This window comes from Anas platyrhynchos, chromosome 21 (genome assembly GCF_047663525.1).
Source record: "Anas platyrhynchos isolate ZD024472 breed Pekin duck chromosome 21, IASCAAS_PekinDuck_T2T, whole genome shotgun sequence".
In the NCBI taxonomy this organism is placed as follows: domain Eukaryota; kingdom Metazoa; phylum Chordata; class Aves; order Anseriformes; family Anatidae; genus Anas; species Anas platyrhynchos.
Genome location: NC_092607.1, coordinates 1,208,464 through 1,352,642, shown reverse-complemented (window position 1 = coordinate 1,352,642; position 144,179 = coordinate 1,208,464). Strand labels below are relative to the sequence as shown.

The window sequence follows — 144,179 nt, the reverse complement described above, 5'->3', positions numbered from 1 at the left end:
ACTAGCCGGCATGGGAGAAGACTGATAAACCGAGCCCCAGGAAACGAGATGCAAGACCCTTTGGACCATCCAAAAGTGTCACCAAAGGAAGGCTTTGGCTACAAGTGAACTCCCCAGGGGAGCCTTTACGCAGCCCAACATGCAACTGGACCCTCCGGGTTCGCTGTTTCCGAGCATCCCTAAACATAGCGCTAGCCGGCATCGATGACGACTGAAAAATCAGGCCCCAGGAAATGCGTTGCGAGCCCTTTTCGCCCATCCAAAAATGCCCCCAAAGGAAGGCTTTGGGTACAAGTGAACTCCCCAGGGGAGCCTTTACGCAGCCCCACATGCAACTGGACCCTCCGGGTTCGCTGTTTCTGAGCATCCCTAAACATAAACCTACCCGGCATCAAAGATGACTGAAAAATCAGGCCCCAGGAAATGCGTTGCGAGTCCTTTTCGCCCATCCAAAAGTGCCCCCAAAGGAAGGCTTTGGGTACAAGTGAACTCCCCAGGGGAGCCTTTACGCAGCCCCATATGCAACTGGACCGTCCAAGTTCGCTGTTTCCGAGCAACGCTAAATATATCACTAGTCGGCATAGGAGAAGACTGAAAACCCTGGCCCCAGAAAACGCGTTGCAAGCCCCTTTGGACCATCCCAAAGTGTCACCAAAGGAAGGCTTTTGGTACAAGTGAACTCCCCAGGGGAGCCTTTACGCAGCCCCACATGCAACTGGACCCTCCGGGTTCGCTGTTTCCGAGCATCCCTAAACATAGCGCTAGCCGGCATTGATGAGGACTGAAAAATCAGGCCCCAGGAAATGCGTTACCAGCCCCATTCGCCCATCCGAAAGTGCCCCCAAAGGAAGGCTTTGGGTACAAGTGAACTCCCCAGGGGAGCCTTTACGCAGCCCCACATGCAACTGGACCCTCCGGGTTCGCTGTTCCTGAGCAAACCTAAACATAGCCCTAGCCGGCATCGAAGACGACTGAAAAATCAGTCCCCAGGAAATGCATTGCAAGCCCTTTTCGCCCATCCAAAAGTGCCCCCAAAGGAAGGCTTTGGGTACAAGTGAACTCCCCAGGGGAGCCTTTACGCAGCCCCACATGCCACTGGACCCTCCGGGTTCGATATTTCCGAGCATCCCTAAACATAACCCTAGCCGGCATCGATGACGACTGAAAAATCAGGCCCCAGGAAATGCGTTACGAGCCCTTTTCGCCCATCCAAAAGTGCCCCCAAAGAAAGGCTTTGGGTACAAGTGAACTCCCTGGGGGAGCATTTACGCAGCCCCACATGCAACTGGACCCTCCGGGTTCGCTGTTTCTGAGCATCCCTAAACATAACCCTAGCCGGCATCGAAGAAGACTGAAAAATCAGGCCCCAGGAAATGCGTTGCGAGCCCTTTTCGCCCATCCAAAAGTGCCCCCAAAGGAAGGCTTTGGGTACAAGTGAACTCCCCAGGGGAGCCTTTACGCAGCCCCACATGCAAATGGACCCTCCGGGTTCGCTGTTTCCGAGTAACGCTAAATATATCACTAGCCGGCATGGGAGAAGACTGAAAAATCAGGCCCCAGAAAACGCGTTGCAAGCCACTTTGGACCGTCCAAAAGTGTCACCAAAGGAAGGCTTTGGGTACATCAGAAGTTCCCAGGGGAGCCTTTACGCAGCCCCACATGCAACTGGACCCTCCGGGTTCGCTGTTTCCGAGCATCCCTAAACATAGCCCTAGCCGGCATCGAAGACGACTGAAAAATCAGGCCCCAGCAAACACGTTCCGAGCCCTTTTCGCCCATCCAAAAGTGCCCCCAAAGGAAGGCTTTGGGTACAAGTAAACTCCCCAGGGGAGCCTTTACGCAGCCCCACATGCAACTGGACCCTCCGGGTTCGCTGTTTCCGAGCAGCCCTAAACATAGCACTTGACGGCATCGAAGGCGACTGAAAAATCAGGCCGCAGGAAATGCGTTACGAGCCCTTTTCGCCCATCCAAAAGTGCCCACAAAGGAAGACTATGGATACAAGTGAACTCCCCAGGGGAGCCTTTACGCAGCCCCACATGCAACTGGACCCTCCGGGTTCGATTTTTTCGAGCAACGCTAAATATATCACTAGCCGGAATGGGAGAAGACTGAAAACCCGGGCCCCAGAAAACGCGTTGCAAGCCCCTTTGGACCATCCAAAATTGTCACCATAGGAAGGTTTTGGGTACAAGTGAACTCCCCAGGGGAGTCTTTACACTGCCCCACATGCAACTGGACCCTCCGGGTTCGCTGTTCCTGAGAAAACCTAAACGTAGCCCTAGCCGTCATTGGAGACGAGTGAAAAATCCTGCCCCAGGAATTGCGTTGCGAGCCCCTTTCGACCATCCAAAAGTGCCCCCAAAGGAAGGCTTTGGATACAAGTGAACTCCCCAGGGGAGCCTTTATGCAGCCCCACATGCAACTAGACCCTCCGGGTTCGATTTTTCCGAGCAACGCTAAATATATCACTAGCCGGCATGGGAGAACACTGAAAACCCGGGCCCCAGAAAACGCGTTGCAAGCCCCTTTGGACCATCCAAAAGTGCCCCCAAAGGAAGGCTTTGGGTACATCTGAAGTTCCCAGGGGAGCCTTTACGCAGCCCCATATGCAACTGGACCCTCCGGGTTCGCTGTTTCCAAGCAACCCTAAACATAGCCCTAGCAGTCCTCGGAGACGAGTGAAAAATCAGGCCCCAGGAAATGCGTTCCGAGCCCCTTTGGACCATCCAAAAGTGTCACCAAAGGAAGGCTTTGGGTACAAGTGAACTGCCCAGGGGAGCCTTTACGCAGCCCCACATGCAACTGGACCCTCCGGGTTCGCTGTTTCTGAGCATCCCTAAACATAGCCCTAGCCGGCATCGAAGACGACTGAAAAATCAGGCCCCAGGAAATGCGTTGCAAGCCCTTTTCGCCCATCCAAAAGTGCCCCCAAAGGAAGGCTTTGGGTACAAGTGAACTCCCCAGGGGAGCCTTTACGCAGCCCCACATGCAACTGGACCCTCCGGGTTCGCTGTTTCCGAGCATCCCTAAACATAGCCCTAGCCGGCATCGAAGACGACTGAAAAATCAGGCCCCAGGAAATGCGTTGCGAGCCCTTTTCGCCCATCCAAAAGTGCCCCCAAAGGAAGGCTTTGGGTACAAGAGAACTCCCCAGGGGAGCCTTTACGCAGCCCCACATGCAACTGGACCCTCCGGGTTCGCTGTTCATGAGCAAAACTAAACGTACCCCTAGCCGTCATCGGAGACGAGTGAAAAATCAGGCCCCAGGAAATGCGTTGCGAACCCCTTTGGACCATCCAAAAGTGCCCCCAAAGGAAGGCTTTGGGTACAAGTGAACTCCCCAGGGGAGCCTTTACGCAGCCCCACATGCAACTAGACCCTCCGGGTTCGATTTTTCCGAGCAACGCTAAATATATCACTAGCCGGCATGGGAGAAGACTGAAAACCCGGGCCCCAGAAAACGCGTTGCAAGCCTCTTTGGACCATCCAAAAGTGTCACCAAATGAAGGTTTTCGGTACAAGTGAACTCCCCAGGGGAGCCTTTACACTGCCCCACATGCACCTGGACCCTCCTGGTTCCCTGTTCATGAGCAAACCTAAACGTAGCCCTAGCCGTCATCGGAGACGAGTGAAAAATCAGGCCCCAGGAAATGCGTTGCGAGCCCTTTTCGCCCATCCAAAAGTGCCCCCAAAGGAAGGCTTTGGGTACATCTGAAGTTCCCGGGGGAGCCTTTACGCAGCCCCATATGCAACTGGACCCTCCGGGTTCGCTGTTTCCAAGCAACCCTAAACAAAGCCCTAGCAGTCATCGGAGACGAGTGAAAAATCAGGCCCCAGGAAATGCGTTCCGAGCCCCTTTGGAACATCCAAAAGTGTCACCAAAGGAAGGCTTTGGGTACAAGTGAACTCCCCAGGGGAGCCTTTACGCAGCCCCACATGCAACTGGACCCTCCGGGTTCGCTGTTTCCGAGCATCCCTAAACATAGCCCTTGCCGGCATCGAAGACGACTGAAAAATCAGGCCCCAGGAAATGCGTTGCGAGCCCTTTTGGCCCATCCAAAAGTGCCCCCAAAGGAAGGCTTTGGGTACAAGAGAACTCCCCAGGGGAGCCTTTACGCAGCCCCACATGCAACTGGACCCTCCGGGTTCGCTGTTTCCGAGCATCCCTAAACATAGCGCTAGGCGGCATCGATGACGACTGAAAAATAAGGCCCCAGGAAATGCGCTCCGAGCCTTTTCGCCCATCCAAAAGTGCCCCCAAAGGAAGGCTTTGGGTACAAGTGAACTCCCCAGGGGAGCCTTTACGCAGCCCCACATGCAACTGGACCCTCCGGGTTCGCTGCTTATGAGCATCCCTAAACATAGCCCTAGCCGTCATCGGAGACGACTGAAAAATCAGGCCCCAGGAAATGCGTTGCGAGCCCTTTTCGCCCATCCAAAAGTGCCCCCAAAGGAAGGCTTTGGGTACAAGTGAACTCCCCAGGGGAGCCTTTACGCAGCCCCACATGCAAATGGACCCTCCGGGTTCGCTGTTTCCGAGTAACGCTAAATATATCACTAGCCGGCATGGGAGAAGACTGAAAAATCAGGCCCCAGAAAACGCGTTGCAAGCCACTTTGGACCGTCCAAAAGTGTCACCAAAGGAAGGCTTTGGGTACATCAGAAGTTCCCAGGGGAGCCTATACGCAGCCCCACATGCAACTGGACCCTCCGGGTTCGCTGTTTCCGAGCATCCCTAAACATAGCCCTAGCCGGCATCGAAGACGACTGAAAAATCAGGCCCCAGCAAACACGTTCCGAGCCCTTTTCGCCCATCCAAAAGTGCCCCCAAAGGAAGGCTTTGGGTACAAGTAAACTCCCCAGGGGAGCCTTTACGCAGCCCCACATGCAACTGGACCCTCCGGGTTCGCTGTTTCCGAGCAGCCCTAAACATAGCACTTGACGGCATCGAAGACGACTGAAAAATCAGGCCGCAGGAAATGCGTTACGAGCCATTTTCGCCCATCCAAAAGTGCCCACAAAGGAAGACTATGGATACAAGTGAACTCCCCAGGGGAGCCTTTACGCAGCCCCACATGCAACTGGACCCTCCGGGTTCGATTTTTTCGAGCAACGCTAAATATATCACTAGCCGGAATGGGAGAAGACTGAAAACCCGGGCCCCAGAAAACGCGTTGCAAGCCCCTTTGGACCATCCAAAATTGTCACCATAGGAAGGTTTTGGGTACAAGTGAACTCCCCAGGGGAGTCTTTACACTGCCCCACATGCAACTGGACCCTCCGGGTTCGCTGTTCCTGAGAAAACCTAAACGTAGCCCTAGCCGTCATTGGAGACGAGTGAAAAATCCTGCCCCAGGAATTGCGTTGCGAGCCCCTTTCGACCATCCAAAAGTGTCACCAAAGGAAGGCTTTGGATACAAGTGAACTCCCCAGGGGAGCCTTTACGCAGCCCCACATGCAACTAGACCCTCCGGGTTCGATTTTTCCGAGCAACGCTAAATATATCACTAGCCGGCATGGGAGAACACTGAAAACCCGGGCCCCAGAAAACGCGTTGCAAGCCCCTTTGGACCATCCAAAAGTGCCCCCAAAGGAAGGCTTTGGGTACATCTGAAGTTCCCAGGGGAGCCTTTACGCAGCCCCATATGCAACTGGACCCTCCGGGTTCGCTGTTTCCAAGCAACCCTAAACATAGCCCTAGCAGTCCTCGGAGACGAGTGAAAAATCAGGCCCCAGGAAATGCGTTCCGAGCCCCTTTGGACCATCCAAAAGTGTCACCAAAGGAAGGCTTTGGGTACAAGTGAACTGCCCAGGGGAGCCTTTACGCAGCCCCACATGCAACTGGACCCTCCGGGTTCGCTGTTTCTGAGCATCCCTAAACATAGCCCTAGCCGGCATCGAAGACGAGTGAAAAATCAGGCCCCAGGAAATGCGTTGCAAGCCCTTTTCGCCCATCCAAAAGTGCCCCCAAAGGAAGGCTTTGGGTACAAGTGAACTCCCCAGGGGAGCCTTTACGCAGCCCCACATGCAACTGGACCCTCCGGGTTCGCTGTTTCCGAGCATCCCTAAACATAGCCCTAGCCGGCATCGAAGACGACTGAAAAATCAGGCCCCAGGAAATGCGTTGCGAGCCCTTTTCGCCCATCGAAAAGTGCCCCCAAAGGAAGGCTTTGGGTACAAGAGAACTCCCCAGGGGAGCCTTTACGCAGCCCCACATGCAACTGGACCCTCCGGGTTCGCTGTTCATGAGCAAAACTAAATGTACCCCTAGCCGTCATCGGAGACGAGTGAAAAATCAGGCCCCAGGAAATGCGTTGCGAACCCCTTTGGACCATCCAAAAGTGCCCCCAAAGGAAGGCTTTGGGTACAAGTGAACTCCCCAGGGGAGCCTTTACGCAGCCCCACATGCAACTAGACCCTCCGGGTTCGATTTTTCCGAGCAACGCTAAATATATCACTAGCCGGCATGGGAGAAGACTGAAAACCCGGGCCCCAGAAAACGCGTTGCAAGCCTCTTTGGACCATCCAAAAGTGTCACCAAATGAAGGTTTTCGGTACAAGTGAACTCCCCAGGGGAGCCTTTACACTGCCCCACATGCACCTGGACCCTCCTAGTTCCCTGTTCATGAGCAAACCTAAACGTAGCCCTAGCCGTCATTGGAGACGAGTGAAAAATCAGGCCCCAGGAAATGCGTTGCGAGCCCTTTTCGCCCATCCAAAAGTGCCCCCAAAGGAAGGCTTTGGGTACATCTGAAGTTCCCGGGGGAGCCTTTACGCAGCCCCATATGCAACTGGACCCTCCGGGTTCGCTGTTTCCAAGCAACCCTAAACAAAGCCCTAGCAGTCATCGGAGACGAGTGAAAAATCAGGCCCCAGGAAATGCGTTCCGAGCCCCTTTGGAACATCCAAAAGTGTCACCAAAGGAAGGCTTTGGGTACAAGTGAACTCCCCAGGGGAGCCTTTACGCAGCCCCACATGCAACTGGACCCTCCGGGTTCGCTGTTTCCGAGCATCCCTAAACATAGCCCTTGCCGGCATCGAAGACGACTGAAAAATCAGGCCCCAGGAAATGCGTTGCGAGCCCTTTTGGCCCATCCAAAAGTGCCCCCAAAGGAAGGCTTTGGGTACAAGAGAACTCCCCAGGGGAGCCTTTACGCAGCCCCACATGCAACTGGACCCTCCGGGTTCGCTGCTTATGAGCATCCCTAAACATAGCCCTAGCCGGCATCGAAGACGACTGAAAAATCAGGCCCCAGGAAATGCGTTGCGAGCCCTTTTCGCCCATCCAAAAGTGCCCCCAAAGGAAGGCTTTGGGTACAAGAGAACTCCCCAGGGGAGCCTTTACGCAGCCCCACGTGCAACTGGACCCTCCGGGTTCGATTTTTCTGGATAACCCTAAATATATCCCTAGCCGGCATGGGAGAAGACTGAAAAATCAGGCCCCAGAAAACGCGTTGCAAGCCCCTTTGGACCATCCCAAAGTGTTACCAAAGGAAGGCTTTGGGTACAAGAGAACTCCCCAGGGGAGCCTTTACGCAGCCCCACATGCAACTGGACCCTCCGGGTTCGCTGTTTCCGAGCATCCCTAAACATAGCGCTAGGCGGCATCGATGACGACTGAAAAATAAGGCCCCAGGAAATGCGTTCCGAGCCTTTTCGCCCATGCAAAAGTGCCCCCAAAGGAAGGCTTTGGGTACAAGTGAACTCCCCAGGGGAGAATTTACACTGCCCCACATGCAACTGGACCCTCCGGGTTCGCTGTTCATGAGCAAACCTAAACGTAGCCCTAGCCGTCATCGGAGACGAGTGAAAAATCCGGCCCCAGGAAATGCGTTGCGAGCCCCTTTGGACCATCCAAAAGTGCCCCCAAAGGAAGGCTTTGGATACAAGTGAACTCCCCAGGGGAGCCTTCACGCAGCCCCACATGCAACTAGACCCTCCGGGTTCGATTTTTCCGAGCAACGCTAAATGTATCACTAGCCGGCATGGGAGAAGACTGAAAACGCAGGCCCCAGAAAACGCGTTGCAAGCCCCTTTGGACCATCCAAAAGTGTCACCAAATGAAGGCTTTGGGTACAAGTGAACTCCCCAGGGGAGCCTTTACGCAGCCCCATATGCAACTGGACGCTCCGGGTTCACTGTTTCCAAGCAACCCTAAACATAACCCTAGCAGTCATCGGAGACGAGTGAAAAATCAGGCCCCAGAAAATGCGTTGCGAACCCCTTTGGACCATCCAAAAGTGCCCCCAAAGGAAGGCTTTGGGTACAAGTGAACTCCCCAGGGGAGCCTTTACGCAGCCCCACATGCAACTAGACTCTCCGGGTTCGATTTTTCCGAGCAACGCTAAATATATCACTAGCCGGCATGGGAGAAGACTGAAAACCCGGGCCCCAGAAAACGCGTTGCAAGCCCCTTTGGACCATCCAAAAGTGTCACCAAATGAAGGCTTTGGGTACAAGTGAACTCCCCAGGGGAGCCTTTACACTGCCCCACATGCAACTGGACCCTCCGGGTTCGCTGTTCATGAGCAAACCTAAACGTAGCCCTAGCCGTCATCGGAGACGAGTGAAAAATCAGGCCCCAGGAAATGCGTTGCGAGCCCTTTTCGCCCATCCAAAAGTGCCCCCAAAGGAAGGCTTTGGGTACAAGTGAACTCCCCAGGGGAGCCTTTACGCAGCCTCATATGCAACTGGACCCTCCGGGTTCGCTGTTTCCAAGCAACCCTAAACATAGCCCTAGCAGTCATCGGAGACGAGTGAAAAATCAGGCCCCAGGAAATGCGTTCCGAGCCCCTTTGGACCATCCAAAAGTGTCACCAAAGGAAGGCTTTGGGTACAAGAGAACTGCCCAGGGGAGCCTTTACGCAGCCCCACATGCAACTGGACCCTCCGGGTTCGCTGTTTCCGAGCATCCCTAAACATAGCCCTAGCCGGCATCGAAGACGACTGAAAAATCAGGCCCCAGGAAATGCGTTGCAAGCCCTTTTCGCCCATCCAAAAGTGCCCCCAAAGGAAGGCTTTGGGTACAAGAGAACTCCCCAGGGGAGCCTTTACGCAGCCCCACATGCAACTGTACCATCCGGGTTCGCTGTTTCCGAGCATCCCTAAACATATCCCTAGCCGGCATCGATGACGACTGAAAAATCAGACCCCAGGAAATGCGTTACGAGCCCTTTTCGCCCATCCAAAAGTGCCCCCAAAGGAAGGCTTTGGGTACAAGAGAACTCCCCAGGGGAGCCTTTACGCAGCCCCACATGCAACTGGACCCTCCGGGTTCGCTGTTTCCGAGCAAATCTAAACATAGCCCTAGCCGGCATCGAAGACGAGTGAAAAATCAGGCCCCAGGAAATGCGTTGCGAGCCCCTTTGGACCATCCCGAAGTGTCACCAAAGGAAGGCTTTGTGTACAAGTGAACTCCCCAGGGGAGCCTTTACACTGCCCCACATGCAACTGGACCCTCCGGGTTCGCTGTTTCCGAGCATCCCTAAACAAAGCCCTAGCCGGTATCGAAGACGACTGAAAAATCAGGCTCCAAAAAATGCGTTGCGAACACTTTTCGCCCATCCAAAAGTGCCCCCAAAGGAAGGCTTTGGGTACAAGAGAACTCCCCAGGGGAGCCTTTACGCAGCCCCACATGCAACTGGACCCTTCGGGTTCGATTTTTCCGAGCAACCCTAAATATATCCCTAGCCGGCATGGGAGAAGACTGAAAACCCGGGCCCCAGAAAACGCGTTGCAAGCCCCTTTGGACCATCCCAAAGTGTCACCAAAGGAAGGCTTTGGGTACAAGAGAACTCCCCAGGGGAGCCTTTACGCAGCCCCACATGCAACTGGACCCTCAGGGTTCGCTGTTTCCGAGCATCACTAAATATAACACTAGCCGTCATCGGAGACGAGTGAAAAATCAGGCCCCAGAAAATGCGTTGCGAGCCCTTTTCGCCCATCCAAAAGTGCCCCCAAAGGAAGGCTTTGGGTACAAGTGAACTCCCCAGGGGAGCCTTTACGCAGCCCCACATGCAACTGGACCCTCCGGGTTCGCTGTTTCTGAGCACCCCTAAACATAGCCCTGCCGGCATCGAAGACAACTGAAAAATCAGGCCCCAGGAAATGCGTTGCAAGCCCCTTTGGACCATCCAAAAGTGCCCCGAAAGGAAGGCTTTGGGTACAAGAGAACTCCCCAGGGGAGCCTTTTCGCAGCCCCACATGCAACTGGACCCTCAGGGTTCGATTTTTCCGAGCAACGCTAAATATATCATTAGCCGGCATGGGAGAAGACTGAAAACCCGGGGCCCAGAAAACGCGTTGCAAGCCCCTTTGGACCATCCCAAAGTGTCACCAAAGGAAAGCTTTGGGTACAAGTGAACTCCCCAGGGGAGCCTTTACGCAGCCCCACATGCAACTGGACCCCCCGGGTTCGATTTTTCCGAGCAACGCTAAATATATCACTAGCCGGCATGGGAGAAGACTGAAAACCCGGGTCCCAGAAAACGCGTTGCAAGCCCCTTTGGACCATCCCAAAGTGTCACCAAAGGAAGGCTTTGGGTACAAGTGAACTCCCCAGGGGAGCCTTTACGCAGCCCCACATGCAACTGGACCCTTCTGGTTCGCTGTTCATGAGCAAACCTAAACGTAGCCCTAGCCGTCATCGGAGACGACTGAAAAATCAGGCCCCAGGAAATGCGTTGCGAGCCCCTTTGGACCATCCAAAAGTGCCCCCAAAGGAAGTCTTTGGATACAAGTGAACTCCCCAGGGGAGCCTTTACGCAGCCCCACATGCAACTGGACCCTCCCGGTTCGATTTTTTCGAGCAACGCTAAATATATCACTAGCCGGCATGGGAGAAGACTGAAAACCCGGGCCCCAGAAAACGCTTTGCAAGCCCCTTTGGACCATCCAAAAGTGTCACCAAAGGAAGGCTTTGGGTACAAGTGAACTCCCCAGGGGAGCCTTTACGCAGCCCCACATGCAACTGGACCCTCCGGGTTCGCTGTTTCCGAGCATCCCTAAACATAGCCCTAGCCGGCATCGATGACGACTGAAAAATCAGGCCCCAGGAAATGCGTTACGAGCCCTTTTCGCCCATCCAAAAGTGCCCCCAAAGGAAGGCTTTGGGTACAAGAGAACTCCCCAGGGGAGCCTTTACGCAGCCCCACATGCAACTGGACCCTCCGGGTTCGCTGTTTCCGAGCAAATCTAAACATAGCCCTAGCCGGCATCGAAGACGAGTGAAAAATCAGGCCCCAGGAAATGCGTTGCGGGCCCCTTTGGACCATCCCGAAGTGTCACCAAAGGAAGGCTTTGGATACAAGTGAACTCCCCAGGGGAGCCTTCACGCAGCCCCACATGCAAGTAGACCCTCCGGGTTCGATTTTTCCGAGCAACGCTAAATGTATCACTAGCCGGCATGGGAGAAGACTGAAAACGGCTCCAGAAAACGCGTTGCAAGCCCCTTTGGACCATCCAAAAGTGTCACCAAATGAAGGCTTTGGGTACAAGTGAACTCCCCAGGGGAGCCTTTACACTGCCCCACATGCAACTGGACCCTCCGGGTTCGCTGTTCATGAGCAAACCTAAACGTAGCCCTAGCCGTCATCGGAGACGAGCGAAAAATCAGGCCCCAGGAATTGCGTTGCGAGCCCTTTTCGCCCATGCAAAAATGCCCCCAAAGGAAGGCTTTGGGTACAAGTGAACTCCCCAGGGGAGCCTTTATGCAGCCCCATATGCAACTGGACCCTCCGGGTTCGCTGTTTCCAAGCAACCCTAAACATAACCCTAGCAGTCATCGGAGACGAGTGAAAAATCAGGCCCCAGGAAATGCATTGCAAGCCCTTTTCGCCCATCCAAAAGTGTCACCAAAGGAAGGCTTTGGGTACAAGTGAACTCCCCAGGGGAGCCTTCACGCAGCCCCACATGCAACTGGACCCTCCGGGTTCGCTGTTTCCGAGCATCCCTAAACATAGCCCTAGCCGGCATCGAAGACGACTGAAAAATCAGGCCCCAGGAAATGCGTTGCGAGCCCTTTTCGGTCATCGAAAAGTGCCCCCAAAGGAAGGCTTTGGGTACAAGAGAACTCCCCAGGGGAGCCTTTACGCAGCCCCACATGCAACTGGACCCTCCGGGTTAGCTGTTCCTGACCAAAACTAAACGTAGCCCTAGCCGTCATCTAAGACGTGTGAAAAATCAGGCCCCAGGAAATGAGTTGCGAGCCTTTTTCGCCCATCCAAAAGTGCCCCCATAGGAAGGCTTTGGGTACAAGAGAACTCCCAGGGGAGCCTTTACGCAGCCCCACATGCAACTGGACCCTCCGGGTTCGCTGTTCCTGAGAAAAACTAAACGTAGCCCTAGCCGTCATCGGAGACGAGTGAAAAATCAGGCCCCAGGAAATGCGTTGCGAGCCCTTTTCGCCCATCCAAAAGTGCCCCCAAAGGAAGGCTTTGGGTACAAGTGAACTCCCCAGGGGAGCCTTTACGCAGCCTCATATGCAACTGGACCCTCCGGGTTCGCTGTTTCCAAGCAACCCTAAACATAGCCCTAGCAGTCATCGGAGACGAGTGAAAAATCAGGCCCCAGGAAATGCGTTCCGAGCCCCTTTGGACCATCCAAAAGTGTCACCAAAGGAAGGCTTTGGGTACAAGTGAACTGCCCAGGGGAGACTTTACGCAGCCCCACATGCAACTAGACCCTCCGGGTTCGCTGTTTCCGAGCATCCCTAAACATAGCCCTAGCCGGCATCGAAGACGACTGAAAAATCAGGCCCCAGGAAATGCGTTGCAAGCCCTTTTCGCCCATCCAAAAGTGCCCCCAAAGGAAGGCTTTGGGTAAAAGAGAACTCCCCAGGGGAGCCTTTACGCAGCCCCACATGCAACTGTACCCTCCGGGTTCGCTGTTTCTGAGCATCCCTAAACATATTCCTAACCGGCATCGAAGACCACTGAAAAATAAGGCCCCAGGAAATGTGTTGCGAACCCTTTTCGCCCATCCAAAAGTGCCCCCAAAGGAAGGCTTTGGGTACAAGTGAACTCCCCAGGGGAGCCTTTACGCAGCCCCACATGCAACTGGACCCTCCGGGTTCGCTGTTTCCGAGCAAATCTAAACATAGCCCTAGCCGGCATCGAAGACGAGTGAAAAATCAGGCCACAGGAAATGCGTTGCGAGCCCCTTTGGACCATCCCGAAGTGTCACCAAAGGAAGGCTTTGTGTACAAGTGAACTCCCCAGGGGAGCCTTTACACTGCCCCACATGCAACTGGACCCTCCGGGTTCGCTGTTTCCGAGCATCCCTAAACAAAGCCCTAGCCGGCATCGAAGACGTGTGTAAAATCAGGCTCCAGTAAATGCGTTGCGAACACTTTTCGCCCATCCAAAAGTGCCCCCAAAGGAAGGCTTTGGGTACAAGAGAACTCCCCAGGGGAGCCTTTACGCAGCCCCACATGCAACTGGACCCTTCGGGTTCGATTTTTCCGAGCAACCCTAAATATATCCCTAGCCGGCATGGGAGAAGACTGAAAACCCGGGCCCCAGAAAACGCGTTGCAAGCCCCTTTGGACCATCCCAAAGTGTCACCAAAGGAAGGCTTTGGGTACAAGAGAACTCCCCAGGGGAGCCTTTACGCAGCCCCACATGCAACTGGACCCTCAGGGTTCGCTGTTTCCGAGCATCACTAAATATAACACTAGCCGTCATCGGAGACGAGTGAAAAATCAGGCCCCAGGAAATGCGTTGCGAGCCCTTTTCGCCCATCCAAAAGTGCCCCCAAAGGAAGGCTTTGGGTACAAGTGAACTCCCCAGGGGAGCCTTTACGCAGCCCCACATGCAACTGGACCCCCCGGGTTCGATTTTTCCGAGCAACGCTAAATATATCACTAGCCGGCATGGGAGAAGACTGAAAACCCGGGTCCCAGAAAACGCGTTGCAAGCCCCTTTGGACCATCCCAAAGTGTCACCAAAGGAAGGCTTTGGGTACAAGTGAACTCCCCAGGGGAGCCTTTACGCAGCCCCACATGCAACTGGACCCTTCTGGTTCGCTGTTCATGAGCAAACCTAAACGTAGCCCTAGCCGTCATCGGAGACGACTGAAAAATCAGGCCCCAGGAAATGCGTTGCGAGCCCCTTTGGACCATCCAAAAGTGCCCCCAAAGGAAGTCTTTGGATACAAGTGAACTCCCCAGGGGAGCCTTTACGCAGCCCCACATGCAACTGGACCCTCCCGGTTCGATTTTTTCGAGCAACGCTAAATATATCACTAGCCGGCATGGGAGAAGACTGAAAACCCGGGCCCCAGAAAACGCTTTGCAAGCCCCTTTGGACCATCCAAAAGTGTCACCAAAGGAAGGCTTTGGGTACAAGTGAACTCCCCAGGGGAGCCTTTACGCAGCCCCACATGCAACTGGACCCTCCGGGTTCGCTGTTTCCGAGCATCCCTAAACATAGCCCTAGCCGGCATCGATGACGACTGAAAAATCAGGCCCCAGGAAATGCGTTACGAGCCCTTTTCGCCCATCCAAAAGTGCCCCCAAAGGAAGGCTTTGGGTACAAGAGAACTCCCCAGGGGAGCCTTTACGCAGCCCCACATGCAACTGGACCCTCCGGGTTCGCTGTTTCCGAGCAAATCTAAACATAGCCCTAGCCGGCATCGAAGACGAGTGAAAAATCAGGCCCCAGGAAATGCGTTGCGGGCCCCTTTGGACCATCCCGAAGTGTCACCAAAGGAAGGCTTTGGGTACAAGTGAACTCCCCAGGGGAGCCTTTACGCAGCCCCACATGCAACTGGACCCTCCCGGTTCGATTTTTTCGAGCAACGCTAAATATATCACTAGCCGGCATGGGAGAAGACTGAAAACCCGGGCCCCAGAAAACGCTTTGCAAGCCCCTTTGGACCATCCAAAAGTGTCACCAAAGGAAGGCTTTGGGTACAAGTGAACTCCCCAGGGGAGCCTTTACACTGCCCCACATGCAACTGGACCCTCCGGGTTCGCTGTTTCCGAGCATCCCTAAACATAGCCCTAGCCGGCATCGAAGACGAGTGAAAAATCAGGCCCCAGGAAATGCGTTGCAAGCCCTTTTCGCCCATCCAAAAGTGCCCCCAAAGGAAGGCTTTGGGTACAAGTGAAGTCCCCAGGGGAGCCTTTACGCAGCCCCACATGCAACTTGACCCTCCGGGTTCGCTGTTTCCGAGTCACCATAAACGTAGCCCTAGCAGTCATCGGAGACGAGTGAAAAATCAGGCCCCAGGAAATGCGTTACGAGCCCCTTTGGACCATCCAAAAGTGCCCCCAAAGGAAGGCTTTGGGTACAAGTGAACTCCCCAGGGGAGCCTTTACACTGCCCCACATGCAACTGGACCCTCCGGGTTCGCTGTTCATGAGCAAACCTAAACGTAGCCCTAGCCGTCATCGGAGACGAGTGAAAAATCAGGCCCCAGGAAATGCGTTGCGAGCCCCTTTGGACCATCCAAAAGTGCCCCCAAAGGAAGGCTTTGGATACAAGTGAACTCCCCAGGGGAGCCTTCACGCAGCCCCACATGCAAGTAGACCCTCCGGGTTCGATTTTTCCGAGCAACGCTAAATGTATCACTAGCCGGCATGGGAGAAGACTGAAAACGGCTCCAGAAAACGCGTTGCAAGCCCCTTTGGACCATCCAAAAGTGTCACCAAATGAAGGCTTTGGGTACAAGTGAACTCCCCAGGGGAGCCTTTACACTGCCCCACATGCAACTGGACCCTCCGGGTTCGCTGTTCATGAGCAAACCTAAACGTAGCCCTAGCCGTCATCGGAGACGAGCGAAAAATCAGGCCCCAGGAATTGCGTTGCGAGCCCTTTTCGCCCATGCAAAAATGCCCCCAAAGGAAGGCTTTGGGTACAAGTGAACTCCCCAGGGGAGCCTTTATGCAGCCCCATATGCAACTGGACCCTCCGGGTTCGCTGTTTCCAAGCAACCCTAAACATAACCCTAGCAGTCATCGGAGACGAGTGAAAAATCAGGCCCCAGGAAATGCATTGCAAGCCCTTTTCGCCCATCCAAAAGTGTCACCAAAGGAAGGCTTTGGGTACAAGTGAACTCCCCAGGGGAGCCTTCACGCAGCCCCACATGCAACTGGACCCTCCGGGTTCGCTGTTTCCGAGCATCCCTAAACATAGCCCTAGCCGGCATCGAAGACGACTGAAAAATCAGGCCCCAGGAAATACGTTGCGAGCCCTTTTCGGTCATCGAAAAGTGCCCCCAAAGGAAGGCTTTGGGTACAAGAGAACTCCCCAGGGGAGCCTTTACGCAGCCCCACATGCAACTGGACCCTCCGGGTTAGCTGTTCCTGACCAAAACTAAACGTAGCCCTAGCCGTCATCTAAGACGTGTGAAAAATCAGGCCCCAGGAAATGAGTTGCGAGCCTTTTTCGCCCATCCAAAAGTGCCCCCATAGGAAGGCTTTGGGTACAAGAGAACTCCCAGGGGAGCCTTTACGCAGCCCCACATGCAACTGGACCCTCCGGGTTCGCTGTTCCTGAGAAAAACTAAACGTAGCCCTAGCCGTCATCGGAGACGAGTGAAAAATCAGGCCCCAGGAAATGCGTTGCGAGCCCTTTTCGCCCATCCAAAAGTGCCCCCAAAGGAAGGCTTTGGGTACAAGTGAACTCCCCAGGGGAGCCTTTACGCAGCCTCATATGCAACTGGACCCTCCGGGTTCGCTGTTTCCAAGCAACCCTAAACATAGCCCTAGCAGTCATCGGAGACGAGTGAAAAATCAGGCCACAGGAAATGCGTTCCGAGCCCCTTTGGACCATCCAAAAGTGTCACCAAAGGAAGGCTTTGGGTACAAGTGAACTGCCCAGGGGAGACTTTACGCAGCCCCACATGCAACTAGACCCTCCGGGTTCGCTGTTTCCGAGCATCCCTAAACATAGCCCTAGCCGGCATCGAAGACGACTGAAAAATCAGGCCCCAGGAAATGCGTTGCAAGCCCTTTTCGCCCATCCAAAAGTGCCCCCAAAGGAAGGCTTTGGGTAAAAGAGAACTCCCCAGGGGAGCCTTTACGCAGCCCCACATGCAACTGTACCCTCCGGGTTCGCTGTTTCTGAGCATCCCTAAACATATTCCTAACCGGCATCGAAGACCACTGAAAAATAAGGCCCCAGGAAATGTGTTGCGAACCCTTTTCGCCCATCCAAAAGTGCCCCCAAAGGAAGGCTTTGGGTACAAGTGAACTCCCCAGGGGAGCCTTTACGCAGCCCCACATGCAACTGGACCCTCCGGGTTCGCTGTTTCCGAGCAAATCTAAACATAGCCCTAGCCGGCATCGAAGACGAGTGAAAAATCAGGCCACAGGAAATGCGTTGCGAGCCCCTTTGGACCATCCCGAAGTGTCACCAAAGGAAGGCTTTGTGTACAAGTGAACTCCCCAGGGGAGCCTTTACACTGCCCCACATGCAACTGGACCCTCCGGGTTCGCTGTTTCCGAGCATCCCTAAACAAAGCCCTAGCCGGCATCGAAGACGTGTGTAAAATCAGGCTCCAGTAAATGCGTTGCGAACACTTTTCGCCCATCCAAAAGTGCCCCCAAAGGAAGGCTTTGGGTACAAGAGAACTCCCCAGGGGAGCCTTTACGCAGCCCCACATGCAACTGGACCCTCCCGGTTCGATTTTTCCGAGCAACCCTAAATATATCCCTAGCCGGCATGGGAGAAGACTGAAAACCCGGGCCCCAGAAAACGCGTTGCAAGCCCCTTTGGACCATCCCAAAGTGTCACCAAAGGAAGGCTTTGGGTACAAGAGAACTCCCCAGGGGAGCCTTTACGCAGCCCCACATGCAACTGGACCCTCAGGGTTCGCTGTTTCCGAGCATCACTAAATATAACACTAGCCGTCATCGGAGACGAGTGAAAAATCAGGCCCCAGGAAATGCGTTGCGAGCCCTTTTCGCCCATCCAAAAGTGCCCCCAAAGGAAGGCTTTGGGTACAAGTGAACTCCCCAGGGGAGCCTTTACGCAGCCCCACATGCAACTGGACCCTCCGGGTTCGCTGTTTCTGAGCACCCCTAAACATAGCCCTGCCGGCATCGATGACGACTGAAAAATCAGGCCCCAGGAAATGCGTTGCAAGCCCTTTTTGCCCATGCAAAAGTGCCCCGAAAGGAAGGCTTTGGGTACAAGAGAACTCCCCAGGGGAGCCTTTTCGCAGCCCCACATGCAACTGGACCCTCAGGGTTCGATTTTTCCGAGCAACGCTAAATATATCACTAGCCGGCATGGGAGAAGACTGAAAACCCAGGCCCCAGAAAACGCGTTGCAAGCCCCTTTGGACCATCCCAAAGTGTCACCAAAGGAAAGCTTTGAGTACAAGTGAACTCCCCAGGGGAGCCTTTACGCAGCCCCACATGCAACTGGACCCTCCGGGTTCGATTTTTCCGAACAACGCTAAATATATCACTAGCCGGCATGGGAGAAGACTGAAAACCCGGGCCCCAGAAAACGCGTTGCAAGCCCCTTTGGACCATCCCAAAGTGTCACCAAAGGAAGGCTTTGGGTACAAATGAACTCCCCAGGGGAGCCTTTATGCAGCCCCACATGCAACTGGACCCTCCGGGTTCGCTGTTTCTGAGCATCCCTAAACATAGCCCTAGCCGGCATCGAAGACGACTGAAAAATCAGGCCCCAGGAAATGCGTTGCGAGCCCCTTTGGACCATCCAAAAGTGCCCCCAAAGGAAGGCTTTGGGTACAAATGAACTCCCCAGGGGAGCCTTTATGCAGCCCCACATGCAACTGGACCCTCCGGGTTCGCTGTTTCTGAGCATCCCTAAACATAGCCCTAGCCGGCATCGAAGACGACTGAAAAATCAGGCCCCAGGAAATGCGTTACAAGCCCTTTTCGCCCATCCAAAAGTGCCCCCAAAGGAAGGCTTTGGGTACAAGTGAACTCCCCAGGGGAGCCTTTACGCAGCCCCACATGCAACTGGACCCTCCGGGTTCGCTGTTCCTGAGCAAACCTAAATGTAGCCCTAGCCGTCATTGGAGACGAGTGAAAAATCAGACCCCAGGAAATGCGTTGCGAGCCCCTTTGGACCATCCAAAAGTGCCCCCAAAGGAAGTCTTTGGGTACAAGTGAACTCCCCAGGGGAGCCTTTACGCAGCCCCACATGCAACTGGACCCTCCCGGTTCGATTTTTTCGAGCAACGCTAAATATATCACTAGCCGGCATGGGAAAAGACTGAAGATCCGGGCCCCAGAAAACACGTTGCAAGCCCCTTTGGACCATCCAAAAGTGTCACCAAAGGAAGGCTTTGGGTACAAGTGAACTCCCCAGGGGAGCATTTACGCAGCCCCACATGCAACTGGACCCTCCGGGTTCGCTGTTTCCGAGCATCCCTAAACATAGCCCTAGCCGGCATCGAAGACGACTGAAAAATCAGGCCCCAGGAAATGCGTTGCAAGCCCTTTTCGCCCATCCAAAAGTGCCCCCAAAGGAAGGCTTTGGGTACAAGTGAACTCCCCAGGGGAGCCTTTACGCAGCCCCACATGCAACTGGACCCTTCTGGTTCGCTGTTCATGAGCAAACCTAAACGTAGCCCTAGCCGTCATCGGAGACGACTGAAAAATCAGGCCCCAGGAAATGCGTTGCGAGCCCCTTTGGACCATCCAAAAGTGCCCCCAAAGGAAGGCTTTGGGTACAAATGAACTCCCCAAGGGAGCCTTTATGCAGCCCCACATGCAACTGGACCCTCCGGGTTCGCTGTTTCCGAGCATCCCTAAACATAACCCTAGCCGGCATCGAAGACGACTGAAAAATCAGGCCCCAGGAAATGCGTTACAAGCCCTTTTCGCCCATCCAAAAGTGCCCCCAAAGAAAGGCTTTGGGTACAAGTGAACTCCCCAGGGGAGCCTTTACGCAGCCCCACATGCAACTGGACCCTCCGGGTTCGCTGTTCATGAGCAAACGTAAACGTAGCCCTAGCCGTCATCGGAGACGAGTGAAAAATCTGGCCCCAGGAAATGCGTTGCGAGCCCCTTTGGGCCATCCAAAAGTGTCACCAAAGGAAGGCTTTTGGTACAAGTCAACTCCCCAGGGGAGCCTTTACGCAGCCCCATATGCAACTGGACCCTGCGGGTTCGCTGTTTCCGAGCAACCATAAACGTAGTCCTAGCAGTCATCGGAGACGAGTGAAAAATCAGGCCCCAGGAAATGCGTTCCGAGCCCCTTTGGACCATCCAAAAGTGTCACCAAAGGAAGGCTTTGGGTACAAGTGAACTCCCCAGGGGAGCCTTTACGCAGCCCCACATGCAACTGGACCCTCCGGGTTCGCTGTTCCTGAGTATCCCTAAACATAGCCCTAGCCGGCATCGAAGACGACTGAAAAATCAGGCCCCAGGAAACACGTTGCAAGCGCTTTTGGACCATCCAAAAGTGTCACCAAAGGAAGGCTTTGGGTACATCTGAAGTTCCCAGGGGAGCCTTTACACTGCCCCACATGCAACTGGACCCTCCGGGTTCGCTGTTCCTGAGCATCCCTAAACATAGCCCTAGCCGGCATCGAAGACGACTGAAAAATCAGGCCCCAGGAAACACGTTGCAAGCGCTTTTGGACCATCCAAAAGTGCCCCCAAAGGAAGGCTTTGGGTACAAGTGAACTCCCCAGGGGAGCCTTTACACTGCCCCACATGCAACTGGACCCTCCGGGTTCGCTGTTCATGAGCAAACCTAAACGTAGCCCTAGCCGTCATCGGAGACGAGCGAAAAATCAGGCCCCAGGAATTGCGTTGCGAGCCCTTTTCGCCCATGCAAAAGTGCCCCCAAAGGAAGGCTTTGGGTACAAGTGAACTCCCCAGGGGAGCCTTTACGCAGCCCCATATGCAACTGGAACCTCCGGGTTCGCTGTTTCCAAGCAACCCTAAACATAACCCTAGCAGTCATCGGAGACGAGTGAAAAATCAGGCCCCAGGAAATGCGTTCCGAGCCCCTTTGGACCATCCGAAAGTGTCACCAAAGGAAGGCTTTGGATACAAGTGAACTGCCCAGGGGAGCCTTTACGCAGCCCCACATGCAACTGGACCCTCCGGGTTCGCTGTTTCCGAGCATCCCTAAACAAAGCCCTAGCCGGCATCGAAGACGTGTGTAAAATCAGGCCCCAGTAAATGCGTTGCGAACACTTTTCGCCCATCCAAAAGTGCCCCCAAAGGAAGGCTTTGGGTACAAGAGAACTCCCCAGGGGAGCATTTACGCAGCACCACATGCAACTGGACGCTTCGGGTTCGATTTTTCCGAGCAACCCTAAATATATCCCTAGCCGGCATGGGAGAAGACTGAAAACCCGGGCCCCAGAAAACGCGTTGCAAGCCCCTTTGGACCATCCCAAAGTGTCACCAAAGGAAGGCTTTGGGTACAAGAGAACTCCCCAGGGGAGCCTTTACGCAGCCCCACATGCAACTGGACCCTTAGGGTTCGCTGTTTCCGAGCATCACTAAATATAACACTAGCCGTCATCGGAGACGAGTGAAAAATCAGGCCCCAGGAAATGCGTTGCGAGCCCTTTTCGCCCATCCAAAAGTGCCCCCAAAGGAAGGCTTTGGGTACAAGTGAACTCCCCAGGGGAGCCTTTACGCAGCCCCACATGCAACTGGACCCTCCGGGTTCGCTGTTTCTGAGCACCCCTAAACATAGCCCTAGCCGGCATCGAAGACGACTGAAAAATCAGGCCCCAGGAAATGCGTTGCAAGCCCTTTTTGCCCATGCAAAAGTGCCCCGAAAGGAAGGCTTTGGGTACAAGAGAACTCCCCAGGGGAGCCTTTTCGCAGCCCCACATGCAACTGGACCCTCAGGGTTCGATTTTTCCGAGCAACGCTAAATATATCACTAGCCGGCATGGGAGAAGACTGAAAACCCAGGCCCCAGAAAACGCGTTGCAAGCCCCTTTGGACCATCCCAAAGTGTCACCAAAGGAAAGCTTTGGGTACAAGTGAACTCCCCAGGGGAGCCTTTACGCAGCCCCACATGCAACTGGACCCTCCGGGTTCGATTTTTCCGAGCAACGCTAAATATATCACTAGCCGGCATGGAAGAAGACTGAAAACCCGGGCCCCAGAAAACGCGTTGCAAGCCCCTTTGGACCATCCCAAAGTGTCACCAAAGGAAGGCTTTCGGTACAAGTGAACTCCCCAGGGGAGCCTTTACGCAGCCCCACATGCAACTTGACCCTCCAGGTTCGCTGTTTCCGAGTAACCATAAACGTAGCCCTAGCAGTCATCGGAGACGAGTGAAAAATCAGGCCCCAGGAAATGCGTTCCGAGCCCCTTTGGACCATCCAAAAGCGCCCCCAAAGGAAGGCTTTGGGTACAAGTGAACTCCCCAGGGGAGCCTTTACACTGCCCCACATGCAACTGGACCCTCCGGGTACGCTGTTCATGAGCAAACCTAAACGTAGCCCTAGCCGTCATCGGAGACGAGTGAAAAATCAGGCCCCAGAAAATGCGTTGCGAACCCCTTTGGACCATCCAAAAGTGCCCCCAAAGGAAGGCTTTGGGTACAAGTGAACTCCCCAGGGGAGCCTTTACGCAGCCCCACATGCAACTAGACTCTCCGGGTTCGATTTTTCCGAGCAACGCTAAATATATCACTAGCCGGCATGGGAGAAGACTGAAAACCCGGGCCCCAGAAAACGCGTTGCAAGCCCCTTTGGACCATCCAAAAGTGTCACCAAATGAAGGCTTTGGGTACAAGTGAACTCCCCAGGGGAGCCTTTACACTGCCCCACATGCAACTGGACCCTCCGGGTTCGCTGTTCATGAGCAAACCTAAACATAGCCCTAGCCGGCATCGAAGACGACTGAAAAATCAGGCCCCAGGAAATGCGTTGCAAGCCCTTTTCGCCCATCCAAAAGTGCCCCCAAAGGAAGGCTTTGGGTACAAGAGAACTCCCCAGGGGAGCCTTTTCGCAGCCCCACATGCAACTGTACCCTCCGGGTTCGCTGTTTCTGAGCATCCCTAAACATATTCCTAACCGGCATCGAAGACCACTGAAAAATAAGGCCCCAGGAAATGTGTTGCGAGCCCTTTTCTCCCATCCAAAAGTGCCCCCAAAGGAAGGCTTTGGGTACAAGTGAACTCCCCAGGGGAGCCTTTACGCAGCCCCACATGCAACTGGACCCTCCGGGTTCGCTGTTTCCGAGCATCCCTAAACATAGCCCTAGCCGGCATCGATGACGACTGAAAAATCAGGCCCCAGGAAATGCGTTACGAGCCCTTTTCGCCCATCCAAAAGTGCCCCCAAAGGAAGGCTTTGGGTACAAGAGAACTCCCCAGGGGAGCCTTTACGCAGCCCCACATGCAACTGGACCCTCCGGGTTCCCTGTTTCCGAGCAAATCTAAACATAGCCCTAGCCGGCATCGAAGACGAGTGAAAAATCAGGCCCCAGGAAATGCGTTGCGAGCCCCTTTGGACCATCCCGAAGTGTCACCAAAGGAAGGCTTTGGGTACAAGTGAACTCCCCAGGGGAGCCTTTACACTGCCCCACATGCAACTGGACCCTCCGGGTTCGCTGTTTCCGAGCATCCCTAAACAAAGCCCTAGCCGGCATCGAAGACGTGTGTAAAATCAGGCCCCAGTAAATGCGTTGCGAACACTTTTCGCCCATCCAAAAGTGCCCCCAAAGGAAGGCTTTGGGTACAAGAGAACTCCCCAGGGGAGCCTTTACGCAGCCCCACATGCAACTGGACCCTTCGGGTTCGATTTTTCCGAGCAACCCTAAATATATCCCTAGCCGGCATGGGAGAAGACTGAAAACCCGGGCCCCAGAAAACGCGTTGCAAGCCCCTTTGGACCATCCCAAAGTGTCACCAAAGGAAGGCTTTGGGTACAAGAGAACTCCCCAGGGGAGCCTTTACGCAGCCCCACATGCAACTGGACCCTTCTGGTTCGCTGTTCATGAGCAAACCTAAATGTAGCCCTAGCCGTCATCGGAGACGACTGAAAAATCAGGCCCCAGGAAATGCGTTGCGAGCCCCTTTGGACCATCCAAAAGTGCCCCCAAAGGAAGGCTTTGGGTACAAATGAACTCCCCAGGGGAGCCTTTATGCAGCCCCACATGCAACTGGACCCTCCGGGTTCGCTGTTTCCGAGCATCCCTAAACATAACCCTAGCCGGCATCGAAGACGACTGAAAAATCAGGCCCCAGGAAATGCGTTACAAGCCCTTTTCGCCCATCCAAAAGTGCCCCCAAAGAAAGGCTTTGGGTACAAGTGAACTCCCCAGGGGAGCCTTTACGCAGCCCTACATGCAACTGGACCCTCCGGGTTCGCTGTTCCTGAGCAAACCTAAATGTAGCCCTAGCCGTCATTGGAGACGAGTGAAAAATCAGGCCCCAGGAAATGCGTTGCGAGCCCCTTTGGACCATCCAAAAGTGCCCCCAAAGGAAGTCTTTGGGTACAAGTGAACTCCCCAGGGGAGCCTTTACGCAGCCCCACATGCAACTGGACCCTCCCGGTTCGAATTTTTCGAGCAACGCTAAATATATCACTAGCCGGCATGGGAGAAGACTGAAAACCCGGGCCCCAGAAAACGCTTTGCAAGCCCCTTTGGACCATCCAAAAGTGTCACCAAAGGAAGGCTTTGGGTACAAGTGAACTCCCCAGGGGAGCATTTACGCAGCCCCACATGCAACTGGACCCTCAGGGTTCGCTGTTTCCGAGCATCCCTAAACATAGCCCTAGCCGGCATCGAAGACGACTGAAAAATCAGGCCCCAGGAAATGCGTTGCAAGCCCTTTTCGCCCATCCAAAAGTGCCCCCAAAGGAAGGCTTTGGGTACAAGAGAACTCCCCAGGGGAGCCTTTACGCAGCCCCACATGCAACTTGACCCTCCGGGTTCGCTGTTTCCGAGTAACCATAAACGTAGCCCTAGCCGTCATCGGAGACGAGTGAAAAATCAGGCCCCAGGAAATGCGTTCCGAGCCCCTTTGGACCATCCAAAAGTGCCCTCAAAGGAAGGCTTTGGATACAAGTGAACTCCCCAGGGGAGCCTTTACACTGCCCCACATGCAACTGGACCCTCCGGGTTCGCTGTTCATGAGCAAACCTAAACGTAGCCCTAGCCGTCATCGGAGACGAGCGAAAAATCAGGCCCCAGGAATTGCGTTGCGAGCCCTTTTCGCCCATGCAAAAATGCCCCCAAAGGAAGGCTTTGGGTACAAGTGAACTCCCCAGGGGAGCCTTTACGCAGCCCCATATGCAACTGGACCCTCCGGGTTCGCTGTTTCCAAGCAACCCTAAACATAACCCTAGCAGTCATCGGAGACGAGTGAAAAATCAGGCCCCAGGAAATGCGTTGCAAGCCCTTTTCGCCCATCCAAAAGTGTCACCAAAGGAAGGCTTTGGGTACAAGTGAACTCCCCAGGGGAGCCTTCACGCAGCCCCACATGCAACTGGACCCTCCGGGTTCGCTGTTTCCGAGCATCCCTAAACATAGCCCTAGCCGGCATCGAAGACGACTGAAAAATCAGGCCCCAGGAAATGCGTTGCGAGCCCTTTTCGCCCATCGAAAAGTGCCCCCAAAGGAAGGCTTTGGGTACAAGAGAACTCCCCAGGGGAGCCTTTACGCAGCCCCACATGCAACTGGACCCTCCGGGTTCGCTGTTCCTGACCAAAACTAAACGTAGCCCTAGCCGTCATCTAAGACGTGTGAAAAATCAGGCCCCAGGAAATGAGTTGCGAGCCCTTTTCGCCCATCCAAAAGTGCCCCCAAAGGAAGGCTTTGGGTACAAGAGAACTCCCAAGGGAGCCTTTACGCAGCCCCACATGCAACTGGACCCTCCGGGTTCGCTGTTCCTGAGAAAAACTAAACGTAGCCCTAGCCGTCATCGGAGACGAGTGAAAAATCAGGCCCCAGAAAATGCGTTGCGAACCCCTTTGGACCATCCAAAAGTGCCCCCAAAGGAAGGCTTTGGGTACAAGTGAACTCCCCAGGGGAGCCTTTACGCAGCCCCACATGCAACTAGACTCTCCGGGTTCGATTTTTCCGAGCAACGCTAAATATATCACTAGCCGGCATGGGAGAAGACTGAAAACCCGGGCCCCAGAAAACGCGTTGCAAGCCCTTTTGGACCATCCAAAAGTGTCACCAAATGAAGGCTTTGGGTACAAGTGAACTCCCCAGGGGAGCCTTTACACTGCCCCACATGCAACTGGACCCTCCGGGTTCACTGTTCATGAGCAAACCTAAACGTAGCCCTAGCCGTCATCGGAGACGAGTGAAAAATCCGACCCCAGGAAATGCGTTGCGAGCCCTTTTCGCCCATCCAAAAGTGCCCCCAAAGGAAGGCTTTGGGTACAAGTGAACTCCCCAGGGGAGCCTTTACGCAGCCCCACATGCAACTGGACCCTCCGGGTTCGCTGTTTCCGAGCATCACTAAATATAACACTAGCCGTCATCGGAGACGAGTGAAAAATCAGGCCCCAGGAAATGCGTTGCGAGCCCTTTTCGCCCATCCAAAAGTGTCACCAAAGGAAGGCTTTGGGTACAAGTGAACTGCCCAGGGGAGCCTTTACGCAGCCCCACATGCAACTAGACCCTCCGGGTTCGCTGTTTCCGAGCATCCCTAAACATAGCCCTAGCCGGCATCGAAGACGACTGAAAAATCAGGCCCCAGGAAATGCGTTGCAAGCCCTTTTCGCCCATCCAAAAGTGCCCCCAAAGGAAGGCTTTGGGTAAAAGAGAACTCCCCAGGGGAGCCTTTACGCAGCCCCACATGCAACTGTACCCTCCGGGTTCGCTGTTTCTGAGCATCCCTAAACATATTCCTAACCGGCATCGAAGACCACTGAAAAATAAGGCCCCAGGAAATGTGTTGCGAGCACTTTTCGCCCATCCAAAAGTGCCCCCAAAGGAAGGCTTTGGGTACAAGTGAACTCCCCAGGGGAGCCTTTACGCAGCCCCACATGCAACTGGACCCTCCGGGTTCGCTGTTTCCGAGCATCCCTAAACATAGCCCTAGCCGGCATCGATGACGACTGAAAAATCAGGCCCCAGGAAATGCGTTACGAGCCCTTTTCGCCCATCCAAAAGTGCCCCCAAAGGAAGGCTTTGGGTAAAAGAGAACTCCCCAGGGGAGCCTTTACGCAGCCCCACATGCAACTGGACCCTTCGGGTTCGATTTTTCCGAGCAACCCTAAATATATCCCTAGCCGGCATGGGAGAAGACTGAAAACCCGGGCCCCAGAAAACGCGTTGCAAGCCCCTTTGGACCATCCCAAAGTGTCACCAAAGGAAGGCTTTGGGTACAAGAGAACTCCCCAGGGGAGCCTTTACGCAGCCCCACATGCAACTGGACCCTCCGGGTTCGCTGTTTCCGAGCATCACTAAATATAACACTAGCCGTCATCGGAGACGAGTGAAAAATCAGGCCCCAGGAAATGCGTTGCGAGCCCTTTTCGCCCATCCAAAAGTGCCCCCAAAGGAAGGCTTTGGGTACAAGTGAACTCCCCAGGGGAGCCTTTACGCAGCCCCACATGCAACTGGACCCTCCGGGTTCGCTGTTTCTGAGCACCCCTAAACATAGCCCTGCCGGCATCGAAGACGACTGAAAAATCAGGCCCCAGGAAATGCGTTGCAAGCCCTTTTTCCCCATGCAAAAGTGCCCCGAAAGGAAGGCTTTGGGTACAAGAGAACTCCCCAGGGGAGCCTTTTCGCAGCCCCACATGCAACTGGACCCTCAGGGTTCGATTTTTCCGAGCAACGCTAAATATATCACTAGCCGGCATGGGAGAAGACTGAAAAATAAGGCCCCAGAAAACGCGTTGCAAGCCCCTTTGGACCATCCCAAAGTGTCACCAAAGGAAGGCTTTGGGTACAAGTGAACTCCCCAGGGGAGCCTTTACGCAGCCCCACATGCAACTGGACCCTCCGGGTTCGATTTTTTCGAGCAACGCTAAATATATCACTAGCCGGCATGGGAGAAGACTGAAAACCCGGGCCCCAGAAAACGCGTTGCAAGCCCCTTTGGACCATCCAAAAGTGTCACCAAAGGAAGGCTTTGGGTACAAGAGAACTCCCCAGGGGAGCCTTTACGCAGCCCCACATGCAACTGGACCCTCCGGGTTCGCTGTTTCCGAGCATCACTAAATATAACACTAGCCGTCATCGGAGACGAGTGAAAAATCAGGCCCCAGGAAATGCGTTGCGAGCCCTTTTCGCCCATCCAAAAGTGCCCCCAAAGGAAGGCTTTGGGTACAAGTGAACTCCCCAGGGGAGCCTTTACGCAGCCCCACATGCAACTGGACCCTCCGGGTTCGCTGTTTCTGAGCACCCCTAAACATAGCCCTGCCGGCATCGAAGACGACTGAAAAATCAGGCCCCAGGAAATGCGTTGCAAGCCCTTTTTCCCCATGCAAAAGTGCCCCGAAAGGAAGGCTTTGGGTACAAGAGAACTCCCCAGGGGAGCCTTTTCGCAGCCCCACATGCAACTGGACCCTCAGGGTTCGATTTTTCCGAGCAACGCTAAATATATCACTAGCCGGCATGGGAGAAGACTGAAAAATAAGGCCCCAGAAAACGCGTTGCAAGCCCCTTTGGACCATCCCAAAGTGTCACCAAAGGAAAGCTTTGGGTACAAGTGAACTCCCCAGGGGAGCCTTTACGCAGCCCCACATGCAACTGGACCCTCCGGGTTCGATTTTTCCGAGCAACGCTAAATATATCACTAGCCGGCATGGGAGAAGACTGAAAACCCGGGCCCCAGAAAACGCGTTGCAAGCCCCTTTGGACCTTCCAAAAGTGTCACCAAAGGAAGGCTTTGGGTACAAGTGAACTCCCCAGGGGAGCCTTTACGCAGCCCCACATGCAACTGGACCCTTCTGGTTCGCTGTTCATGAGCAAACCTAAACGTAGCCCTAGCCGTCATCGGAGACGACTGAAAAATCAGGCCCCAGGAAATGCGTTGCAAGCCCTTTTCGCCCATCCAAAAGTGACCCCAAAGGAAGGCTTTGGGTACAAGTGAACTCCCCAGGGGAGCCTTTACGCAGCCCCACATGCAACTGGACCCTCCGGGTTCGCTGTTCCTGAGCATCCCTAAACATAGCCCTAGCCGGCATCGAAGACGACTGAAAAATCAGGCCCCAGGAAACACGTTGCAAGCGCTTTTGGACCATCCAAAAGTGTCACCAAAGGAAGGCTTTGGGAACATCTGAAGTTCCCAGGGGAGCCTTTACGCAGCCCCACATGCAACTGGACCCTCCGGGTTCGCTGTTTCCGAGTAACCATAAACGTAGTCCTAGCAGTCATCGGAGACGAGTGAAAAATCAGGCCCCAGGAAATGCGTTCCGAGCCCCTTTGGACCATCCAAAAGTGTCACCAAAGGAAGGCTTTGGGTACAAGTGAACTCCCCAGGGGAGCCTTTACGCAGCCCCACATGCAACTGGACCCTCCGGGTTCACTGTTTCCGAGCATCCCTAAACATAGCCCTAGCCGGCATCGATGACGAATGAAAAATCAGGCCCCAGGAAATGCGTTACGAGCCCTTTTCGCCCATCCAAAATGGCCCCCAAAGGAAGGCTTTGGGTACAAGTGAACTCCCCAGGGGAGCCTTTACGCAGCCCCACATGCAACTGGACCCTCCGGGTTCGCTGTTTCTGAGCATCCCTAAATATAGCCCTAGCCGGCATCGAAGACGACTGAAAAATCAGGCCCCAGGAAATGTGTTGCGAGCCCTTTTCGCCCATCCAAAAGTGCCCCCAAAGGAAGGCTTTGGGTATAAGGGAACTCCCCAGGGGAGCCTTTACGCAGCCCCACATGCAACTGGACCCTCCGGGTTCGCTGTTCATGAGCAAACGTAAACGTAGCCCTAGCCGTTCTTGGAGACGAGTGAAAAATCAGGCCCCAGGAAATGCGTTGCGAGCCCTTTTCGCCCATCCAAAAGTGCCCCCAAAGGAAGGCTTTGGGTACAAGAGAACTCCCCAGGGGAGCCTTTACGCAGCCCCACATGCAACTGGACTCTCCGGGTTCGATTTTTCCAAGCAACCCTAAATATATCCCTAGTCGGCATGGGAGAAGACTGAAAACCCGGGCCACAGAAAATGCGTTACAAGACCCTTTGGACCATCCAAAAGAGTCACCAAAGAAAGGCTTTGGGTACAAGTGAACTCCCCAGGGGAGCCTTTACGCAGCCCCACATGCAACTGGACCGTCCGCGTTCGCTGTTTCCGAGCATCCCTAAACATAGCCCTACCTGGCATCGACGACGATTGAAAAATCAGGCCCCAGGAAATGCGTTGCGAGCCCCTTTGACCATCCAAAAGTGTCACCAAAGGAAGGCTTTGGGTACAAGAGAACTCCCCAGGGGAGCCTTTACGCAGCCCCACATACAACTGGACCCTCCGGGTTCGCTGTTTCCGAGCATCCCTAAACATAGCCCTAGCCGGCATCGAAGACGACTGAAAAATCAGGCCCCAGGAAACGCGTTGCAAGCCCCATTGGACCATCCAAAAGTGCCCCCAAAGGAAGGCTTTGGGTACAAGTGAACTCCCCAGGGGAGACTTTACGCAGCACCACATGCAACTGGACCCTCCGGGTTCGCTGTTCCTGAGCAAACCTAAACGTAGCCCTAGCCGTCATTGGAGACGAGTGAAAAATCAGGCCCCAGTAAATGCGTTGCGAAACCTTTTCGCCCATCCAAAAGTGCCCCCAAAGGAAGGCTTTGGGTACAAGTGAACTCCCCAGGGGAGCCTTTACGCAGCCCCACATGCAACTGGACCCTCCCGGTTCGATTTTTTCGAGCAACGCTAAATATATCTCTAGCCGGCATGGGAGAAGACTGAAAACCCGGGCCCCACAAAACGCCTTGCAAGCCCCTTTGGACCATCCAAAAGTGTCACCAAAGGAAGGCTTTGGGTACAAGTGAACTCCCCAGGGGAGCCTTTACACTGCCCCACATGCAACTGGACCCTCCCTGTTCGCTGTTCATGAGCAAACTTAACGTAGCCCTAGCCGTCATCGGAGACGAGTGAAAAATCAGGCCCCAGGAAATGCGTTGCGAGCCCGTTTGGACCATCAAAAAGTGTCACCAAATGAAGGCTTTGGGTACAAGAGAACTCCCCAGGGGAGCCTTTACGCAGCCCCACATGAAACTAGACCCTCAGGGTTCGCTGTTTCCGAGCATCCCTAAACATAGCCCTAGCCGGCATCGATGACGACTGAAAAATCAGGCCCCAGGAAATGCGTTAGAAGCCCCATTCGCGCATCCAAAAGTGCCACCAAAGGAAGGCTTTGGGTACAAGTGAACTCCCCAGGGGAGCCTTTACGCAGCCCCACATGCAACTGGACCTTCCGGGTTCGCTGTTTCCGAGCATCCCTAAACATAGCCCTAGCCGTCATTGGAGACGAGTGAAAAATCAGGCCCCAGGAAATGCGTTGCGAGCCCCTTTGGATCATTCAAAAGTGCCCCCAAAGGAAGGCTTTGGATACAAGTGAACTCCCCAGGGGAGCCTTTACGCAGCCCCACATGCAACTGGACCGTCCGCGTTCGCTGTTCCGACCATCCCTAAACATAGCCCTGGCCGGCATAGAAGACGACTGAAAAATCAGGCCCCAGGAAATGCGTTGCGAGCCCTTTTCGCCCATCCAAAAGTGCCCCCAAAGGAAGGCTTTGGATACAAGAGAACTCCCCAGCGGAGCCTTTACGCAGCCCCACATGCAACTGGACCCTCCGGGTTTGCTGTTCATGAGCAAACCTAAACGTAGCCCTAGCCGTCTTCGGAGAAGAGTGAAAAATCAGGCCCCAGGAAATGCGTTACGAGCCCTTTTCGCCCATCCAAAAGTGCCCCCAAAGGAAGGCATTGGGTACATCTGAAGTTCCCAGGGGAGCCTTTACGCAGCCCCATATGCAACTGGACCCTTTGGGTTCGCTGTTTCCAAGCAACCCTAAACATAACCCTAGCAGTCATCGGAGACGAGTGAAAAATCAGACCCAGGAAATGCGTTCCGAGACCCTTTGGACCATCCAAAAGTGTCACCAAATGAAGGCTTTGGGTACAAGAGAACTCCCCAGGGGAGCCTTTACGCAGCCCCACATGCAACTGGACCCTTTGGGTTCGCTGTTCATGAGCAAACCTAAACGTAGCCCTAGCCGTCCTTGGAGACGAGTGAAAAATCAGGCCCCAGGAAATGCGTTGCGAGCCCTTTTCACCCATCCAAAAGTGCCCCCAAAAGAAGGCTTTGGGTACAAGAGAACTCCCCAGGGGAGCCTTTACGCAGCCCCACATGCAACTCGACCCTCCGGGTTCGCTGTTTCCGAGCATCCCTAAACATATCCCTACCCGTCATCGACGACGATTGAAAAATCAGGCCCCAGGAAATGTGTTACAAGCCCTTTTCGCCCATCCAAAAGTGCAACCAAAGGAAGGCTTTGGGTACAAGTGAACTCCCCAGGGGAGCCTTTACGCAACCCCACATGCAACTGGACCCTCCGGGTTCGCTGTTCATGAGCAAACCTAAACGTATCCCTAGCCGTCATCGGAGACGAGTGAAAAATCAGGCCCCAGGAAATGCGTTGCGAGCCCCTTTGGACCATCCAAAAGTGCCCCCAAAGGAAGGCTTTGGGTACAAGAGAACTCCCCAGGGGAGCCTTTACGCAGCCCCACATACAACTGGACCCTCCGGGTTCGCTGTTTCCGAGCATCCCTAAACATAGCCCTAGCCGACATCGAAGACGACTGAAAAATCAGGCCCAAGGAAACGCGTTGCAAGCCCCTTTGCACCATCCAAAAGTGCCCCCAAAGGAAGGCTTTGGGTACAAGTGAACTCCCCAGGGGAGCCTTTACACAGCACCACATGCAACTGGACCCTCCGGGTTCGCTGTTCCTGAGCAAACCTAAACGTAGCCCTAGCCGTCATTGGAGACGAGTGAAAAATCAGGCCCCAGGAAATGCGTTGCGAGCCGTTTTCGCCCATCCAAACGTGCCCCCAAAGGAAGGCTTTGGGTACATCTGAAGTTCCCAGGGGAGCCTTTACACAGCCCCACATGCAACTGGACCCTTCGGGTTCGATTTTTTCGAGCAACGCTAAATATATCACTAGCCGGCATGGGAGAAGACTGAAAACCCGAGCCCCACAAAACGCCTTGCAAGCCCCTTTGGACCATCCCAAAGTGTCACCAAAGGAAGGCTTTGGGTACAAGTGAACTCCCCAGGGGAGCCTTTACACTGCCCCACATGCAACTGGACCCTCCGGGTTCGCTGTTCATGAGCAAACCTAAACGTAGCCCTAGCCGTCATCGGAGACGAGTGAAAAATCAGGCCCCAGGAAATGCGTTGCGAGCCCCTTTGGACCATCCAAAAGTGTCACCAAATGAAGGCTTTGGGTACAAGAGAACTCCCCAGGGGAGCCTTTTCTCAGCCCCACATGAAACTGGACCCTCCGGGTTCGCTGTTTCCGAGCATCCCTAAACATAGCCCTAGCCGGCATCGATGACGACTGAAAAATCAGGCCCCAGGAAATGCGTTAGAAGCCCTTTTCGCCCATCCAAAAGTGCCCCGAAAGGAAGGCTTTGGGTACAAGTGAACTCCCCAGGGTAGCCTTTACGCAGCCCCACATGCAACTGGACCCTCCAGGTTCGCTGTTCCTGAGCAAAACTAAACGTAGCCCTAGCCGTCACCGGAAACGAGTGAAAAATCAGGCCCCAGGAAATGCGTTGCGAGCCCCTTTGGACCATCCAAAAGTGCCCCCAAAGGAAGGCTTTGGATACAAGTGGGCTCCCCAGGGGAGCCTTTACGCAGCCCCACATGCAACTGGACCGTCCGCGTTCACTGTTTCCGAGCATCCCTAAACATAACCCTAGCCGGCATAGAAGACGACTGAAAAATCAGGCCCCAGGAAATGCGTTGCGAGCCCTTTTCGCCCATCCAAAAGTGCCCCCAAAGGAAGGCTTTGGATACAAGAGAATTCCCCAGGGGAGTCTTTACGCAGCCCCACATGCAACTGGACCCTCCGGGTTCGATTTTTCCGAGCAACGCTAAATATATCACTAGCCGGCATGGGAGAAGACTGAAAACCCGGGCCCCAGAAAACGCGTTGCAAGCCCCTTTGGACCATCCAAAAGTGTCCCCAAAGGAAGGCTTTGGGTACAAAAGAACTCCCCAGGGGAGCCTTTACGCAGCCCCACATGCAACTGGACCCTCCGGGTTCGCTGTTCCTGAGCAAAACTAAACGTAGCCCTAGCCGTCATCGGAGACGAGTGAAAAATCAGGCCCCAGGAAATGCGTTGCGAACCCCATTGGACCATCCAAAAGTGCCCCAAAGGAAGGCTTTGGGTACAAGTGATCTCCCCAATGGAGCCTTTACGCAGCCCCACATGAAACTAGACCCTCCGGGTTCGATTTTTCCGAGCAACGCTATATATATCACGAGCCGGCATGGGAGAAGACTGAAAACCCGGGCCCCAGAAAACGTGTTGCAAGCCCCTTTGGACCATCCAAAAGTGTCACCAAAGGAAGGCTTTGGGTACAAGTGAACTCCCCAGGGGAGCCTTTACACTGCCCCACATGCAACTGGACCCTCCGGGTTCGCTGTTCATGAGCAAACCTAAACGTAGCCCTAGCCGTCATCGGAGACGAGTGAAAAATCAGGCCCCAGGAAATGCGTTGCGAGCCCTTTTCGCCCATCCAAAAGTGCCCCCAAAGGAAGGCTTTGGGTACAAGTGAACTCCCCAGGGGAGCCTTTACGCAGCCTCATATGCAACTGGACCCTCCGGGTTCGCTGTTTCCAAGCAACCCTAAACATAGCCCTAGCAGTCATCGGAGACGAGTGAAAAATCAGGCCCCAGGAAATGCGTTCCGAGCCCCTTTGGACCATCCAAAAGTGTCACCAAAGGAAGGCTTTGGGTAGAAGTGAACTACCCAGGGGAGCATTTACGCAGCCCCATATGCAACTAGACCCTCCGGGTTCGCTGTTTCCGAGCATCCCTAAACATAGCCCTAGCCGGCATCGAAGACGACTGAAAAATCAGGCCCCAGGAAATGCGTTGCAAGCCCTTTTCGCCCATCCAAAAGTGCCCCCAAAGGAAGGCTTTGGGTAAAAGAGAACTCCCCAGGGGAGCCTTTACGCAGCCCCACATGCAACTGTACCCTCCGGGTTCGCTGTTTCTGAGCATCCCTAAACATATTCCTAACCGGCATCGAAGACCACTGAAAAATAAGGCCCCAGGAAATGTGTTGCGAGCCCTTTTCGCCCATCCAAAAGTGCCCCCAAAGGAAGGCTTTGGGTACAAGTGAACTCCCCAGGGGAACCTTTACGCAGCACCACATGCAACTGGACCCTCCGGGTTCGCTGTTTCCGAGCATCCCTAAACATAGCCCTAGCCGGCATCGATGACGACTGAAAAATCAGGCCCCAGGAAATGCGTTACGAGCCCTTTTCGCCCATCCAAAAGTGCCCCCAAAGGAAGGCTTTGGGTACAAGAGAACTCCCCAGGGGAGCCTTTACGCAGCCCCACATGCAACTGGACCCTCCGGGTTCGCTGTTTCCGAGCAAATCTAAACATAGCCCTAGCCGTCATCGGAGACGAGTGAAAAATCAGGCCCCAGGAAATGCGTTGCGAGCCCCTTTGGACCATGCCGAAGTGTCACCAAAGGAAGGCTTTGGGTACAAGTGAACTCCCCAGGGGAGCCTTTACGCAGCCCCACATGCAACTGGACCCTCCGGGTTCGCTGTTTCTGAGCACCACTAAACATAGCCCTGCCGGCATCGAAGACGACTGAAAAATCAGGCCCCAGGAAATGCGTTGCAAGCCCTTTTTGCCCATGCAAAAGTGCCCCGAAAGGAAGGCTTTGGGTACAAGAGAACTCCCCAGGGGAACCTTTACGCAGCACCACATGCAACTGGACCCTCCGGGTTCGCTGTTTCCGAGCATCCCTAAACATAGCCCTAGCCGGCATCGAAGACGACTGAAAAATCAGGCCCCAGGAAATGCGTTGCAAGCCCTTTTCGCCCATCCAAAAGTGCCCCCAAAGGAAGGCTTTGGGTAAAAGAGAACTCCCCAGGGGAGCCTTTACGCAGCCCCACATGCAACTGTACCCTCCGGGTTCGCTGTTTCTGAGCATCCCTAAACATATTCCTAACCGGCATCGAAGACCACTGAAAAATAAGGCCCCAGGAAATGTGTTGCGAGCCCTTTTCGCCCATCCAAAAGTGCCCCCAAAGGAAGGCTTTGGGTACAAGTGAACTCCCCAGGGGAACCTTTACGCAGCACCACATGCAACTGGACCCTCCGGGTTCGCTGTTTCCGAGCATCCCTAAACATAGCCCTAGCCGGCATCGATGACGACTGAAAAATCAGGCCCCAGGAAATGTGTTACGAGCCCTTTTCGCCCATCCAAAAGTGCCCCCAAAGGAAGGCTTTGGGTACAAGAGAACTCCCCAGGGGAGCCTTTACGCAGCCCCACATGCAACTGGACCCTCCGGGTTCGCTGTTTCCGAGCAAATCTAAACATAGCCCTAGCCGTCATCGGAGACGAGTGAAAAATCAGGCCCCAGGAAATGCGTTGCGAGCCCCTTTGGACCATCCCGAAGTGTCACCAAAGGAAGGCTTTGGGTACAAGTGAACTCCCCAGGGGAGCCTTTACGCAGCCCCACATGCAACTGGACCCTCCGGGTTCGCTGTTTCTGAGCACCACTAAACATAGCCCTGCCGGCATCGAAGACGACTGAAAAATCAGGCCCCAGGAAATGCGTTGCAAGCCCTTTTTGCCCATGCAAAAGTGCCCCGAAAGGAAGGCTTTGGGTACAAGAGAACTCCCCAGGGGAGCCTTTTCGCAGCCCCACATGCAACTGGAACCTCAGGGTTCGATTTTTCCGAGCAACGCTAAATATATCACTAGCCGGCATGGGAGAAGACTGAAAACCCAGGCCCCAGAAAAAGCGTTGCAAACCAGTTTGGACCATCCCAAAGTGTCACCAAAGGAAAGCTTTGGGTACAAGTGAACTCCCCAGGGGAGCCTTTACACTGCCCCACATGCAACTGGACCCTCCGGGTTCGCTGTTCATGAGCAAACCTAAACGTAGCCCTAGCCGTCATCGGAGACGAGTGAAAAATCAGGCCCCAGAAAATGCGTTGCGAACCCCTTTGGACCATCCAAAAGTGCCCCCAAAGGAAGGCTTTGGGTACAAGTGAACTGCCCAGGGGAGCCTTTACGCAGCCCCACATGCAACTAGACTCTCCGGGTTCGATTTTTCCGAGCAACGCTAAATATATCACTAGCCGGCATGGGAGAAGACTGAAAACCCGGGCCCCAGAAAACGCGTTGCAAGCCCCTTTGGACCATCCAAAAGTGTCACCAAATGAAGGCTTTGGGTACAAGTGAACTCCCCAGGGGAGCCTTTACACTGCCCCACATGCAACTGGACCCTCCGGGTTCGCTGTTCATGAGCAAACCTAAACGTAGCCCTAGCCGTCATCGGAGACGAGTGAAAAATCAGGCCCCAGGAAATGCGTTGCGAGCCCTTTTCGCCCATCCAAAAGTGCCCCCAAAGGAAGGCTTTGGGTACAAGTGAACTCCCCAGGGGAGCCTTTACGCAGCCTCATATGCAACTGGACCCTTCGGGTTCGCTGTTTCCAAGCAACCCTAAACATAGCCCTAGCAGTCATCGGAGACGAGTGAAAAATCAGGCCCCAGGAAATGCGTTCCGAGCCCCTTTGGACCATCCAAAAGTGTCACCAAAGGAAGGCTTTGGGTACAAGTGAACTGCCCAGGGGAGCCTTTACGCAGCCCCACATGCAACTAGACCCTCCGGGTTCGCTGTTTCCGAGCATCCCTAAACATAGCCCTAGCCGGCATCGAAGACGACTGAAAAATCAGGCCCCAGGAAATGCGTTGCAAGCCCTTTTCGCCCATCCAAAAGTGCCCCCAAAGGAAGGCTTTGGGTAAAAGAGAACTCCCCAGGGGAGCCTTTACGCAGCCCCACATGCAACTGGACCCTCCGGGTTCGCTGTTTCTGAGCATCCCTAAACATATTCCTAACCGGCATCGAAGACCACTGAAAAATAAGGCCCCAGGAAATGTGTTGCGAGCCCTTTTCGCCCATCCAAAAGTGCCCCCAAAGGAAGGCTTTGGGTACAAGTGAACTCCCCAGGGGAGCCTTTACGCAGCCCCACATGCAACTGGACCCTCCGGGTTCGCTGTTTCCGAGCATCCCTAAACATAGCCCTAGCCGGCATCGATGACGACTGAAAAATCAGGCCCCAGGAAATGCGTTGCGAGCCCTTTTCGCCCATCGAAAAGTGCCCCCAAAGGAAGGCTTTGGGTACAAGAGAACTCCCCAGGGGAGCCTTTACGCAGCCCCACATGCAACTGGACCCTCCGGGTTCGCTGTTTCCGAGCAAACCTAAATGTAGCCCTAGCCGTCATCGGAGACGACTTAAAAATCAGGCCCCAGGAAATGCGTTGCGAGCCCCTTTGGACCATCCAAAAGTGCCCCCAAAGGAAGGCTTTGGGTACAAATGAACTCCCCAGGGGAGCCTTTATGCAGCCCCACATGCAACTGGACCCTCCGGGTTCGCTGTTTCCGAGCATCCCTAAACATAACCCTAGCCGGCATCGAAGACGACTGAAAAATCAGGCCCCAGGAAATGCGTTACAAGCCCTTTTCGCCCATCCAAAAGTGCCCCCAAAGAAAGGCTTTGGGTACAAGTGAACTCCCCAGGGGAGCCTTTACGCAGCCCTACATGCAACTGGACCCTCCGGGTTCGCTGTTCCTGAGCAAACCTAAATGTAGCCCTAGCCGTCATTGGAGACGAGTGAAAAATCAGGCCCCAGGAAATGCGTTGCGAGCCCCTTTGGACCATCCAAAAGTGCCCCCAAAGGAAGGCTTTGGGTACAAGTGAACTCCCCAGGGGAGCCTTTACGCAGCCCCACATGCAACTGGACCCTCCCGGTTCGATTTTTTCGAGCAACGCTAAATATATCACTAGCCGGCATGGGAGAAGACTGAAAACCCGGGCCCCAGAAAACGCGTTGCGAGCCCCTTTGTACCATCCAAAAGTGTCACCAAAGGAAGGCTTTGGGTACAAGTGAACTCCCCAGGGGAGCCTTTACGCAGCCCCACATGCAACTTGACCCTCCGGGTTCGCTGTTTCCGAGTAACCATAAACGTAGCCCTAGCAGTCATCGGAGACGAGTGAAAAATCAGGCCCCAGGAAATGCGTTCCGAGCCCCTTTGGACCATCCAAAAGCGCCCCCAAAGGAAGGCTTTGGGTACAAGTGAACTCCCCAGGGGAGCCTTTACACTGCCCCACATGCAACTGGACCCTCCGGGTTCGCTGTTCATGAGCAAACCTAAACGTAGCCCTAGCCGTCATCGGAGACGAGTGAAAAATCAGGCCCCAGAAAATGCGTTGCGAACCCCTTTGGACCATCCAAAAGTGCCCCCAAAGGAAGGCTTTGGGTACAAGTGAACTCCCCAGGGGAGCCTTTACGCAGCCCCACATGCAACTAGACTCTCCGGGTTCGATTTTTCCGAGCAACGCTAAATATATCACTAGCCGGCATGGGAGAAGACTGAAAACCCAAGCCCCAGAAAACGCGTTGCAAGCCCCTTTGGACCATCCAAAAGTGTCACCAAATGAAGGCTTTGGGTACAAGTGAACTCCCCAGGGGAGCCTTTACACTGCCCCACATGCAACTGGACCCTCCGGGTTCGCTGTTCATGAGCAAACCTAAACGTAGCCCTAGCCGTCATCGGAGACGAGTGAAAAATCAGGCCCCAGGAAATGCGTTGCGAGCCCTTTTCGCCCATCCAAAAGTGCCCCCAAAGGAAGGCTTTGGGTACAAGTGAACTCCCCAGGGGAGCCTTTACGCAGCCTCATATGCAACTGGACCCTCCGGGTTCGCTGTTTCCAAGCAACCCTAAACATACCCCTAGCCGTCATCGGAGACGAGTGAAAAATCAGGCCCCAGGAAATGTGTTGCGAGCCCTTTTCGCCCATCCAAAAGTGCCCCCAAAGGAAGGCTTTGGGTACAAGTGAACTCCCCAGGGGAGCCTTTACGCAGCCCCACATGCAACTGGACCCTTCTGGTTCGCTGTTCATGGCCAAACCTAAACGTAGCCCTAGCCGTCATCGGAGACGACTGAAAAATCAGGCCCCAGGAAATGCGTTGCGAGCCCCTTTGGACCATCCAAAAGTGCCCCCAAAGGAAGGCTTTGGGTACAAATGAACTCCCCAGGGGAGCCTTTATGCAGCCCCACATGCAACTGGACCCTCCGGGTTCGCTGTTTCCGAGCATCCCTAAACATAACCCTAGCCGGCATCGAAGACGACTGAAAAATCAGGCCCCAGGAAATGCGTTACAAGCCCTTTTCGCCCATCCAAAAGTGCCCCCAAAGAAAGGCTTTGGGTACAAGTGAACTCCCCAGGGGAGCCTTTACGCAGCCCCACATGCAACTGGACCCTCCGGGTTCGCTGTTCCTGAGCAAACCTAAATGTAGCCCTAGCCGTCATAGGAGACGAGTGAAAAATCAGGCCCCAGGAAATGCGTTGCGAGCCCCTTTGGACCATCCAAAAGTGCCCCCAAAGGAAGGCTTTGGGTACAAGTGAACTCCCCAGGGGAGCCTTTACGCAGCCCCACATGCAACTGGACCCTCCCGGTTCGATTTTTTCGAGCAACGCTAAATATATCACTAGCCGGCATGGGAGAAGACTGAAAACCGGGGCCCCAGAAAACGCTTTGCAAGCCCCTTTGGACCATCCAAAAGTGTCACAAAATGAAGGCTTTGGGTACAAGTGAACTCCCCAGGGGAGCATTTACGCAGCCCCACATGCAACTGGACCCTCAGGTTTCGCTGTTTCCGAGCATCCCTAAACATAGCCCTACCCGGCATCGAAGACGACTGAAAAATCAGGCCCCAGGAAATGCGTTGCAAGCCCTTTTCGCCCATCCAAAAGTGCCCCCAAAGGAAGGCTTTGGGTACAAGAGAACTCCCCAGGGGAGCCTTTACGCAGCCCCACATGCAACTTGACCCTCCGGGTTCGCTGTTTCCGAGTAACCATAAACGTAGCCCTAGCAGTCATCGGAGACGAGTGAAAAATCAGGCCCCAGGAAATGCGTTCCGAGCCCCTTTGGACCATCCAAAAGTGCCCTCAAAGGAAGGCTTTGGATACAAGTGAACTCCCCAGGGGAGCCTTTACACTGCCCCACATGCAACTGGACCCTCCGGGTTCGCTGTTCATGAGCAAACCTAAACGTAGCCCTAGCCGTCATCGGAGACGAGCGAAAAATCAGGCCCCAGGAATTGCGTTGCGAGCCCTTTTCGCCCATGCAAAAGTGCCCCCAAAGGAAGGCTTTGGGTACAAGTGAACTCCCCAGGGGAGCCTTTACGCAGCCCCATATGCAACTGGACCCTCCGGGTTCGCTGTTTCCAAGCAACCCTAAATATAACCCTAGCAGTCATCGGAGACGAGTGAAAAATCAGGCCCCAGGAAATGCGTTGCAAGACCTTTTCGCCCATCGAAAAGTGTCACCAAAGGAAGGCTTTGGGTACAAGTGAACTCCCCAGGGGAGCCTTCACGCAGCCCCACATGCAACTGGACCCTCCGGGTTCGCTGTTTCCGAGCATCCCTAAACATAGCCCTAGCCGGCATCGAAGACGACTGAAAAATCAGGCCCCAGGAAATGCGTTGCGAGCCCTTTTCGCCCATCGAAAAGTGCCCCCAAAGGAAGGCTTTGGGTACAAGAGAACTCCCCAGGGGAGCCTTTACGCAGCCCCACATGCAACTGGACCCTCCGGGTTCGCTGTTCCTGACCAAAACTAAACGTAGCCCTAGCCGTCATCTAAGACGTGTGAAAAATCAGGCCCCAGGAAATGAGTTGCGAACCCTTTTCGCCCATCCAAAAGTGCCCCCAAAGGAAGGCTTTGGGTACAAGAGAACTCCCAGGGGAGCCTTTACGCAGCCCCACATGCAACTGGACCCTCCGGGTTCGCTGTTCCTGAGAAAAACTAAACGTAGCCCTAGCCGTCATCGGAGACGAGTGAAAAATCAGGCCCCAGAAAATGCGTTGCGAACCCCTTTGGACCATCCAAAAGTGCCCCCAAAGGAAGGCTTTGGGTACAAGTGAACTCCCCAGGGGAGCCTTTACGCAGCCCCACATGCAACTAGACTCTCCGGGTTCGATTTTTCCGAGCAACGCTAAATATATCACTAGCCGGCATGGGAGAAGACTGAAAACCCGGGCCCCAGAAAACGCGTTGCAAGCCCCTTTGGACCATCCAAAAGTGTCACCAAATGAAGGCTTTGGGTACAAGTGAACTCCCCAGGGGAGCCTTTACACTGCCCCACATGCAACTGGACCCTCCGGGTTCGCTGTTCATGAGCAAACCTAAACGTAGCCCTAGCCGTCATCGGAGACGAGTGAAAAATCAGGCCCCAGGAAATGCGTTGCGAGCCCTTTTCGCCCATCCAAAAGTGCCCCCAAAGGAAGGCTTTGGGTACAAGTGAACTCCCCAGGGGAGCCTTTACGCAGCCTCATATGCAACTGGACCCTCCGGGTTCGCTGTTTCCAAGCAACCCTAAACATAGCCCTAGCAGTCATCGGAGACGAGTGAAAAATCAGGCCCCAGGAAATGCGTTCCGAGCCCCTTTGGACCATCCAAAAGTGTCACCAAAGGAAGGCTTTGGGTACAAGTGAACTGCCCAGGGGAGCCTTTACGCAGCCCCACATGCAACTAGACCCTCCGGGTTCGCTGTTTCCGAGCATCCCTAAACATAGCCCTAGCCGGCATCGAAGACGACTGAAAAATCAGGCCCCCTGGAAATGCGTTGCAAGCCCTTTTCGCCCATCCAAAAGTGCCCCCAAAGGAAGGCTTTGGGTAAAAGAGAACTCCCCAGGGGAGCCTTTACGCAGCCCCACATGCAACTGTACCCTCCGGGTTCGCTGTTTCTGAGCATCCCTAAACATATTCCTAACCGGCATCGAAGACCACTGAAAAATAAGGCCCCAGGAAATGTGTTGCGAGCCCTTTTCGCCCATCCAAAAGTGCCCCCAAAGGAAGGCTTTGGGTACAAGTGAACTCCCCAGGGGAGCCTTTACGCAGCCCCACATGCAACTGGACCCTCCGGGTTCGCTGTTTCCGAGCATCCCTAAACATAGCCCTAGCCGGCATCGATGACAACTGAAAAATCAGGCCCCAGGAAATGCGTTACGAGCCCTTTTCGCCCATCCAAAAGTGCCCCCAAAGGAAGGCTTTGGGTACAAGAGAACTCCCCAGGGGAGCCTTTACGCAGCCCCACATGCAACTGGACCCTCCGGGTTCGCTGTTTCCGAGCAAATCTAAACATAGCCCTAGCCGGCATCGAAGACGAGTGAAAAATCAGACCCCAGGAAATACGTTGCGAGCCCCTTTGGACCATCCCGAAGTGCCCCCAAAGGAAGGCTTTGGGTACAAGTGAACTCCCCAGGGGAGCCTTTACACTGCCCCACATGCAACTGGACCCTCCGGGTTCGCTGTTTCCGAGCATCCCTAAACAAAGCCCTAGCCGGCATCGAAGACGTGTGTAAAATCAGGCCCCAGTAAATGCGTTGCGAACACTTTTCGCCCATCCAAAAGTGCCCCCAAAGGAAGGCTTTGGGTACAAGAGAACTCCCCAGGGGAGCCTTTACGCAGCCCCACATGCAACTGGACCCTCCGGGTTCGATTTTTCCGAGCAACGCTAAATATATCACTAGCCGGCATGGGAGAAGACTGAAAACCGGGGCCCCAGAAAACGCTTTGCAAGCCCCTTTGGACCATCCAAAAGTGTCACCAAATGAAGGCTTTGGGTACAAGTGAACTCCCCAGGGGAGCATTTACGCAGCCCCACATGCAACTGGACCCTCAGGGTTCGCTGTTTCCGAGCATCCCTAAACATAGCCCTACCCGGCATCGAAGACGACTGAAAAATCAGGCCCCAGGAAATGCGTTGCAAGCCCTTTTCGCCCATCCAAAAGTGCCCCCAAAGGAAGGCTTTGGGTACAAGAGAACTCCCCAGGGGAGCCTTTACGCAGCCCCACATGCAACTTGACCCTCCGGGTTCGCTGTTTCCGAGTAACCATAAACGTAGCCCTAGCAGTCATCGGAGACGAGTGAAAAATCAGGCCCCAGGAAATGCGTTCCGAGCCCCTTTGGACCATCCAAAAGCGCCCCCAAAGGAAGGCTTTGGATACAAGTGAACTCCCCAGGGGTGTCTTTACACTGCCCCACATGCAACTTGACCCTCCGGGTTCGCTGTTCATGAGCAAACCTAAACGTAGCCCTAGTCGTCATCGGAGACGAGCGAAAAATCAGGCCCCAGGAATTGCGTTGCGAGCACTTTTCGCCCATGCAAAAGTGCCCCCAAAGGAAGGCTTTGGGTACAAGTGAACTCCCCAGGGGAGCCTTTACGCAGCCCCATATGCAACTGGACCCTCCGGGTTCGCTGTTTCCAAGCAACCCTAAACATAACCCTAGCAGTCATCGGAGACGAGTGAAAAATCAGGCCCCAGGAAATGCGTTGCAAGACCTTTTCGCCCATCGAAAAGTGTCACCAAAGGAAGGCTTTGGGTACAAGTGAACTCCCCAGGGGAGCCTTCACGCAGCCCCACATGCAACTGGACCCTCCGGGTTCGCTGTTTCCGAGCATCCCTAAACATAGCCCTAGCCGGCATCGAAGACGACTGAAAAATCAGGCCCCAGGAAATGCGTTGCGAGCCCTTTTCGCCCATCGAAAAGTGCCCCCAAAGGAAGGCTTTGGGTACAAGAGAACTCCCCAGGGGAGCCTTTACGCAGCCCCACATGCAACTGGACCCTCCGGGTTCGCTGTTCCTGACCAAAACTAAACGTAGCCCTAGCCGTCATCTAAGACGTGTGAAAAATCAGGCCCCAGGAAATGAGTTGCGAACCCTTTTCGCCCATCCAAAAGTGCCCCCAAAGGAAGGCTTTGGGTACAAGAGAACTCCCAGGGGAGCCTTTACGCAGCCCCACATGCAACTGGACCCTCCGGGTTCGCTGTTCCTGAGAAAAACTAAACGTAGCCCTAGCCGTCATCGGAGACGAGTGAAAAATCAGGCCCCAGAAAATGCGTTGCGAACCCCTTTGGACCATCCAAAAGTGCCCCCAAAGGAAGGCTTTGGGTACAAGTGAACTCCCCAGGGGAGCCTTTACGCAGCCCCACATGCAACTGGACTTTCCGGGTTCGATTTTTCCGAGCAACGCTAAATATATCACTAGCCGGCATGGGAGAAGACTGAAAACCCGGGCCCCAGAAAGCGCGTTGCAAGCCCCTTTGGACCATCCAAAAGTGTCACCAAAGGAAGGCTTTGGGTACAAGTGAACTCCCCAGGGGAGCCTTTACACTGCCCCACATGCAACTGGACCCTCCGGGTTCACTGTTCATGAGCAAACCTAAACGTAGCCCTAGCCGTCATCGGAGACGAGTGAAAAATCAGGCCCCAGGAAATGCGTTGCGAGCCCTTTTCGCCCATACAAAAGTGCCCCCAAAGGAAGGCTTTGGGTACAAGTGAACTCCCCAGGGGAGCCTTTACGCAGCCTCATATGCAACTGGACCCTCCGGGTTCGCTGTTTCCAAGCAACCCTAAACATACCCCTAGCCGTCATCGGAGACGAGTGAAAAATCAGGCCCCAGGAAATGTGTTGCGAGCCCTTTTCGCCCATCCAAAAGTGCCCCCAAAGGAAGGCTTTGGGTACAAGTGAACTCCCCAGGGGAGCCTTTACGCAGCCCCACATGCAACTGGACCCTTCTGGTTCGCTGTTCATGGCCAAACCTAAACGTAGCCCTAGCCGTCATCGGAGACGACTGAAAAATCAGGCCCCAGGAAATGCGTTGCGAGCCCCTTTGGACCATCCAAAAGTGCCCCCAAAGGAAGGCTTTGGGTACAAATGAACTCCCCAGGGGAGCCTTTATGCAGCCCCACATGCAACTGGACCCTCCGGGTTCGCTGTTTCCGAGCATCCCTAAACATAACCCTAGCCGGCATCGAAGACGACTGAAAAATCAGGCCCCAGGAAATGCGTTACAAGCCCTTTTCGCCCATCCAAAAGTGCCCCCAAAGAAAGGCTTTGGGTACAAGTGAACTCCCCAGGGGAGCCTTTACGCAGCCCCACATGCAACTGGACCCTCCGGGTTCGCTGTTCCTGAGCAAACCTAAATGTAGCCCTAGCCGTCATAGGAGACGAGTGAAAAATCAGGCCCCAGGAAATGCGTTGCGAGCCCCTTTGGACCATCCAAAAGTGCCCCCAAAGGAAGGCTTTGGGTACAAGTGAACTCCCCAGGGGAGCCTTTACGCAGCCCCACATGCAACTGGACCCTCCCGGTTCGATTTTTTCGAGCAACGCTAAATATATCACTAGCCGGCATGGGAGAAGACTGAAAACCGGGGCCCCAGAAAACGCTTTGCAAGCCCCTTTGGACCATCCAAAAGTGTCACAAAATGAAGGCTTTGGGTACAAGTGAACTCCCCAGGGGAGCATTTACGCAGCCCCACATGCAACTGGACCCTCAGGTTTCGCTGTTTCCGAGCATCCCTAAACATAGCCCTACCCGGCATCGAAGACGACTGAAAAATCAGGCCCCAGGAAATGCGTTGCAAGCCCTTTTCGCCCATCCAAAAGTGCCCCCAAAGGAAGGCTTTGGGTACAAGAGAACTCCCCAGGGGAGCCTTTACGCAGCCCCACATGCAACTTGACCCTCCGGGTTCGCTGTTTCCGAGTAACCATAAACGTAGCCCTAGCAGTCATCGGAGACGAGTGAAAAATCAGGCCCCAGGAAATGCGTTCCGAGCCCCTTTGGACCATCCAAAAGTGCCCTCAAAGGAAGGCTTTGGATACAAGTGAACTCCCCAGGGGAGCCTTTACACTGCCCCACATGCAACTGGACCCTCCGGGTTCGCTGTTCATGAGCAAACCTAAACGTAGCCCTAGCCGTCATCGGAGACGAGCGAAAAATCAGGCCCCAGGAATTGCGTTGCGAGCCCTTTTCGCCCATGCAAAAGTGCCCCCAAAGGAAGGCTTTGGGTACAAGTGAACTCCCCAGGGGAGCCTTTACGCAGCCCCATATGCAACTGGACCCTCCGGGTTCGCTGTTTCCAAGCAACCCTAAATATAACCCTAGCAGTCATCGGAGACGAGTGAAAAATCAGGCCCCAGGAAATGCGTTGCAAGACCTTTTCGCCCATCGAAAAGTGTCACCAAAGGAAGGCTTTGGGTACAAGTGAACTCCCCAGGGGAGCCTTCACGCAGCCCCACATGCAACTGGACCCTCCGGGTTCGCTGTTTCCGAGCATCCCTAAACATAGCCCTAGCCGGCATCGAAGACGACTGAAAAATCAGGCCCCAGGAAATGCGTTGCGAGCCCTTTTCGCCCATCGAAAAGTGCCCCCAAAGGAAGGCTTTGGGTACAAGAGAACTCCCCAGGGGAGCCTTTACGCAGCCCCACATGCAACTGGACCCTCCGGGTTCGCTGTTCCTGACCAAAACTAAACGTAGCCCTAGCCGTCATCTAAGACGTGTGAAAAATCAGGCCCCAGGAAATGAGTTGCGAACCCTTTTCGCCCATCCAAAAGTGCCCCCAAAGGAAGGCTTTGGGTACAAGAGAACTCCCAGGGGAGCCTTTACGCAGCCCCACATGCAACTGGACCCTCCGGGTTCGCTGTTCCTGAGAAAAACTAAACGTAGCCCTAGCCGTCATCGGAGACGAGTGAAAAATCAGGCCCCAGAAAATGCGTTGCGAACCCCTTTGGACCATCCAAAAGTGCCCCCAAAGGAAGGCTTTGGGTACAAGTGAACTCCCCAGGGGAGCCTTTACGCAGCCCCACATGCAACTAGACTCTCCGGGTTCGATTTTTCCGAGCAACGCTAAATATATCACTAGCCGGCATGGGAGAAGACTGAAAACCCGGGCCCCAGAAAACGCGTTGCAAGCCCCTTTGGACCATCCAAAAGTGTCACCAAATGAAGGCTTTGGGTACAAGTGAACTCCCCAGGGGAGCCTTTACACTGCCCCACATGCAACTGGACCCTCCGGGTTCGCTGTTCATGAGCAAACCTAAACGTAGCCCTAGCCGTCATCGGAGACGAGTGAAAAATCAGGCCCCAGGAAATGCGTTGCGAGCCCTTTTCGCCCATCCAAAAGTGCCCCCAAAGGAAGGCTTTGGGTACAAGTGAACTCCCCAGGGGAGCCTTTACGCAGCCTCATATGCAACTGGACCCTCCGGGTTCGCTGTTTCCAAGCAACCCTAAACATAGCCCTAGCAGTCATCGGAGACGAGTGAAAAATCAGGCCCCAGGAAATGCGTTCCGAGCCCCTTTGGACCATCCAAAAGTGTCACCAAAGGAAGGCTTTGGGTACAAGTGAACTGCCCAGGGGAGCCTTTACGCAGCCCCACATGCAACTAGACCCTCCGGGTTCGCTGTTTCCGAGCATCCCTAAACATAGCCCTAGCCGGCATCGAAGACGACTGAAAAATCAGGCCCCCTGGAAATGCGTTGCAAGCCCTTTTCGCCCATCCAAAAGTGCCCCCAAAGGAAGGCTTTGGGTAAAAGAGAACTCCCCAGGGGAGCCTTTACGCAGCCCCACATGCAACTGTACCCTCCGGGTTCGCTGTTTCTGAGCATCCCTAAACATATTCCTAACCGGCATCGAAGACCACTGAAAAATAAGGCCCCAGGAAATGTGTTGCGAGCCCTTTTCGCCCATCCAAAAGTGCCCCCAAAGGAAGGCTTTGGGTACAAGTGAACTCCCCAGGGGAGCCTTTACGCAGCCCCACATGCAACTGGACCCTCCGGGTTCGCTGTTTCCGAGCATCCCTAAACATAGCCCTAGCCGGCATCGATGACAACTGAAAAATCAGGCCCCAGGAAATGCGTTACGAGCCCTTTTCGCCCATCCAAAAGTGCCCCCAAAGGAAGGCTTTGGGTACAAGAGAACTCCCCAGGGGAGCCTTTACGCAGCCCCACATGCAACTGGACCCTCCGGGTTCGCTGTTTCCGAGCAAATCTAAACATAGCCCTAGCCGGCATCGAAGACGAGTGAAAAATCAGACCCCAGGAAATACGTTGCGAGCCCCTTTGGACCATCCCGAAGTGCCCCCAAAGGAAGGCTTTGGGTACAAGTGAACTCCCCAGGGGAGCCTTTACACTGCCCCACATGCAACTGGACCCTCCGGGTTCGCTGTTTCCGAGCATCCCTAAACAAAGCCCTAGCCGGCATCGAAGACGTGTGTAAAATCAGGCCCCAGTAAATGCGTTGCGAACACTTTTCGCCCATCCAAAAGTGCCCCCAAAGGAAGGCTTTGGGTACAAGAGAACTCCCCAGGGGAGCCTTTACGCAGCCCCACATGCAACTGGACCCTCCGGGTTCGATTTTTCCGAGCAACGCTAAATATATCACTAGCCGGCATGGGAGAAGACTGAAAACCGGGGCCCCAGAAAACGCTTTGCAAGCCCCTTTGGACCATCCAAAAGTGTCACCAAATGAAGGCTTTGGGTACAAGTGAACTCCCCAGGGGAGCATTTACGCAGCCCCACATGCAACTGGACCCTCAGGGTTCGCTGTTTCCGAGCATCCCTAAACATAGCCCTACCCGGCATCGAAGACGACTGAAAAATCAGGCCCCAGGAAATGCGTTGCAAGCCCTTTTCGCCCATCCAAAAGTGCCCCCAAAGGAAGGCTTTGGGTACAAGAGAACTCCCCAGGGGAGCCTTTACGCAGCCCCACATGCAACTTGACCCTCCGGGTTCGCTGTTTCCGAGTAACCATAAACGTAGCCCTAGCAGTCATCGGAGACGAGTGAAAAATCAGGCCCCAGGAAATGCGTTCCGAGCCCCTTTGGACCATCCAAAAGCGCCCCCAAAGGAAGGCTTTGGATACAAGTGAACTCCCCAGGGGTGTCTTTACACTGCCCCACATGCAACTTGACCCTCCGGGTTCGCTGTTCATGAGCAAACCTAAACGTAGCCCTAGTCGTCATCGGAGACGAGCGAAAAATCAGGCCCCAGGAATTGCGTTGCGAGCACTTTTCGCCCATGCAAAAGTGCCCCCAAAGGAAGGCTTTGGGTACAAGTGAACTCCCCAGGGGAGCCTTTACGCAGCCCCATATGCAACTGGACCCTCCGGGTTCGCTGTTTCCAAGCAACCCTAAACATAACCCTAGCAGTCATCGGAGACGAGTGAAAAATCAGGCCCCAGGAAATGCGTTGCAAGACCTTTTCGCCCATCGAAAAGTGTCACCAAAGGAAGGCTTTGGGTACAAGTGAACTCCCCAGGGGAGCCTTCACGCAGCCCCACATGCAACTGGACCCTCCGGGTTCGCTGTTTCCGAGCATCCCTAAACATAGCCCTAGCCGGCATCGAAGACGACTGAAAAATCAGGCCCCAGGAAATGCGTTGCGAGCCCTTTTCGCCCATCGAAAAGTGCCCCCAAAGGAAGGCTTTGGGTACAAGAGAACTCCCCAGGGGAGCCTTTACGCAGCCCCACATGCAACTGGACCCTCCGGGTTCGCTGTTCCTGACCAAAACTAAACGTAGCCCTAGCCGTCATCTAAGACGTGTGAAAAATCAGGCCCCAGGAAATGAGTTGCGAACCCTTTTCGCCCATCCAAAAGTGCCCCCAAAGGAAGGCTTTGGGTACAAGAGAACTCCCAGGGGAGCCTTTACGCAGCCCCACATGCAACTGGACCCTCCGGGTTCGCTGTTCCTGAGAAAAACTAAACGTAGCCCTAGCCGTCATCGGAGACGAGTGAAAAATCAGGCCCCAGAAAATGCGTTGCGAACCCCTTTGGACCATCCAAAAGTGCCCCCAAAGGAAGGCTTTGGGTACAAGTGAACTCCCCAGGGGAGCCTTTACGCAGCCCCACATGCAACTGGACTTTCCGGGTTCGATTTTTCCGAGCAACGCTAAATATATCACTAGCCGGCATGGGAGAAGACTGAAAACCCGGGCCCCAGAAAGCGCGTTGCAAGCCCCTTTGGACCATCCAAAAGTGTCACCAAAGGAAGGCTTTGGGTACAAGTGAACTCCCCAGGGGAGCCTTTACACTGCCCCACATGCAACTGGACCCTCCGGGTTCACTGTTCATGAGCAAACCTAAACGTAGCCCTAGCCGTCATCGGAGACGAGTGAAAAATCAGGCCCCAGGAAATGCGTTGCGAGCCCTTTTCGCCCATACAAAAGTGCCCCCAAAGGAAGGCTTTGGGTACAAGTGAACTCCCCAGGGGAGCCTTTACGCAGCCCCACATGCAACTGGACCCTCCGGGTTCGCTGTTTCCAAGCAACCCTAAACATAGCCCTAGCAGTCATCGGAGACGAGTGAAAAATCAGGCCCCAGGAAATGTGTTCCGAGCCCATTTGGACCATCCAAAAGTGTCACCAAAGGAAGGCTTTGGGTACAAGTGAACTGCCCAGGGGAGCCTTTACGCAGCCCCACATGCAACTAGACCCTCCGGGTTCGCTGTTTCCGAGCATCCCTAAACATAGCCCTAGCCGGCATCGAAGACGACTGAAAAATCAGGCCCCAGGAAATGCGTTGCAAGCCCTTTTCGCCCATCCAAAAGTGCCCCCAAAGGAAGGCTTTGGGTAAAAGAGAACTCCCCAGGGGAGCCTTTACGCAGCCCCACATGCAACTGTACCCTCCGGGTTCGCTGTTTCTGAGCATCCCTAAACATATTCCTAACCGGCATCGAAGACCACTGAAAAATAAGGCCCCAGGAAATGTGTTGCGAGCACTTTTCGCCCATCCAAAAGTGCCCCCAAAGGAAGGCTTTGGGTACAAGTGAACTCCCCAGGGGAGCCTTTACGCAGCCCCACATGCAACTGGACCCTCCGGGTTCGCTGTTTCCGAGCATCCCTAAACATAGCCCTAGCCGGCATCGATGACGACTGAAAAATCAGGCCCCAGGAAATGCGTTACGAGCCCTTTTCGCCCATCCAAAAGTGCCCCCAAAGGAAGGCTTTGGGTACAAGAGAACTCCCCAGGGGAGCCTTTACGCAGCCCCACATGCAACTGGACCCTCCGGGTTCGCTGTTTCCGAGCAAATCTAAACATAGCCCTAGCCGGCATCGAAGACGAGTGAAAAATCAGGCCCCAGGAAATGCGTTGCGAGCCCCTTTGGACCATCCCGAAGTGTCACCAAAGGAAGGCTTTGGGTACAAGTGAACTCCCCAGGGGAGCCTTTACACTGCCCCACATGTAACTGGACCCTCCGGGTTCGCTGTTTCCGAGCATCCCTAAACAAAGCCCTAGCCGGCATCGAACACGTGTGTAAAATCAGGCCCCAGAAAATGCGTTGCTAACACTTTTCGCCCATCCAAAAGTGCCCCCAAAGGAAGGCTTTGGGTACAAGAGAACTCCCCAGGGGAGCCTTTACGCAGCCCCACATGCAACTGGACCCTTCGGGTTCGATTTTTCCGAGCAACCCTAAATATATCCCTAGCCGGCATGGGAGAAGACTGAAAACCCGGGCCCCAGAAAACGCGTTGCAAGCCCCTTTGGACCATCCCAAAGTGTCACCAAAGGAAGGCTTTGGGTACAAGAGAACTCCCCAGGGGAGCCTTTACGCAGCCCCACATGCAACTGGACCCTCAGGGTTCGCTGTTTCCGAGCATCACTAAATATAACACTAGCCGTCATCGGAGACGAGTGAAAAATCAGGCCCCAGGAAATGCGTTGCAAGCCCTTTTCGCCCATCCAAAAGTGCCCCCAAAGGAAGGCTTTGGGTACAAGTGAACTCCCCAGGGGAGCATTTACGCAGCCCCACATGCAACTGGACCCTCCGGGTTCGCTGTTTCCAAGCAACCCTAAACATAGCCCTGCCGGCATCGAAGACGAGTGAAAAATCAGGCCCCAGGAAATGCGTTGCAAGCCCTTTTTCCCCATGCAAAAGTGCCCCGAAAGGAAGGCTTTGGGTACAAGAGAACTCCCCAGGGGAGCCTTTTCGCAGCCCCACATGCAACTGGACCCTCAGGGTTCGATTTTTCCGAGCAACGCTAAATATATCACTAGCCGGCATGGGAGAAGAATGAAAAATCACGCCCCAGAAAACGCGTTGCAAGCCCCTTTGGACCATCCCAAAGTGTCACCAAAGGAAAGCTTTGGGTACAAGTGAACTCCCCAGGGGAGCCTTTACGCAGCCCCACATGCAACTGGACCCTCCGGGTTCGCTGTTCCTGAGCAAACCTAAATGTAGCCCTAGCCGTCATAGGAGACGAGTGAAAAATCAGGCCCCAGGAAATGCGTTGCGAGCCCCTTTGGACCATCCAAAAGTGCCCCCAAAGGAAGTCTTTGGGTACAAGTGAACTCCCCAGGGGAGCCTTTACGCAGCCCCACATGCAACTGGACCCTCCCGGTTCGATTTTTTCGAGCAACGCTAAATATATCACTAGCCGGCATGGGAGAAGACTGAAAACCGGGGCCCCAGAAAACGCTTTGCAAGCCCCTTTGGACCATCCAAAAGTGTCACAAAATGAAGGCTTTGGGTACAAGTGAACTCCCCAGGGGAGCATTTACGCAGCCCCACATGCAACTGGACCCTCAGGGTTCGCTGTTTCCGAGCATCCCTAAACATAGCCCTACCCGGCATCGAAGACGACTGAAAAATCAGGCCCCAGGAAATGCGTTGCAAGCCCTTTTCGCCCATCCAAAAGTGCCCCCAAAGGAAGGCTTTGGGTACAAGAGAACTCCCCAGGGGAGCCTTTACGCAGCCCCACATGCAACTTGACCCTCCGGGTTCGCTGTTTCCGAGTAACCATAAACGTAGCCCTAGCAGTCATCGGAGACGAGTGAAAAATCAGGCCCCAGGAAATGCGTTCCGAGCCCCTTTGGACCATCCAAAAGTGCCCTCAAAGGAAGGCTTTGGATACAAGTGAACTCCCCAGGGGAGCCTTTACACTGCCCCACATGCAACTGGACCCTCCGGGTTCGCTGTTCATGAGCAAACCTAAACGTAGCCCTAGCCGTCATCGGAGACGAGCGAAAAATCAGGCCCCAGGAATTGCGTTGCGAGCCCTTTTCGCCCATGCAAAAGTGCCCCCAAAGGAAGGCTTTGGGTACAAGTGAACTCCCCAGGGGAGCCTTTACGCAGCCCCATATGCAACTGGACCCTCCGGGTTCGCTGTTTCCAAGCAACCCTAAATATAACCCTAGCAGTCATCGGAGACGAGTGAAAAATCAGGCCCCAGGAAATGCGTTGCAAGACCTTTTCGCCCATCGAAAAGTGTCACCAAAGGAAGGCTTTGGGTACAAGTGAACTCCCCAGGGGAGCCTTCACGCAGCCCCACATGCAACTGGACCCTCCGGGTTCGCTGTTTCCGAGCATCCCTAAACATAGCCCTAGCCGGCATCGAAGACGACTGAAAAATCAGGCCCCAGGAAATGCGTTGCGAGCCCTTTTCGCCCATCGAAAAGTGCCCCCAAAGGAAGGCTTTGGGTACAAGAGAACTCCCCAGGGGAGCCTTTACGCAGCCCCACATGCAACTGGACCCTCCGGGTTCGCTGTTCCTGACCAAAACTAAACGTAGCCCTAGCCGTCATCTAAGACGTGTGAAAAATCAGGCCCCAGGAAATGAGTTGCGAGCCCTTTTCGCCCATCCAAAAGTGCCCCCAAAGGAAGGCTTTGGGTACAAGAGAACTCCCAGGGGAGCCTTTACGCAGCCCCACATGCAACTAGACTCTCCGGGTTCGATTTTTCCGAGCAACGCTAAATATATCACTAGCCGGCATGGGAGAAGACTGAAAACCCGGGCCCCAGAAAACGCGTTGCAAGCCCCTTTGGACCATCCAAAAGTGTCACCAAATGAAGGCTTTGGGTACAAGTGAACTCCCCAGGGGAGCCTTTACACTGCCCCACATGCAACTGGACCCTCCGGGTTCGCTGTTCATGAGCAAACCTAAACGTAGCCCTAGCCGTCATCGGAGACGAGTGAAAAATCAGGCCCCAGGAAATGCGTTGCGAGCCCTTTTCGCCCATCCAAAAGTGCCCCCAAAGGAAGGCTTTGGGTACAAGTGAACTCCCCAGGGGAGCCTTTACGCAGCCTCATATGCAACTGGACCCTCCGGGTTCGCTGTTTCCAAGCAACCCTAAACATAGCCCTAGCAGTCATCGGAGACGAGTGAAAAATCAGGCCCCAGGAAATGCGTTCCGAGCCCCTTTGGACCATCCAAAAGTGTCACCAAAGGAAGGCTTTGGGTACAAGTGAACTGCCCAGGGGAGCCTTTACGCAGCCCCACATGCAACTAGACCCTCCGGGTTCGCTGTTTCCGAGCATCCCTAAACATAGCCCTAGCCGGCATCGAAGACGACTGAAAAATCAGGCCCCAGGAAATGCGTTGCGAGCCCTTTTCGCCCATCGAAAAGTGCCCCCAAAGGAAGGCTTTGGGTACAAGAGAACTCCCCAGGGGAGCCTTTACGCAGCCCCACATGCAACTGGACCCTCCGGGTTCGCTGTTCCTGACCAAAACTAAACGTAGCCCTAGCCGTCATCTAAGACGTGTGAAAAATCAGGCCCCAGGAAATGAGTTGCGAGCCCTTTTCGCCCATCCAAAAGTGCCCCCAAAGGAAGGCTTTGGGTACAAGAGAACTCCCAGGGGAGCCTTTACGCAGCCCCACATGCAACTGGACCCTCCGGGTTCGCTGTTCCTGAGAAAAACTAAACGTAGCCCTAGCCGTCATCGGAGACGAGTGAAAAATCAGGCCCCAGAAAATGCGTTGCGAACCCCTTTGGACCATCCAAAAGTGCCCCCAAAGGAAGGCTTTGGGTACAAGTGAACTCCCCAGGGGAGCCTTTACGCAGCCCCACATGCAACTAGACTCTCCGGGTTCGATTTTTCCGAGCAACGCTAAATATATCACTAGCCGGCATGGGAGAAGACTGAAAACCCGGGCCCCAGAAAACGCGTTGCAAGCCCCTTTGGACCATCCAAAAGTGTCACCAAATGAAGGCTTTGGGTACAAGTGAACTCCCCAGGGGAGCCTTTACACTGCCCCACATGCAACTGGACCCTCCGGGTTCGCTGTTCATGAGCAAACCTAAACGTAGCCCTAGCCGTCATCGGAGACGAGTGAAAAATCAGGCCCCAGGAAATGCGTTGCGAGCCCTTTTCGCCCATCCAAAAGTGCCCCCAAAGGAAGGCTTTGGGTACAAGTGAACTCCCCAGGGGAGCCTTTACGCAGCCTCATATGCAACTGGACCCTCCGGGTTCGCTGTTTCCAAGCAACCCTAAACATAGCCCTAGCAGTCATCGGAGACGAGTGAAAAATCAGGCCCCAGGAAATGCGTTCCGAGCCCCTTTGGACCATCCAAAAGTGTCACCAAAGGAAGGCTTTGGGTACAAGTGAACTGCCCAGGGGAGCCTTTACGCAGCCCCACATGCAACTAGACCCTCCGGGTTCGCTGTTTCCGAGCATCCCTAAACATAGCCCTAGCCGGCATCGAAGACGACTGAAAAATCAGGCCCCAGGAAATGCGTTGCGAGCCCTTTTCGCCCATCGAAAAGTGCCCCCAAAGGAAGGCTTTGGGTACAAGAGAACTCCCCAGGGGAGCCTTTACGCAGCCCCACATGCAACTGGACCCTCCGGGTTCGCTGTTCCTGACCAAAACTAAACGTAGCCCTAGCCGTCATCTAAGACGTGTGAAAAATCAGGCCCCAGGAAATGAGTTGCGAGCCCTTTTCGCCCATCCAAAAGTGCCCCCAAAGGAAGGCTTTGGGTACAAGAGAACTCCCAGGGGAGCCTTTACGCAGCCCCACATGCAACTGGACCCTCCGGGTTCGCTGTTCCTGAGAAAAACTAAACGTAGCCCTAGCCGTCATAGGAGACGAGTGAAAAATCAGGCCCCAGAAAATGCGTTGCGAACCCCTTTGGACCATCCAAAAGTGCCCCCAAAGGAAGGCTTTGGGTACAAGTGAACTCCCCAGGGGAGCCTTTACGCAGCCCCACATGCAACTAGACTCTCCGGGTTCGATTTTTCCGAGCAACGCTAAATATATCACTAGCCGGCATGGGAGAAGACTGAAAACCCGGGCCCCAGAAAACGCGTTGCAAGCCCCTTTGGACCATCCAAAAGTGTCACCAAATGAAGGCTTTGGGTACAAGTGAACTCCCCAGGGGAGCCTTTACACTGCCCCACATGCAACTGGACCCTCCGGGTTCGCTGTTCATGAGCAAACCTAAACGTAGCCCTAGCCGTCATCGGAGACGAGTGAAAAATCAGGCCCCAGGAAATGCGTTGCGAGCCCTTTTCGCCCATCCAAAAGTGCCCCCAAAGGAAGGCTTTGGGTACAAGTGAACTCCCCAGGGGAGCCTTTACGCAGCCCCACATGCAACTGGACCCTCCGGGTTCGCTGTTTCCAAGCAACCCTAAACATAGCCCTAGCAGTCATCGGAGACGAGTGAAAAATCAGGCCCCAGGAAATGCGTTCCGAGCCCCTTTGGACCATCCAAAAGTGTCACCAAAGGAAGGCTTTGGGTACAAGTGAACTGCCCAGGGGAGCCTTTACGCAGCCCCACATGCAACTAGACCCTCCGGGTTCGCTGTTTCCGAGCATCCCTAAACATAGCCCTAGCCGGCATCGAAGACGACTGAAAAATCAGGCCCCCTGGAAATGCGTTGCAAGCCCTTTTCGCCCATCCAAAAGTGCCCCCAAAGGAAGGCTTTGGGTAAAAGAGAACTCCCCAGGGGAGCCTTTACGCAGCCCCACATGCAACTGTACCCTCCGGGTTCGCTGTTTCTGAGCATCCCTAAACATATTCCTAACCGGCATCGAAGACCACTGAAAAATAAGGCCCCAGGAAATGTGTTGCGAGCCCTTTTCGCCCATCCAAAAGTGCCCCCAAAGGAAGGCTTTGGGTACAAGTGAACTCCCCAGGGGAGCCTTTACGCAGCCCCACATGCAACTGGACCCTCCGGGTTCGCTGTTTCCGAGCATCCCTAAACATAGCCCTAGCCGGCATCGATGACAACTGAAAAATCAGGCCCCAGGAAATGCGTTACGAGCCCTTTTCGCCCATCCAAAAGTGCCCCCAAAGGAAGGCTTTGGGTACAAGAGAACTCCCCAGGGGAGCCTTTACGCAGCCCCACATGCAACTGGACCCTCCGGGTTCGCTGTTTCCGAGCAAATCTAAACATAGCCCTAGCCGGCATCGAAGACGAGTGAAAAATCAGACCCCAGGAAATACGTTGCGAGCCCCTTTGGACCATCCCGAAGTGTCACCAAAGGAAGGCTTTGGGTACAAGTGAACTCCCCAGGGGAGCCTTTACACTGCCCCACATGCAACTGGACCCTCCGGGTTCGCTGTTTCCGAGCATCCCTAAACAAAGCCCTAGCCGGCATCGAAGACGTGTGTAAAATCAGGCCCCAGTAAATGCGTTGCGAACACTTTTCGCCCATCCAAAAGTGCCCCCAAAGGAAGGCTTTGGGTACAAGAGAACTCCCCAGGGGAGCCTTTACGCAGCCCCACATGCAACTGTACCCTCCGGGTTCGATTTTTCCGAGCAACGCTAAATATATCACTAGCCGGCATGGGAGAAGACTGAAAACCGGGGCCCCAGAAAACGCTTTGCAAGCCCCTTTGGACCATCCAAAAGTGTCACCAAATGAAGGCTTTGGGTACAAGTGAACTCCCCAGGGGAGCATTTACGCAGCCCCACATGCAACTGGACCCTCAGGGTTCGCTGTTTCCGAGCATCCCTAAACATAGCCCTACCCGGCATCGAAGACGACTGAAAAATCAGGCCCCAGGAAATGCGTTGCAAGCCCTTTTCGCCCATCCAAAAGTGCCCCCAAAGGAAGGCTTTGGGTACAAGAGAACTCCCCAGGGGAGCCTTTACGCAGCCCCACATGCAACTTGACCCTCCGGGTTCGCTGTTTCCGAGTAACCATAAACGTAGCCCTAGCAGTCATCGGAGACGAGTGAAAAATCAGGCCCCAGGAAATGCGTTCCGAGCCCCTTTGGACCATCCAAAAGTGCCCTCAAAGGAAGGCTTTGGATACAAGTGAACTCCCCAGGGGAGCCTTTACACTGCCCCACATGCAACTGGACCCTCCGGGTTCGCTGTTCATGAGCAAACCTAAACGTAGCCCTAGCCGTCATCGGAGACGAGCGAAAAATCAGGCCCCAGGAATTGCGTTGCGAGCACTTTTCGCCCATGCAAAAGTGCCCCCAAAGGAAGGCTTTGGGTACAAGTGAACTCCCCAGGGGAGCCTTTACGCAGCCCCATATGCAACTGGACCCTCCGGGTTCGCTGTTTCCAAGCAACCCTAAACATAACCCTAGCAGTCATCGGAGACGAGTGAAAAATCAGGCCCCAGGAAATGCGTTGCAAGACCTTTTCGCCCATCGAAAAGTGTCACCAAAGGAAGGCTTTGGGTACAAGTGAACTCCCCAGGGGAGCCTTCACGCAGCCCCACATGCAACTGGACCCTCCGGGTTCGCTGTTTCCGAGCATCCCTAAACATAGCCCTAGCCGGCATCGAAGACGACTGAAAAATCAGGCCCCAGGAAATGCGTTGCGAGCCCTTTTCGCCCATCCAAAAGTGCCCCCAAAGGAAGGCTTTGGGTACAAGAGAACTCCCCAGGGGAGCCTTTACGCAGCCCCACATGCAACTGGACCCTCCGGGTTCGCTGTTCCTGACCAAAACTAAACGTAGCCCTAGCCGTCATCTAAGACGTGTGAAAAATCAGGCCCCAGGAAATGAGTTGCGAACCCTTTTCGCCCATCCAAAAGTGCCCCCAAAGGAAGGCTTTGGGTACAAGAGAACTCCCAGGGGAGCCTTTACGCAGCCCCACATGCAACTGGACCCTCCGGGTTCGCTGTTCCTGAGAAAAACTAAACGTAGCCCTAGCCGTCATCGGAGACGAGTGAAAAATCAGGCCCCAGAAAATGCGTTGCGAACCCCTTTGGACCATCCAAAAGTGCCCCCAAAGGAAGGCTTTGGGTACAAGTGAACTCCCCAGGGGAGCCTTTACGCAGCCCCACATGCAACTGGACTTTCCGGGTTCGATTTTTCCGAGCAACGCTAAATATATCACTAGCCGGCATGGGAGAAGACTGAAAACCCGGGCCCCAGAAAGCGCGTTGCAAGCCCCTTTGGACCATCCAAAAGTGTCACCAAAGGAAGGCTTTGGGTACAAGTGAACTCCCCAGGGGAGCCTTTACACTGCCCCACATGCAACTGGACCCTCCGGGTTCACTGTTCATGAGCAAACCTAAACGTAGCCCTAGCCGTCATCGGAGACGAGTGAAAAATCAGGCCCCAGGAAATGCGTTGCGAGCCCTTTTCGCCCATCCAAAAGTGCCCCCAAAGGAAGGCTTTGGGTACAAGTGAACTCCCCAGGGGAGCCTTTACGCAGCCCCACATGCAACTGGACCCTCCGGGTTCGCTGTTTCCAAGCAACCCTAAACATAGCCCTAGCAGTCATCGGAGACGAGTGAAAAATCAGGCCCCAGGAAATGTGTTCCGAGCCCATTTGGACCATCCAAAAGTGTCACCAAAGGAAGGCTTTGGGTACAAGTGAACTGCCCAGGGGAGCCTTTACGCAGCCCCACATGCAACTAGACCCTCCGGGTTCGCTGTTTCCGAGCATCCCTAAACATAGCCCTAGCCGGCATCGAAGACGACTGAAAAATCAGGCCCCAGGAAATGCGTTGCAAGCCCTTTTCGCCCATCCAAAAGTGCCCCCAAAGGAAGGCTTTGGGTAAAAGAGAACTCCCCAGGGGAGCCTTTACGCAGCCCCACATGCAACTGTACCCTCCGGGTTCGCTGTTTCTGAGCATCCCTAAACATATTCCTAACCGGCATCGAAGACCACTGAAAAATAAGGCCCCAGGAAATGTGTTGCGAGCACTTTTCGCCCATCCAAAAGTGCCCCCAAAGGAAGGCTTTGGGTACAAGTGAACTCCCCAGGGGAGCCTTTACGCAGCCCCACATGCAACTGGACCCTCCGGGTTCGCTGTTTCCGAGCATCCCTAAACATAGCCCTAGCCGGCATCGATGACGACTGAAAAATCAGGCCCCAGGAAATGCGTTACGAGCCCTTTTCGCCCATCCAAAAGTGCCCCCAAAGGAAGGCTTTGGGTACAAGAGAACTCCCCAGGGGAGCCTTTACGCAGCCCCACATGCAACTGGACCCTCCGGGTTCGCTGTTTCCGAGCAAATCTAAACATAGCCCTAGCCGGCATCGAAGTCGAGTGAAAAATCAGGCCCCAGGAAATGCGTTGCGAGCCCCTTTGGACCATCCCGAAGTGTCACCAAAGGAAGGCTTTGGGTACAAGTGAACTCCCCAGGGGAGCCTTTACACTGCCCCACATGCAACTGGACCCTCCGGGTTCGCTGTTTCCGAGCATCCCTAAACAAAGCCCTAGCCGGCATCGAACACGTGTGTAAAATCAGGCCCCAGAAAATGCGTTGCTAACACTTTTCGCCCATCCAAAAGTGCCCCCAAAGGAAGGCTTTGGGTACAAGAGAACTCCCCAGGGGAGCCTTTACGCAGCCCCACATGCAACTGGACCCTTCGGGTTCGATTTTTCCGAGCAACCCTAAATATATCCCTAGCCGGCATGGGAGAAGACTGAAAACCCGGGCCCCAGAAAACGCGTTGCAAGCCCCTTTGGACCATCCCAAAGTGTCACCAAAGGAAGGCTTTGGGTACAAGAGAACTCCCCAGGGGAGCCTTTACGCAGCCCCACATGCAACTGGACCCTCAGGGTTCGCTGTTTCCGAGCATCACTAAATATAACACTAGCCGTCATCGGAGACGAGTGAAAAATCAGGCCCCAGGAAATGCGTTGCAAGCCCTTTTCGCCCATCCAAAAGTGCCCCCAAAGGAAGGCTTTGGGTACAAGTGAACTCCCCAGGGGAGCCTTTACGCAGCCCCACATGCAACTGGACCTTCCGGGTTCGCTGTTTCCAAGCAACCCTAAACATAGCCCTGCCGGCATCGAAGACGAGTGAAAAATCAGGCCCCAGGAAATGCGTTGCAAGCCCTTTTTCCCCATGCAAAAGTGCCCCGAAAGGAAGGCTTTGGGTACAAGAGAACTCCCCAGGGGAGCCTTTTCGCAGCCCCACATGCAACTGGACCCTCAGGGTTCGATTTTTCCGAGCAACGCTAAATATATCACTAGCCGGCATGGGAGAAGAATGAAAAATCACGCCCCAGAAAACGCGTTGCAAGCCCCTTTGGACCATCCCAAAGTGTCACCAAAGGAAAGCTTTGGGTACAAGTGAACTCCCCAGGGGAGCCTTTACGCAGCCCCACATGCAACTGGACCCTCCGGGTTCGATTTTTCCTAGCAACGCTAAATATATCACTAGCCGGCATGGGAGAAGACTGAAAACCCGGGCCCCAGAAAACGCGTTGCAAGCCCCTTTGGACCATCCAAAAGTGTCACCAAAGGAAGGCTTTGGGTACAAGTGAACTCCCCAGGGGAGCCTTTACGCAGCCCCACATGCAACTGGACCCTTCTGGTTCGCTGTTCATGAGCAAACCTAAACGTAGCCCTAGCCGTCATCGGAGACGACTGAAAAATCAGGCCCCAGGAAATGCGTTGCGAGCCCCTTTGGACCATGCAAAAGTGCCCCCAAAGGAAGGCTTTGGATACAAATGAACTCCCCAAGGGAGCCTTTATGCAGCCCCACATGCAACTGGACCCTCCGGGTTCGCTGTTTCCGAGCATCCCTAAACATAACCCTAGCCGGCATCGAAGACGACTGAAAAATCAGGCCCCAGGAAATGCGTTACAAGCCCTTTTCGCCCATCCAAAAGTGCCCCCAAAGAAAGGCTTTGGGTACAAGTGAACTCCCCAGGGGAGCCTTTACGCAGCCCCACATGCAACTGGACCCTCCGGGTTCGCTGTTCCTGAGCAAACCTAAATGTAGCCCTAGCCGTCATTGGAGACGAGTGAAAAATCCGGCCCCAGGAAATGCGTTGCGAGCCCCTTTGGACCATCCAAAAGTGCCCCCAAAGGAAGTCTTTGGGTACAAGTGAACTCCCCAGGGGAGCCTTTACACTGCCCCACATGCAACTGGACCCTCCGGGTTCGCTGTTCCTGAGCAAACCTAAATGTAGCCCTAGCCGTCATTGGAGACGAGTGAAAAATCCGGCCCCAGGAAATGCGTTGCGAGCCCCTTTGGACCATCCCGAAGTGTCACCAAAGGAAGGCTTTGGGTACAAGTGAACTCCCCAGGGGAGCCTTTACACTGCCCCACATGCAACTGGACCCTCCGGGTTCGCTGTTTCCGAGCATCCCTAAAGAAAGCCCTAGCCGGCATCGAACACGTGTGTAAAATCAGGCCCCAGAAAATGCGTTGCGAACACTTTTCGCCCATCCAAAAGTGCCCCCAAAGGAAGGCTTTGGGTACAAGAGAACTCCCCAGGGGAGCCTTTACGCAGCCCCACATGCAACTGGACCCTTCGGGTTCGATTTTTCCGAGCAACCCTAAATATATCCCTAGCCGGCATGGGAGAAGACTGAAAACCCGGGCCCCAGAAAACGCGTTGCAAGCCCCTTTGGACCATCCCAAAGTGTCACCAAAGGAAGGCTTTGGGTACAAGAGAACTCCCCAGGGGAGCCTTTACGCAGCCCCACATGCAACTGGACCCTCAGGGTTCGCTGTTTCCGAGCATCACTAAATATAACACTAGCCGTCATCGGAGACGAGTGAAAAATCAGGCCCCAGGAAATGCGTTGCAAGCCCTTTTCGCCCATCCAAAAGTGCCCCCAAAGGAAGGCTTTGGGTACAAGTGAACTCCCCAGGGGAGCCTTTACGCAGCCCCACATGCAACTGGACCCTCCGGGTTCGCTGTTTCTGAGCACCCCTAAACATAGCCCTAGCCGGCATCGAAGACGACTGAAAAATCAGGCCCCAGGAAATGCGTTGCAAGCCCTTTTTCCCCATGCAAAAGTGCCCCGAAAGGAAGGCTTTGGGTACAAGAGAACTCCCCAGGGGAGCCTTTTCGCAGCCCCACATGCAACTGGACCCTCAGGGTTCGATTTTTCCGAGCAACGCTAAATATATCACTAGCCGGCATGGGAGAAGAATGAAAAATCACGCCCCAGAAAACGCGTTGCAAGCCCCTTTGGACCATCCCAAAGTGTCACCAAAGGAAAGCTTTGGGTACAAGTGAACTCCCCAGGGGAGCCTTTACGCAGCCCCACATGCAACTGGACCCTCCGGGTTCGATTTTTCCTAGCAACGCTAAATATATCACTAGCCGGCATGGGAGAAGACTGAAAACCCGGGCCCAAGAAAACGCGTTGCAAGCCCCTTTGGACCATCCAAAAGTGTCACCAAAGGAAGGCTTTGGGTACAAGTGAACTCCCCAGGGGAGCCTTTACGCAGCCCCACATGCAACTGGACCCTTCTGGTTCGCTGTTCATGAGCAAACCTAAACGTAGCCCTAGCCGTCATCGGAGACGACTGAAAAATCAGGCCCCAGGAAATGCGTTGCGAGCCCCTTTGGACCATCCAAAAGTGCCCCCAAAGGAAGGCTTTGGATACAAATGAACTCCCCAAGGGAGCCTTTATGCAGCCCCACATGCAACTGGACCCTCCGGGTTCGCTGTTTCCGAGCATCCCTAAACATAACCCTAGCCGGCATCGAAGACGACTGAAAAATCAGGCCCCAGGAAATGCGTTACAAACCCTTTTCGCCCATCCAAAAGTGCCCCCAAAGAAAGGCTTTGGGTACAAGTGAACTCCCCAGGGGAGCCTTTACGCAGCCCCACATGCAACTGGACCCTCCGGGTTCGCTGTTCCTGAGCAAACCTAAATGTAGCCCTAGCCGTCATTGGAGACGAGTGAAAAATCAGGCCCCAGGAAATGCGTTCCGAGCCCCTTTGGACCATCCAAAAGTGCCCCCAAAGGAAGTCTTTGGGTACAAGTGAACTCCCCAGGGGAGCCTTTACGCAGCCCCACATGCAACTGGACCCTCCCGGTTCGATTTTTTCGAGCAACGCTAAATATATCACTAGCCGGCATGGGAAAAGACTGAAAACCCGGGCCCCAGAAAACGCTTTGCAAGCACCTTTGGACCATCCAAAAGTGTCACCAAAGGAAGGCTTTGGGTACAAGTGAACTCCCCAGGGGAGCATTTACGCAGCCCCACATGCAACTGGACCCTCAGGGTTCGCTGTTTCCGAGCATCCCTAAACATAGCCCTACCCGGCATCGAAGACGACTGAAAAATCAGACCCACGAAATGCGTTGCAAGCCCTTTTCCCCCATCCAAAAGTGCCCCCAAAGGAAGGCTTTGGGTACAAGTGAACTCCCCAGGGGAGCCTTTACGCAGCCCCACATGCAACTGGACCCTCCGGGTTCGCTGTTCATGAGCAAACGTAAACGTAGCCCTAGCCGTCATCGGAGACGAGTGAAAAATCAGGCCCCAGGAAATGCATTGCGAGCCCCTTTGGGCCATCCAAAAGTGCCCCCAAAGGAAGGCTTTGGATAAAAATGAACTCCCCAAGGGAGCCTTTATGCAGCCCCACATGCAACTGGACCCTCCGGGTTCGCTGTTTCCGAGCATCCCTAAACATAACCCTAGCCGGCATCGAAGACGACTGAAAAATCAGGCCCCAGGAAATGCGTTACAAACCCTTTTCGCCCATCCAAAAGTGCCCCCAAAGGAAGGCTTTGGGTACAAGAGAACTCCCCAGGGGAGCCTTTACGCAGCCCCACATGCAACTGGACCCTCCGGGTTCGCTGTTCATGAGCAAACCTAAATGTAGCCCTAGCTGTCATTGGAGACGAGTGAAAAATCAGGCCCTAGGAAATGCGTTGCGAGCCCCTTTGGACCATCCAAAAGTGCCCCCAAAGGAAGGCTTTGGATACAAATGAACTCCCCAAGGGAGCCTTTATGCAGCCCCACATGCAACTGGACCCTCCGGGTTCGCTGTTTCCGAGCATCCCTAAACATAACCCTAGCCGGCATCGAAGACGACTGAAAAATCAGGCCCCAGGAAATGCGTTACAAACCCTTTTCGCCCATCCAAAAGTGCCCCCAAAGAAAGGCTTTGGGTACAAGTGAACTCCCCAGGGGAGCCTTTACGCAGCCCCACATGCAACTGGACCCTCCGGGTTCGCTGTTCCTGAGCAAACCTAAATGTAGCCCTAGCCGTCATTGGAGACGAGTGAAAAATCCGACCCCAGGAAATGCGTTGCGAGCCCCTTTGGACCATCCAAAAGTGCCCCCAAAGGAAGTCTTTGGGTACAAGTGAACTCCCCAGGGGAGCCTTTACGCAGCCCCACATGCAACTGGACCCTCCCGGTTCGATTTTTTCGAGCAACGCTAAATATATCACTAGCCGGCATGGGAAAAGACTGAAAACCCGGGCCCCAGAAAACGCTTTGCAAGCCCCTTTGGACCATCCAAAAGTGTCACCAAAGGAAGGCTTTGGGTACAAGTGAACTCCCCAGGGGAGCCTTTACGCAGCCCCATATGCAACTGGACCCTCCGGGTTCGCTGTTTCCGAGCAACCATAAACGTAGCCCTAGCAGTCATCGGAGACGAGTGAAAAATCAGGCCCCAGGAAATGCGTTCCGAGCCCCTTTGGACCATCCAAAAGTGTCACCAAAGGAAGGCTTTGGGTACAAGTGAACTCCCCAGGGGAGCCTTTACGCAGCCCCACATGCAACTGGACCCTCCGGGTTCGCTGTTCCTGAGCATCCCTAAACATAGCCCTAGCCGGCATCGAAGACGACTGAAAAATCAGGCCCCAGGAAATGCGTTAGAAGCCCCATTCGCGCATTCAAAAGTGCCCCCAAAGGAAGGCTTTGGGTACAAGTGAACTCCCCAGGGGAGCCTTTACGCAGCCCCACATGCAACTGGACCCTCCGGGTTCGCTGTTTCCGAGTAACCATAAACGTAGTCCTAGCAGTCATCGGAGACGAGTGAAAAATCAGGCCCCAGGAAATGCGTTCCGAGCCCCTTTGGACCATCCAAAAGTGTCACCAAAGGAAGGCTTTGGGTACAAGTGAACTCCCCAGGGGAGCATTTACGCAGCCCCACATGCAACTGGACCCTCCGGGTTCGCTGTTTCCGAGCATCCCTAAACATAGCCCTAGCCGGCATCGATGACGACTGAAAAATCAGGCCCCAGGAAATGCGTTACGAGCCCTTTTCGCCCATCCAAAAGTGTCACCAAAGGAAGGCTTTGGGTACAAGTGAACTCCCCAGGGGAGCCTTTACGCAGCCCCACATGCAACTGGACCCTCCGGGTTCGCTGTTTCTGAGCATCCCTAAATATAGCCCTAGCCGGCATCGAAGACGACTGAAAAATCAGGCCCCAGGAAATGCGTTGCGAGCCCTTTTCGCCCATCCAAAAGTGCCCCCAAAGGAAGGCTTTGGGTATAAGGGAACTCTCCAGGGGAGCCTTTACGCAGCCCCACATGCAACTGGACCCTCCGGGTTCGCTGTTCATGAGCAAACGTAAACGTAGCCCTAGCCGTCCTTGGAGACGAGTGAAAAATCAGGCCCCAGGAAATGCACTTCAAGCCCTTTTCGCCCATCCAAAAGTGCCCCCAAAAGAAGGCTTTGGGTACAAGAGAACTCCCCAGGGGAGCCTTTACGCAGCCCCACATGCAACTGGACTCTCCGGGTTCGATTTTTCCAAGCAACCCTAAATATATCCCTAGTCGGCATGGGAGAAGACTGAAAACCCGGGCCACAGAAAATGCGTTACAAGACCCTTTGGACCATCCAAAAGAGTCACCAAAGAAAGGCTTTGGGTACAAGTGAACTCCCCAGGGGAGCCTTTACGCAGCCCCACATGCAACTGGACCGTCCGCGTTCACTGTTTCCGAGCATCCCTAAACATAGCCCTACCTGGCATCGACGACGATTGAAAAATCAGGCCTCAGGAAATGCGTTGCGAGCCCCTTTGGACCATCCAAAAGTGTCACCAAAGGAAGGCTTTGGGTACAAGAGAACTTCCCAGGGGAGCCTTTACGCAGCCCCACATAAAACTGGACCCTCCGGGTTCGCTGTTTCCGAGCATCCCTAAACATAGCCCTAGCCGGCATCGAAGACGACTGAAAAATCAGGCCCCAGGAAAGGCGTTGCAAGCCCCATTGGACCATCCAAAAGTGCCCCCAAAGGAAGGCTTTGGGTACAAGTGAACTCCCCAGGGGAGACTTTACGCAGCACCACATGCAACTGGACCCTCCGGGTTCGCTGTTCCTGAGCAAACCTAAACGTAGCCCTAGCCGTCATTGGAGACGAGTGAAAAATCAGGCCCCAGTAAATGCGTTGCGAAACCTTTTCGCCCATCCAAAAGTGCCCCCAAAGGAAGTCTTTGGGTACAAGTGAACTCCCCAGGGGAGCCTTTACGCAGCCCCACATGCAACTGGACCCTCCCGGTTCGATTTTTTCGAGCAACGCTAAATATATCTCTAGCCGGCATGGGAGAAGACTGAAAACCCGGGCCCCACAAAACGCCTTGCAAGCCCCTTTGGACCATCCAAAAGTGTCACCAAAGGAAGGCTTTGGGTACAAGTGAACTCCCCAGGGGAGCCTTTACACTGCCCCACATGCAACTGGACCCTCCCTGTTCGCTGTTCATGAGCAAACCTAAACGTAGCCCTAGCCGTCATCGGAGACGACTGAAAAATCAGGCCCCAGGAAATGCGTTGCGAGCCCGTTTGGACCATCAAAAAGTGTCACCAAATGAAGGCTTTGGGTACAAGAGAACTCCCCAGGGGAGCCTTTACGCAGCCCCACATGAAACTGGACCCTCAGGGTTCGCTGTTTCCGAGCATCCCTAAACATAGCCCTAGCCGGCATCGATGACGACTGAAAAATCAGGCCCCAGGAAATGCGTTAGAAGCCCCATTCGCGCATCCAAAAGTGCCCCCAAAGGAAGGCTTTGGGTACAAGTGAACTCCCCAGGGGAGCCTTTACGCAGCCCCACATGCAACTGGACCTTCCGGGTTCGCTGTTTCCGAGCATCCCTAAACATAGCCCTAGCCGTCATTGGAGACGAGTGAAAAATCAGGCCCCAGGAAATGCGTTGCGAACCCCTTTGGATCATTCAAAAGTGCCCCCAAAGGAAGGCTTTGGATACAAGTGAACTCCCCAGGGGAGCCTTTACGCAGCCCCACATGCAACTGGACCGTCCGCGTTCGCTGTTCCGACCATCCCTAAACATAGCCCTGCCCGGCATAGAAGACGACTGAAAAATCAGGCCCCAGGAAATGCGTTGCGAGCCCTTTTCGCCCATCCAAAAGTGCCCCCAAAGGAAGGCTTTGGATACAAGAGAACTCCCCAGGGGAGCCTTTACGCAGCCCCACATGCAACTGGACCCTCCGGGTTTGCTGTTCATGAGCAAACCTAAACGTAGCCCTAGCCGTCTTCGGAGAAGAGTGAAAAATCAGGCCCCAGGAAATGCGTTACGAGCCCTTTTCGCCCATCCTAAAGTGCCCCCAAAGGAAGGCATTGGGTACATCTGAAGTTCCCAGGGGAGCCTTTACGCAGCCCCATATGCAACTGGACCCTTTGGGTTCGCTGTTTCCAAGCAACCCTAAACATAACCCTAGCAGTCATCGGAGACGAGTGAAAAATCAGACCCAGGAAATGCGTTCCGAGACCCTTTGGACCATCCAAAAGTGTCACCAAATGAAGGCTTTGGGTACAAGAGAACTCCCCAGGGGAGCCTTTACGCAGCCCCACATGCAACTGGACCCTCAGGGTTCGCTGTTCATGAGCAAACCTAAACGTAGCCCTAGCCGTCCTTGGAGACGACTGAAAAATCAGGCCCCAGGAAATGCGTTCCGAGCCCTTTTCACCCATCCAAAAGTGCCCCCAAAAGAAGGCTTTGGGTACAAGAGAACTCCCCAGGGGAGCCTTTACGCAGCCCCACATGCAACTGGACCCTCCGGGTTCGCTGTTTCCGAGCATCCCTAAACATATCCCTACCCGTCATCGACGACGATTGAAAAATCAGGCCCCAGGAAATGTGTTACAAGCCCTTTTCGCCCATCCAAAAGTGCAACCAAAGGAAGGCTTTGGGTACAAGTGAACTCCCCAGGGGAGCCTTTACGCAACCCCACATGCAACTGGACCCTCCGGGTTCGCTGTTCATGAGCAAACGTAAACGTAGCCCTAGCCGTCATCGGAGACGAGTGAAAAATCAGGCCCCAGGAAATGCGTTGCGAGCCCCTTTGGACCATCCAAAAGTGCCCCCAAAGGAAGGCTTTGGGTACAAGAGAACTCCCCAGGGGAGCCTTTACGCAGCCCCACATACAACTGGACCCTCCGGGTTCGCTGTTTCCGAGCATCCCTAAACATAGCCCTAGCCGACATCGAAGACGACTGAAAAATCAGGCCCAAGGAAACGCGTTGCAAGCCCCTTTGCACCATCCAAAAGTGCCCCCAAAGGAAGGCTTTGGGTACAAGTGAACTCCCCAGGGGAGCCTTTACACAGCACCACATGCAACTGGACCCTCCGGGTTCGCTGTTCCTGAGCAAACCTAAACGTAGCCCTAGCCGTCATTGGAGACGAGTGAAAAATCAGGCCCCAGGAAATGCGTTGCGAGCCGTTTTCGCCCATCCAAAAGTGCCCCCAAAGGAAGGCTTTGGGTACATCTGAAGTTCCCAGGGGAGCCTTTACGCAGCCCCACATGCAACTGGACCCTTCGGGTTCGATTTTTTCGAGCAACGCTAAATATATCACTAGCCGGCATGGGAGAAGACTGAAAACCCGAGCCCCACAAAACGCCTTGCAAGCCCGTTTGGACCATCCCAAAGTGTCACCAAAGGAAGGCTTTGGGTACAAGTGAACTCCCCAGGGGAGCCTTTACACTGCCCCACATGCAACTGGACCCTCCGGGTTCGCTGTTCATGAGCAAACCTAAACGTAGCCCTAGCCGTCATCGGAGACGAGTGAAAAATCAGGCCCCAGGAAATGCGTTGCGAGCCCCTTTGGACCAGCCAAAAGTGTCACCAAATGAAGGCTTTGGGTACAAGAGAACTCCCCAGGGGAGCCTTTTCTCAGCCCCACATGAAACTGGACCCTCCGGGTTCGCTGTTTCCGAGCATCCCTAAACATAGCCCTAGCCGGCATCGATGACGACTGAAAAATCAGGCCCCAGGAAATGCGTTAGAAGCCCTTTTCGCCCATCCAAAAGTGCCCCGAAAGGAAGGCTTTGGGTACAAGTGAACTCCCCAGGGGAGCCTTTACGCAGCCCCACATGAAACTGGACCCTCCAGGTTCGCTGTTCCTGAGCAAAACTAAACGTAGCCCTAGCCGTCACCGGAAACGAGTAAAAAATCAGGCCCCAGGAAATGCGTTGCAAGCCCCTTTGGACCATCCAAAAGTGCCCCCAAAGGAAGGCTTTGGATACAAGTGGGCTCCCCAGGGGAGCCTTTACGCAGCCCCACATGAAACTAGACCCTCCGGGTTCGATTTTTCCGAGCAACGCTATATATATCACTAGCCGGCATGGGAGAAGACTGAAAACCCGGGCCCCAGAAAACGCGTTGCAAGCCCCTTTGGACCATCCAAAAGTGTCCCCAAAGGAAGGCTTTGGGTACAAGAGAACTCCCCAGGGGAGCCTTTACGCAGCCCCACATGCAACTGGACCCTCCGGGTTCGCTGTTCCTGAGCAAAACTAAACGTAGCCCTAGCCGTCATCGGAGACGAGTGAAAAATCAGGACCCAGGAAATGCGTTGCGAACCCCATTGGACCATCCAAAAGTGCCCCAAAGGAAGGCTTTGGGTACAAGTGAACTCCCCAATGGAGCCTTTACGCAGCCCCACATGAAACTAGACCCTCCGGGTTCGATTTTTCCGAGCAACGCTATATATATCACTAGCCGGCATGGGAGAAGACTGAAAACCCGGGCCCCAGAAAACGTGTTGCAAGCCCCTTTGGACCATCCAAAAGTGTCACCAAAGGAAGGCTTTGGGTACAAGTGAACTCCCCAGGGGAGCCTTTACGCAGCCCCACATGCAACTGGACCCTCCGGGTTCGCTGTATCCGAGCATCCCTAAACATAGCCCTAGCCGGCATCGAAGACGACTGAAAAATCAGGCCCCAGGAAATGCGTTGCAAGCCCTTTTCGCCCATCCAAAAGTGCCCCCAAAGGAAGGCTTTGGGTACAAGAGAACTCCCCAGGGGAGCCTTTACGCAGCCCCACATGCAACTGGACCCTCCGGGTTCGCTGTTTCTGAGCATCCCTAAACATAGCCCTAGCCGGCATCGATGATGACTGAAAAATCAGGCCCCAGGAAATGCGTTACAAGCCCCTTTGGACCATCCAAAAGTGTCACCAAAGGAAGGCTTTGGGTACAAGTGAACTCCCCAGGGGAGCCTTTACACAGCCCCTCATGCAACTGGACCCTCCAGGTTCGCTGTTTCCGAGCATCCGTAAACATAGCCCTAGCCGGCATAGAAGACGACTGAAAAATCAGGCCCCAGGAAATGCGTTGCGAGCCCTTTTCGCCCATCCAAAAGTGCCCCCAAAGGAAGGCTTTGGGTACATCTGAAGTTCCCAGGGGAGCCTTTACGCAGCCCCACATGCAACTGGACCCTCCGGGTTCGCTGTTCCTGAGCATCCCTAAACATAGCCCAAGCTGGCATCGATGATGACTGAAAAATCAGGCCCCAGAAAACGCGTTGCAAGCCCCTTTTGGACCATCCCAAAGTGTCACCAAAGGAAGGCTTTGGGTACAAGTGAACTCCCCAGGGGAGCCTTTACACTGCCCCACATGCAACTGGACCCTCCGGGTTCGCTGTTCATGAGCAAACCTAAACGTAGCCCTAGCCGTCTTCGGAGACGAGTGAAAAATCAGGCCCCAGGAAATGCGTTGCGAGCCCTTTTCGCCCATCCAAAAGTGCCCCCAAAGGAAGGCTTTGGGTACATCTGAAGTTCCCAGGGGAGCCTTTACGCAGCCCCATATGCAACTGGACCCTCCGGGTTCGCTGTTTCCAAGCAACCCTAAACATAGCCCTAGCAGTCATCGGAGACGAGTGAAAAATCAGGCCCTAGGAAATGCGTTCCGAGTACCTTTGGACCATCCCAAAGTGTCACCAAAGGAAGGCTTTGGGTACAAGTGAACTCCCCAGGGGAGCCTTTACGCAGCCCCACATGCAACTCGACCCTCCGGGTTCGCTGTTTCCGAGCATCCCTAAACATATCGCTAGCCGGCATCGATGACGACTGAAAAATCAGGCCCCAGGAAATGCGTTCCGAGCCCTTTTCACCCATCCAAAAGTGCCCCCAAAGGAAGGCTTTGGGTACAAGAGAACTCCCCAGGGGAGCCTTTACGCAGCCCCACATGCAACTGGACCCTCCGGGTTCGATTTTTCCAAGCAACCCTAAATATATCCCTAGCTGGCATAGGAGAAGACTGAAAAATCAGGCCCCAGAAAAAGCGTTGCAAGCCCCTTTGGACCATCCCAAAGTGTCACCAAAGGAAGGCTTTGGGTACAAGTGAACTCCCCAGGGGAGCCTTTACGCAGCCCCACATGCAACTGGACCCTCCGGGTTCGCTGTTTCCGAGCATCCCTAAACATATCGCTAGCTGGCATCGATGACGACTGAAAAATAAGGCCCCAGGAAATGCGTTCCGAGCCCTTTTCGCCCATCGAAAAGTGCCCCCAAAGGAAGGCTTTGGGTACAAGAGAACTCCCAGGGGAGCCTTTACGCAGCCCCACATTCAACTGGACCCTCCGGGTTTGCTGTTCATGAGCAAACCTAAACGTAGCCCTAGCCGTCTTCGGAGACGACTGAAAAATCAGGCCCCAGGAAATGCGTTACGAGCCCTTTTCGCCCATCCAAAAGTGCCCCCAAAGGAAGGCATTGGGTACATCTGAAGTTCCCCGGGGAACCTTTACGCAGCCCCATATGCAACTGGACCCTTTGGGTTCGCTGTTTCCAAGCAACCCTAAACATAGCCCTAGCAGTCATCGGAGACGAGTGAAAAATCAGACCCAGGAAATGCGTTCCGAGACCCTTTGGACCATCCAAAAGTGTCACCAAAGGAAGGCTTTGGGTACAAGTGAACTCCCCAGGGGAGCCTTTACACAGCCCCACATGCAACTGGACCCTCCAGGTTCGCTGTTTCCGAGCATCCGTAAACATAGCCCTAGCCGTCATTGGAGACGACTGAAAAATCAGGCCCCAGGAAATGCGTTGCGAGCCCTTTTCGCCCATCCAAAAGTGCCCCCAAAGGAAGGCTTTGGGTACATCTGAAGTTCCCAGGGGAGCCTTTACGCAGCCCCACATGCAACTGGACCCTCCGGGTTCGCTGTTCCTGAGCATCCCTAAACATAACCCAAGCTGGCATCGATGATGACTGAAAAATCAGGCCCCAGAAAACGCGTTTCAAGCCCCTTTGGACCATCCCAAAGTGTCACCAAAGGAAGGCTTTGGGTACAAGTGAACTCCCCAGGGGAGCCTTTACGCAGCCCCACATGCAACTGGACCCTCCGGGTTCGCTGTTTCCGAGCATCCCTAAACATATCGCTAGCCGGCATCGATGACGACTGAAAAATCAGGCCCCAGGAAATGCGTTCCGAGCCCTTTTCACCCATCCAAAAGTGCCCCCAAAGGAAGGCTTTGGGTACAAGTGAACTCCCCAGGGGAGCCTTTACGCAGCCCCACATGCAACTGGACCCTCCAGGTTCGCTGTTCCTGAGCAAAACTAAACGTAGCCCTAGCCGTCATCGGAGACGAGTGAAAAATCAGGCCCCAGAAAAAGCGTTGCGAACCCCTTTGGACCATCCAAAAGTGCCCCCAAAGGAAGGCTTTGGGTACAAGTGAACTCCCCAGGGGAGCCTTTACGCAGCCCCACATGCAACTAGACCCTCCGGGTTTGATTTTTCCGAGCAACGCTAAATATATCACTAGCCGGCATGGGAGAAGACTGAAAACCCGGGGCCCAGAAAACGCGTTGCAAGCCCCTTTGGACCATCCAAAAGTGTCACCAAAGGAAGGCTTTGGGTACAAGTGAACTCCCCAGGGGAGCCTTTACACTGCCCCACATGCAACTGGACCCTCCGGATTCGCTGTTCATGAGCAAACCTAAACGTAGCCCTAGCCGTCATCGGAGACGAGTGAAAAATCAGGCCCCAGGAAATGCGTTCCGAGCCCTTTTCGCCCATCCAAAAGTGCCCCCAAGGAAGGCTTTGGGTAAAAGTGAACTCCCCAGGGGAGCCTTTTCTCAGCCCCATATGCAACTGGACCCTCCAGGTTCGCTGTTTCCAAGCAACCCTAAACATAGCCCTAGCAGTCATCGGAGACGAGTGAAAAATCAGACCCAGGAAATGCGTTCCGAGCCCCTTTGGACCATCCAAAAGTGTCACCAAAGGAAGGCTTTGGGTACAAGTGAACTGCCCAGGGGAGCCTTTACGCAGCCCCACATGCAACTGGACCTTCCGGGTTCGCTGTTTCCGAGCATCCCTAAACATAGCCCTAGCCGGCATCGAAGACGACTGAAAAATCAGGCCCCAGGAAATGCGTTGCAAGCCCTTTTCGCCCATCCAAAAGTGCCCCCAAAGGAAGGCTTTGGGTACAAGAGAACTCCCCAGGGGAGGCTTTACGCATCACCACATGATACTGGACCCTCCGGGTTCGCTGTTCCTGAGCAAATCTAAACGTAGCCCTAGCCGTCATCAGAGACGAGTGAAAAATTAGGCCCCAGGAAATGCGTTGCGAACCCCTTTGGACCATCCAAAAGTGCCCCCAAAGGAAGGCTTTGGGTACAAGAGAACTCCCCAGGGGAGCCTTTACGCAGCCCCACATGCAACTAGACCCTCCGGGTTCGATTTTTCCGAGCAACGCTAAATATATCACTAGCCGGCATGGGAGAAGACTGAAAACCCGGGCCCCAGAAAACACGTTGCAAGCCCCTTTGGACCATCCAAAAGTGTCACCAAATGAATGCTTTGGGTACAAGTGAACTCCCCAGGGGAGCCTTTACACTGCCCCACATGCAACTGGACCCTCCGGGTTCGCTGTTCATGAGCAAACCTAAACGTAGCCCTAGCCGTCTTCGGAGACGACTGAAAAATCAGGCCCCAGGAAATGCGTTGCGAGCCCTTTTCGCCCATCCAAAAGTGCCCCCAAAGGAAGGCTTTGGGTACATCTGAAGTTCCCAGGGGAGCCTTTACGCAGCCCCATATGCAACTGGACCCTCCGGGTTCGCTGTTTCCAAGCAACCCTAAACATAGCCCTAGCAGTCATCGGAGACGAGTGAAAAATCAGGCCCTAGGAAATGCGTTCCGAGTACCTTTGGACCATCCCAAAGTGTCACCAAAGGAAGGCTTTGGGTACAAGTGAACTCCCTGGGGGAGCCTTTACGCAGCCCCACATGCAACTGGACCCTCCGGGTTCGCAGTTTCCGAGCATCCCTAAACATATCGCTAGCCGGCATCGATGACGACTGAAAAATCAGGCCCCAGGAAATGCGTTCCGAGCCCTTTTCACCCATGCAAAAGTGCCCCCAAAGGAAGGCTTTGGGTACAAGAGAACTCCCCAGGGGAGCCTTTACGCAGCCCCACATGCAACTGGACCCTCCGGGTTCGCTGTTCGTGAGCAAAACTAAACGTAGCCCTAGCCGTCATCGGAGAAGAGTGAAAAATCAGGCCCCAGGAAATGCGTTGCGAACCCCTTTGGACCATCCAAAAGTGCCCCCAAAGGAAGGCTTTGGGTACAAGTGAACTCCCCAGGGGAGCCTTTACGCAGCCCCACATGCAACTATACCCTCCGGGTTCGATTTTTCCGAGCAACGCTAAATATATCACTAGCCGGCATGGGAGAAGACTGAAAACCCGGGGCCCAGAAAACGCGTTGCAAGCCCCTTTGGACCATCCAAAAGTGTCACCAAAGGAAGGCTTTGGGTACAAGTGAACTCCCCAGGGGAGCCTTTACACTGCCCCACATGCAACTGGACCCTCCGGATTCGCAGTTCATGAGCAAACCTAAACGTAGCCCTAGCCGTCATCGGAGACGAGTGAAAAATCAGGCCCCAGGAAATGCGTTCCGAGCCCTTTTCGCCCATCCAAAAGTGCCCCCAAGGAAGGCTTTGGGTAAAAGTGAACTCCCCAGGGGAGCCTTTACGCAGCCCCATATGCAACTGGACCCTCCGGGTTCGCTGTTTCCAAGCAACCCTAAACATAGCCCTAGCAGTCATCGGAGACGAGTGAAAAATCAGACCCAGGAAATGCGTTCCGAGCCCCTTTGGACCATCCAAAAGTGTCACCAAAGGAAGGCTTTGAGTACAAGTGAACTCCCCAGGGGAGCCTTTACGCAGCCCCACATGCAACTGGACCTTCCGGGTTCGCTGTTTCCGAGCATCCCTAAACATAGCCCTAGCCGGCATCGAAGACGACTGAAAAATCAGGCCCCAGGAAATGCGTTGCAAGCCCTTTTCGCCCATCCAAAAGTGCCCCCAAAGGAAGGCTTTGGGTACAAGTGAACTCCCCAGGGGAGCCTTTACGCAGCCCCACATGCAACTGGACCCTCCGGGTTCGCTTTTTCCGAGCATCCCTAAACATAGCCCTAGACGGCATCGAAGACGACTGAAAAATCAGGCCTCAGGAAACGCGTTGCAAGCCCCTTTGGACCATCCAAAAGTGTCACCAAAGGAAGGCTTTGGGTACAAGTGAACTCCCAGGGGAGCCTTTACACTGCCCCACATGCAACTGGACCCTCCGGGTTCGCTGTTCATGAGCAAACCTAAACGTAGCCCTAGCCGTCATTGGAAACGAGTGAAAAATCAGACCCAGGAAATGCGTTCCGAGCCCCTTTGGACCATCCAAAAGTGCCCCCAAAGGAAGGCTTTGGGTACAAGAGAACTCCCCAGGGGAGCCTTTACGCATCCCCACATGCAACTGGACCCTCTGGGTTCACTCTTTCACAACAAGCCTAAATATAGCCCTTACCGGCATGGGAGAAGACTGAAAATCTGAGCACCAGGAAACGCATTCCTAGCCACTTTCACCCATCCAAAAATTCCCGCAGAGGAAGGCTTTGGGTACAAGCGAACTCCCCAGGGGAGCCTTTACGCAGCCCCACATGCAACTGGACCCTCCGGGGTCACTCATTCCGAGCAACCCAAAAATATTACCCTAGCCGTCATCAGAGACGATTGAAAAACCGGGCCCCAGAAAAAGAATTGCGAGCCCCTTTCGCCCATCCAAAAGTGCCCCCAAAGGAAGGCTTTGGGTACAAGTGAACTCCCTGGGGGAGCCTTTACGCAGCCCCACATGCAACTGGACCCTCCAGGTTCGCTGTTTCCGAGCATCCCTAAACATAGCGCTACCCGGCATCGAAGACGACTGAAAAATCAGGCCCCAGGAAATGCATTACAAGCCCTTTTCGCCCATCCAAAAGTGCCCCCAAAGGAAGGCTTTGGGTACAAGTGAACTCCCCAGGGGAGCCTTTACGCAGCCCCACATGCAACTGGACCCTCCGGGTTCGCTGTTTCCGAGCATCCCTAAACATAGCGCTAGCCGGCATCGATGACGACTGAAAAATCAGGCCCCAGGAAATGCGTTACGAGCTATTTTCGCCCATCCAAAAGTGCCCCCAAAGGAAGGCTTTGGGTACAAGTGAACTCCCCAGGGGAGCCTTTACGCAGCCCCACATGCAACTGGACCCTCCGGGTTCTCTGTTTCCGAGCATCCCTAAACATACCGCTAGCCGGCATAGATGACAACTGAAAAATCAGGCCCCAGGAAATGCGTTGCGAGCCCTTTTCACCCATACAAACGTGCCCCCAAACGAAGACTATGGGTACAAGTGAAATCCCCAGGGGAGCCTTTACGCAGCCCCACATGCAACTGGACCCTCCGGGTTCGCTGTTCATGAGCAAACCTAAACGTAGCCCTAGCCGTCATTGGAAACGAGTGAAAAATCAGGCCCCAGGAAATGCGTTACGAGCCCTTTTCGCCAATCCAAAAGTGCCCCCAAAGGAAGGCTTTGGGTACATCTGAAGTTCCCAGGGGAGCCTTTACGCAGCCCCATATGCAACTGGACCCTCCGGGTTCGCTGTTTCCGAGCAACCCTAAACGTAGCCCTAGCAGTCATCGGAGACGAGTGAAAAATCAGACCCAGGAAATGCGTTCCGAGCCCCTTTGGACCATCCAAAAGTGCCCCCAAAGGAAGGCTTTGGGTACAAGAGAACTCCCCAGGGGAGCCTTTACGCAGCCCCACATGCAACTGGACCCTCTGGGTTCACTCTTTCACAACAAGCCTAAATATAGCCCTTACCGGCATGGGAGAAGACTGAAAATCTGAGCACCAGGAAACGCATTCCTAGCCACATTCACCCATCCAAAAATTCCCGCAGAGGAAGGCTTTGGGTACAAGCGAACTCCCCAGGGGAGCCTTTACGCAGCCCCACATGCAACTGGACCCTCCGGGGTCACTCATTCCGAGCAACCCAAAAATATTACCCTTGCCGTCATCAGAGACGATTGAAAAACCGGGCCCCAGAAAAAGAATTGCGAGCCCCTTTCGCCCATCCAAAAGTGCCCCCAAAGGAAGGCTTTGGGTACAAGTGAACTCCCCAGGGGAGACTTTACGCAGCCCCACATGCAACTGGACCCTCCGGGTTCGCTGTTTCCGAGCAAGAATTAATATAGCCCTAGCTGGCATAGAAGACGACTGAAAAATCGGGCCAACGGAAACGCGTTGCGAGCCCCTTTCGCCCATCCAAAAGTGCCCCCAAAGGAAGGCTTTGGGTACAAGTGATCTCCCCAGGGGAGCCTTTAGGCAGCTCCACATGCAACTGGACCCTCCGGGTTCACCGTTTCACAACAAGCCTAAATATATCCCTTACCGGCATGGGAGAAGACTGAAAATCTGGGAACCAGGAAACGCATTCCTAGCCCCTTTCACCCATCCAAAAATTCCCGCAAAGGAAGGCTTTGGGTACAAGTGAACTCCCCAGGGGAGCCTTCATGCAGCACCACATGCAACGGGTCCCTCCGGGTTCACTCTTTCACAGCAAGCCATAACATATCCCTAGCTGGCGTGGGAGAAGACTGAAAAACCAAGCCCGAGAAAACTCGTTGTGAGCCCATTTCGCCCATCCAAAAGTACCCCCAAAGGAAGGCTTTGGGTACAAGTGAACTCCCCAGGGGAGCCTTTACGCAGCCCCACATGCAAATGGACCCTCCGGGTTCGCTGTTCATGAGCAAACCTAAATGTAGCCCTAGCCGTCATCGGAGACGAGTGAAAAATCAGGCCCCAGGAAATGCGTTTCGAGCCCCTTTGGACCATCCAAAAGCGCCCCCAAAGGAAGGCTTTGGGTACATCTGAAGTTCCCAGGGGAGTCTTTACGCAGCCCCATATGCAACTGGACCCTCCGGGTTCGCTGTTTCCGAGCAACCATAAACGTAGCCCTAGGAGTCATCGGAGACGAGTGAAAAATCAGGCCCCAGGAAATGCATTGCAAGCCCCTTTGCACCATCCAAAAGTGACACCAAAGGAAAGCTATGGGTACAAGAGAACTCCCCAGGGGAGCCTTTACGCAGCCCCACATACAACTGGACCCTCCGGGTTCGCTGTTTCCGAGCATCCCTAAACATAGCCCTAGCCGACATTGAAGACGACTGAAAAAACATGCCCCAGGAAACGCGTTGCAAGCCCCTTTGCACCATCCAAAAGTGTCACCAAAGGAAGGCTTTGGGTACAAGAGAACTCCCCAGGGGAGCCTTTACGCAGCCCCACATGCAACTGGACCCTCCGGGTTCGCTGTTTCTGAGCATCCCTAAACATAGCCCTAGCCGGCATCGATGACGACTGAAAAATCAGGCCTCAGGAAATGCGTTACGAGCCCTTTTCACCCATCCAAAAGTGCCCCCAAAGGAAGGCTTTGGGTACAAGTGAATTCCCCAGGGGAGCCTTTACGCAGCCCCACATGCAACTGGACCCTCCGGGTTCGCTGTTTCCGAGCATCCCTAAACATAGCAGTAGCCGGCATCGAAGACGACTGAAAAATCAGGGCCCAGGAAATGCGTTGCGAGCCCTTTTCGCCCATCTAAAAGTGCCCCCAAAGGAAGGCTTTGGTTACAAGTGAACTCCCCAGGGGAGCCTTTACGCAGCCCCACATGCAACTGGACCCTCCGGGTTCGCTGTTCCTGAGCAAACCTAAACGTAGCCCTAGCCGGCATCGAAGACGAGTGAAAAATCAGGCCCCAGGAAATGCGTTGCGAGCCCCTTTGGACCATTCAAAAGTGCCCCCAAAGGAAGGCTTTGCGTACAAGTGAACTCCCCAGGGGAGCCTTTACGCAGCCCCACATACAACTGGACCCTCCTGGTTCGCTGTTTCCGAGCATCCCTAAACATAACCCTACCCGGCATCGACGACGATTGAAAAATCAGGCCCCAGGAAATGCGTTACAAGCCCTTTTCGCCCATCCAAAAGTGGAACCAAAGGAAGGCTTTGGGTACAAGTGAACTCCCCAGGGGAGCCTTTATGCAGCCCCACATGCAACTGGACCCTCCGGGTTCGCTGTTCATGAGCAAACGTAAACGTAGCCCTAGCCGTCATCGGAGACGAGTGAAAAATCAGGCCCCAGGAAATGCGTTCCGAGCCCCTTTGGACCATCCAAAAGTGCCCCCAAAGGAAGGCTTTGGGTACATCTGAAGTTCCCAGGGGAGTCTTTACGCAGCCCCATATGCAACTGGACCCTCCGGGTTCGCTGTTTCCGAGCAACCATAAACGTAGCCCTAGCAGTCATCGGAGACGAGTGAAAAATCAGGCCCCAGGAAATGCGTTGCGAGCCCCTTTGGACCATCCAAAAGTGCCCCCAAAGGAAGGCTTTGGGTACAAGAGAACTCCCCAGGGGAGCCTTTACGCAGCCCCACATACAACTGGACCCTCCGGGTTCGCTGTTTCCGAGCATCCCTAAACATAGCCCTAGCCGACATCGAAGACGACTGAAAAATCAGGCCCCAGGAAACGCGTTGCAAGCCCCTTTGCACCATCCAAAAGTGTCACCAAAGGAAGGCTTTGGGTACAAGAGAACTCCCCAGGGGAGCCTTTACGCAGCCCCACATGCAACTGGACCCTCCGGGTTCGCTGTTTCCGAGCAACCCTAAACGTAGCCCTAGCAGTCATCGGAGACGAGTGAAAAATCAGGCCCCAGGAAATGCGTTGCGAGCCCCTTTTCGCACATCCAAAAGTGCCCCCAAAGGAAGGCTTTGGGTACAAGAGAACTCCCCAGGGGAGCCTTTACGCAGCCCCACATGCAACTGGACCCTCTGGGTTCACTCTTTCACAACAAGCCTAAATATAGCCCTTACCGGCATGGGAGAAGACTGAAAATCTGAGCACCAGGAAACGCATTCCTAGCCACTTTCACCCATCCAAAAATTCCCGCAGAGGAAGGTTTGGGTACAAGCGAACTCCCCAGGGGAGGCTTTACGCAGCCCCACATGCAACTGTACCCTCCGGGGTCACTCATTCCGAGCAACCCAAAAATATAACCCTAGCCGTCATCAGAGACGATTGAAAAACCGGGCCCCAGAAAAAGAATTGCGAGCCCCTTTCGCCCATCCAAAAGTGCCCCCAAAGGAAGGCTTTGGGTACAAGTGAACTCCCCAGGGGAGACTTTACGCAGCCCCACATGCAACTGGACCCTCCGGGTTCGCTGTTTCCGAGCAAGAATTAATATAGCCCTTGCCGGCATAGAAGACGACTGAAAAATCAGGCCAAGGGAAACGCGTTGCGAGCCCCTTTCGCCCATCCAAAAGTGCCCCCAAAGGAAGGCTTTGGGTACAAGTGATCTCCCCAGGGGAGCCTTTACGCAGCTCCACATGCAACTGGACCCTCCGGGTTCACCCTTTCACAACAAGCCTAAATATAGCCCTTACCGGCATGGGAGAAGACTGAAAATCTGGGCACAAGGAAACGCATTCCTAGCCCCTTTCACCCATCCAAAAATTCCCGCAAAGGAAGGCTTTGGGTACAAGTGAACTCCCCAGGGGAGCCTTCATGCAGCACCACATGCAACAGGACCCTCCGGGTTCACTCTTTCACAGCAAGCCTTCATATATCCCTAGCTGGCGTGGGAGAAGACTGAAAAACCAAGCCCGAGAAAACTCGTTGTGAGCCCATTTCGCCCATCCAAAAGTACCCCCAAAGGAAGGCTTTGGGTACAAGTGAACTCCCCAGGGGAGCCCTTACGCAGCCCCACATGCAACTGGACCCTCCGGGTTCGCTGTTTCCGAGCAACCATAAACGTAGCCCTAGCAGTCATCGGAGACGAGTGAAAAATCAGGCCCCAGAAAATGCGTTGCGAGCCCCTTTGGACCATCCAAAAGTGTCACCAAAGGAAGGCTTTGGGTACAAGTGAACTCCCCAGGGGAGCCTTTACGCAGCCCCACATGCAACTGGACCCTCCGGGTTCGCTGTTTCCGAGCATCCATAAACATAGCCCCAGCCGGCATCGATGACGACTGAAAAATCAGGCCCCAGGAAATGCGTTACGAGCCATTTTTGGCCATCCAAAAGTGCCCCCAAAGGAGGCTTTGGGTACAAGTGAAGTCCCCAGGGGAGCCTTTACGCAGCCCCACATGCAACTGGACCCTCCGGGTTCGCTGTTCATGAGCAAACGTAAACGTAGCCCTAGCCGTCATCGATGACGACTGAAAAATCAGGCCCCAGGAAATGCGTTCCGAGCCCCTTTGGGCCATCCAAAAGTGCCCCCAAAGGAAGGCTTTGGGTACATCTGAAGTTCCCAGGGGAGCCTTTACGCAGCCCCATATGCAACTGGACCCTCCGGGTTCGCTGTTTCCGAGCAACCATAAACGTAGCCCTAGCAGTCATCGGAGACGAGTGAAAAATCAGGCCCCAGGAAATGCGTTGCGAGCCCTTTTCGCCCATCCAAAAGTGCCCCCAAAGGAAGGCTTTGGGTATAAGGCAACTCCCCAGGGGAGCCTTTACGCAGCCCCACATGCAACTGGACCCTTCGGGTTCGATTTTTCCAAGCAACCCTAAACGTAGCCCTAGCAGTCAGCGGAGACGAGTGAAAAATCAGGCCCCAGAAAATGCGTTCCGAGCCCCTTTGGACCATCCCGAAGTGTCACCAAAGGAAGGCTTTGGGTACAAGTGAACTCCCCAGGGGAGCCTTTACGCAGCCCCACATGCAACTGGACCCTCCGGGTTCGCTGTTTCCGAGCATCCCTAAACATAGCCCTAGCCGGCATCGAAAACGACTGAAAAATCAGGCCCCAGGAAATGAGTTACGAGCCCTTTTCGCCCATTCAAAAGTGCCCCCAAAGGAAGGCTTTGGGTACAAGTGAACTCCCCAGGGGAGCCTTTACGCAGCCCCACATGCAACTGGACCCTCCGGGTTCGCTGTTTCCGAGCATCCCTAAACATAGCCCTAGCCGTCATCGACGACGATTGAAAAATCAGGCCCCATGAAATGCGTTACAAGCCCTTTTCGCCCATCCAAAAGTGCAACCAAAGGAAGGCATTGGGTACAAGTGAAATCCCCAGGGGAGCCTTTACGCAGCCCCACATGCAACTGGACCCTCCGGGTTCGCTGTTTCCGAGCATCCCTAAACATAGCCCTACCCGGCATCGATGATGACTGAAAAATCAGGCCCCAGGAAATGCGTTACGAGCCCTTTTGGACCATCCAAAAGTGCCCCCAAAGGAAGGCTTTGGGTACAAGTGAACTCCCCAGGGGAGCCTATACGCAGCCCCACATGCAACTGGACCCTCCGGGTTCGCTGTTTCCGAGCAACCCTAAACGTATCCCTAGCAGTCATCAAAGACGAGTGAAATATCAGGCCCCAGGAAATGCGTTGCGAGCCCCTTAGGAACATCCAAAAGTGACACCAAAGGAAGGCTTTGGGTACAAGAGAACTCCCCAGGGGAGCCTTTACGCAGCCCCACATACAACTGGACCCTCCGGGTTCGCTTTTTCCGAGCATCGCTAAACATAGCCCTAGCCGACATCGAAGACGACTGAAAAATCAGTCCCCAGGAAACGCGTTGCAAGCCCCTTTGCACCATCCAAAAGTGTCACCAAAGGAAGGCTTTGGGTACAAGAGAACTCCCCAGGGGAGCCTTTACGCAGCCCCACATGCAACTGGACCCTCCGGGTTCGCTGTTTCTGAGCATCCCTAAACATAACCCTAGCCGGCATCGATGACGACTGAAAAATCAGGCCTCAGGAAATGCGTTACGAGCCCTTTTCACCCATCCAAAAGTGTCACCAAATGAAGGCTTTGGGTACAAGTGAATTCCCCAGGGGAGCCTTTACGCAGCCCCACATGCGACTGGACCCTCAGGGTTCGCTGTTTCCGAGCATCCCTAAACATAGCCCTAGCCGGCATCAAAGACGACTGAAAAATCAGGGCCCAGGAAATGCGTTGCGAGCCCTTTTCGCCCATCCAAAAGTGCCCCCAAAGGAAGGCTTTGGGTACAAGTGAACTCCCCAGGGGAGCCTTTACGCAGCACCACATGCAACTGGACCCTCCGGGTTCGCTGTTCCTGAGCAAACCATAAACGTAGCCCTAGCCGGCATCGAAGACGAGTGAAAAATCAGGCCCCAGGAAATGCGTTGCGAGCCCCTTTGGACCATCCAAAAGTGCCCCCAAAGGAAGGCTTTGGGTACAAGTGAACTCCCCAGGGGAGCCTTTACGCAGCCCCACATACAACTGGACCCTCCGGGTTCGCTGTTTCCGAGCATCCCTAAACATAACCCTACCCGGCATCGACGACGATTGAAAAATCAGGCCCCAGGAAATGCGTTACAAGCCCTTTTCGCCCATCCAAAAGTGTCACCAAAGGAAGGCTTTGGGTACAAGTGAACTCCCCAGGGGAGCCTTTACGCAGCCCCACATGCAACTGGACCCTCCGGGTTCGCTGTTTCCGAGCATCCCTTAACATAGCCCTTGCCGGCATCGAAGACGACTGAAAAATCAGGCCCCAGGAAATGCGTTGCGAGCCCTTTTCGCCCATCCAAACGTGCCCCCAAACGAAGACTATGGGTACAAGTGAAATCCCCAGGGCAGCCTTTACGCAGCCCCACATGCAACTGGACCCTCCGGGTTCGCTGTTCATGACCAAACCTAAATTTAGCCCAAGCCGTCATCGGAGACGAGTGAAATATCAGGCCCCAGGAAATGCGTTACGAGCCCTTTTCGCCCATCCAGAAGTGCCCCCAAAGGAAGGCTTTGGGTACAAGTGAACTCCCCAGGGGAGCCTTTACGCAGCCCCATATGCAACTGGACCCTCCGGGTTCGCTGTTTCCGAGCATCCCTAAACGTAGCCCTAGCCGTCATCGGAGACGAGTGAAAAATCAGGCCCCAGGAAATGCGTTGCGAGCCCCTTTGGACCATCCCAAAGTGTCACCAAAGGAAGGCTTTGGGTACAAGTGAACTCCCCAGGGGAGCCTTCACGCAGCCCCACATGCAACTGGACCCTCCGGGGTCACTCATCACGAGCAACCCAAAAATATAACTCTAGCCGTCATCAGAGACGATTCAAAAACCGGGCCCCAGAAAAAGAATTGCGAGCCCCTTTCGCCCATCCAAAAGTGCCCGCAAAGGAAGGCTTTGGGTACAACTGAACTCCCCAGGGGAGCCTTTACGCAGCCCCACATGCAAATGGACCCTCCGGGTTCGATTTTTCCGAGCAACGCTAAATATATCACTAGCCGGCATGGGAGAAGACTGAAAACCTGGGCCCCAGAAAACGCGTTGCAAGCCCCTTTGGACCATCCAAAAGTGTCCGCAAATGAAGGCTTTGGGTACAAGTGAACTCCCCAGGGGGCATTTACGCAGCCCCACATGCAACTGGACCCTCCGGGTTCGCTGTTTCTGAGCATCCCTAAACATAGCCCTAGCTGGCATCGAAGACGACTGAAAAATCTGGCCCCAGGAAATGCGTTGCGAGCCCTTTTCGCCCATCCAAAAGTGCCCCCAAAGCAAGGCTTTGGGTACAAGTGAACTCCCCAGGGGAGCCTTTACGCAGCCCCACATGCAACTGGACCCTCCGGGTTCGCTGTTTCCGAGCATCCCTAAACATACCGCTAGCCGGCATAGATGACAACTGAAAAATCAGGCCCCAGGAAATGGGTTACGAGCCATTTTTGGCCATCCAAAAGTGCCCCCAAAGGAGGCTTTAGGTACAAGTGAACTCCCCAGGGGAGCCTTTACGCAGCCCCACATGCAACTGGACCCTCCGGGTTTGCTGTTTCCGAGCATCCCTTAACATAGCCCTTGCCGGCATCGAAGACGACTGAAAAATCAGGCCCCATGAAATGCATTGCGAGCCCTTTTCGCCCATGCAAAAGTGCCCCCAAAGGAAGGCTTTGGGTACAAGTGAAATCCCCAGGGCAGCCTTTACGCAGCCCCACATGCAACTGGACCCTCCGGGTTCGCTGTTCATGACCAAACCTAAATTTAGCCCTAGCCGTCATCGGAGACGAGTGAAATATCAGGCCCCAGGAAATGCGTTACGAGCCCTTTTCGCCCATCCAAAAGTGCCCCCAAAGGAAGGCTTTGGGTACAAGAGAACTCCCCAGGGGAGCCTTCATGCAGCACCACATGCAACGGGACCCTCCGGGTTCACTCTTTCACAGCAAGCCTAAATATATCCCTAGCTGGCGTGGGCGAAGACTGAAAAACCAAGCCCGAGAAAACTCGTTGTGAGCCCATTTCGCCCATCCAAAAGTGCGCCCAAAGGAAGGCTTTGGGTACAAGTGAACGCCCCAGGGGAGCCCTTACGCAGCCCCACATGCAACTGGATCCTCCGGGTTGGTTGTTTCCGAGCAAGCCTAAATATATCCCTAGCCGGAGTGGGAGAAGACTGAAAAACCAAGCCCGAGAAAATGCGTTGCGAGCCCCTTTCGCCCATTCAAAAGTGCCCGCAAAGGAAGGCTTTGGGTACAAGAGAACTCCCCAGGGGAGCCTTTACGCAGCCCCACATGCAACTGGACCCTCTGGGTTCACTCTTTCACAACAAGCCTATATATAGCCCTTACCGGCATGGGAGAAGACTGAAAATCTGAGCACCACGAAACGCATTCCTAGCCACTTTCACCCATCCAAAAATTCCCGCAGAGGAAGGCTTTGGGTACAAGTGAACTCCCCAGGGGAGGCTTTACGCAGCCCCACATGCAACGGGACCCTCTGGGTTCGCACTTTCCGAGCAAGCCTAAATATATCCCTAGCCGGCGTGGGAGAAGACTGAAAAACCAAACCCCCTGAAAACGCGTTGCGAGCCCCTTTCGCCCATCCAAAAGTGTCCGCAAAGGAAGGCTTTGGATACAAGTGATCTCCCAAGGGGAGCCTTTACGCAGCCCCACATGCAACTGGACCCTCTGAGTTCACTCATCCCGAGCAACCCGAAACATATCCCTGGCCGGCATCAGAGACGACTGAAAAATCGGGCCCCAGAAAACGTGATGCGAGGCCCTTACACCCATCCAGAAATTCCCGCAAAGGAAGGCTTTGGGTACAAGTGAACTCCCCAGGGGAGCCTTTACGCAGCCCCACATGCAACTGGACCCTCCGGGTTCGCTGTTTCCGAGCATCCCTAAACATATCCCTGGCCGGCATCAGAGACGGCTGAAAAATCGGGCCCCAGAAAACGCGATGCGAGGCCCTTACACCCATCCAGAAGTTCCCGCAAAGGAAGGCTTTGGGTACAAGTGAAATCCCCAGGGGAGCCTTCAGGCAGCCCCACATGCAACGGAACCCTCCGGGTACACTCTTTCACAACAAGCCTAAATATAGCCCTTACCGGCATTGGAGAATACTGAAAATTGGGCCCCAGGAAACGCATTCCGAGCCCGTGTCGCCCATCCAAAAGTGTCCGCAAAGGAAGGCTTTGGGTACAAGTGAACTCCCTAGGGAGCCTTTAGGCAGCCCCACATGCAACGGGACCCTCTGGGTTCGCACTTTCCGAGCAAGCCTAAATATATCCCTAGCCGGAGTGGTAGAAGACTGAAAAACCAAGCCCGAATAAATGCGTTACGAGCCCCTTTCGCCCATCCAAAAGTGCCCCCATAGGAAGGCTTTGGGTACAACTGAACTCCCCAGGGGAGCCTTCACCCAACCCCACATGCAACTGGACCCTCCGGGTTCACTCTTTCACAACAAGCATAAATATAACCCTTACCGGCATCGGAGAAGATTGAAAATCCGGGCCCCAGGAAACGCATTCCGAGCCCCTGTCGCCCATCCAAAATGCCCCCAAAGGAATGGTTTGGGTACAATTGAACTCCCCAGGGGAGGCTTTACGCAGCCCCACATGCAACTGGACCCTCTGAGTTCACTCATTCCAAGCAACCCTAAATATATCTCTAGCCGTCATCAGAGACGACTGAAAAATCAGGCCACATAAAAATCGTTGTGAGCCCCTTTCGCCCATCCAAAAGAGCTCCCAAACGAAGGCTTTGTGTACAAGTGAACTCCCCAGGGGAGCCTTTACGCAGACCCACATGCAACTGGACCCTCCGGGTTCGCTGTTTCCGAGCAAGAGTTAATATATCACTTACCGTCATAGAAGACGACTGAAAAATCGGGCCCCAGGAAATGCGTTTCATGCCACTTTCGCCCATCTAAAATTGCCCGCAAACGAAGGCTTTGTGTACAAGTGAACTCCCCAGGGGAGCCCTTACGCAGCCCCACATGCAACGGGATCCTCTGGGTTCGCACTTTCCGAGGAAACCTAAATATATCCTTAGCCGTCGTGGGTCAAGATTGAAAAACCGGGCCCCAGGAAATGCGTTGCGAGCCCCTTTTCCCCATCCAAAAGTGCCCCCAAAGGAAGGCTATGCGTATATCTGAACTTCCCAGGGGAGCCTTTACGCAGCCCCACATGCAACTGGACCCTTTGGGTTCACTGTTTCCGAGCAACCCTAAATATATCCCTAGCTGGCATCGAAGACGACTGAAAAATTGGGCCCCAGAAAACACGTTGCAAGCCCCTTTCGCCCATTCAAAAGTGCCCCCAAAGGAAGGCTTTGGGTACAAGTGAACTCCCCAGGGGAGCCTTTACGCAGCCCCACATGCAACTGGACCCTCCGGGTTCACCCTTTCACAACAAGCCTAAATATATCCCGTACCGGCATGGGAGAATACTGAAAATCTGGGCACCAGGAAACGCATTCCTAGCCCCTTTCACCCATCCAAAAATTCCCGCAAAGGAAGGCTTTGGGTACAAGTGAACTCCCCAGGGGAGCCTTTACGCAGCCCCACATGCAACTGGACCCTCCCGGGTAACTCATCCCGAGCAACCCGAAACATATCCCTGGCCGGCATCAGAGACGACTGAAAAATCGGGCCCCAGAAAACGCGATGCGAGACCCTTACACCCATCCAAAAGTGCCCCCAAAGGAAGGCTTTGGGTACAAGTGAACTCCCCAGGGGAGCCTTTACGCAGCCCCACATGCAACTGGACCCTCCGGGTTCGCTGTTTCCGAGCAAGAATTAATATAGCCCTAGCCGGCATAGAAGACGACTGAAAAATCGGGCCCCAGGAAACGCGTTGCGAGCCCCTTTCGCCCATCCAAAAGTGCCCCCAAAGGAATCATAGAATCATAGAATCATAGAATATCCTGAGTTGGAAGGGACCCTTAAGGATCATCAAGTCCAACTCTTGACACCGCACAGGTCTACCCAAGTTCAGACCATGTGACTAAATGCACAGTCCAATCTCTTCTTAAATTCAGTCCGGCTCGGTGCAGTGACCACTTCCCTGGGGAGCCTGTTCCAGTGTGCAACCACTCTCTCTGTGAAGAACCCCTTCCTGATGTCCAGCCTAAACTTCCCCTGCCTCAGCTTAACTCCGTTCCCGCGGGTCCTGTCGCTGGTGTTAATGGAGAAAAGGTCTCCTGCCTCGTACAAGTGAACTCCCCAGGGGAGCCTTTACGCAGACCCACATGCAACTGGACCCTCCGGGTTCACTCTTTCACAACAAGCCTAAATATAGCCCTTACCGGCATGGGAGAAGACTGAAAATCTGGGCACCAGGAAACGCATTCCTAGCCACTTTCACCCATCCAAAAATTCCCGCAAAGGAAGGCTTTGGGTACATTTGAACTCCCCAGGGGAGCCTTTACGCAGCCCCACATGCAACTGGACCCTCCGGGTTCGCTGTTTCCGAGCAAGAGTTAATATATCCCTTACCGGCATAGAAGATGACTGAAAAATTGGGCCCCAGGAAACGCATTTCGTGCCACTTTCGCCCATCTAAAATTGCCCACAAAGGAAGGCTTTGGGTACAAGTGAACTCCCCAGGGGAGCCCTTATGCAGCCCCACATGCAACGGGACCCTCTGGGTTCGCAATTTCCGAGCAAACCTAAATATATCCTTAGCCGTCGTGGGTGAAGACTGAAAAACCGGGCCCCAGGAAACGCGTTGCGAGCCCCTTTTCCCCATCCAAAAGTGCCCCCAAAGGAAGGCTATGCGTATATCTGAACTTCCCAGGGGAGCCTTTACGCAGCCCCACATGCAACTGGACCCTTTGGGTTCACTGTTTCCGAGCAACGCTAAATATATCCCTAGATGGCATCGAAGAGGACTGAAAAATTGGGCCACAGAAAACGCGTTGCAAGCCCCTTTCGCCCATTCAAAAGTGCCCCCAAAGGAAGGCTTTGGGTACAAGTGATCTCCCCAGGGGAGCCTTTACGCAGCCCCACATGCAACGGGACCCTCCGGGTTCACTCTTTCATAGCAAGCCTAAAAAAATCCCTAACCTGCAACTAAGACTGAAAATCCGGACCCGAGGAAACGCATTCCGAGCCCCTTTCACCCATCCAAAAGTGCCCCCAAAGGAAGGCTTTGGGTACAAGAGAACTCCCCAGGGGAGCCTTCACGCAGCCCCACATGCAACTGGACCCTCCGGGTTCACTCTTTCATAGCAAGCCTAAATATATTCCTGGCGGGCGTGGGATAAGACTGAAAAACCGGGCCCCAGAAAAAGCGTTGCGAGCCCCTTTCGCCCATCCAAAAGTGCCCCCAAAGGAAGGCTTTGGGTACAAGTGAACTCCCCAGGGGAGCCTTTACGCAGCCCCACATGGAACTGGACCCTCCGAGTTCACTCATCCCGAGCAACCCGAAATATATCCCTGGCCGGCATCAGAGACGACTGAAAAATCGGGCACCAGAAAATGCGTTGCAAGGCCCTTACACCCATCCAAAAGTGCCCGCAAAGGAAGGCTTTGGGTACAAGTGAACTCCCCAGGGGAGACTTTATGCAGCCCCACATGCAACTGGACCCTCCGTGTTCACTCTTTAACAACAAGCCTAAATATAGCCCTTATCGGCATGGGAGAAGACTGAAAATCTGGGCACCAGGAAACGCATTCCTAGCCCCTTTCACCCATCCAAAAATTCCCGCAAAGGAAGGCTTTGGGTACAAGTGAACGCCCCAGGGGAGCCTTCACGCAGCCCCACATGCAACTGGACCCTCCGGGTTCGCTCTTTCCGAGCAAACCTAAATACAGCCCTAGCCGGACTGGGAGAAAACTGAAAAACCGGGCCCCAGAAAACGCGTTGCGAGCCCGTGTCGCCCATCCAAAAGTGCCCGCAAAGGAAGGCTTTGGGTACAAGTGAACTCCCCAGGGGAGACTTTATGCAGCCCCACATGCAAGGGGACCCTCCGGGTTCACTCTTTCACAACAAGCCTAAATATAGCTCTTACCGGCATGGGAGGAGACTGAAAATCCGGTCCCTAGAAAAAGCGTTGCGAGCCCCTTTCGCCCATACAAAAGTGCCCCCAAAGGAAGGCATTGGGTACAAGTGAACTCCCCAGGGGAGACTTTACGCAGAACCACATGCAACTGGACCCTCCGGGTTCGCTCTTTCCGAGCAAACCTAAATACAGCCCTAGCCGGATTAGGAGAAAACTGAAAAACCGGGCCCCAGGAAAAGCGTTGCGAGCCCCTTTCGCCCATCCAAATGTGGCCCCAAAGGAAGGCTTTGGGTACAAGTGAACTCCCCAGGGGAGCCTTTACGCAGCCCTACATGCAACTGGACCCTCCGGGTTCGTTGTTTCGGAGCAACCCTAAATATAGCCCTAGCCGGCGTGGGAGAAGACTGAAAATCTGGGCCCCAGGATACGCGTTGTGAGCCCCTTTTCGCCAATCCAAAAGTGCCCGCAAAGGAAGGCTTTGGGTACAAGTGAACTCCCCAGGGGAGCCTTTACGCAGCCCTACATGCAACTGGACCCTCCGGGTTCGTTGTTTCCGAGCAAGCCTTCATATATCCCAGCTGGCATAGAACACGTCTGAAAAATTGGGCACCAGAAAACGCGTTCCAGGCCATTTCGCCCATCCAAAAGTGCCCCCAAAGGAAGGCTTTGGGTACAAGTGAACTCCCTAGAGGAGGCTTTACGCAGCCACACATGCAACTGGACCCTCGGACTTCACTCATTCCAAGCAACCCTAAATATATCTCTAGCCGCCATCAGGGACGACTGAAAAATCAGGCCACAGAAAAATCGTTGTGAGCCCCTTTCGCCCATTCAAAAGTGCCCGCAAAGGAAGGCTTTGTGTACAAGTGATCTCCCCAGGGGAGCCTTTACGCAGCCCCACATGCAACTGGACCCTCCGGCTTCACTTTGTCATAGCAAGCCTAAATATATCCCTTACCTGCACGTAAGACTGAAAATCCGGGCCCGAGGAAACGCATTCCAAGCCACTTTCACCCATCCAAAATTGCCCCCAAAGGAAGGCTTTGGGTACAACTGAACTCCCCAGGGGAGCCTTTACGGAGACCCACATGCAACTGGACCCTCCGTGTTCACTCTTTCAAAACAAGCCTAAATATAGCCCTTATCGGCATGGGAGAAGACTGAAAATCTGGGCACCAGGAAACGCATTCCTAGCCCCTTTCACCCATCCAAAAATTCCCGCAAAGGAAGGCTTTGTGTACAAGTGAACTCCCCAGGGGAGCCTTTACGCAGCCCCACATGCAACTGGACCCTCCGGGTTCGCTCTTTCCGAGCAAGCGTATATATATCCGTAGCCGGCATAGAAGACGACTGAAAAATCGGGCCCTAGGAAACGCATTCCGAGCCCCTTTCGCCCATCCAAAAGTGCCCGCAAAGGAAGGCTTTGGGTACAAGTGAACTCCCCAGGGGAGCCTTCACGCAGCCCCACATGCAACTGGACCCTCCGGGTTCACTCTTTCACAGCAAGCCTGAATATATCCATAGCCGGCATAGAAGACGACTGAAAAATCGGGCCCCAGAAAACGCATTCCGAGCCCCTTTCGCCCATCCAAAAGTGCCCCCAAAAAAAGGATTTGGGTACAAGTGAACTCCCCAGGGGAGCCTTTACGCAGCCCCACATGCAACGGGATCCTCCGGGTTCTCTCTTTCTGAGCAACCCTAAATATATCCCTAGCTGGCATCGAAGACGACTGTAAAATCGCGCCCCAGAAAACGCGTTGCGAGCCCCTTTCACCCATCCAAAAGTGCCCGCAAAGGAAGGGTTTGGGTACAAGTGACCTCCCCAGGGGGGCCTTTACGCAGCCCCACATGCAACTGGACCCTCCGGGTTCGTTGTTTCCGAGCAAGCCTTAATATAGCCCTAGCCGGCATAGAAGACGACTGAAAAATCGGGCCCCAGGATACGCGTTGTGAGCCCCTTTTCGCCCATCCAAAAGTGCCCCCAAAGGAAGGCTTTGGGTACAAGTGAACTCCCCAGGGGAGCCTTTACGCAGCCCCACATGCAACTGGACCCTCCGGTTTCGTTGTTTCCGAGCAAGCCTTTATATAGCCCTAGCCGGCATAGAAGACGTCTGAAAAATTGGGCCCCAGGAAACGCGTTGCGAGCCCCTTTCGCCCATCCAAAAGTGCCCCCAAAGGAAGGCTTTGGGTACAAGTGAACTCCCCAGGAGAGCCTTTACGCAGCCCCACATGCAACTGGACCCTCCGGGTTCATTGTTTCCGAGCAAGCCTTAATGTATCCCTAGCCGGCATAGAAGACGTCTGAAAAATTGGGCCCCAGGAAACGCGTTGCGAGCCCCTTTCGCCCATCCAAAAGTGCCCGCAAAGGAAGGCTTTGGGTACAAGTGAACTCTCCAGGGGAGCCTTTAGCCAGTCCTACCTTACCAGTCAGGCGTTTTTGTTAAATGCTCCAGGGAATTCTATACATATTGTACAAGTGTGACTTTTGCTTCAATATGTACATTACAGACCCTTCACTTCAGAATGAGAACTACCAAGAATTCACGAGCTTCTTCCTCTAAGCCCAGAATGCACGTTGATGTGTTTGCGTTCTGCTCTGCAAAATGGCATGGCAACTTTACAACAGCTACAGACTTCTGCGTAGTAGCTTTTTACTTATTGTCAATCCCAGCTAAGATGCTTGCTTTTCCCACCCAGCTAAGATGCTTGCTTTTCCCATGAGTCTTGTTTTCCCCATTATTTTTCCACTTCAAGAAAGACATTTGGTTATCTCTTTTCCTTTATCCGCATGTGACACTGCTACCTGTGTTTTTCTCAGATCTATTTCATGGCTGATCTTTGTCTCCACTTCCTCTGTTATAAATCCCTACATCTGTTAGATTTGGACTCCTGTTTTGAAACACCTTGGTAACTTTTTGCTTTTTGAGATGCTTCTACTTTCTTAAAGAAGAAAGACCTGGATGTACAAGTCAAGTATCTCCAAAGAAAGGAAGCATGCAGAATTCATGAGAAAAGCCACAAAGCAAATTGCCAGCTGATTCACAGCATACCTGATCATTTTGTTTTCCAAGATATTAAAAACACCACGGCTGTGCTGGCCAAGAGGAAATGTGGCAATTCCCTTCGGGCTTGGAGTACTTACGACACTCAAGATACTAATGCTTATCTGGTATCTTTTCAATATTGAGTACCTTGTGTTCTTTTGCCCAAGGTGAAGACAGGCAGTTTTGGAACCAACAGACTACACCTGGGTAGCCAGATAGCATACCATATAGGCATCCTTCTTCACTTCTATGAAATTCTGAAGTGGTTCACCTGGGAAATACAACAGCAGCATAGTTGTTAGACAGCCAGTCATGTGAAAGGCTTTGTTCAATTGACTGCTGCTTGTAAGCAATAATTACATCATGACAGAAAGTGACAGAGTGACATAATTTTTTAGTGCATAACTCCGGTCTGTATGTGAATAGCTGGATTAGTATGAATGGGAAAGAACCACTTAAGTAAATCTACACAGGAAATAAATATAGATAGAATCATTTTTGTCTGTTCTTCTAAAAGCTGTCTATTAATTATGAAGCCACAGCACTGCTTCAAATGCTGGAATTGACACTGTTCCTGTAAATTGACACTGTTCCTTTCATTTCATTAGACCAACTATACAGAGTTGTATAGAGAAGACTATTCTTGTGAAGAAGAGTTGTATAGCATAGCCTAAGTACCCTAAATCTAAGCAGGTAAAATCATACCTAGTAAAGAACATGTCTTTCTTTCATGAGGTAAGTGTAAGAGCATTCCCAAAATTCCGTCCTGACTTGGGGAACAACAAACCAAAACTGTGCAAAAGAAATCATGAGCCACTGGGATGAGTGCTCTGGCAAGCAGACCCAGATTCTTCAGATTCTTTGCAGCAAATCTACCCAGGCTATCATTTGCACTTCCTATCTACTTCAGTGCAACCAACTTTTGATTTATCCTCGGAGTATTTCTCAAGTTTTTCAGTCCTTCCCCAGACCTCTCCCCTTCACACGGTCCATGAAGCCCACCTTCAGCCAGAGAGGAGGCATGGCCACCCTGAAGAAAGAAAATGAATGGGGACAGTCCCTGCCACCTCATCCTAGTACTACGTACTGGGACCAGGTTGCCATAGGCATCTGTCCCTGGAGTGGAGCAGGGTGGAGCATTAATCAGAAAGGAATTTGTCTCTATTGCCGAGAGCAAGCCACATTCCTCATGGATATCACAAGTCTTCTTTTCATTCCCTGTGGAGCTCTTGAAGCCCTCTGCTCAGGGAACCTCACTGCTGGAGACCCCTGTATGTTCTACAGGGACTCCTGGTACCTCAAGTGACCTGAGGCGTGGATTTCACAGCTCAACTGGAAGCTTGAGCGATGCATAAGCCTTAGGTATTGCAACCTGTTCCTTCCTTAGATCTCTCCTTACCTACGTATGGACAAGATTGTCAGGTGTTGTTTTTGAACCTTCCAGTACCCACTAATCACTGAATTGAAAAAGCCAATCTGCAAGCAAGGACTAGATTTCCAACAAAAAACGGAGAGAAGCACTGGAAAAGCTGTTGTGAACAATAGCCCCCTCTTGTGTGTTAAAGGAGCAGCAGGTCTGTGTCTGCATAGGCCTGAGCTTTGGAGCTTTACGCAAACTTGGTAAACTTGTGAGGAAAGCAACCAGTGCAAGTGGCTTCCCCAAGGGGCGACTGGACAGAAGCGAACGCCTGACAGTGGCTGCCCAAGCTGACGGCTTAGCTCTGGTCTGGATATATCATAAGCTTTGTTGTGCAGGGTAGAAGTGAATTTCCGTCATGAAAAACAGCCCGGTGCTGTATGATATCATGTTTATTTCATAAAGAAGCAAGGAGGGAGGAAAACTTGACTGTTTTCTAAGACTCTTGCACATCCTCAGCACATTGAGCACGTAGGTCCTAGCACTGCACTAGTAAGGGAAGACCTCAATCAGGAGCAGATTATTCTTGATTAATTTAAACTGGGTGAGCGGGAATCACACCAGACAAAGACGTCCTTTTCACCAACATAGTTTATTTTGCCTGTCACGGCTCTACACGAAGACAGTAAAAAGGTAACAAATAAGGCAATATTCCCTCCTTCCCCTTCCCTCTCCTCCCCTCCACTTCCTTCCCCGACTCTCTCCTCCCCTATACTCCCATACATTCCCCCCACACACACTCCCCTACACTCTCCTCACCTACACTCCCCTACACACACCTCCCCTACACACTGCTCCCCTACACTCCTCTACACTCTGCTCCCCTACCCTCTTCTTCACCCAGTTCCCCTACACTCCCCTACACTCTGCTCCCCTACCCTCTTCTTCACTCAGTTCCCCTACACTCTCCTACACTCTGCTCCCCTACCCTCCCCTACATTCTGCTCCCCTACCCTCTTCTTCACTCAGTTCCCCTACACTCCCCTACACACACCTCCCCTACCTTCCCCTTCACTCTGTTCCCCTACACTCCCCTTCCCTACACTCCCCTCCACTCTCCTCTCCTACACTCCCCTATACTCTCCTCCCCTACGCTCCCCTACACTCTCCTCACCAAACAATCCCCTCCCCTACACTACCCTACACTACCATACACTACCCTACACTCCACTACACTCTGCTCCCCTGCCCTCCCCTGCCCTCCCGTGCCCTCCCCTGCCCTCCCCAGAACTCCCCTGCCCTCCCCTGCCCTTCCCTCCCCTCCCATTCTCGTTTTTACCCTTCCCTCCCCTCCCTCCCGTTCTCTTCATTCCCTCCCCTTCCCTCCCGTCTTCTCCTTTCTTCTTCTCCTCTCTTCTCCTTTCTTTCACAAATTGCAATGGAGAACAGGGAGAAGCATCACTTCCAGTCACTTCCGTCGTTCTCGTAGCTTGTGTCACTGCCTGATTCGTGGCAATCCATCAGCAGTATCCAGAAGCGTTCCAGCTGCTGTGCTACTAGGTGAGCAGCAGTCTCCAAGGGGCAATCACGGACTTCTTGCTGTGGCTCGGACACGGCACTTTCAAGTCCACCCTGGCTTGGCCATGTCCTCTTGCTACGTCCCCACCTACATTACAGTTCTGCTTAGAAGCCGAAGCACGGTGCTGAAGTAGTTCCACTCCTTCCATTTGCAATGATTGAGTTTGTCTAGCCAAGTGGTTTCTGTCCATAGAACACAAGAAAGAGGTTTTGCTTAGAAACAACGCAAGGAGGACTTCTTTTCCACATGGGCAAGGAATAGTCACGCTTTTCTAATGGAGACTCTAGTGGAAGAGAGAATGACAGATCATTCCGAGAGCTTTGAAATATCCCTTGGGGATGCTTAGTGCAGAGGACCAGAGGAAAGCTGTCCAAAGGACACCAGAGAATCACTCTGAATTACTTCCTCACAGACACATGTCCTTACTATGTCTGATATGGCTTCATGTCTGATATGGCTTCAGCTGGTTTCAGGGTTCTTGTTCACCTAAAACCTAAATTCGGAGTTGTAAATGAAGATGGAAAGATTGACAAATGTATAAATCACTGATGGGGAAAAAAAAAAAAAGAAAAAAAAGTGCTTTGAGAACTTTGGCCATTAGCCCTGGAAAGCATCAAAGTACTGTCCTCTGAAGCAAATGCCTTCTTCTCTTGATACCTAAAGAGGTAAATCAATCCAATGTTGTAACATTAGAAAAGCAAACACTAAACACAAGCAAAGGAGAAGAACACAAGTAAGCAATTGCAATGCCTATGGGGCTATTGCAGGGTTAGGCAAAGAACTATTGTACCATGAAATCTTGGGATAGAAGAAATATTATGTGCATTTTTTACTGTTTCATTTGTTGAGCTAATTTAGAAGTGGATATAAAATTGTTTTCTTTTTTTTTTTTTTCCTCTTGAGTTCACTCCTTTTTATAGGATTTCATAATAGAATAGATATATACAAAAAAAAAAAAAAAAAAAAAAAAGATTCCAAGCAGGTAATCATATTCACAATTATTTTTTCAATCCAGAAACAATAGCAAGGATGAGCTGAAAAGTATTTCTATGCCATTAGAGTGTCAAGTTGTGTCCCATACGTTAGTAACAGTCAGAGGATTCATTTTGGAGAACAAAAGATATCTTGAAAGAAGTAAAGACAGAAGTAAATATGTATGCATGTACATCTCTCTCTCTCTACAGAAACCTAAGAAACTCGTATGCAGGTTAGCTTCTTGTGCTCTCTTCTCAAAGTTCTAGTGAATACAGCATCAGTGTGTGTTCCAAACATTACCCTCAGTCCAGCACGGATACACACGAGAGGTCAGTCTGCAGGTTGCGCAGGCCAAGAAACTGCTCTGGCTTGATGGGAAGAGCCAAGGCAGAAGTTGCTGTCAGAGAAAAGATGCTGTCAAAGCGTGTCACGTCCATGCTAGAGCCTCTCTCCCACCATCTAGCTCTACTGCATCTAGATGCATCTATACTAGAGCGTCGCTACTTAGCCAGTCTGGGGGATCTTAGGAGCCTTCTGAAGACCCAGAGGAGGGGCTCTTTGTCCTTTCTGTTTTAACAGCCAGTGAAAACTCTTAGCGTTTGACACAGAGTGGCTGAAAAACACAAAGTGGACTTGCAATCTTCACAGCTTCGAAGCAAGTGGAGATTGTGGAGGTTGTGGAGTAACCAAGGAAACTGTTGATCTAGAAGCAGCCTACAGATTGTGTTTAGCCAGGGTCTTGTATTGCCCTTCTGGCTGATCTGCCAGCAATTCAAGAAAGTCTCCCTGGCAAGCCAGCCCTGGAGTCACCCAAAACTTGGTGAAACCCATGAGATTAGAAAGGAGACGGTTGCACTCCATAAACTGCAGGTTTCTGTGCTTTTTGATTGCTTGCTTGCTTGCTTGTTTTCCAGGCTGAATTGGATTAGCTGGACAAGTTGGCAGCTGCCTACAGACAAATACCTTATCAGGAGTCTAAACTACGGGATTGCTCTAACTGAGAACAATGAATTGGACTTGACGTTCTTAGGAAGTCTTTCCAGCTACGCTTTCTACCACTACAGAAATGCACCTGATTCTTTCACAAAGCTTACGGGTGCTGACTGCAAATAGTCCTCATCATTCTCCATTGCCTTCCTCATCTCCATTCTCTTTTGGTGAAGCTTTTCCGAGCAGAGATGAAGAGCAGCTCTAATACGCAGTCTGGGATTCTGCAAAGGAAAAGAAGAATCCTCCTGAAAACTCTTTGCAACCTCACCCACCATCCCCAAAGCAAAGAAGAGCAAAAGAACACCGCTTGATCACAGCAAGCATCAACTCGAGCATAGGTCTCCTGCAAGTGTAGCGGGGTTCAACAGCTGCCGAACAAGCTTAAGGAGCACACCCAGAATCAAGTCCATCAAACCGTGTCTTCAAACAGGTGCTTGAAAGAGTTAGGTTTTCTTAGGCGTGAGGAATGAAAAAGAAAGCAAGAACTGACAACTTACCAGCACACAGTTTCCCTCGAGCTTGCTTGGCTTCATTCCGCACCTGAGGCTGGGCTCCCAAGCAGGATTGAGCAGCATTGTGCAGAAATGCCAAAGCCTCCCTAGCTGTGCTGGATCTTCAGCCCGAAGGGCTTTGGCTCTGTTGCCTCCTCAGCAACATGGGCAATTGCCCAGGCAAGCCGGTGTCCAGCAGCTTGACTCAGGAAGCACAGCCCCCCCTTGCCACCGCTTGCCGCTCACACCAGGAGCCCCCGCGGTGGTGGCAGCCGTTGCGCGGCGCTTGGTGCAGTGCGGTGCGTTGCGGGCAGAGGGCTGCGGGCTCCTTCTCCTCGGGGGCGGCTCTGCCATGGGGCGTCCGCCACGGGGCTGCTGAGGCGGCGGGGGGCTCCATGGGGGAGTGGAGGGCGACGTGCGCTGGGGCTGGGATGGGCCTGGGGCTGGGGCACCGTGCCGCCGCCACCATGCCAAGCAGCACTCCTGGCATCTGTGCTGCAGAGCCAGCCAGTGTGATGCCTTGGCGTTTGTGACTTCACAGAATCACAGAATGTCTACGTTGGAAGAGACCTCAAGACCATCGAGTGCCAAACAAAGGCAACTCTGCATTTCCTTCTTAAACACCCGGTTTCTTCAGAAAAACAAAACAAAACAAAACAAAACAAAAACAAAACAAAAAACACAGAACTTCATCCCTCACACGGGATTCCCGAAGTGAGCCTGCAGGGGCTGCCAAAGGCAGCAGCTCCTCAAGCACTGCTCCCACATGGCTCCCTACCACGGGCTCCATCCATCCCCCAGGAGCAAACTTGGTCAAACTAAGCCCCTTTGGAGATATTGGATGGCAGGCCTTACCAAATGCCGGACAAAGGAGAAGATCTAACCCATTTCGGAAACCAATATTTGCAACAACATCTTACAGTTTGGTGCAAGCAACTAGAACAAATCAATGTTTTAGGCACTAGACCTTTTATTTGCCTCCCAAGGGGAAGGATGCACTTTAATCAATATTAGTTGCTGTATGTGTGTAAATGAGGCAGGAGGAATTGAGACTGAGCACGAAAACATTTGGGGAAAGACTACGGTAATAAGGTGATTAGTCTAAGGTGATTACATAAGGTAATTCAAGATGACACCTCCTGGGGTTTTCGAGAATTATGCAACAAAATCACCTTTTTGGTTACCCAACTTTTCTTGGCTTAAGCAATCGTTTAGAGGAATCCTGATCTTCTTTTTAAGAGTAGTAGTCTTGACTTGTGTAGTGGTACAATGTGCATTTTGGTGCTGTATGAAGGACTAGATTATGATACCTGGAAGTGTAACTGAAACAAGCACCAAGTCAAAACTGGTAAGAATTTAATGAAAACTTTTAATCAAGAAGGATTGTAATAAGCCAAAGAATTTGCTTAGGCTCAAGAAAAGGGGGGACTTGAGACAGGGAACAAGATAAAGACTGGTTATTCCTAGGTCTGAGCTAGCACCATTGTATGTTAAGGACCCGAAAGACAAGGAAGTAAAAGACTGTGTCTTTTACTTTCCGCTGGCTCTTTGCTTGTAATACAAGCTTCACCATTCTAACTTGCAATTTAGGCAATCTTAAAACAACTGAACCATGACAGTAAAATATGAAATTCTTCGTATTTTCAAAAGTAGTCTGCAATTTCAGTAGCAGAACACACAAAACATAGTCTTTGAATGTGACTTTAATGTACACAGGGATTTTTGTTATTTTTAAAGCTCATCACTTTTTTATTACATTGTATTATGCCCCAAAATATATTCAGAGGAAAGATAACTAAAGGTAATTATACAAAAATACTGAGCGCTTCTTACAAACGTTACAAACATATGGATTTGAAAAAGTTAGAAATTCACAGGGACATTCACCCTTCTACATTTCGCTACAGTTTGGCTGCGATGGATGTTTCCTCACAGTAAAACATGTCCTGGACTACATGCTTCTTTGTGTATTAGACACAGAATAATCTTCCCCATGCTCATTTACAGTCCAACCTGTGCAATATTCATGTTCACACCGTCACAGCATACTTTCGACTAATGAACCTCTAGGCTTATTATCCTGCCTGGAGAGCTAAACCTCAATTCACTCTGGTAGCAACAGATGCATATGTGACCAGCATCTACGTGTTACAAAGACATGGCACTACCTCAAGTGTGACGAAATAGAACCATCAGTTAAGAGGAAGAATGAGTCACGCTGAGCCTTAAGACGAAACACGGGGCCAAGAAGGCTGCACTGTGCGTGTGGTGGTGGCAGTGTGAGGTGTAAGACAACCAAGATAATGACAATGATTAAACCATTTTTGCTTCTACACTAGAACTACTTCATTTTAAGTTTGAGTTGTGGTTAGTAGGACCTGGAACAATCAAAAAAACTTTTCATAGTTGTTTGTTGGTCCTTTTTTTTTTTTTTTTTTTTTTTTTTTGGTCAAAGCATAGATCACATTAGGAAGCTTATCTTCTTACTACAAATATCTAGGTCTTTTAACCTTAATAAAGAATGATTTTAGTTAACTGGAAGTATGGACCTCCTCATTGACAATCTTCCAAGAAATAACTTCTATGAAATCAAGTGCTGGCAGCAAAATCAAGTTGATTGTTTAAAATACTGGCATCTAAAAGCATAGCATATTACACATTTGTTAATTACAATGCCATTCAGAGTCTTTCAGATCATAAAATACCGTTTTCTCAACCACAACAGTGTGAGACTGTAGCTTCTGAAATTATGCTCGAATCCACAGAAAACCAAACACGAATTTAGAACAGTGTTATACCACTGCCTCTATTACAAACTGATGTTGTCTCTCCTTTGCAAGTGTGGGGAGATGTAGTACCTTCCTGGATAAGAGTTAGTTCAGTAAAAATATGAGTTTTATGTCTATCTGATATAATTCTGTCTGTTTGCTACCCCTCAAATGATCTACTGACAAACACAAAAGCATTTTAAGATCATGTACTTACATTTAGTAGGTGCCATTAGTTGATGGGGTGACTCTCCAAAAAAGCCCTTCAATTTCTTCTTCAGCTCTCTGCTGGTTTTCTCTAGAATAAAAGAAGTCTTTTTCCAGTTGCTGGACTTTTACTTCATACTCTTTCAAGGTTTCTGCAATACCTTCACCATCTTGTTCTAGGGCAAGTAAAACTAGTATGAGAATCAAATCTTCACTTCACTTCTCTGTGCCAAAATCAAGATGCCCAGCTAGAGAATGTCCTGTATTTTGCTGACACTCTGCTTTCAGGGTGTACATTTAAACTAGTATGACAGAGGAGCAAAAAGCCCATGCCAACCCCAATTCTCCATTTTAATAGGAGCATTTAGAGGATAAAGATCAAGGGGATTGCTATCTTTCACCTTTCCAATGTCAACAAATTGAATATAAAAATGTGACAATTCTGACCGTTTTTTAAAAATGGTCAGCTTTTTTCTTTTATACAAGCACCTTGTGTCTGTTCATCAGCATCCTACATGACATCAGAATTAGTAACAGCCAAAATGCTATCTTTCTACCTCATATCTTCTTTTTTCTTTCATATGAAACACAGTATTTCTCAACAGTGACTAAAGATAATATCTGCTGTACAATTCCCCTTGGAAAACAAACAAGCACCCTTGAAATGATGCAGTATCAACTGTAGTTTTTTCTCATGTTCTCTGTGTTGTAGCGTCAGCTGCCTGTCACACTGCAACTTGATGTGCTCAAGTGCAGATTCCAATTCACGTATTATATTTTCCTGGTCTATGACCTTCATCTCCTGTTCTTCAGTCTGCAGTTGTAATTTACGTTCAGACTCTCGCAGGCCAACAATCTAAGACAATCTAATACACTTCTATCAAACCATTTCAACAAATGCTTTTACAGTTCTGCTTAATAGATGAATGGATACAAAAGCAATTGTCTGTATAAGCTGTAAGCTTATACTGGAAACAGATTTGCCTGCTGACACGAGTTCACACTTCAGAATTGAGCTCTGTAGATTTTGATCACATGGACTAGTGGATTTTTTAATGCCCTGTGCAGAACTTAAACTGATACAAGAGTTTTTTTCCTGTTTCTGGAAAACTGCCAATTTGTGTACCACAGACAACTTGTTCACAAAATCACCCAAGGTTCACCCATGGGCAAAGAGAGACACCAAGTCCTAATGCATTTCTTTTTTATGTTTCCAGGTGTCATTACGATTCTTCAGTATATGGTGGTAAGCGCTTGTTTGCAGAAAGATTTTATAATGGATTTGGAAAAAAGAAATACTATCCTGAGGTTAATAAAGACTGCAGGTGGGAAGAATTTCAATACGACACCACTGTTTAAATATGTTGCTACTTGAGAAGTTAGCAGCATAAAGCAGTGGAAAGGAGCAAGGAAATTTCCAGAGTTGCAACACCTTTTAAGCTAATGACACCAAAACAAGATACAAACAAGTAATAGAAAAGCATCTTTTTTTATGTTGATGTCAAGATGCAAAATATCCAAATTAACAACAGATGTGAGTAACCTAAGCAGGCTTTCAAGGAAAGTGGATTAAATTGACTTTACTTCTTGACACTATTTCATTTAACTATTTAGTGCAATAACAGGTAATAGGATAAAATATTGATCATTAGCCAAAGCAAACCTTGTTAAAGTATTTGAAGAGGATAGCTCTGAGCTCATCAGCAGACAAGGAAACTAGTTTTCCTATTGCATTATCCTCACTCTGTGAAAGGATCTGTGAAGAGGATCTAAGCAAGTACTGGCGACTCTGAATACTTTCATTCTTGTAATTAATAGCAGCCTCCAGGGCTTCAATTCCTTCTTCCAGCTGCAAAAGGACATGTTCTTCCTACACAGAAACACAGGAGTGAGATTGTAAAAAAAGTACAAAACAAACCTTTGTGTGCATAAGACATTAACTTCATTCTCAAAGGTGAATCTAAATTGAAGAGCAAGACTAACTAGTAGTAGTACAGAGAATGGAATGGGAAAAATAAGAGGAAGAGTACAAATCTAGAACCTGTTTGGAGCAAGCAGGAAATGTCTTGATATCCCTTCCACAGACCAGAGTTCAAACAAATGGTTCATCACCACAAAAGCCTACATTCTATTCTTCCTCCATTTTCCCCTCCCCACAATTTGATGACTTCTATTATTTTTTCAGTTGAACTAGTTTTCTAATTAGCGATTAATGAACCAATCAGATCTGTAAGCAGTTTGGTGACCATTATCTGTGCAGGAAGGTGGCAGAAATTCATGCCCTGAAGTATTGCAGAAGATTCTGTGGAGTGAAGCAAATAGGATTCTTTCTGGCATGCTATCAGCTCAGTAATAGGCCCCAACTGCTGCTTCTCAAGACCTAAAACAAATCTGTGTATTTTACATCAATTTATTCAATCTTCAACTTAATTATACTGATCAATTCAAGTGTGTAACATCCACAATATGGCTTATTTTCATTGTAACTATATGGAGGCCTTCAGGTGAGGTTTGGTCTTTCACAAAAGCCTATGAAAAAAAAAATCAAGGGACATCACTATTAGAGTACTTCACCTTGTTCTATGTCCTGATAGGAAAATAGCTGCCTAAGATAAATTGATGGACATCCTGTTTCATTATTTCTAATTATAGAATTGTTAGGCCAGCGACATTTGTCCGGACTCTAGCTAAAGTAAGTAAGTTCCTCTGAAAGTATATGTTGTTCACTGTTATGGAAGTAGTGCCATTATAGCAGTATTTTCATGTCGGCTGTTAACAAAAACACCCAACCTCAGTTCTTTGATTCTCTACTGTCTAATACTGGGAGACATTTTAGGTCATGATTGGAATACTTTATTATACAACATTGCCTAAAACTTTGATGTATCTCAGAGATAGTTACTTACTTCAGCTGACAACACTTTTCAGTTACCCTCTTTCAGTTTCTCATCCACACTATTTCTTCTTCTGAGTAGCTGATCCCTTTCCTTCTGAAGAACCTGAATTTTTTCCAGAATGTCTGTCTTATCTTCAGTAGTGCTGTCCTGAAGCTGCATACCTTTATCACACAATTCCTGGTCCAGCATACTTAAGCGAGTAGACAATTTCATACTATCTTTGTTTAAAGCCTTTAAAAAAAGAAAAAAAAGAGAGAGAGAGAGAGAAAGAAATAAGAGGAAGAATGAAAGAAACCGTAAATATAAAACTCCTTCCCCATAAACATGTACATGAGACTGTCGCATCCTAAAGTGGAAGACCTGTCTACTTCTTGTAAAGGGACGCCATTTAGGCTAAGTAGACAGCTACCATAAAATTTACTATTTAATCAAAAGATGAAAGAAAACAAAGAAAAGCAATGTGCAGTTTTCTACATATCTTACATGAGTTAGTCATTACGGTGACAATGACATTTCAATTTCTGTTTCTCAGTAGCCAAAGTAAATAATACAGAATGTTTCTCTGCCATGTTCTCTACTTTGCAGGCATTGAGCAATTTTTTAGATATTGTTATTTAATGTGCTGCAATAACAGAACTTTGGAAGTCAGATTTTGTTTTGTTGTTAGAATTTCGGGGATATCATGTAAATAAAGGTTATTACATTCTATTATTCATGTTTAAAATGTTCATTTGATCAAGCCACACAATAATGTAATGGCAGCGCTAGAGATACAAGTCGCATGGCTTAAACCTCTTCTGTTATCCGGCTGCCCTCCTCCCATAGTCTTTTCAGGCAGCTCTACAATTGTGTTAAATTTCTTTCTTTCTTTCTTTTCTTTTTTTCTTAAATCACCTGGCTAGATCTCAGTTTCTTGATTTCTAGGAGGCTCTTCTCTTGCAATAATGCTTCTTTTTTAGCTACAATGGCTTCTCTTTTCTTTAAATCTTCTTCTAGTTCCGCTAACTGTTGGTGCTGTTGAAGAATTCTTTCCATTTCTTCATCCAGCCATTTCTTTTGCTCTTCTAACTTCTACAATTTAAACAGAGATCCAGAGAGCATTAACGAGGACTATTTGGGTCAGAATTTTATGACTATGTTTTTCCTCTTTTAGAGTAACTGATAAAACATGAGAAATCAACATTTCAATTCTTAACATTATGTGTTCAACAGAATCCTGATTCAGGATAATACAGAAATAGGACTGACTTAAGGAGAGGCTCAGCAATGTTATATTACTACATCTTATGCAAACAATTTTATCAGATGCTTTTAAGGAAATGTATTATTTTCCTAAAAACAGTTATAGAAATAGATGTCATATATAGAATGACAACAACTAAGTTTGAAAGGTACCACAAGAAATCAGCTAGCCCATCCTCATTGCATGATTCTTGCCCAAGACCAAGATTTGTGGAAAAACACATCGTGATGAGAAACTGTGATGCTGAAAGAAAGAAAAAATGGGAGTTCTGATCCTGCTAGCAGAGTCTATTATAAGTCTCTTCTGAAGCAATGGTTTATCAGTGGGCATATTGCTGGTATGGCTAAGAAGTTGCTTTTATTTCGTTTTTTAAATTGATTTTCACCTCTAAAGACTTTGGTTAACTCATGAAACTCTCATGTTCCAATGTCTAGTTCTGAAATCATGCAGGTAGCACTGTTGCACAGGAAACCTACTATTCTAACACTGTCATGAACAACCAAAACCATAGCCGTCTGTCATATTTGTCAGATGGGAAAAGAAATAAACAAACAAACCGTGCAACATTTATAACAGAGCTCATCAGAATCACCTTCAAGCCTACCAGACAACCAAACTCGTTGAATTTCCAGCTATCTGAATTACTACCTTTGACAAGTCATAGAAAAAACAAAGACATTACAGCCCTCTCCTTTCGTTCATTCAAAACCAGTTAAAGAGCTTCTTGACTTGTCTCAGTTTTTGCTACAAAAAAAAAAAAAAAAAAAAAAAAAAACAATTTAAAAAAAAAACAGGGGAGGGAGGACGGAATACTCTTCTTCCAAACGCTTTACAAAGATGACACGGGGTGAATAAAGACACCTTTCTTTTCAGTGTCCACACAGATTTGGAATAGATTAGCTACCTCTGATTTCTGTAAAGTCCACACCGAGTTATTTTTCTTCTTTTTAAATGCAGCAATCTCTCTGTCTTTAAGAATCTTCTGTTGCTGTTCCATCTTAAGCTGAAGTTCCTCTAAACAAAAACAAACAAACAAAACTTTCTTTCTGCCTCAGTCAGTGTGTTTTTCAAACACATTTAATGACAGAATCTACACAATCATGAAATCAGAAATATTGAACTAATTTACATGCAAAATTGCAACTCAGGGCTAGACATCACATAATAACATTCAAAAAAATAGCTGAAGAGAAAGGAAGAATGAAGATTTCTGTGAAAATACTTATACACAATTTCTTCAGTGTCAAGTAAGCAATTACTTAAAAGGACAAAATCTGGTAGTATAGTACATTGCCTTTGGGAAAACAAAGGTCAAACTGGTTGATCTTATTCTTTGTCATAAGGAAACAGAAAGAATCCTACTTTAATTTGTAGCTGGTCCCGCTGAAGCTCTGCTTCTAGTTGCTTCTTTTTTTTCACTCTCCTCACGCAGTCTTTTCTCTAGCAGGGTCTGCTGATGCTTCATCTGAGCCACGTTCTGTTCAAGTTCTATTGCTCGTTTTTCACTTTGGTTAGATAGAGAAGCCAGATTCTTAGTGTCTTGCTTCTTCTTCTGTAAGGCCTGAATGTTCATGGAAAATTTCAGCTTAACAACAGGAAAACTTAAAACTAAAACCCGACTCAGGTTAATTCTCTATTTCACTGAGTTAGGACAGTGAGCAAGACTTGCTACATTTTGCCACAACAATCACACATTATCTCTAAGGTCTCTGAGCGTTCGTAAAATCATCAAAGACAGAACTATCTAACTACTTAGTTGTTAAATAGTAGTGGGTATAACTGTGTGAAGGTTCTCATTGGCTACTTCAATCCAACTAGCTTCAATTGTGTGAAGCTGGTGAGAGTTTCACAAGCAGAGTGTACGGATGATAGTGTCTCAGGTGATGCTGAGACAGGAATTTGCAAATCCTAATGGTCATATTGGAAATACCTGCACTTTCAGCTTAGCTGCATCCATCTTCTTTCAGAACTCTCTTTGCAGCTTGGCTTTCTCAGGAAGCTCTCTCAGCTCCTTATTCTCCAGCTCCTGAAGCTGTTTTTGAGTTTCGGCCAGTTCCATTTTGGCCTGCTCGGATTCTTGCTCCGGTTTAGTTATCTTCAAAGAATATTGCCTGCTTACACACTCTGCATCCTTACCTTAAAGACATCATATCCAAATAGTTTTAAAACAGCAAGCTAATAATTTGCAATGTATCACTTAAACCTGTAATTGAATCGTTACTTACTTCATCCTGATTAAACCAAAAATTTCTGAGACATTTTCCAAACCTAAACAAACAGCTCCCTTATAACACTGAAATATAGATGAACAAAGGAATTTTAAATCTGAACTCTTCATAAACCATCTGATGTCACCAAAGAAAGTAACACCTGAGTGCCACATCAAGTGAAAATTTTCTGCCTACTGCAGTCCTTGACAAAATAGCTTGCCTGTATTATTATGTTTTTTGTTGTTTGTTTGTATGTTTGTTTGTTTGTTCCCCAGAAGAATATGCTACATATTTCTCAGCTTTCAACTTGGTAATCAGCAAAAAACTCTCGATTGTGTTTCTACTGATTTGCCCTGTTCGGGCAATCTGATTTGCTCTGTTTGGGATTCCGTAAGTACTGTTACTGGGGGCGCACAATGTTTCTCAATGCCAAAAGACTGCCTCAGGAGAATATGTACACACTAGAAGAGTGTGATTGAAACAGGTAAGCACAGATCTTTAGGGTCATCACAATGATAAGTTTCTGGCAAGCATATATGTATCAGGACAGGTGTGTAATGATATAGGCTAACAGGGACACTGACCTTTTCCCTCATCCACTTCTGACTCCTGCTTCTCTACTGCTATGATGGCAATGCAAGCATTCCCAGCACAGTGTCGTATCTTCTCTCCTATCCCAGACACTGGGTGACAAACACATGTCCATGAAGAGATCAGTTGCACTAAGCATACATGAAAAATTACACTATAGGTGGATAAACACAATAAGCTACAAAACACAAAAAAATATTTAACAAACAAATCTGCAGATCACAGCTGAGTAGGACACAATAAAAATTTGCAGCCTTCAATGCACTCATAGCAAGTAATTCATAGAAGTTAGGAAAGTGTAAGTTACCAGAAGTATTCCCGCAGAAGAAAATTACCCAAAAACTAAGATATGCAGGTCTTCAGAAGTTTTGTGTCTTTTTTCTTGCTTATTTCTGAATGTCTTCATTTCAATTTTTCAGTCACTTACCTGTTCTTACTAATTCCTTAATAAGTTCTTCTTTCATTTTGATGTTAAGTGCAAGTTCTCCCATTTTTTGCTTGGCCTCAGTGAGTCTCAACTCTGAATTCTTTAACTTCTGCATGTTAAAAACATGACTTTTCTGGAGGCAGTCGATTTCTTCACCTTGAAAGAAAACAAAACAATGTGGAGACCAAAAAAAAAAGGAATAAAAAAGGAATAAAAGGAATACACTCTTTAGCCAAAAGACAGTGATCTGAAATATAGTATGTATAGAATTCTTACAAATGAAGCGAAAGAGCCAAAAGGAGAGAGTATTGCAAAGAGTCTTTTCCCTGCCGTCTAAATATGGAAATGACAGCATGCATTAGCATTTCAAGAATGCTAATGAATGCTAATCTGAGAGAGAAAAAACATATTTAATTTAAGCATTTCCAGTGCATCTCTGATGAAATAATAGCATGTTTCCTTTTCTTGAACTAGTACTAGATTTGTAGGTCAAGTGCTTTCTCGCTAGTAAGTAGTACTCAAACATTAAGGTCACTGATGTCAATTTCAGAAAAGGGAAAAGGAAAATAATTAAAAAATAAATTTATGTTGAGCTATAATGAAAAAAGTATTTGTAGCAAATAAAGACATTTTGATGAGAAAAATAATTACATGTGATAAAGACATTATTGCATATTCTAGTATTATATCTAACACAATTTACTCTCATGACTTCCATTTTACCTGTGGCTGTATCAGTCTGTGGCACAGATTTGTCACATAAGCTGGACTTGTCAACTTGACATTTCATGTCACTTTGCTCAAAGGGAAAGCACAGAGAAGCCTGTTTTCGTGTCCATTTTTGGTTTATTGAATGCCTAAGAAAGAATGGAAAACATGATACATTCTAAACACAAAGGGATTTTTTTTTCTTTTAACTTTATATAAAGTACATGATATTAAAGAGAAGAGTGCCAAACTGAGAAAGCTTACATAAGCATTTGCACCTTCTTCTTCCCATGCTTGATCTTGTTGGATGATGTCCCCAAAACAAAGATCATGCAATCTTTATCGCATCAAAAAAATGTGGTTTTTAAACTAGTTTCATAATATGCCTAGTTGGTCCTGCAAATTTATTTTAAGTAGTATCACAAATGGCCTCACATTACAGTAGGATTAGGCAGTAATATTGTATTTGCTATATATTTATCTGTAACAAAAGTTAAAGAAAAAATTACCTAAATGAGAAAAAAAAAATAAATTACTTTTGACTGTCTGTATTTTCTTTCTCTTCATCACTCTGATAGAGAGGTGGCAGTGAAGGACTTCATCTTGATCTTCTATGTAGCTCAGTATCATCTGGCTACGAGCACGGAATCCTGCCATCATCCGAGCCAGGGAAAAAGCAGGGGGACTGGTATACACCTGCCAAAAAGCACCAAAAAAACACTTGGAATAGTTCAGTAATTCTTTATTGATATTCCAATAGTATTTCAGTTTAAAAGTCTTTCACTACCTGACCTTGTATGCAGAATTGCAGGTGTTTAAATAATATTTCTGAGTACCTGTGTACCAGAAGGTTTTGCAAGAGAAGGTTCTGCTTAGAACACTTGTCCCAAGTGCAAAAGAAGGTACTGTTACCAACTTATTACCCAAAATGTTCAGTTTATCAGTACAGAATAATCATTCATTTTGGGAATGCTTCCTATCTGAACTGTTAAACATTGCACAAAAAGATCACTAAAGACTACAGCTTTATGACTGTGATAAATTCTGTGTTTTAAGTCAATTTGTATGGGGCTTTGAGCAACCTGATCTAGTGAAAGGTGTCTCTGTCCATGGCAGAGTTGGACTAGATGATTTTTAAAGGTCCCTTCAAACTCCAGCCATTCTGGGATTCAAAATGTAAACCCATAGATTTTGGACAACTGGGACATAGCGTGTGTCGCAAGACATTCGAAAGTACTTTTTCAGTCTTCAATGCTAAAATGCTTCAAAGCCAAACAGCAGCTGACAATAGGTCACCATAATTTGTCACGCCCAATAGAATTATTGAACGATAACTGTTAAAAAAAATGTAATGCTTAGGTAGACCTTACCTTTCGTGTCTCTGTCCCTGAAGATGGGTAAAGGGAGTGTAGCAGACTCTTTGTGAGTGGGACACTGTATGGCCTTCTTGCAGATGCCGTAACAGCAGGCCCATCTCCACAAGCACTTGAGAAGTCCCAAGTTTTCACAACCATAAACTTCTCTAATTTTTCTTTTAGCTGATCAATAAGGATTTGCTGTTCCACCATTTTTTCATTCTCATATGAAAAAAACAAAAACAAAAACGGTTGCTGATCATCAGGTTTGCATCATACCTTTCTAAATTCATTATAAAGGTCAGTCTTCTTGTATATCATTCACCAACTCTAAATTCTTCTGCAGTGCACAGGCAAATTCTGCAACAAACTGAAAATTCTCTGGCATGACAGGTAGAATCTTACCTCTCCCCAAACTCCAATCATTTTTTTTTTGAGACATTTTTGTCTCTAAAGGACCTGTCCTATATAAATTATGTCAGCTAGATTTAGACATCTAGTGAGAAGTAGATGACATATTTATCAGCCCTTGCTTGCCTTATTTGTGTGTTCATGGATAAATAAAACGGTAATTCAAGAAAAATGTTCAAATGAAGCACATGGTCTGAGTTTAAAGAATGAAATGTACATACATGTAGGCTTCCTCTTCCTCTTGGAGTGGTCCAACTTGAAAGATTATTTTTATTAATTAACATTCATAAAATTGGACGTGACCCCAGGATCCCCTGTATCAACCGTTACTTTCTTTTCTACCCAGCCTCAAATTTGTCGGTAATGCTAGTTTGAAGAACTTACTTGCCTTTCCTACAGCAATCTCTGTGCATTGTTCAAAATTACATATCTTCACTGAACTGATTTATCCATAAGGCCAAGACCATACAATTTTCAGTCTTCTCTGTTCCTTTCAGAATACATCGAAAATCTTGCCTACCAACAGGAAATTTGAATAACAGCTAGAGATAGTTAACTAAAGTATGCATTCTCCTACTTTGAATCATATATTTTTTATTTATTCTTTTTTTCTCATCTTCTTAGACTGCAAGTCCTTTCCCCATACATAGACAATGCCCCACAAATTGACATTTTGTTGGAATACAATACATAATATTTCTGTGTCATAGCAAAAAGAATATATATGTCAATACCATACATTTTATGATTGTGGAAGTAGTAATGGGCAACTCCACCTTACAACTTTTTTTTTTTTTTAATCCCTATAAGACTCTGTCCCTTATGCCCTTGTACATACAACCCCATAGTGCATAACCTGTTACATAAATACATGGGTACAAACATTTACATGCTACTTTTACAGTTCTTATTCTATCATGTATCATTGAAACGACACTTTCCTGTGCATACAACTTTAAGCCATTTGACACAAGCATTTGATTTAATTATTATACTGATTTTTCTGTTTTTAAGTAAAAGTGAGAGCTGCGATCTTTTGCCTACAGTACAACTGTTTCTGTTCATAACATCTGCCTCGTATCCTCCATAGGATACAATTATAAGCATAATCGTATATAAGCATCTATGTGTATTAGAAGCATGGATTGTTTCAGTCTAATAAGCTGACAATATGCAGTATGGGTTAAAAAAGGAAAACACACAAAAAAAGCCTATCCAGAGATGACAGAACAGAAAAAAAGTTACAGAGGGAAGGAAAAGATGGTGACCAGTGTACTTACCTTTCATTCATTGACTCTCCCCAAGCCATCAGCAAAGAAGAGGAAAAAGGAGGATAAGGAGGAAAAGGAGAATAAGGAGGAAAAGGAGAATAAGGAGAATAAGGAGAATAAGGAAAAAAAGGAGAAAAAGGAGAAGAGTACTAACTAGCCATGTTTATGCTGTTCCCTTTAAAAAAGGTCAGATCTATCATCCTATAAAGTCAGATCTATCAACTATCCTATATATGGTCTCCTGGATCTTGAAATGCTATTCACTTACTACCCATTACAATTTCATTAGCATATACAAGATCTAGAGAGGGAAGGAGGCAAGCAGTGTTTCCACTGTGTCACTCAGCTTCTTGTAATAGTAAACTCTCAGAATACTAGGATGAAATTCTGTCTTAAAAAGTCAAAAGGCAACAATACTTTACTCTCACACTGAATAAAGATATAACAAAGCATGTTTCTACACAGCCTTTCAATTAAAGCATTCTGTAGGAACTTGATGGTCTTTTTGAGATTCTAAACAATCTTTTAAAGCCTTTCAAGTCCTAAATCATGAATCGTCCTGAAACAACTTAGCAACAACACAGATCTGGAGGGAGGCAGGAAGCAAAGAGAGGGTGAATGAATCACTTAATATCATACAGGAAGGCTGTGGCAGTTAGGCTGATACACAAACTTCAGGAATCACAGTACTGTGATTCACCCACTAGATGATCTCAGCTCATTAGGGAATACAGCTCTAATTCAAACAAGGTGCTTGTAAGACTGGTAGGTGTTTACATCCAAAAAAATTCTGAAGGATCTGTCTTGAAATCATGAGTACATTCCTATAGTGGACGGATGGTTTGATATAGATATATGTAATATATGCCAGAGGAAAAATACCTGTAATCTATGTCTTTCTTCAGCCTTCTTTAAAGATTCCAGTTGCTCTTCATTTTCCTGTATTAATGTCTTTATCTGATTCTGCAATATCTTCAATTCATGATCCTTCTGGCTGAATACTTCTTCATCCATAGCTAGAGCCTGCTAGATAATAAAAGGAAAATTCAGCCAGTGGAAAAGCAGGCATTGTTATTCTTGAAGTTGGAAAATTAAATACATACATACATTTATTTGTTGTTCAAAGATGTGAGTGGAACTGCAAAGTTGTGACGTATATATGGCAAATTCTCCCACCATGGAATCACAGAACAGCTGAGGCTGGAAAGGACCTCTGGAGGTCACCTGGTTTAACCCCTGGCTCAAGCAAGGCCACCTTGAGCAGGTTGCCCAGGACCATGTCCAGGTGGCTTTTGCAGGTCTCAGAGGATGACTCCACTTCTTTGGGCAACTTGTTCCAGTGCACAGCCACGGCCACCACACAGTACACAAGTGCTTCCAGATGTTTGCCTAGAAGCTCTTGTGTTCCAGTATATGCCCACTGCCTTTTGTCCTGGCTGCACGTTCACTGCACCTTCCCTTCAGGTATTTGTAAGACATTGCTAAAATCCCCCACTGAGCCTCCTCTTCTCCAAACTGAACAGTCCCATCTCTCTCAGCCTTTCCTCATTGGAGAGGTGCTCCAGTCCCTTAAGCATCTTTGTGGCCCTCTGCTGCACTTTTTCCATTATGTCCCTGAATCTCTTGCATGGGGGAGCCCGGAACTGAACAGAATCAAGCAGAATGCAGTAGAGAAGTTGGAAAGGACCTACAAAGATCATCAAGTCCAACTGGCTGACCACTTCAGGACTAACCTAAAGTTACAGCATGTTATTGCGGGCAGTGCCCAAACGCCTTCTGAATACTGACAGGCATGGGGCACCAAACAGCTCGCTAGGAAGCCGGTGCCAGTGTCTGACCATCCTCATGGTACAGAAATTTTCCCTGATGTCCAGCGTGAACTGGACATCCCCCACAGCTTTGTGCCATTCCCATGCATTCTTCCCTCAGTTACCAGCAGCACAGACCAGCACCTTCCCTCCTCAGCAAGTTGCTGAGAGCCATGAGGTCGCCTCTTGGCCTCCTATTCTTCAGACTGGACAACACAAGTGTTCTCAGTCTCTCCTCATAGGACCTGCCTTCCAGCCCTTCTACCAGCTTTGTTGCCTTCCTCTTCACACTTTCAATTATCTTCACATCCTTTTTCAACTGGGGTGCCCCTGAGCACACGATACTCAAGGTGAGGCCACATCAATGCTAAATATGGTGGGAGACTCCTCTTTTGACTGGCTGCCTATGCTGTGTATAACGCACCACAAAATACAGTTTGCAACTGCAACTGGACACACTACTCCAGCTGTGGCCTCACTGAGCGGAAGGATCACATCTGTTGACCTGTTAGTGACACTTTGCCTAGTGCAGCCAACAAAACCACTAGCCTTCTTAGGAGGAAGGGCACATGGCTGACTCATGTTCAACTTGGTGGCCACCAGGACGCCCAGCTCCTTTTCTGCAGGGCTGCTTTCCAGCAGGGTGGCCCCCGGCATGCACTAGTGCCTGCAGTTGTTCCTCTTCAGGTGCAGGACTCTGAACTTGCCCTTGCTGAACTTCATGAGGTTCTTGTCAGCCCACCTTTCTAGGCTGTCAAGGTCCCTGTGGCTATGGCAGCATGGCCCTCTGGGGAATCAGCTGCTCCCTTCAAAAGTGGTTTCCACCAGTCGTTTCTTTACTTCTGTTTCTCATCTATTGATTTTGTTTTGACAAGTTTCTTTCTCCCAAAGGAAATAATGGACCCATAACCAACACTACCTTACAAAGTGGGTATTTAAATCCAATTACTTTCTTCGGTGTGCTGTGAGATTTGGCTGTAAAATCTCAGCATCAATCATAATATTAATACACTTCTCAGACAAAAAAATAAGGATGGCCCTCCTCATTTTTCATCTCAAAGAAGAGCCTAAAGATTAAAGAAATTATAATGTTATTTTTTTTCAGATGTTTTTCTGGGCAAGTGATCCAATAGTGATTGAAGGTTACTTCCAAATGTAGTTGGCCTTCCAGAAAACCTTTAGGAGCCAAATGCAAAGTATAGACACACTATGTCTTACCATTCTAAAGACAGATACTTCTGTACAACTGTATCTTTTCTGTACAACCTATATCTTTCAAGTAAATACAACTCTTAAGAGCTGCTCAAGAGCCTTTATTGCCCTGTTTATTTTAGCATCTCCCTAACCATCTCCTCCGAGCTGTGGATGGCATGCTTACCTGGGTATCTTTCAGTTTAAACCCAGCTCTTACACTGTTTTGAACCTGGGAAGCGGAGCTTTACAATAAGCCAGAGAAAAAAAAATGAAGAATAAATAACAGAGCTGTAATTTAGGATGATGAGAACCAAGAAAAGCCAGAATTTGTGTATGCGATTGCGAGGTAACAATCTACAGGCTTACCAGAATTCAGTGTGAAAAATGAAAATAGGTTGATTTTATAAAATTCTAACTTGTTGGAACTCTATCTCCTCCTCCTACGAGACAGACACATTAGCTTTCCTGATTTGTTCATAGGTACCTAAACAATCAACTTAGAATGAAATACCTGGCAGTTCTTTAGTTCTCTCCTCAGCTGAAGAATTGTGATATGATGGGGCTCTTGCATGGTGCCAGTTCCAGTGTCAATTTGCTGCATGGTGAGAGCTTCCTGCTTTTTAAGCTAACATCATCATTCAAATCAACCAGGAATGGGAAGGCTTCATCCAAACAGTTTCTGTAGCTGAAGCACTGAGCTTGAAGCTGGGTGAGCTGTTCTTCTAGCAAACTGATTCGGGTTCTTTCTTGATTTAAGTCATGTCAACACTGATTACCAACTTGTTGGTTCTGCAAAGCTTCTCGGAGCAATCTGATTTCAAGTTCCATTTCATCAATCCGGTCTTGATCAGGGTTGTAGTTGACAACTGGTTTATTTCTAATGTTTTTGGCTCTGTTTGCATATTTGAGCGAATTTACAGATTCATCAAAGTCTGATGAGGATGGACTTATACATGTTATCATGACAGTCTTGGCGTTCCCTCCTAGGGAGTCTTTCAGAATGCGAGTGATTTTAGCATCCCTGTATGGAATATGTACGCTTTTCCTTTTTGGGTCTCCAAGCGCACTGATGACATTTCCCAAGGCCAACAAACCACTATTGATTTGAATTGATTCTTTGAATCCTTCACTGGTATTTCCAGTCTTTGTCACCCTCTCTGATCCTGCCAAATCCACAAAATGGAACTTTGAAGCAATCATCTGGACTGATTTCCAAGATGAATCCTGTGGATCACTATTTTTTTTGAGACTCTGCAGATTGTTTCTGACAAATACTGATAGTAAAAATGGCATGTGATCGACTAGAGTGTTCGTTCATTTGTGTTGTGCCTGCGTGACGAGCTGCATTGCCACTTTCCAACAGGCTCATCACTTCATCTGCACATTCTACTTGGAATTCCTTAGCACCAACAATCACTTCAAACACCAAAAGAAAATCAGAATAATTACATTAATTTTAAACTTTTCAGTAAAAGCTTACTGCAATTATGAAGAGTCAATCTATAAACACAAATCACACAAGCATACAAGCCTGCATTATTATAAGGTCGTAGCACATAGCTAAATAAAATAAAACAGTATGTGGAAAGCACGAAGTACAGCACATCTGAAACCTGCAGAAATAGAATATATGGGTGTATTTTGTCACACCATTTGAAACAGTATTGTAAACAGAATACACAGAATACACTTAGGTGTTTACACATCGTCTTATGAAATTTGCAACCTAGTGCTATCTAGAAAAAAAGTATGAGCAAACCTAGCTCAAAGCTTACTTTGTCAGTTAAAAAAAAAAAAAGACAGAAATTTTGAAAGTTTGTAGTAAAAGTGACTCCCACCCTATGTTAAGAACATAGTTCTTAGTGGAATGGAAGCAGATATTTACAGCATAAGTAGCTTAACAAATATAACTTTGAAGTGAGAAGCAAAGGCTTAATCTTAAAGCATTCATTCAACTGAATAATCATGCACAATTGTGTTTCTATGCTGAATTTGCAGAAACAGTAACAGTACTACCTTACCACCTGATGCTGCTTCTGGAGGAACATTGATATTGTTCATAGGAATCTCAAATGAAGGCTGCTTCAGATCAGCTAAACTGAATTGATATTTTGAAAACGTGACTTCGTCTAGTATTAGTCATCGGTAAGCTCTCTTTTCAAGAGATGGAAACAATAATTTGTGCACACAACAGAAATCAAATGCACGAAGTTCTAGAGCTGAAATCCTACCTGTATTTCCGTTTTCATCTTCTCAGATATGTAAATCTTTCACAGAGGTCTCCAACTCCAATAAATCTCAAAGTTCTTCCTCGTAAACCTCTATATAAGATACCTTCACTCGGAAATCGATGTTATGGTTTTCAGAAATATGCTGAAATAACTCCTGAATAGCCCGTGGGATTATGCCTTTTTCATCCTCTGAAACTGATGCTAAAATAGAAACACAGATGTCACAGACACTTGCAGTCATTCTGTCACACAAATTACAAAGACTAAAACTAAAGAGAAGTCTGCGAGGTTTATCACTCAATATAATAAGGAATAGGAAGAGCTCAGTTTTCCCAAGTTTTCATGTAAAGATTTGCTTTTCTGTTGATCAGAAATGCATGGAAATGATACAGAACTTTACTACTTTCTGCGGGTACGAGACTACAAGAAAATTAAATTAGTAAAAAATCACGCTAGAAGAAAAAAATATTTTGAACTTGCTAATGAATTAATGATAAAACTTCAAATCCTTTATGCAAAAAGAACGAATACATAATTTTCAGGGTTTCAAATTCAGAATCAAGGACCAAGAAAAATCCAGATAGTCTTCTAATTCCTGCTACTCCACTTCTTCTCTCTTATTCAGCAGAACAGACAAACAAATTGTGACTTCTCGATACGGAAGGGAAGATAACCAGAGCTGGTGATACACGATTTCAGGGAAAGTCAGAAAGCAAAATTGTATACATGCAGAAGCTGAAGAATTCTTCTGCGAACTAATACAGAAAAATAGTAGTTTCCAGTCTCAGGTGTTTGAGAAACACTGACTTGGAAATACCAAGTAAGTCGAATAGTAGAGTTTCAGATATCTGCCTTTAAAAAAGCAAAATTTGAATTCCACATAAAGTTCAACAAGGCCAATATGCAAGGTTCTGCACTTGTGCTGGAACAGTTACAAGCACAACTACAGTCTGGACAGAAAACAGATTGAGAGCAGCCTTGAGGAGAAGGACCTGGCGGTGTTGGTTGATCAGAATCTCCACCTGAGCCAGCAATGTGTGCTTCCAGCCCAGAAAGCCAACCATATCCTGGGCTGCATCAAAAGCAGCATGGCCAGCAGGGGGAGGGAAGTGATTGTCCCCCTCTGCTCTGCTCTCGTGAGACCCCACCTGGAGCTCTGGGTCCCCCAGCACGAGGACGTGGAAGTATTTGAGAGAGTCCAGGAGGGCCACAGGGATACTTAGAGAGATGGAGCACCTCTCTTACGAAGACAGGCTGAGGGAGTTGGAGTTGTGCAGCCTGGAGAAGAGGCTTTAGGCACAGCAGCCTGCCAGTGCCTAAAGGGGGCCTACAGGAAAGCTGGGGAGGGACTCTGGAGGGACTCTTTGGCAGGTGGTGTAATGATAGGACAAGGAGGAATGGCTTTCCAACTAAAAGAGGGTTGATTTGGATTAGATATTCAGAAGAAATTCTTTACTCAGAGGGTGGCAAGGCACTGGCACAGGTTGCCCAAAGAAGCTGTGGATGCCCCATCCCTGGGGGTGTTCAAGGCCAGGCTGGATGGGGCCCTGGGCAACCCGGTCTAGTGGGTGACATCTTTGCCCGTGGCGGGGGGTTGCAACTGGGTGATCTTTAAGGTCCCTTCCAACCCAAATCATTCTAGGATTCTATTCCATGAAATTTATCTATGAAATCTCTTTGTCAGACTCTGAAAAAAGTCCAAGAGTGAGTTTGCTTCATACAATTACCTAAAGCAGATACTTTCTAAGTAGGATAAATGGAGCCAAAATTTCTAAAGCACTGTGTTTCAGAAAGTAGGGTAAGTTGCCTGTTAGAATAGAGAATGGGAAAGAGCACTTTAATTTTTTTTTATTTTTTTTTTTCTCTCATACTTTTGGTATAGCCTAACGGACACAGAATTTGTGTTTAGAACACAACCATCACATAAACTTTGGAATATATATGTCTTTTTTTGCTATACATTTTTTCATTATCTCTTAAAAATTCTCAAGCATCATCTGTTATGTATTAAATACTTAATTTGCAGAACTACATTGTTCACACACACACAAAAAAAGACTTTTTACAACGTACCAATGTGACCACCTCCAATGGTGTAAGTCTTCCCAGAACCTGTCTGTCCGTATGCAAATACTGTAGCATTATATCCCTCAGCCAAAGACACTAGAAGAGGTTTAATGCAAACTGGATAAACTTCTTCTTGGGTTGAGTTTTTGCCAAATACAACATCAAAAGTGAAGACACGGTCTTTCCCAATGATTATTTGTTGTGTATTTGGGACTAATCTCACGCATACTTGGTGGTTATGAAGTACTTCCTTGGAAAGCAGAGGTCTGACCCTTACTGCAACTTTAACCAGGATCTCCTCCATGCCGGCCTCCATCTCTGTGCTCCCCCCTCAGTATTCAGGAAGTCATTACGAGATCTGTTACAATTCCTCTGTTCACCTCATTTGCAATTTTCTGCACCTAAGAAAAAATGTTTTCCGAGTTAAAGAAGAAAGAATTAACTCCCTGCTGAAGCAGAATGTTGAAGAGTTTCCCAAAGAATACATAAGCAACATTACACCCTGGAAAGGAACTGTGATAAAAAAGCAGATATGTTAACAACTGTTAAACCAGTGCAGAAACTAATTTTGCTTCTATTACCTTCTAAGCTAGCAGACTTAACCTTTGGTCTGAAAGTGGTCAGACTTTCTGTTTGGACGTTATACTGCCGGATGAAGCAACAATATTGTAAGATCTTGTTAATGAACTCTTGATAAAGCATAGACTTACAATGAACCTTATTTTCTCACTGCTACAGTACCGATGCATAGGCAACAGAAATTATTCAAAAAAACCTTTTTATCCGGAATTAATACCTATAGACACACACGTGCTTGAAAGCCATCTTCTGCTTACAAGGGCCAAGTATTTAGAATTTCAGAAGCACAGAAAGCTGTCGTGTTGCTTACATGGTGGGTATGATTTTAAATAGTTGTGATTACTACACACCAAGCATTCCTCTGATTTTAATCCGTCTCTTTATGCCCATATGGAACTATTTTTTATTAGTTATATATTTCAGCAACCATGGTTCCTTATACTGCCCCCCATCTATTAATTCTGAAGCACAAGAAGAAGCATCGAATAGGATTTCTTTACAAATGTCTACCAGAAACACTCCAAAGCCTCGAGGGGTATCAAATGCTGCCGGATCCCAAACACATCTTCTGCTCTTGCTGATTCTCAGTCAAGGAGGCTTTGCCATGCAAAGGACAGTTTGCTGAACTTCCTTCTTGCTCAACTCCCACGCAGCCTTTTTGCTCTGTTACCCAACTGGCAGAACTCACCAGCTAAGCACATCAAATTCAGCCTGCATGAAAATGCAACCAGAATGAAACACAAGTCTTCTGTGGTTGCAAAGAGAAGAGTTTTGGCATTTCACTCACACCCATTTGCATTGAGGGCTTGTCCATTCAGAGCTGAGAAACTTTGGAAGCTGACAAAAAGCCTTGTTGTACAGAACAGAGCAAAGGGAAGCCAAGAAAGAGAAGCAATAGCCTGAAATCCTGCTCATTTCAGAAAGGGCACGGCAATCACGAGCACATACTGAAAACTTACTGACTCCCCCCCCGCCCCCCCCTCCCAAAATGACACCCAAACCAGTCGCGGGAGGGGAGGGGCGGAGGAGGGGAGAGATCCCATCTCCTACTTCCTCAAACAAACACCAAGCAAAATGCCGGCTCAGCGGCGCTGTGGGGCGGCTCCCCCCAGCCCCAGCCCCGGCCCCGTCGCTCCCCACTCCAAACCTGCTCCGGGCGGCGGGAGGCAGCCTCCGGGCGGGCTGAGGGGCCGGCGGGCCGCGCCTGGGCCGCCCGCGCTGCTGGTGACAGCACCTCGCTAGGCAACGTCCGCAACCTTCGGCGGCGCCGCCCCGCCGCGCACAGTGGCCCCCCGCAGCAGGAGGGCGCAGGCGGAGTGGGGGTTGAGGGGTGGGTGTGAGGGGACACCGGGGGGCAGCGGGGGGCAGCCCCCGGCCCCCAGGGACGCGCACAGCTCGCCCTCGAGTCCTGGGGAGGGTGGAGGGGGCCGTCTGCTTGTGGTCAAAGCAGGGGTGCGAAATGCGGCTTCCATCGCCGCGCTCGTCATGGAGGAGAGCGTCTCCTTACGGCTCCGGTGGAGCTCAGCGGTAAAGGCTGAGTTTTCCCTCAAACACAAGCGGTCTCCAAGTAGGCGAGCCACGCTCACAACTGCTCGCAGCTGCTGGCCCAGCAGCCGCCGGGAGTGCCCAGGCACACGTCCACACACAGACACATCTGTAGACACAATGCCGACAGAGCTCAAGGAGCAAAACGCGAACGGATTCTGTCCGATTTGTATATGAAAAACAACAGATAAGACCAAGTCGGTCCCATTCATGACATGGAACACTGCTTTAGCAATTTGTAAGTGCACAGAGCTTACTCCACCCTAAAGACTTGATAAACAAAGAGACATTTAGAAAGCTAAGCTGTGAAATGACTGAAACAAAAAGGTGTATTTCCAGCTTCAGTTCCCTAAAGCGTGTAAGTACTTCTCAGAAACATAAGACAGGACAATGTAAAGATGTAATCTGCGATTAAGTAGTTCTTCTTTCACAGGGAAAACCAAAACCAATGACTTTTCAGGGACAGCAAAAACTCTTGATGAGACAACAACCTTACTCACTGTTGAAAATATAATCCCTTTACATCATTGGCCTCACTCTGCTGATGTTCTCTCCTTTTTCTTCTTTTCTCTCCTTTCTTCACATTTATAGATCTACACCCTGAAGCTAGAGATTTACCAGCACGTCGGCCACTTCTGCCTTTTCCAGGCTCTGAATCAGTATCACTTTCCAGTTGTAGTAAGGCAAAACGAGACGCAATGGTAGGGACTGAACTGATTAGAGCAGATTCCACTGCCATGTCTGGAATTCTAGGGAGCTGGCTTCTTTTAATTATCAGTTTCCTGGGAAAGTAGCACAGAAGGTAGAATGAAAACATTGTTTGATCAAACAAGCAATAATTCATATCATTAAACCACAGAAGTGGTTTTTTTTGGCTCAGAAAGCATAAGACAGGGCTGGAATTGGGGGAATGAGGGAGAAATCAAAAAGATACAGTATAATTTATTTATATTTTAACCGACTACACTGTATTACCTTAGGTAACTAAAGAAGAATTACATAAAATAAAAAAAAAAAAAAAAACCAACAATCTACCAAACACATTTTAGGCTAATACATTCGCTCTTGAGAGATTTTGTGGAAAAAAGGTGGCTCTACAAGAAGCTGGTCTTCATGTTCTGGGTGGAAATAGACACAATTAGAATAGAATAGAATAGAATAGAATAGAATAGAATAGAATAGAATAGAATAGAATAGAATAGAATAGAATAGAATAGAATAGAATAGAATAGAATAATTTAGTGCTTAAAAACTATTTCAGATGCCATCCCCAGAGCCTGACAAACACAATTTAAAAATGAAGTAGATAATACACATACGCAAGCTCCAGTTTGGGGTAAGCAGCCTTATCTCTTCTTTTACAAGAAGTTTAATTTTGTTTGCAATGCACTGGAGATTCAGCAAGCAGTTTTCTCCACAGGGAGGTGAACCCAGCATTTCAGCTGGTACCGTCCACAAACATCAAGTTCACCTGTTCTTAGAGCAAGACACAGAGGATACGTTGGGAGGAGACAGAACTAAGTAACACTTATGCCTTCTGTTGTTGCCTGTAGCTAAAAGCAACATGTACATCCCTGGGACACCATTCTAAAGATCAAATCATTTACCTAACATTAAAGCTAGATTCTGCGTATATCTATGTTTGTCCAACTGCAATTTTTCCATGCAGAGTTTGGTCAATTAGCAGAGTATTGAAAGTGATGATATCCATCTCTGATTACAAATTTCATAGAAAACAGACATCTAGATATGCTGACATATTATGACAGCGGTGTAGTGAGATAATACATACTTCTTGAAATTACTGTTCAAAAGGGATCTTTAGATTTTGAAACAAGTTCTTGAGTTATCTGCTTAGATAACCTACAAATCTGTTCCTTATTAAGTACTATTACAAAAGAACATGAGACTCTGCAGAAGTTTCCACAGGCTCTCTTTACCACTTAACTCCAGAATTTCTCCAGTCCAAAATTGTATAGGTGCTCCATATATACTCAGATATGTCAACATGCAACAATAGCATGGCAGAGACCATTCCCCAAAATAATGATTTAAAAGGAATATGTCATTTCACTTTTCAGAGATGAAAGAACCATGCTCTACTCTTAAGTTTACAGGAGACAAAAAGGTTATAGAAAAGAGCATTCTCGTCACACAAAGTTACTCAACTCCATTTCTCTCAAAAGAAGAGAAAATGAAGCTGGTCATCTTAGGAGAAAACGGCCATTGAGCTGTGAATCTACTTGATGCTGATATTCAGATTAGCTGATCAGACCACAACTATGTATCTAGAAAATACAGGTCAATCATATCTACATCATAAGTAATTCATATTTGTCACTCTTTAAATGACAGAACAGGATACATTTGGATTTTTGTGCAGACAAGACTGTGCACATATGCACACATGTGCATACATTGACAAATATTTTAATGCTAAATAACTATATAGTTAACCAGCTGAGGAAATTAGTTAAAGTTGAGAGACTTCATGCTCTTACTAGCTGGACACAAAATATGTTGAAACTTGAAGCTCAGAGAAAAGATTACAGGTGCATCTTTACAGCAAGAAAAAGCACCAGATAAAAGTGCTCAGTCATGTTCCACAAGAACTTATGATGCTGGATGTTGCTCTAAAGCAGACAACACTCAAAGTTTTGTCTGCAGACTCCCTGCTGTGCTTGGCTTAAGAAAAAAAAAAAAAGAACTATAGTATGACTCTTCAGTAAAAGCCTGGAATTTCTAGTCTCTCTCTACTGTGGTGTATTTATAGTTAATGTAAACAGTACAACGGCACAACAGTCTTTATTTGTACAGTGGCAGCAGTGGCTAATGCTGCCAAATCCTTCTTTTTGCACATACAATCTGAAAACAATTACACGTAGCTGAACCTCTACACAGGTACATAAAGTGGCTGCAAACTCCCTTCTTTCGTCTATAAATACACCAATATAAATACACCAGTAAGTATACCTTTGCTGTCTTATCGTAGTTGGCATGCAATTAAGAGCCCAGCTGACAAGTACATTTAACAAGTACTACCCATGGAATTCTGCTGTTCCAATTCACTGAAATACTATAGTGACAACATGATATCAATTTACAAAACCTTATTCCTGAATTCGGTGTTTCTACATCATCATCATCATAATGGATGGCAATGAGTTTATAAAGTGAATTGCAAATACATGAGATTGCAGGTTATTTTCTAGTTGAGTCGCAGATAGTTGTTAACATTGCTAATTCAGTTGGTAGGACATTTCAATACTATTCATATTACAGCAGGATCAAATTATCCCACTTCTGCAACACCTAAAGATGGATCCAGTGATTCACCAAGGCCTACCACCATGCCAGGCTTCATATTTTAGCACCACACCTACAATTCTGGCAGACCCATTTTATTAAGCACCTAGCACTTCAGTTTCAAAGTATGGCTCCCATTCCCCCCTCCCTGAAAAAACAATGGGCTGATACCTCAAAAGCTTTCAGCTAATTAGAGGTGCTTGCTAGCACCCTTTCAGAGGCTGGTATAGTTCCCCCCACCTCAGGAATTATGAGCAGTGTTATTCTGTATTGCTATAGAAATAACCAGCCGTAGAAAATTAAAAACACACTGGTGTAATTGAGCTTGAGGCTGTGTTTAAGGAAGCTTTTTGATCACAGAAAGAAAGTGTTCAAATATGATTCAAAGATCGAAGCCGAAATTCCTTTAAGTGGTATAGTCTTTATTGCAGCGCTGGATGATGCACAGGGGATCTCTCCACCTATCGTGCATACCCAAGGCGGAAAGCAGTCTTGAATTTATACAATCAATCTCTCAATATTCTACAAGTGCCTATACATATTCCTTACCTATCCCCGCCTTCCCTCGCTTCTCATGCTAATTAGCCTTTTGGCACCTTGCACCTGCGTAGAGCCTCCCAAGAATTGTGGGCAGGGGTCTTTGGGAGGAAGACCCCGAGTCTTCCTCACAGTGTACTTTTCACCTTTGGTCAGGAATCTGCTGAGTTGGCATGTTTCTTAATTGCAAGCGCTGGTTGTTGCTAATTCTTCCATTTGTTGTATCTTTATAATGAATTCCAATGTCCAGTTTTGAGATTTATAGTCCTTCCATTTGTTTCTCTGTCTGTCTACCGCTTCCTTATCATGAGTTGCAGCGTCTTGTTTCGAGATATACAGTCCTTGTCTGGGGATTGTCCTTGCCTCCCCAATGCCTCCCCAATGCCTCCTTAATCAAATACCACAAGGAGTTTCATAATTCCACAGATCAAACTATGACCTGAAGCATCATTTCAACTTCTACAGTAGTTTTCAAGGAAGAGTTTTGAAGTGCGGTAAAATATTGGAAGTAAATAACAGCCTGTTGCCCAAACCCTATTTATCTGAACACAATATTCCCTACTACATAGGCTACAGGAAAAATCCGCATGAAGGTAAAAGGAAGCAAAGCCTGCTAGCAAGTATTTGAAATTGTTTCCATTTGTGTTATGTATTAGCAAGAGCCATAGTCTTGAGAGAAGGCTTTCACTAATGTGTCAAGGAAGTAAGTAACCCCGTTACAAAAAGATCCCTCAATAATCCAACTTGCAACACCATCATGGCATGGATTGACAGCTCCCATAAATGACCCAGTTCCCAAACGTTCTGATCTGCATATCACTAGCAGGCTGTTAGTGCAACTCTCTGTGCAGTCTGCTCCAAGCAGTAAGAGTTGTGAACACAGCTCCTGCAGCCAAAAGTACCTGTTACTCAGATTCATGCATCACCAACAGAAGATGAGCATTATATACATGTACCATATAATTTTAAGGCAACATTATAGCAATGGTTATTTCTAGCAAGTAGTAATTTATTTATTCATTTATTCAGTGCTTTACTCATTTGTAGGTCATGCTTTTCTACAAACCATGTCAGCATACGTGAATGGATTATTTCAGATTTTTATATTAAAACAACAGATAAGACCAAGTCGGTCCTACTAATGACATGGAACACTGCTTTAGCATGTCTGATGCAGCAATTTGTAAGTACACAGAGCTTACTCCACCCTAAAGACTTGATAAACAAAGAGACATTTAGAAAGCTAAACTGTGAAATGACTGAAACAAAAGGGTGTATTTCTAGCTTCAGTTCCCTAAAGCATTTAAGTACTTCTCAGAAACAGAAGACAGGACAATGCCCTGAAGAGCTTCAGTCTAGTTTTAGACATGATGTAACAAAGCTAACTATGATAAAAGTAACATATCCAGTGTTTCAGTAACACCGAATCCCTTTTCTATGTTACCCACCTTAACCCACACTGCAGGTCAAATAGCTCTACTGTAAGCACTGCTGTAAGCCCCCAACACACATGTTAAGAGGAGCGTAATGCACACCCAGAAACTCAGTTGGAGCATCAGCAGCTTCCTGGTCTGCGTACAGCTTTGTATACATGCATGAATTTACAGTTAACTGGCAAATGTTCAAACACCACAAAGAAATGAGCAGCACATCACAATTTAGGACTCTAGGCTGACGTTAGGAGCAGACTTTCAAGCATTTGTGGAATAACCACATAGCTTTAAATACGGTGATCTACTGTTTCAAGGAAAATACGCTGAATAGCCCAAAAACACAACTCAGTTCCTCTTGAACCACTTCCATCTTCAACTAAACTAATAAAGCCACAGATTTCCAAGAACTTTGAAAAGAGCATCTTCCCACACGCTGTCTCCTTGTGTCTATTACTAACATGCTTATTTGCCACCATCTATCATCGAAACACGTGCTCAGCTAACACCTAAAGTACTGACTGTACTAACTTACCACTGTGTCTCTTATTTTTTTCCTTCATCTTCTGAGATTTGATTTCCTCAAGTGTTTTTATTCCAAAATTCAGATTTCCCTCTGAAAATAGGAAACAGTTCATGAGACTGGCTTAGAGGCACTCACTGAGGACCACAGCTCCTCAGGCTTCTTAGCGCTCAGCAACTTTCTGAAGTATTTAGAATAAAGCCTGTCAACACTCCTCACAAGTGAAAGAGCCAGAGAACCAAGGGCATTTTGCCCCTCCTTTCATCCTTCAGGCTTAAAAATGTAGTTTTAATTTTAATCCATTTACACGATATTAGATCCCTCTATTGTTAGATATGGCTTATCAACAGTGGTTGCAAGGCTGCACATGCAGCCATTTCAACTCCATGCTGTGGCCCTGTTTTGTTCTCCAAAAGTAAAGAAAAGGAGTTCACCTTTCTGACCCAATTGGCACATGATGGTATTCATGGCAGAAATGAGATCATGGAAATAACCGAGTCCATTCAGCACCCCTACATTTTGTTGTGTTTTTACACCACACTGCTTTTGAGTTAACTGTCAAGTTCTTCTGATTTATCCTACTAAGGTGCTGGAATACCTTGTTTAGTAGCAGTAGAACTGCCTTTGCGAGTGGAAATCACCCGTAATCCATTTTTGCCTTCCACAGCTGGTTGCTGGACAGGAGTTTTAGTTTCTTCTTCCTCAGAAAGTTGGTCTGAAGGGGAAAAATCTATTCAGTTATGCATAGACCAGATTGTTCATGATTAAGTAGCTCATGCAGTGACACTTCAGCCCATGCTTCATATAAAAAACTTTGTTGCTCTTTTGTTTTGTTTTGTTTTTTAAAGAGCTACATTGACCTGATGAACTCCTAAGTAGAATACACTAGGACAAAACATCTAGGACTCTAGATTCTCTCTGCAGCTTTAACTACTACACAACACATTGCTCTTCAGACAGAAAAAAGAAATTTCCTTCCTAGTTTCACATAGAACTTTACACAACAGACCAGCTAAAGCCAGGAGTGGTTCTAAGCTTTCCTCCAACGTTTCAGGTTCTGTCCACTGACTGCCGGACAAAGCCACCAGTGACCTGGCCACACTGCCTGCCCTATCGCTAGTCAGACCTCAGGTCATCTGTGATTTCTACATTCCTTTACAGCACAGATTCCTTCAAGAACCAAAGATTTACACAATCATTTACAGCACAAATTCCTTCCAAGAACCAAAACATGCTCACCATCATCATCTTCATCATCATCTGCAGCATTGATTACAACTGGAGGGTGTGTAGGGCTTGGGACATTTTCAGAGTTTTCCACTTTCATCACCCCCTTAGCTGTGGAGAGGGATTTGACTGGACAGAAAGTTTGTTTTGCTGCAGTGACATCTGAGCCACTTTCAAATCATCGTCCGCGGACTCAGGCGGACTTGGCAGTGTAGCTAGAGGAAGAGGATGATCATCGGTAATATGGCAGTTTAAAACTTTGACCACAATTTAGCAAAGAGGTGGTAGGAAAGGCAGATAACCCGCACAGACAATGAATTCATCATCTCCTTTTGCCCATCCCATCACTGTTTACACCGTCAACAAAGACTTCCCTTCGAACAACAACACATCTCCCTACCACCCAGCAAAAGATGAAACAACAGGAAGCAAACTGCAAGGCAAACATCACACAAAGCCAAGAGAAGCTGAGCACGAAAGCAGAAAACAAACACCAGCAGTACACTCCGTGCAGTACACCTATGACTGCAGACCTTTTCCTGTACTCACAAATGAACAGTTACCTGATGCCCCCTACAGGATTGGCACCCACTAAGTAATACTCCAAATTAAGTCTTCAGCACTTCAAGAAAAAGGACCTAAACTCACTCTTGCTTGGTGGGAAGAATTGTCCATCGATGTAACGTCCCTTTGCATGATGAAAAGCACAGTTGGCTTTCTGACAGCCTCCCGGCTGCTTCTCCCAGTAGCAAGGAATCTCACTGCACTTTTTCTGAAGACAGAAAGAAAGAAAAGCTCGTGATAACATGCACCTGAGGCTTGCAAAGAGATGCGCAGCTCCAGATCATGACAGCTGTCACAACACAGTGCTGAAACATCATTCCAAAGGTCAGTTTCTCAGTTAAGTGGAGTATTTCTGGGCATATTCACAAAGTTTGCATAAGCTGGAACCACTATGCACATTTAGATTTGTCATCATTCAGTTAGAGAAGACAGGCACTCTCAGACACCAGTTGAGGGTGGGTTAAACTAATACACCTAGGATTATACTAGCATTATTCAGAGGGAAAAAGAACATCTGAAATTGCCTAGGTTAACCCTGTCTAGAACTACTTCTTGGAGACTTAGTTCTTCTGCACCTTTAACTTTCCCCACTTCCTACCCCAGGCAGCGAGAACAGCGTTAGCTGAAGGACTGTGGGTCAGAAGAGACCTGAGAGTTCATTATCAAGCCTGCTCCCATGACGATAGAACAGCCTGTTTATTACCCCCCTGCTCCAGCAGGTTTTAGCAGTCTATTTAACAGCTATTCTGCATCTGTTGAGAAAACTGTCAGCATCTAATAAAAATATATATATCTTGCTAAGACATACCTAAGGCATTGATTTTATTTTCCTCTGCTTCCTCCCACCCCCTCTCTTGGTAACAGAAACCAGTATGATTTTGAAGCAAACAAATCTATCCTGCAAAAGCACAATCAGTACACCTACGGCACTGAAAAATGCTTTTGTTGATTGATTTTGAGAACACATCGTTAGGCACTCACGTCAATTTCCATGTGTCTGAATCGGCAGACGTTCCTGAAACAACGACCCTCCTGCCACAGCTTGCAGACCGTCTCATTGCCCAGAGCAGCTTCGCAGTGGCGGTAGGCACATTTGTCTCCCTGGAACCAAAAGGAAACCAACGAGGAAAATAGAGTACAGCCTCAAAAATGGCCATGCTGCTGCCTAATGTTGCTACAACTGAATTCAGAATCTATCTGGTTCTCAAGTTAACCAAAGACCAGCGTGCTTCCTCCTCCTAATCTACTCCTTCCTGAAAAAAAATGGGGAAAAAAAAGCAAAGCAAAGGAAAGCCAGCCATACCTTGGTACAGGTAGAATAGAAATAGAAGTAGCAATCGTCTCCTTGTTTAGACATGCCGACGAGTTCTGCTAACAAGCTCGGCTTCTCTCCACAGGGCCTTCCTCTGCTCTTGGAGAGAGCTGTCTTCACCCTTGCTTGGGCTGAAAGTCTTCTACTGGCTTGTGAGCAGGGAAATCTTCTTTTGAAAAGTAACCCTAAAGAAAGTAACAAGTGAAAAATAATGAGGAACCAACATTTTTCCAGCTTTCTTCAGTTCATCAAATCAAGTTATCAGTCTCTCGAAGAGAGCAAAGCCTTGAAATCAGCTGCTACATGAACTAACTAAATATGAAAGTTCCGTAAAGCTGCCAGGAGCTTTGTCAGCAAGCGTTCTCTTCCACATCCTCAATAAGATGACTTGGAGCACATCTGGAAGCCTGAAAACGGAGTCACTCCTTAAAAAACCACCTGATCATACATGCAAGTCAATAATCAACTCTGGCTACAAATAACTTCTCTAGAACACAGTTAGGACGCATTAAACAGCACGTTCCAGGCACTGTGGGTCTTCCATTTCACCTACCTGGACAACCTCAGCAAAGTTATCGATCTTCAAAGACTTCCAGTTAACTTCTCCTGTAGGCCAAACCAAGACTGAATCCGTGAATTAAAAATAAAGGGGTAGGAAGAATTTTCCTCCTCACTTTGCCAAGGGAACCTCTCATCCACAATTCAAACATAGGATGTGCTTTTAAACAGCTTATAACTAATAGAGGAAGCAAGTCCATTTGAATGCTCTCTCAGACTGGAGACAGCCAGGGATAGTTAGCTCTTCAAAAAAATAAAAAACAAAAAACAAAACAAAACAAAAACAAAAAACCCAGGGCATTTAGAGATGAACTCATGATTCAAAGTGGCTGCAAAAATGAGGCTCCATCTTCCACAGCTGGACAATTTAACTTTTTTTTTTTTTTTTTAATTTAAAATTCAGTATGTTCCAATCTCTGGTCTTCAAGATTTCTTCACCTATTAAGAAAACACAAAAACCTTTCCCCGTCTTTATTACCTGTACAGCAAAAAACATACCAGTGCATATAAATCCACAGATGTGCATACGCATACACACATCTGTGTTTATACACACACGAGGAGGGAGTGAGAGAAAGTTAGCGAGAGCGACAGTGAAAATCAGAATTTTTGCCTTTTCGACACAGAGAGCGCGTAAAAATTCTCTCATTTTGAGGGAACTAGAAAAAAATGGAGGCTCTACAAAAGATTTTGATGAGTATGCCTTCGAGGCCGATGCTTTGTAACATGAGTGATCTGGGGGCCAGCACACAAATATGCAGACGTATGTACATGCATACAGGATAAACAGATCTATACACACAAGCGTGCACAGTATATGTTGTATGATCTCCATAGCGAGAACAACTCGTAGCCCTGATCAGACACGTAGAGTTGCAATCAATTAACAGCAGGAAGACAGCAGATCAAGGGTACAGCAAGCTTTGAGAGGCAGGGGAATGCTCACTTTGCCAGTGGCATGACTGCATGATGCCAAGGATTTTGAATTAGTTGGATTTTTTGGAAGCAATTGGGTTTTTCTTTCTGCGCTGTAGCAAATACCACAGGTTTGCCACCACGTGCTGTTCCCTAATCCATATATCCATCCTCATCCATTGCTGCAGGATCATGAAAGGTTAGAGAAGACGACTTAGGTCCAATTTAACAGCCAATGATTTTTCGATGAGCAGAGCTGCAACAGATTTTATTTAGCCACAAGCATTTTTTTTTCTTTTTTCTGAGATGAAGTCAGAAATTTTAATTATTATTTTTTTTAAAGACACTAAACACAAAACCTGCAACCAGACCAGATAAAGTTCAAATTAGAGTGATTCTGAAACCTTTCATTAAAACGCTGCACATTTCTGTGCAAATTATTTCTGACTCTTCTGGACAAAAGTGGATGAAATAGTTCTTACAAATTAATAATCAAAGGTTGAAACCTTTTACTCACACAAACACTAGTGAATTTTCCAGGAAATATTTTTTTGGCAGGGAATTTTCCCAAATCTAAAATAAAGAGAGGAAAAGTTGGCTTCTCATATTAGTTACTGCTTTTGACTGCTGGGCAAAGGGAATAAAAACAGTAGTTAAGTGCAAGCTTTCCTTCTCTTCTTTACTATGGATAGGAATCGTCACTTCGGACCTTTAGCACCTTCAGAAACACACCCAGTGCCATGCAGGTTCCTCTGCATCTACTTCTAACAGTTACTGGTGCTCCTTAGCATGGAAGTTTGACTCAAAACACTCTCCAGATTTAGCTCTTTTGACTGCCCAAGGAGCTCATCATTTTGCTTGTTGCCTTCCAGTTTCCTGAACAGACCGGGAACGCTGTTCAGAATCTGAATGGATCTGGTCTAAGGAATGGGAAGAAAGCAAAACCAAGCATACCTCGCAGCCCTAAATTCCAAAAAAGCAGTCTCATTTTAAAAAGGACCTCAAAAGCTTTTTTTTTTTTAAACTGACACCTGCTAACACGGCAATCGGGGCGCTAAACCAACTGAAGTTGCCCCTGAAAGCCTGAATAAAAATGAGTAACTCTGGTGCACTCAGCAGGTCTGTAATAGAAGTTGGTAAGATTTTTAGATTTCTTTTTTTTGCTCCAGGGTTCTGGTAAAATGTTTGCATTAAGAGATTTTGAACCTTTTGTACCAAAGAATTAGAGATGCGCTACAGTGCCAGTAGCTGGGGATCTGGAAATACACACCAACAAGTGTCATAAGCTTTGCCTTTGCTGAAGGAAGATGAATAGTACCAAGAAAATCTGTCTAGTTTGTTTTACAGGCTTGTCTTTCTCAGTATGGAACAAACTGACCTCCCTGGTCTAACTTTGCAGTTGCCTATTCTGCCTTTGTCCTGGAGAGAAGAGCAAGAAAGGAACAAATCTATTTTTGCACTCCAAAAACGCATTAGAGGAGGATTATCACACCCACCTAAGGGTACTTCCTTGTTTGTTTATAAAGCACCAAGTATTTCTCTTGGACAGTCTCTGTAGCTGGTCTGTTTTGTGCCTTCCATTTATAATAAAGATATTAAGATGCTTACCCCTTGTTTTTTGTTTTTTGTTTTTGTTTTTGTTTTTTTTCTAACGAACAGTGGAAGTGGAGAGTCGGATGACAAGCAAGAACAAACACTAGAAACTCCTTGTTCTGCCCCTGCTTTTTAATCACCCAGCATCACCCCGGCTGCAAAACAGCCTCTGCTGATTTACCTGCTTGTTAAAGCACCCCACAGGCTGCAAGTGCGGTGTGCTAGGTGTCAAGTTCTATTTAACGGTGCACAGGTAACCATTCATCTTCCCACAGTCGAAGCACAGAACAGCCTCTTGCTAACAGAACTCATCCCTGCTGCTGCAAGAAACCTCATGGCCTGCAGGAAAACCTCAAGCTAAGAGTTCCAAAGCAAAAGCAGAAAACGCATGATTTGTACTCTTTATATTTGAGTGAATTCTAGCTGCTAAACGCTGCCTACATCTGAGGGCACGTTCTGAGGCTGGGGGGAAGGACACTCAACACCCACTGACAGCAGGAGTGCAAAGATGACAGCCAAGAAGGCAAAGGTTAGAGCTGAACGCTGCCTCAGCTTCCTCCAGCAGCCAGCTGGGGGTCACCTTTCACCACGCTCTCTGAGACTCTGAGCCCCGAGTTACCGCAGCCGCCAGGTACAGCTGCTCCTTGCTGGCCCAAACTATTGGAAGAGTCTTCAAACTTCAGGGACCTGTTTTATGACAGCCTCGAGATCCAATTAATCTGTTCCTGAAGGCGCTGATCGTCCTGGTGTTTCTGGAGCTGTCCAAGAACAATCCTGAACTGAGGCACTCGTCTGATCAGACAGTGCTTTGGCACAGATTTGTCTTTAGCTTGACACATCAAGGTAAAGAGGAATCGATTCTTGCAAGCAACCTCTCAAGCAGGGATCTAATAAGGTGAGCAAAACAACAGATCTGTTGTGCAGATCTGAGCACGTCCCTCTGCAGGGAATCACTTTCAAGCCTAAGATGTTTCACCCATCTCCCTGCCCCAGAGCGACACAAGTAAAGCTCTTAAGCAATTGCTAACCTGTTCTCAGTGCTCACGAGTCCCAAATCACTCATTTTACAATCTATAAACCATGGCAGCTGGCACCTAGTTGGCACACGGTGACACTGCACACGTTGGCAGTGTCGTCAGGAGCTGCAAAGTCAGGGCTGAGGGGGTTAAGGGAAAACCACACATCAGTTTAGCAACTTGGCTCCCGTAGGATGCTTCCTACGGCAGGAGTTTCAGCAAAGCCACTCAGAGGGACCTGCTGGCTAATTCAAACGGGACTTCTGCTGGAGCAGGCAGAAGGCAGCAGGAGATATCCAGTGGGCATCGCTGTCAGTCTGTGGCAGTTTGGGGTCCAGGTATCAGTGGTTAGGTGGGGTTTTCTCTGCTTCACTTTCTCCAAAGCTGTGAAAAAATATTTCTTTTAAAGCACTGTACAGTCCCACGTTAAGGATGGAACCAGCTGCATCAACTTCCAGTACGACGGTGTTGGAAAAAGGTGCCTTTGGTGGTCAGGAGCACAACAGCTCTGCTGATGTGTTATTTAAGTGTGTTCTTACATCTGAGTTTCCTCACAGCAGTATGTAGCTGAGGGGGTCCTACTTTCCTAGGGAAGATTTATGGTTTTTCTCCTACCAAGCACCAGCTCAGTATACAAAGCTCTGTTAATAACACCCAAGCATGTAGATGGAATGCAATTGTTTTCCTTACAACCCCCCAGTTATTTCCATGTCTGTTCTGGACCTTGGGATCTCTTTTGGGAGCTACATTACGCAGAGCAATACAATAAGGCTGAGATCACCGCTGCCTCAATGTAATGCAAAGGTGAAGGCCTTTATGACAGGCAGTTTGGAAATGAATGCAGCCCCATCTTGTCAGCATCAGAGCAGAGCCAGCTCCAGATGGCTCCAAAAAGGAGCTGCTGCTGGCCAGAGCCGAGGCAGGGAGTGCTGCTGGGTGGGCTTCGGGGGAGCAGATTTAAGGAAGGGGGGAAAATACTGCTGTGCAACAGCAGCTGGGAGAGAGGATTGTGAAAGCGTGAGAGAAGCAGCCCTGCAGCCCCCCAGGTGAGCGCTGCAGGAGGGCAGGAGGTGCTGCAGGCAGGCAGCAGCAGTTCCCCTGCGGGCTGTGCAGGGAGAGGCCCCTGGTGGAGCAGGCTGTCCCCCTGCAGCCCATGGGTCCCCCATGGAGCAGATCTCCACGCTGCAGCCCCCCCATGGGTGGAGGAGCCCCCGGTGGAGCAGGTGGCTGTGGCCTGGAGGAGGCTGCGGCCCATGGAGAGCCCCCGCAGGAGCAGGCCCCGGGCCGGAGCTGCAGCCCGTGGAGAGGAGCCCACGTGGAGCAGGGGCAGAGAGGGACCGAGAAGGAGTGGTGGAGATGAAGTGCTACAGACTGAGCACAACCCCCAGTCCAGTCCCCCTGTTCCCCTGCGCTGCACGGGGGGAGGAGCTGGAAGAGCTCAGATGGGGGGAAGGAAGGTGTTTTTGGTTTCTTTCCTTTGGTTCTCACTTGTCTAGCCTGGTAGTAGTAGTAGTTAGGCAGGAAATCTTACTGTCTCCCTATGCTGAGTCTGCTTTGCCCATCACGATCCTTGTTGAGCGATCTCCCTGTCCTTGTCTCAACCCTTGAGCCCTTTGCCTCGTATTTTCTCTCCCTTTTCTTTGAGGAGGGGGAGGGAGAGAGTGGCCGTGATGGAGCTCGGCTGCCCACCCACCGAAAAGCACTGCAGCTGCAAAGTACTGGAAAAGTTTTCAGAAGCAACAAGGTGTTTAACAAGGAAATGTATAGTTTCCTTTTTCACGCTTCCTAAATAATTGGGCTTATTTCATATTCCCAACTCGGAGGAGGAGAATTGTTGATTTCACCTTCTTTTTTCTTCCTTGGAAATCAAAGGTGAACAGCTCTAAAAGGAAGGGGAACATATCAGAAGCAAGCTTTTTTTGGCTTGTAATCCTTTCTTAAGGAAAAGATTTCTCACACACCTTCCCCAGATGTAGGGAGGCAGAGAATAATTTTGGAACTACTCCAATTAAAGTCAGCTTGGGGAGAGTGGGACTTCTCTACTTGTTTCAGAGACATTCGCATTAGCAAGAGAGAGTGTTGTGTTGCCGCTGCCAGGGGCCTACGGTGATGACTTCAGAAACAGAATTGAATGATGTCACTGTGACACCTTGGTAACAGCTGCCTCTGAGCAAGTTTAGCGAGGAGGGACAGAGAAGTGTGCTGGATGAAACCACGTGAGGACTTGTGGATCCCACGTTGAGGTGCATCGAGAGGGCCCACCCTTCTGTAAGTGTTTGGATGCTTCATTTTAGATTTCTGTAGTTTGTGTAAAGTCCTTTCACAAGCATGAAGTTTGGTACTTTGGCTCAGGGATGTAGCTGCACAGAGTGACAGGTGCAACATGTGGCTGAGGGCCTCTGCACGTTCTCTCTTTCCCACACACGATCAAGAAAGAAGGGTAGACAAATAAGAGTGTGCTGTGGTCCTGCCATAGACCTCAAGTACTACAGCATAAACAAGAGACTTAAAAGTAGCCCATCACATGAAACTTCAGGACAGCAATGCACTTCATCAGCTGGTCTGGCCTGTTGAGTGGAGTGTCTCAGGATGGAGTGTATGAAGATGCACTCCATCTGCTTTCAGATTAGCACTTGCAGTGAGCAAGCTGCCTGGCCTTAACATTTTTCATTTCATTTTTCACCCGACTTTTGCTGGTTCTTCTTGGTCTAGAAAAAAAAAAAAAAAAAAAAAAAAAAAAAAAAAAAAAGTGAACTCAGATCAAAATAGAAGGATTTCCTTTTCATTAATTCCATGTTCTTAACTTGACAGGTTTGGTTATTGACGTAGAAGGGACATATCTGGCCTGACTTGAGTTACTCATAATGTTTCACTTCATTGTAGATATGACTGGAAACCAGAGACAAGACTGGTAAAATCATTCCTAGAACTCTGTGTTGTTTTCCTTCAGGTACCTTGTCTCTCAAGTCGGTGAGGGCTGGGACAGAATGAGATTGGAAAAGTCAAGTGTAGTATTCATTGTTACAGAAGTAGTTGTCCTGTATCTTCTATGGCAAAAGAATTTTCCTGAATAAATATATAAATAAATAGATAAAATTCCCCTGGCAAAGATTGGAAGCTGACACTTACCTGAAAGTTACCAAAGCAACTTCCTCCCGGCAAGGTAACATAGCTCACAAATGGTGGGCCCAGGGAGCTCAGTGATTCATACACAATGATGCCTTCACTTGGGAATACGGCCTTCTGCTTCTGTTTGCTTTCCCAGAACTCCTGCAATATTGCTACGACATTCACTGTCAAAGACATAAAAATGCTGAATGTAGGATGCATACATGTCCTTGATCTTAGTGTTTTCTGTGTTACACAAGAAATGCAGACATATGAGCTTGATACATTTATTATTGATAATAAAATGTCTGTGATTATTTCTGCTGGTGTGAAAAATATGATTTTGTGGCAATTTTGGACTTTCTGGGATTGCAGGCTACTGTAGTACATAAATTGCAGGTCAGCAATATTGTACTATTAAGTCAATGTGTTGGAACTTTGATATCACAGCAGCCATTAAGCTGCTCACTTTCAAACATGAGAAAATGTTATACTCAGATTCCTCTTTTCCATTCTCAAAAAAAAACAAAAACAAAAACAAAAACAGAAACACATGGTCATGCAAGGAAAGCAGCTGACTTTTAATGCAAAACTTTATGAAGTAGCTGGAGAAAAAGGTGTTGTATATTATGATGATAATAGTTGCAGGCTAATGTGAAAATAGAAATGTGAAAACCAGAAATCCAATTGACATCATGACTATTGAGCCAGTACTCCAAAGTTTTACGTTCTGTGTTGGGGTTTTCTCAACACTTTTCGGCTTGGACTCGAAAAGAATTTTAGTATAGTTTATCTAGACTCCTTTTACAGAGCCATGTGTAGCTTAGAGATAATTTTCTTTCTTTCTGGGCATCGTTCAGCAGGTGGTGAGCAATTGCATTGTGCATCACTTGTTTTGTACACATTAGTGGTATTAATACTCTTATCATCATTATTATTATTTTCATTTTTTTTCTTCTTCTTTTTTTTTTTTTTCCTCTCTCCAAATAAACTGTCTTTATCTCAACCTACAGGCTTTCTTTCCTTTTTTTTTTTTTTTTCTTTTTCTTTTTCCTGATTCTCTCCCCCATCCCACAGAGGGAGGGAGGAGGGTAAGCAAATGGCTGCGTGGTGCTTAGCTGCCTAATAGGTTAAACCACAACACTATGCAAAAACAAACAAATGAACAAACAAACAAAAAAAAAACAGCTGTGTATGATGTTCATCATTTCTCACTTGAAAATTTAAATTCAGAAGGTAAGAAGTATGTTTCTTAATTTGGACCTTCCAGTGGAAGTATGGAAGCCCTAGGCAGCAGTATGGGTCCTTCAGAGTACTGATACTGGTTCAGTATCAAGTGTTAGTGCATACAGGAATCAGTGGCAGAGATAATTTTCCTCATACATGTATAATTTTCCTCTTTCTTCATCTCGTCTGACCTTGTTAGTAGTGGAATAATGTAGAAGTGATCCATTTTGAGACAGTGTCACCCTGGTGGTAGCTCACATGCAATCTATGGACAGGGCATTGCTCTGTTTGCTGCAGGGTGAGCAATGTGAGCTCCAATATTGTCACCGCCTGTTTCCTGACTTCTGGCAGCTGCACTGCTCTCACAGACAACAGCTTTTCTTGGCATTTAGCCATGACAAGGGCAGACACACAGAGTGTGGTCATCACCAGTTCCCTTTTTGCTGTGCTCAAGCCATGAGGAAGTGCGGGTGGCGTGGTCTGAGCTCTGGGGAGGCGAGGCAGGGTGTTTGGAGCACACTGCTGTCTGCCACTGGATGGTGTCACGGATGCAGCAGCAGTGTTGGCTCCTACCAGTTCTGGCATTTTGGGCATTTAAAGCTGCAGAACTCTCATGGCATTGGAATATTGCTTCACCGTAAAGAAGAAAGCTATCTGAATAAATTTTGTATTTGTAACAGGAAACACGTTGGGATAACCACTGTCTCAGTGCAGCTGTGAGAAAAAACTGAAATATTGAGGAACTCTTAACCACAGAAACTGACTTCTGCTTTTCTAAATGATGATGAATGTGGGAGAAAAACTGGTCTACTAGCCAGGGAAACTGCTACCGGTACGGACTCCAAATGGTAATCCACCTTCAGAAATTGGTCTCTGGCTGAATACCTCACTGATGTAAACATCTGAGTGTTTTTTTTTTCTTCTTTTTTTTTTTTCTTTTTTATGAGACCTTCTGCTCCACAGAGCATGCACACATTGGGTAACAATCTAATTTTAAACCCATTAAGTGAAAACTGATATTTGAACATAAAATTCATGAATGTAAAATTTCCAAGTTTAAACATGACAATTCAGTAGGAGCTGTTGCTTCAGTGTGAGAATGGTATTGGTGACATTCAGTCCTTTACTGGTATTGAAATAGATAGCAACAGAAAGTATCAGCTTTAAGAATATCACTGATTTAGGATGTTTCCATAAAGTGCTTTGGTTTTTGAAACAACTGTTGTCCAAGAGTGCAGTCCTTAAAAACAATAATGCAAAGTCCACAGGAATAATGAATTTGGTGGTGTAGGTAACCCACAGTACTCTTTCTGGTCTCATCATTCAGCCTGTATGATACAACTTTTGGTAAAACAATAAATAAATAAATTTTAATAAAGCTTGATTTCTCCCACATCATGATGAGATCGATTATTCTGTAGGTAATAAACTGTTGAGTCTTCTAAGAAGATGTACAATGCAATTGGCAAAGCTGCACAGGGAAATCCCAAGCATGATCATTTTTTGTCCAGTCCAAGTCCCTAGATTTTAGTATCCTAAGCCCCTCATTGATGGAGGGGAAACTACCCATAAATATCATGCGTGCTTTTGCTTACCAAGAGGAAATTATACTGGTATAGTGGTCTATAAAAGAAACAGGTATTTAAACTGTTTAGTATCAATGATAGCAATAAGTGACCTAAATTGCTGTGTGTCTGATCCTTGCTTCTCTTCTGTTGTTAGTTTTACAGAAATTAAGAGTTCAGAGTGTAAAATTTCTGTTTTAATTTCCATTCTTGTTCATGAGTCCTTTCGATGGTAATTCAGCATTTAGACAGCCTGCATCTCTCACTTGGCTGAAAGTTTCCACTCTGAAAATTAATATTCAACAGACTTTTTAGAGCTACAGAGAGGTATCTACTTTCACTGCAATACACCAACAGAAATATATTTCCCTTCTTTTCCTGAAATCCTGAAACATGCTTTAAGCTGTCTCAAATTTTACAGATAAAGCAATATTTTACCAGAGGACTAGTAAGCAGTGAGTAGCTGCTACAGATTAAACTAATACGTGTATGACTAACACAGAAACAGTAGCTGAGCAGCATCATTTTTATTCTGTTTAGAATTTCTGTCAAATGAAAGCTATGTGCCTATCCCACAGTGCAGCTGGATATCTCTGTAATTAAGTAATTAAAAGTGCCTGGGTTTGTACTGAATTGGATAAACATAAAACCTGGCTTAGCTGTGAGGATGGTAGCAGGAAATACTTGGTGGTATATATGTAGTGGCAGCATCAAATTATCACTGCAGTTTTTGCTGTGATTTTTTCAATCCTAG

The 144,179-nt window shown here is 49.8% G+C and overlaps 1 long non-coding RNA gene and 1 pseudogene across 1 annotated transcript; one reads left to right on the top strand and one right to left on the bottom strand.

Moving 5' to 3' along the window:
* Positions 1 to 98,338: 98,338 nt before the first annotated feature.
* On the bottom strand, positions 98,339 to 134,291 carry LOC139999198 (kinesin-like protein KIF27; annotated as a pseudogene).
* Positions 134,292 to 139,345: 5,054 nt separating this feature from the next.
* On the top strand, positions 139,346 to 143,256 carry LOC139999199 (uncharacterized). Its single transcript, XR_011804422.1, has 2 exons — positions 139,346 to 139,793; positions 142,541 to 143,256. It is a non-coding gene; the product is annotated as an uncharacterized lncRNA (long non-coding RNA).
* The last annotated feature ends 923 nt before the right edge of the window (positions 143,257 to 144,179 follow it).